Source organism: Peromyscus eremicus, chromosome 3 (assembly GCF_949786415.1).
Source record: "Peromyscus eremicus chromosome 3, PerEre_H2_v1, whole genome shotgun sequence".
NCBI lineage: Eukaryota > Metazoa > Chordata > Mammalia > Rodentia > Cricetidae > Peromyscus > Peromyscus eremicus.
This window is the reverse complement of record NC_081418.1, coordinates 102,784,329-102,927,102: the sequence shown is the minus strand read 5'-3', so window position 1 is coordinate 102,927,102 and position 142,774 is coordinate 102,784,329. Positions and strand designations below refer to the sequence as shown.

General features: G+C 48.5%; 1 protein-coding gene across 1 annotated transcript; it reads left to right on the top strand.

The window, feature by feature from the left end:
* Positions 1-23,043: 23,043 nt before the first annotated feature.
* Nup210 (nucleoporin 210) lies at positions 23,044-124,305 on the top strand. The gene is made up of 40 exons (XM_059258196.1): positions 23,044-23,210; positions 34,718-34,854; positions 37,038-37,169; positions 46,591-46,687; positions 48,824-48,974; positions 50,778-50,910; positions 59,182-59,340; positions 59,898-59,966; positions 61,549-61,655; positions 62,604-62,744; positions 63,560-63,697; positions 66,134-66,289; positions 66,705-66,903; positions 71,099-71,244; positions 73,650-73,871; positions 75,655-75,828; positions 81,402-81,594; positions 82,294-82,400; positions 83,048-83,152; positions 83,245-83,346; positions 93,424-93,552; positions 94,680-94,807; positions 94,920-95,055; positions 96,428-96,490; positions 96,609-96,788; positions 99,498-99,578; positions 100,689-100,820; positions 102,205-102,363; positions 105,091-105,182; positions 106,609-106,783; positions 108,029-108,204; positions 110,002-110,222; positions 112,482-112,618; positions 115,568-115,691; positions 116,807-116,953; positions 118,053-118,303; positions 119,678-119,894; positions 121,214-121,309; positions 121,387-121,470; positions 122,864-124,305. The coding sequence occupies exons 1-40, from the start codon at positions 23,044-23,046 to the stop codon at positions 122,959-122,961; spliced, it is 5,661 nt and encodes a 1,886-aa protein (XP_059114179.1). The 3' UTR covers positions 122,962-124,305.
* The last annotated feature ends 18,469 nt before the right edge of the window (positions 124,306-142,774 follow it).

Below are 142,774 nucleotides of genomic sequence, written 5' to 3'. Positions count from 1 at the left end.
GAACTATGTGCCAATAGCTGAGGAGCCCCCAACTGGATCAGGCCCTCTGGATAAGTGAGACAGTTGATGAGCTTGATCTGTTTGGGAGGCACCCAGGCAGTGGGACCGGGTCCTGTCCTCAGTGCATGAGCTGGCTGTTTGGATCCTGGGGCTTATGCAGGGACACTTGGCTCGGCCTGGGAGGAGGGGACTAGACCTGCCTGGTAATCTACCAAGTTGATCTCAGTCCTCGGGGGAGTCTTTGCCCTGGAGGATATGGGAATGGGGGGTGGGTTAGGGAGAAGGCGGGGGGGGGGAGGCGGGAGGGGGAAAGACAAGAGAATTCGTGGCTGATATGTAAAATTAAATTAAATTATAAAATGAAATTAAATTTTAAAAAAAGGAGAGGACAAAAATAAATAAATAAATAACGCTGTTGCTTTCCTTTCTGCCACAAGGTGGCGATGTGAAACAGCAGTCCCGCGGAGTGTGGCCCGGGCTCTTTGGCCTGGAGGCTTCGCGCTGGTCCGGAAGTCATCTGCGGGTGGCTTAAATCAGCTCCTGGTAGCCTAAGCCAGGAAAGGACGATCAGGTATCAGGCACTAGTGGCAGTGGCTGCTGAGACCTGAGCTGCTGCTGTCACAGCCGTCACAGCCATCCGGTCCGGTAGGTTATGATCTGAATGTGAAATGTTCCCCACAGGCTCACATGTTTAAAAACTTGTTCTCAAGCGGGTGGTGGTGGTGGTGGCGGCGGCGGCGGCGCACGCCTTCAATCCCAGCACTCGGGAGGCAGAGGCAGGTGGATCTCTGTGAGTTCGAGGCCAGCCTGGACTACAGAGTGAGAACCAGGAAAGGCGCAAAGCTACGCAGAGAAACCCTGTCTCGAAAAACAAAACAACAACAACAACAACAACAACAAAACTTGTTCTCAGCTGGTGGCACAGTTTGGTGGGCTATGAAACCTTTAAAGGTGAGATCTGACTGGTGGAAGTGAGCACTAGGACCTTTGGAAATTTTTCCTAAGCTGTCCCTGCTGCCATGATGGACTGAAATCTCCAAACCCTTCCTCCCTCAGGCATTTTGTCACAGTGAGGACAACAATGTAAGTAACAAGAGGCTCTGGGTCTTTACTTTATTGTTTATTTATATTTGTTTATCTTGTGGGTACGGACATTTTTGTCCGTATGCATGTCTGTGCACCATATGTGTGCCCAGTGCCCATGGAGTTCAGAATAAAGCGTCAGATTCCCTAGGACTGGAGCTACAGACAGCCGTGAGCCACCGTGTGGTTCAGGGAAGAGAAGCCAGCGCTCTTCCCTGCCGAGTCACCTCTCGAGCCCCATTGTATTTGTTTTTAATCTCCAGAAGTCGCTTCTTAGAGGAGATGTTTTACTTTTCTCATCTAGGTGGACTAAACAAACGGCTGAAGAAGAGCACTCATTTTGAGAAGCCTGGAGTGGTTTCCGTTAGAGAAATACAAACAAAGCAAGTTCAGAAGGACATTGCTGGGGATGGGTGGTCACGGACGAGACCCAGCAGCACTGGAGGGAAGTCGCTTTCCAGGATTGACACCCCTTTCACAACTGGCCCAGTTTTGCTCACACATGCACCCAGTAGACAGGCTCTGTGTCTCAAGAGGCTGAAACTGCTTTATTGGACAGCGAGGGGCCCCAACCTTCTGTGGGAAGAAGACTGAGCTCATTTAGAGGGGTTGGGGACACATACACACATAGGTGGCTACCAGGAAGTTACAGCCCTTTTTGTGGTTTGGCAGGGTGAGTTGCTTCCACACGTTTTTTTCTGCAGGTGGAGCTGAGACTTCAGACTGGGACTAAGCGGTTCTTTATGGTGGGGCTATCACCCAGTACAGCCTGATACAATTCCTCAGGACCAGAGGCTAGTATCCAAGATCCTCAGAGGAGGAAGATTTCAGAGCCAGGCTCCCAGTGGACTCCAGCAAGGAAGAGCATACTACCTTCAACACCAGAGACAGACCTGTGGGAGGTGGCAGGGAACTTGCTCAGGTTCCCATTGCCTCATCCTCCCAGACAGCCAAGCTTCACTTTGGCTGTAGATTTGAATCATTCCTGCAGCTGTCTGCAGCCTCTGCGACCTGCTGCTCCAAAGACATGCAACTCCAGTCTCCAAGATCTGCTCATGGGGTAGGGGATGGAGGGTGGAGGAGACTTGCTCAGTTTGCCTCCTGGTGCCACCAGGGCCTCAGTGACTGCTTTCCTATTCCCAAACTCTTTATGTTCCTGCTGAACCATCACTGCTTCCAAAGGAGGTTCCTCTCGCTGTCCCTTCACTCTGCGCCCTCCATTCTTGCAGCGGGGGTGGGATAGAACCTGAGGTAGAATGACAGTCTCAGTATTGTGACTTTGGCTTGTCATCACTCTCCTGTTTGCAGGGAATAGATATTTGTTCAAGTCTCCCCAGGAAATTGACGTAAGACACAGGGACTGGGAGTACAGTTCAATGGTGAAGCATGGCTTAACAAATTCAAGGTACTAAGTGATAAGTATTTTTAAAATATCCCCCGGTAATGGTTTTCTCCGCTGATGCAGTAAGCCAAATCAAACCGAATTAGAAGTCCAGAATTAAAGAGCACAGCATCCCCCGGTGATCTCAGGGGAGGAGGAGAAACCACGTGGAACCTTTGCTGGACTGTAAATACACTATAGGCGTGGTCTTGGGAAGCTCTGGGGGAGGAGCCGCTGCTTGGCGGGCTTTCTTTGGGTGGGATCTGGAGAGGGAGGAGTAGGGCTGAGTTCCCAGCTGAACATCTGGGCGGGGTTTGGATCTCTACCTGAGGTAGAGATTCCCTACCAACACTAGGTCCTGAGTGCCAACCACAAAACAAAAACAAAACCAAAACTGAAACTCTATCTCATTACATTTTGAGATTCCACTAACATAAATCTGTTGGACACACAAAGGATGCTCCTGGTTAAAAAAAAAAACCCTGAAATGCATGTAAGAAGAAAGCAGAAGTTGGGAGTAAGGGGTCATGGGGAGGTGAGGAGATGGGGGGTGAGTGGTGGGAGGGTAGTGGGGGGGTAAGGGGAGCAGCTGAGGGAGGGCAGGAGAGGGGACAAAGTATAACAACATGTGGGTGGAGATGGCACGATGAAACCAATTACTTTGAATGCTGATCTAAAAATTAGTCAAAGAATGATGTGATGTTTGCAGCAATAGCCATGAAGAGCTACCTACTGGAATATCCCACTGTGGCATAGCGGCTGGTGCCCAATGTCTGGTCTGTGTTTGGTAGGAGGAGCCACAACTAGAATCCCTGGCATGCTGGGCACAATGGCTGAACATGAGAGAGTCTAACCCGAGCCACAGCTGTGTCCATGGCCAGCAAGAGATCCTGTGTTAGAATGGAACCTGGTTGTACAGGAATGAGGCTCAATGACTCCGAAGGACTGTGATGCAAAGCTAGAGTGGTGTGTGTGTGTGTGTGTGTGTGTGTGTGTGTGTGTACGAAAGTATAAGTGTGCGCACATGCACTCGCAGCTGAATAGCTGAGGACTTATCTAGCACACGAAAGACCCTAGCTTCCATCCCCAGCACCAGCCCCCAAAGCTGGGCTCGGCTAGAGGCAGGCTCAAGCTCTGGACGTGATTTCCTTGGGCTGGGGATTACTCAAAGGTAGAACACGGGCTTAGTGAGCTCTAGACTCTGGGATCCAACCCTAGCATGGAAAGATGAATTAGGGAAGGGAGGGAGGAAGGAGGGAGGGAAGAAGAGAGAGAGGGAGAAAGAGACAGAGGGGAGAGAGAGAGAGAGAGAGAGAGAGAGAGAGAGAGAGAGAGAGAGAGAGAGAGAGAGAGAGAGAGCAAGATCCCTTTAAACTGTTGGACTGAGAAAAATCCTAACATTTCTTAAAATTCAGGGAGAGACACTCACAGACTCAGACTTTTTAATTTGGAAAATTACAGATAGTTGCTTCTTGTAGCCCCAACTTGTTAAATAAAGCACGTGTCACCCCATAGTTCTGTTACGCTGTGAGGGATTTTCCCCCCTAGGCACGGCCCATACCTGGGGGTTCTCTTCCCTTTGGCTTGTCTGCTCCCAGATTGCTATCCTGAACTAACTAGTCATAGGCTTCATTACCTGGGAGGTTTAATTGCCTCCCACTGAGATGCAGAGGGCCAGCTTGGCCAGGGAAGCCTTCAAGGTAATTAGTTTCCATTTTCTTCCAGCATCAGCACCTGCACAGGAGTTAAGTTCATCCTCAATTTAAAGACAAGGTCACAGATACTCAGAGAGGTGAGGGAAGGTCAGAAGGTCCAGGCCTGGAAAACAAGCGTAGGGAGTTGTTTGCAAACATGGTTTCAATCAACCAGACTCATAGCTGTGTCTTTTAAAACACTAATTTTAGTAAATAAAAGTAACATTACATTTAATGATTTTGGGCATTGAAAAATATCGTTATCTAACTGCTTTGATTACCCTCCCTATTTGTCCCCAGCCATCTGAAATGTCAAGTGGTATGAAGTTCACTCACAATGCTCTGCAGCTATCCTACCACCCTTTCCCAGAACCTGCTCATCTTCTTAAATGAAAACTCTGTCCCCATCAAGCACTAACCCGACACGCCTTCCCATGTCCTGAAGTCACCTTGCTACTTCCTGTGCCTCTGAGGTGGCTGCTCCAGAGACCTCATAGATTAGAATCATATATTCTGACTGCTGTTGCTTTTCTCAATGCTAAGATAAAAGTCACATAAGGAAGGAAGGGTTGGTTTCTGCTCAAGCTTGGAGAGGGTGGGAAGACATGGTGGTAGGAACAGAAGGTGGTATGGGGCTTTTCTTCTAATAATAATAAGATGCCGTCTTGGACTTTGCCCTGTAGCCATGGCAACCGGAGCAGACTAAGACAGTGGTAGCCTGGTAATAGTGAGGGAGCTATCCATGCTCCCTCATAAATAGGAGGGTCGGGAGAATCTTGCCTTGGGATTTCAGGTATGACTCCCTTCTTTGGTTGCAAGGGATGTGATTGCTAATGTTACGTTGATGGCTAACTTTATGTTCAAAGGTTTAAAAATCTCTGTGTTTAAGAGAACTAACTATATAGCAAAATTAGACCTCCAGAAGTTAAGGGCTATTAAAGTTAATTTTTTTACTGCCGTTTCTGCATCTGTAAACAAGCTTGTTTTGCGTAAGAGGACCTTCTGCTTGCATGAGAACAAATTGTAACTTTGTGTTTTTTGCCTTTTTAACCCCATGACTGAGGTGGCTGGGCGATGCATTTGGGAATCTTGAGTCCCCAGAATAGACCCGGTGCCAATTTCTGAAACAAAAGCCTCTTCATTGCTGAAATTTATTAATGGTCAGACTAGGGAATTTCTGAATGACCCCAAACCCATAATGTTTGGGGGCTTGTCTAGGATTGGGCATTCAGCCAGATCTGTCTTCTTCTGGCCAGCCTTGGGATCCTGGAGACTCTGGGCTTAGCCAGAGCTGAGAAATCTGATAGGCCCAGTGTTTGGAGGGAGCCACTGGCAGGTTCTCAATGCTTAGATGGTGAGAAAAGAGGCATCAGAAAACCTCCAGAGGTACAGGTAAGGATCCTGTCTGTAGTGTGTACTTGTGGAACTTGTGGAAGAGCTGGATGCAGCACAGATTCCCGAGTCAGAGGACCATGGGGATGCCGTTGGCCCTTGTTTGGTTTCGGTTTGTCTCGGTGGCCACCAAATTGTAGAATTTTGTCTGTCTGTTTTGTGTTGATTAGATTGTGTTTGTGGTGTTGCATCTTCTTAAGAAAAAAAAAAAGGAGTAGGCTAGCTGTGGCACGCACACACTGCTTGCTGGCTAGGATGTCTCTCAGCCCCCTCCTGCACCGTCCTCTGTCCATAGCCAGGACTCAACATTTTTTATCTCTAAGCCTTCTTTGTTCTCAGCTTACTCTCTTCCCTCCCCCTGGTCACTGGATTCAGTTTTACAGGGACTCAGGTGTCTTTTAGGAATGGATAATATTAAAATGTGATTTATGCTGTTCTACATCAATGAAAAGCTGGCTGTGGAGTTGGGGCATGGCTCCCCCTCCTCTAGACCCAAGCATACTTGTTTAAAGGTTTCCTCCAAATCTCTGTCCTGTGTCAGGTGGGTGACCTGACTGTGTGACAGAGATAGGAGAGCAAAACAAGAAAAAAGGATAGCTATTCCCAATGGGGATTATTGCTACTCATCTCACACTCTTTTTGGTTTTGGTTTAACAACCTAAAATAGTGGTTATCAACCTGTGAGTCATGACCCCTTTGGAGTCAGATATCAGATTTCCTGCATATCAGATATTTACATTATGGTTCATAACAATAGCAAAATTACAGCTATGAAGTAGCAACGAAATAATTTTATGGTTGGGGATCACCACAACACGAGGAACTGTATTGAAAGGTTGCAGCATTAGGAAGGTTGAGAACCACTGCTCCAAAACTTGTTAAAATGTGAATCTTATCTCAAGATTTGTAAGACGATTATGTAAACTTTCTGTACCTGAAGATTTGTAAGTTTATTGGGTATTGTTAAAGATCTATAAAATCTGTAATTGAAAGTTTACTTAGCATTAGGGATGATGGATGAAAATCTATACATAGGTAATCTTAATTTACTACAGTGTACTGTATGTGTAACTTAGATACAACTCTTGTTTTAAAAGGAATGGATATTTGAATAACAGCGGGTCTCCAAGGTATTTTGGATTGGGATGGGGTTTTGTGTTGGTTGTTTTTTACTTTCTTGTTCTTCTGGGCCCCACCACCCAGCTTCCAAATAAGTTCACACTGAGTCTTATTCTTACTTATAAATGCCCGGCCTAAGCTTGGCTTGTTTCTTGCCACCTTTTCTTCACTTAAATTATCCCATGTACCTTTTGCCTCTGAGTTTTTACCTTTTCTATTTCTGTATATTTTTTCTTTCCTTCTTAATCCATGTCTGGCTGGGTGGCTGGGTGGCTGGGTGGCTAGGTGGCTGGGTGGCTGTCTCCTTTTCTCACTCCTTGATCCTCTCCCAGATTTTTCTTCCTATTTATTCCTTCTGCCTACCAGCCCCACCTATCCTTTCTCCTACCTTGCTATTGGCCATTCAACTCTTTATTAGACCATCAGGTGTTTTAGACAGGTAAAGTAACACAGCTTCACAGAGTTAAACAAAGACAACATAAAGGAATGCAATACATCTTTACATCATTAAACAAATGTTCCACAGCATAAACAAAGTAACACACCTTAAAATAATATTCTACAACATTTTTGTGTGGTGATTTTTGTCCTGAGAATAAGAATAACAGGTGAGGAGGAAAATTCACAAAAATAAGTTTATTTTTTTTAAATTGGGAAACAACACTAAAAAGGCTATGATAATTTAAAAATGTAATAATTTTTATTCATCAATCAAGGCAATATAAATGGGGTTTGTTTACTGTGTTCAGTAACTCTTTGCTCTTTTTAAAAATATGGCTAGCTAACAGGTCTTCTTCATCATGTCAGCTTCATCTCAGAATAATGTTATAGGTTAAACCAAAATGTTTGTCCTTGAATGTTATCAAAATTCATCGAGTCTGCAAGCATCAGCGGTTTAATATATGTGAACATTCTTCTGGTATTTTGCCAGTTCTTGTTTTCACTTTAAATAGAGGGCTATGGCCAGATACATACCTGAGCCAATAGAATGTATCAGCTCAGGACCCAGAGGACTAGGCCTGAGAAATCCATTTAAAAGGACCAAGACAGAAAATGTTGCCAGAAGCAGAACCAAGTAGGAAATCTTCAGAAAGTAAGCTGTCTGAAAAAAAAAAAAAATCAGCCCAGCCCTCCTGTCTTAGGGCTACTTGTCTCTGGCCAGGTTCTGATGCCAACCTGACAGCCCTTTCTAGCATCCCTAGTTGGATCTTCTGATTAAAAATAGGACTTTATAAAAGACCAGCAGAAGTTTGATGTCACGAGATAAGATCTGACCAGGGTTTTGGACAGACTAAGATGTCAGAGAGCTGAATTATTCTAGATAAAGAATAACAGAGGCTCAAGAAACAGGGTGAATAGGATGGAAAAGGATAAAAGAAAAATTAAAAATATGGGAAAGGAGATGAGAAGCTAAGGAGTTGGGGGCCACAGCTCTGAGCACCAAAAACTGAGATATTCCTATCTTATGATGTAGCAAGACAATGGCCAAAGCATTTGGCAAGAGCATATGGAATATCTCTCCTTACCTAAGGTCTATTCAGGCTAACAGAAACTGACTTGAAAATGTGTATCTTCTTTGTCTTTGCAAACTTTGTTAAGCCTAGATATTTAGATAAACTGAATGATACAAGAAACTGTAGTATTCTATGACGATGTGCTATAAAGGGATCAACATTTTGATTAACAGTCTCTCTATGGGCTACATTTATGATCTGAAGTTTTGTTTTGATACTAAAAGAGCTTCAATTCAAGAACTGTAATTTTTAAGGTGATAATTGGGACATGTAGGTTAATAGTCACCTTATAAATGAACAAATTCTTCAATTTGCTCAGAACTTTGCTTGTAGTCATGCTAAGAACAAATGTAATTCATTGACAGGGATAAAATTTATTTAATCTTCTGTGTATGTTTTCAAGGTTAAACCTAAAACAAGTGACTAAAAACAAGTAAAGTTTATTTAAAGTCAGATGAAGTTGGCCAGTCAGTGGTGGCACATGCGTTTTAATCCCAGCCCTTGGGAGGCAGAGGCAGATGGATCTCTGTGAGTTTGAGGTCAGCCTAGTCTACAGAGTGAGTTCTAGGACAGCCAAGACTGTTACACAGTAAAATCCTGTCTTGAAAAAACAAAACAACAACAAGAATAGTCAGATGTACTTGATAGATAACCTTCAAAAATCTTCAGAGACCTGCTGAAGTATGGCATTTAAAGTGTTCAGTGAAAAAGGATTCCTGTGTTAGACAAAAAATGCCAACTCCTAGAGGCAATCCTATGATCTCCTCCAAAGAAGATGCCACCACCTGGATTGTGGTAACACTAACCATTGGACAAAACTGCCCCATGCCTCACTCACCCCCGGACCATGCTGAGACTGTGGACAAGGAGGGCACTGGAGAGTTTACTGCCCCTCTTTGTCTTGCTAAGGTAGGCCAGTCTCTCAAATTCCTCACCCACAGGAGAGTCTCTCAGATCTTTTCAGTCTGGCAGCTGAAGTCTTATGCTGCCCTGTGTGGCAGAGTTAATGCTGCCACAGAGATCCGCCTGCCTCTGCCTCCCTTGTGTGGTCTTCAGCTGCTGGAGTTTTTTGTGCTTCTTTTCCTGTGCTGCCATGGCAGCCATGGCAGGAGGTGAGGACTGCCAGAAGGCCACATCTAAGTTTTCTCCTTGCTGGAATCTATTCAGTCCGTCCTGGCAGCAGCTGTCAGAAACAGCCCAGGATCTGGCTGCTTGCCCTGGGGACTTCCGGGCCCCTCACTAACCATCAGCTTTTCCAAGTGGTTTTAATTCAGATTTGTTGATGTAAATAGAGGTCTCACCTCAGAAAGAATAAGTTTATTTTGAACCAAATATGAATGAGTAGGTCCGAGGCACACAGACTTGGGTGGCAGCTACTATTATAAATGATAGAATTCAAACACATTCGGGGGAATAGGGAAAATGGGGTCCTCACACACTGTTGTTGGAAAACAAAATAGTGTGGTCACCATGGCAGACGAGGAGGTTCCACACACACTGACAGTAGAGTCCATGCAGGATCTAGCACACTGGTTAGGTGCTTGTAACCAACGAGTAACCAGCTATCTGCTCTGGACCATATGCAGGGCCCTGGAAGTATCTTCCTTAATAGGTCTGTTCTGTGTTCATGTCAACATTATCCTGAGTACTCAAAAGCTGGATGGAAGTGACCCCAGTGTCTGCTGCCCCATAACAGGTGAAGAAAGTGCCATGCACACATACACAGTAGACTCTTACAGGACCACACAGATGGGGCTGAGGTCATCAGCTAAGTCAGGACAAGTGCTATGTGGATGCACTTGGAGTCCTAGAGGAGCTTCTATTTGGGAAACAAAAAATGTCCCCAGAGATGGGAGGTGGCTATAGCTGTACAACAATGTGACATGCTCAGTGCCACTGAACTGTGTACTCTTAAAAATGGTTATGGGGAACTTGAGAGATGGATCAGTGGTTTCAAACACTGGGTTTAATTCCCAGCACCCACATGGCAGCTCACAACCTTCTGTAACTGTAGTTCTAGGGAATCTGACACCCTCTTCTGCAGATAGATTTTCCTTTGGGCCGCCAGCTCACAAAAAATGACACAGAGACATTATTAATTATGAAAGCTCAGCCTGTAACTTAGGCTTGTCCCACTAGCTCTTATAACTTAAATTAACCCTTTTATATTAACCTATGTTTTTCCTCGTGGCTTTTTACCTCTCTTCCATCTTGCACCTCCTGTTTCCTCTCCGCGTCCTCTGGTGTCTCTCCTGCACCTAGATTCATCTTTCTTCTCTCTCTCTGCCCAGAAGTCCCACCTAGCCTCTCCTGCCTAGCTATTGGCCATTCAGCTCTTTATTAAACCAATCAGAAGGTGCCTTGGCAAAGACACATCTTCACAGTGTACAAAAAGATTATTCTACAACACTCTTCTGGCCTCTGAAGGCACTGTATGCATGTGGTGCACAGACATACATGCGGGCAAAAATCACTCATACACAAGAAATAGTTCCTTTCTTTCTTTCTTTCTTTCTTTCTTTCTTTCTTTCTTTCTTTCTTTCTTTCTTTCTCTCTCTCTCTCTCTCTCTCTCTCCCTCCCTCCCTCCCTCCCTCCCTCCTTCCTTCCTTCCTTCCTTCCTTCCTTCCTCTCTCTCTCCTCTCCTCTCCTCTCTCTCTCTCTCTCTCTCTCTCTCTCTCTCTCTCTCTCTCTCTCTCTCTCTCTCAAGGCAGGGTTTTTCTGTGTAACAGCTCTGGCTGTCCTGGAACTTGCATGTAGACTTGGCTGGCCTGGAACTCACAGAGATCTGTCTGACTCTGCCTCCTGAGTGCTGGGATTAAAAGCATGTTCCCCCCCAGCATCCAGCTAAATAATTTCTTTTAATGAAAAGAAATGGTTATGGTAAGAGGGCATGAGAGATGACTCGGTGGTTAAGAGCATATTGCTCTTCCAGAAGACTGGAGCTCAGTTTCCAGAACCCATGCCAGGCAGTTCATAACTGCTTGTAACTCAAACTCTAAGGACCAGACACCCTCTCTGGTCTCCATAGAGACCATATGTACACACACGTACATATAATTAAAAATAAAAATACAGCTGAGTGGTGGTGGTACATGCCTATAATCCCAGCACTGGGAAGGAAGAGGCAGGCGGATCTCTTTGAGTTCAAGGCCAGACTGATCTATAAAGTGAGTTCCAGGATGGCCAGGGCTACACAGAGAAACCCTGTTTTGAAAAGCACCCCCCCCCAAAAAAAAAGGAAGGCTGAGCAAGCCATGGAGAGAGCAAGCCAGGAAGCAGCGCTCTGCTTCAGTTGCTGCCTTGAGTTCCTGCCCTGACTTCCTTTGATGATGGACTGTGGTGTGGAAGAAACAAAATAAACCCTTTCCTCCCCAAATTGTTTATTGTGATGGTGTTTTATCACAACAATGGAAAAATCTATCTAATACAACCAGGCTGGCCTTGGACTCATAGAGATCCACCTGCCTCTTCTTCCTGAGTGCTGGGAATAAAGGCATGCATCATCATACTGTGTTTCACAATGTGCTTTTAGCACATAACACTACAACTTTAAGATCTAACCATACTGACCTACAGATTTGATCCATCTGTTTAAACCATTGTGTAATTTTTTATGTTTTGACTATTATTTCATGCTTTAATTACCCATTTTCTGATGTATAGAAATGAAGATTCTTCCAACTTGCTCACACTCATGATCTTTGGCAACTCTTTGCCCTCCCTGTGTGAACTATGAATGTCCTTTCAGACTGTGTCCTGGGCATTCTAGCCAATTATTTTACAGTCTTAATGAGATTTATTTCATACATCGTAACTTTGCCCCTCAAGTCTGTAACCATTAGTTACCACCGTCACCCCAACCTGCTCCCATCATCCCCAGCCCTGAGCTACTGATCTCCCTCCTGTCTCTGTGCTTTGGCTCATTCTGGACATCTCACACCCACACATCTCACCCCTTCTCAGATTGTTTTCTTTCATGGAGCATAGCATTTTCAGGAATCATCCATGTGGCAGCATGTATCAGAATTTTCATTAAACTTTTTTACAGTGAGGCTTGGTGATGTATGCTCATAATCCCAGCACTTGGGAAGCTGAGGCAGGAGGATTGTGAGTTTAGTGCTGTCCTGGGCAACACAGCAAGAACCTGTATTAAAATGACAATTAAAAAAAAACAGGGCTGGAGAGATGGCTCAGCCGTTAAAGGCTAGGCTCACAACCAAAAAAAACATATGAACCATTATTTTTTAACTTTTTAAATATCTCACTTACTTAAATGTGTGTCAGTATGAACTGTGTTTCATTCTGGATTGTGCTAAAAGATTCAAACCTGGTTACCTTAAGGAATTTGGTTAGGCTATGAATACTGGAGTTTATTCATATTCATGTTCACGTTTATTGTATGCAGTTCAGGATCTGTTTCCACAATCCTGACATCAAAAAAGCCCTGAAGCCACTGTTCCATAAATGTGCAGTACTCTCTCTTAGTGGCCCGAACCAAGCTGAGTGCATTCACACTCTTTACTGATTCCATTGAGTGCCAAGACTCACGTTCCAGGGCAGAAATACTGAAACATCATGAGTGTAGAAATTGCTTCGTTTTTTCAGTTGGATTAAAGAATTTAAAGTCAGGAAGAGTTTGAAAGTCAAGCAAAGCCAAAGCTTATTCAAAGAAGATACTTTTATTGGAGTTTAAAAGAGAAATTCCAGGAAGGCAAGCTGTAACGCTTAGCACCTATCCAGAGAAGGAGGATGGAAGAGAGAAGCCATAGCCTTTGAATTAAGCCAGCATGGAAGCCAACCTCTTGGCAGACAATCAGCAACGCTGAAGTGGGGTTTCAGAGGCAGAGTGAGAAAGCCCAAAGAAACCCCAAAAAGCATACTTGGGCCCTGAGCTGGCATCTAAAAGAAATTTAGGCAGACAACCCCAGCCTAACCTCATGGGGCTATCCTAAGGGGCAGGAATTCTGGAAAGGAAAAATGCATTGTGTCATTAAAAGGACAATTATTCCTCCTACCTCGTTAGTATGGCTTAAGGCAAGCCTACATCTGGCCGCTGGGCCAGGTGATTGACCCGTCCAGCTGGATTAATGTGCGTATGGTTTGGGTAGCTTGTAATATGAGATCCCCACCTGGGCCAGAGATTTCATCCACTTAACCTGAAGGAGCTCGCTTTCTCACTGAACCTTTACTGTTGCCATGATAAGACCAATGCGCTGACGGTAGGAAGTCACCACTGGAAGCAGAAATGTAAAAAGAGCACCACACGAGTTGTCTTTTAAGCTAAGCTAAATAAATAAGGACACACATCTGTCTCAGATATTTTCAGGAAAGACTTGCGGACATGTACCACAAAAAGCTCTCCAAATTGGCAGGACCACTTCCCTCTTCGGTTAGCACGTTCACTGTCCCTGGTCTTTGCCTAGAGTGGATGCTTTTCTCTGGTTACTGGCAAGGATGAGAGCGTGAGGTCTTCTGGGCAGGAGCCATTTGGATCCCCCTTGTAGAAACTGTTTACACAGCCACTGGTTTCTTCAGGTTTTTTTTTTTTTTAGCTCTTTGCCATTGGAATTCAGAGAGAAGGGCTCTGAAAATATGGCACTTTTTGGCATGCTGAGCATTTAGATCTGTTGACTCAAAAACATAACTCTTGCCTCCAAGGGGATTAGAGATGGTTTATTCGGGAGCTAAATATGAGTGGCTATGTCACTGGATCACAGATTTAGGTCACCCCAAATTTCACATTCCAATGTGAAAGCAGTTTCATGAAGATTTTAGAGTAACATAACAAGGAAGGCCATAAACCAAGACTCTTGTAAGCTATAGTGACAGAAACTTTAGGTAGGTGGTTACAGCAAAGTGGAGGGACCTTCGTCATAGGCCTTGGGTGCTAAGGCCTTTTGGTCAGCGGAAACCATGATTTTGTTAAGTTGATACTTCCCCCAAGTTTTTAATCTGTTAGTCACAGGAGGTTAGGTCTGACACAGAGGTGGGCACTTAGTGGCTACTTAAGGGGCTGAAGATAGCCTAAGATAAGTAGTAATTAGTTGCAGGACCAGCAACATTTTAACCTCTCCACAATCATTGAAGTTTTAATCAACTCATTGGCTTTGTAGGTTTCACCTTGAAGATGTAGCTTCTTTCTGGGAACTTTTGTTCACACAACAAAGGAAGGGGAAGATCTACTGGCCTTGAATTAGCGTGTGCTCAGAATCCAGATCCTGTCACCTTCATTCCTGTGAGTAAGTCCTGGGTGCCAGTGGCAGCCCTGCAGGAAGGAGGGAGGGAGGGAAGGAGGGAGGGAGGGAGACACAGAGAGACAGAGAGAGAGAGATCTCACATCGAGATCTCACTCATGTCTTTTTGTACCTCTCTTCCCTGGTGCTACACTTTCTTCAAAGTTCTCCTAACTTTGACCTGCCAAAGAGCAAGCGGATAGCCCAGGCTCTTTCCTGGACTCCCACTTGCTGCCAGACTAGAAGAAAGCCCGAGTCTGCTGGTACACCTGGACAGATTTGTGTCACACACCACTGTCTTTTAGTTTGGCCCCTTAGCAGAGCTTTTATGAGCCATAGTCTGTCCCACACTCCAGGCTACTGTATGAAGACACTGAATGGTCTCCAAACCCACTGAGTTCCCGTAAACAGCCTCTGTTGTCTCCACTGTCTCTGCCCTGTAGGAAGAGGAGGATAAAGAGGATTGAGTCCTGTTGGACTATAGGAGTCACACCCTGGGCTGTGATTTCTTCTTGTACTGGAATACATTTGTATTCCTTATCTCCTTTCTAATCTGTCTATTCCCAGCAGGGAGCCTTGGGAGGGAGGTCCTGGGAACTTCCCTTTGCTCCAACACAGCAGACTCTGCACGGCAGCAGTTTTCATTTATTCATATGATGAAGAACTTGAATTTATCTTCTAAAACAGTTCCTCGCAGCCCTGAGATAATAATAGTAGGGGATAAACTAAGAAATTTCCAATAAAGATTCCTGCCTTGGGGCTGGAGAGAAGGCTCAGTTGGCTGAGAAGCTTTACTGCCCTTTCAGAGGACCTGAGCAATTCCCTTCCCCCACATCAGGGATGTCACAACTTAATGTAATTCTAGCTCAAGAGAGACCCAACACCCTCTTCTGGTCTCCACTTAAAAATAAAATAAAGCTTAAAAAAAAGATTCCCACTTTTTCTCAGTACCAGTTTTTAGGACACACAGTGTAGAGACGGCAGGAAGATGCTCTCCTCTAACTAACTGGAATTTCAGCTCATTAATGCTTCTGACAGATGGGAAATCTCCCAGGCTGTTTAAAAAAAAAAAAAAAAAAAGCAACCTGTGTGTGAATGTTGAGATATATGGGGTTTTGTTTTGTTTTAGCTGAAGCTCCCTTGCTGGCTACTTAAATTTATTCACACAAGCTGCTTCTTGGGCCAGGAAGGAGACAGGAACATCTCACAGGAAGTCACTGTTCCTCTGACAGGAAGTCACCTGTGCAGTGATGGGAAGTCTCAGGTGGAGAACTGACAATTTGAAAACTGTGAGGCTGACAGAAAAACTGGTTCCTTCCCTCAGTGAACGTAACAGAAGAGCATGGAGAAGAAACTTAACAGAAGATCATGGAGAAGAAACTGAAGCTCCTCTTTCCCAAAAATGTATTATTTAGCTGGGTGGTGGCACGCGTCTTTAATCCCAGCACTTGGGAGGCAGAGGCAGGTGGATCTCTGTGAGTTCGAAGCCAGCCTGGTCTACAAAGGACAGCCAGGACTGTTACACAGAGAAACTTTGTCTTGGAAAACAAACAAACAAAAAGTATTATATATTTATGGGGCTGGAGCGATGGCTCAGCAGTTCAGAGCACTGGTTGTTCTTCCAGAGGACCCAGGTTTGGTTCCCAGCACCCATATGGCAGCTCATAAGCATCTGTAATTCCAGTTTTATGGAATCCAACATCCTCTTCTGGCTTCCTCAGGCACCAGGCATTCATATGGTGCACAGACATATATTCGGGCAAAACATCTATACACATAAAACAATAGTTAAGGCCGGGCGGTGGTGGTGGTGGTGGTGGTGGTGGTGGTGGTGGTGGTGGTGGTGGTGGTGGCGCACGCCTTTAATCCCAGGAGGCAGAGCCAGGAGGATCTCTGTGAGTTTGAGGCCAGCCTGGTCTACAGAGCGAGATCCAGCAAAGGCGCAAAGCTACACAGAGAAACCCTGTCTAGAAAAAAACCAAAAAAACCCCCAAATAATAATAATAATAATAATAATAATAATAATAATAATAAAAATAATAATAAAATAAAAAATTTTAAGTTTGTGTGTGGTGTATATGTGTATGTGTTCCTGTGTGTGCAGGTGGAGAACAGGGGTCAACAGTGGGCGTCCTTTTTAATCACTCTCCATCTTATTATTATTATTATTATTATTATTTTTTTTTTTGGTTTTTCGAGACAGGGTTTCTCTGTGTAGCTTTGCGCCTTTCCTGGAACTCACTTGGTAGTCCAGGCTGGCCTCGAACTCACAGAGATCCGCCTGGCTCTGCCTCCCGAGTGCTGGGATTAAAGGCGTGCGCCACCACCGCCCGGCCTTATTATTTTTTATGATTACCTTTGTGTGTGTGTGTGTGTGTGTGTGTGTGTGTGTGTGTGTGTGGCCCCGTGTATGTGTTCCTGTATGGTCATGTGTGTATCTTGGTGCACTTGTGGATGTCAGTGGACAGTCTCAGGGAGGGGAGGCTTCCACCTTGTTTGAAGCAGGGTCTGTTGTAGTTCTGTAGTTGAAGACACCAACAGGCCCACAGCATTCCCAAGGTTCTCCTGGTTCTTCCTCCCATCTTGCTACAGGCTTGCTGGGATTATAAATACTCACTATTGAGCTCAGCTTCACATGTGTCCTGGGAATTTGAAATCAGGTCCTCATGTTTGTATGGCATATTATATTATATTATATTAATTATATTATATTAATTATATTATATTATATTATATTATATTATATTATATTATATTATTCAGGGTCTCTCACTGAACTTGCTATATTGGCTGGCCTAGCTGGCCAGGAGCTTCCAGAGTCTACCTGTCTCTACTGCCCCAGGGCTGGGAGCCACCGTGCCTGGGGAGCTCAAGACTTCAGGCTTATAGAACAAACACTTTCTGACAGCTGTCTCCCCAGCCCCCCGACATTTATCTTAATGATGTGTTGGTGCAGCTGTGGGTGAACCCCTCCTGTCACGGCCTTTGCCTCCAGTGTGAACCTTAGCTTTGTGCAGGGGGGGGGGGGGACCTTCCGCCTTTTACTTCTCTTCAGGCCCTCAGTGGGATGGATGATGCCCAGTCCCACACTGGTGCAGCAGAGAAGTCCACAGATTCCTGCACTGGTCTCTCCCTCTGATGCTCTCACAGACACACCCGGGAGTCGTGTTCACCAGGGCTACAGCCCAAAGCTACTTCACATGCACAATTAACTGTCATGGAAACAGAGAATGCACACTGCTGGGCACCGGGGCAGTTCTGGAGTGCAAGGAGTAGGGGAACCCGAGGACTGGTTCAAGAGTCTAGTCACCTTTAGACAGCTGGACCCCCACATGTGCCTAAGATGTTACATAGCTCAGTCTGGTTTCTATCTCTCAATCTTTCTCCTCAGATCCCAACAAGTACAGGGAATGTAGGTATGTTTCCTCATGCCCGGCCACGTGTCTGTACTTCTAGGGAGGCTCAAGGCTTTGACAAGCTGCCTACAATTTTATTTCCTTATTTGTTTCCTTTCCCAGTGTGTGTGTTTGCCTGCATGTACGTGTGTACGTTACATGTGTTCAGTGCCGTTAGAGGACAGGAGAAAGCATCCGATTCCCAGAAACTGGAGTTACCGGTGGTTTGGGGCTGCCATGCGGGTGCTGGCAATCGAATCCGGCTCCTCCACAAGAGCAGCCAGTGCTCTGAACTCCCGGAACATCTCTCCAGCCCCACTGCCTGCAGTTTCTTCCTCTGCAGCCACTGTTCTCAAGAGATGCCGTGGGAAGAAGGGAATGCCTGAGTGAGGAGAAAGGGCCGCCTATCCTCAAGAAGCTGTTGCTGGAAGCAAATGTTCATTAATCCTGGCAGAGGGGGATGGGGCCACTCGGGTAAAACAACCTTCAGTGAGTACGTGCAGTGGGAAAGATGGACCCTCCAGCAGAGCAAGCCTGGGCAGCAATGAGAGACAGTGCTTTCCCTAATTAAGTGCCGCCATTATCTTCTGCATGCAGAGTTCTAGAAAGCGCTTAGCCAAAGAGAACGATTTCCACCCCTGCTACTTCCTGAGTAGGCAGGACTACAGGCTGCAAACACGCTGCCAATCCTTTACTTGTTTATTTATTTACTTTTTTATGGACAGGGTCTTGTTATATACCCCCGGCTATCCTGGCATTTATTATGTATCCCAGGCTGGCCTCAAACTTACAGCAATCCTCCTGTCTCAGCCTGCCAAGGGCTGGCATTATAGACATGTACTACCATATCTGGCACAATCCTGACTTGTAAAAATAAATCTTTTTTTTTTCTTCAAGAAAAGAAGGAATTTATGATAGTTGAACATTTGAGTTGTATGTGTATATTTTAAAGCTTTTACATTTCTGTCTAAATCATGTGAGTACATGTATGAGTGTGCATGTCCTCAGGTGGAGGTCAGAAGAGAACTTGTGGGAGTCTGTTCTCTTTTCATTTCATGGGTCCTGGAGGTTGAACTCAGGTTGTCAGGATTGGCAGCAGGTTATCTACTTGCTGAATCATCTCTCTGGCCCTCTATATGTGTATTTATTCATTTATTTGACACAGAATACCTATGCAACACTGGCTGGTCTGGAACTCACTATGTAGACCAGGCTGGCTTTGAACTCACAGAGATCTTTCTGCCTGTGCCTCTCAAGTCCTGGAGTTAAAGGTGTGCACCACCAGGCCTAGCTCTAGATGTGCGTTTTATGACCAAGGTATTGCTGCTAATTTTTGAGGTGTGACAGCAGTATCGTGGGAGTCCATACAGAAAGGGCCTTGTCTGTTAGACTCACAGTGAAGTCGGGATGGAGTCACCACTGTCTTCATCCTCCCTATCAAAACGGAAGTCGCTGCTGGGGGAGTGGGATTGACCCAGGGTTGAAGGAGGTGCCACAGCACTGGACAGTCATGAGGCTTAAGGTCCCCAGGCCCTCTTATACTATTCTGTGGCCTGTTGTGACTCCACCTATAAAATGATTTCTCAAAAGTACTGACTGGTTACAAAAAGGTGGTGGGTACCCTCCAATGTGACAGCACCCACAGGAAAAGTTAGCTGTGCGGAGACTTTTCCACCCAGTCCTGCAGTGCCCTAGACAAAGGCCCAGCTTGGCGCCATGGCTCCGGGGTGGCTTGGCATGCTCCATGTGAGGGCCCAGGGCAGGCCTTGGCTCTGAGCCCCTGGGAGTCACCGGCTGGATATCAGGGCATCCCTTTGTTTCCTCTGTTTATTTCACGACTGCTTCTATTTTGGCAGCTGGTCTTGGTTTTCTATTTAGAGAGGCAGCAAAGCCCACTTCTTAAACAAATAGATGTAAACACTTCGATTCAAAGGCAAATGGGAAATAACAGTGCAGGTGGTACTCAGATACTGTAAAAAATTTTTTTTTAGGGTGTTAAGGAAATGACAGAAGTTTGGGAAGAACCGGATGACAAGTTTCAGGAAATATTTCCTTATTTTATTTATCAGGTTGACAAAGTGTCCTCACACAATCTGTTCTTCTCTTGTCCCCGGGGATCTGTGCTAGGGGCCACAGAGGCGGCTCGAGACGCCTTCTGAGACCTTCTCAGATGAAGTATTAACACCCAGGGAAGAAGAGCAGTGGGAGCGAGCAGACATAGAAGGCAGCAAAGCTCTTCACCCATGGGCACCAGACATCATTCCTCATTGGCTTTGTAAATGACCAAAACTCTGGGAAGGGGGGGTCTACAATGTGAAAGATAAATTATTAAAGATTTACTGACAATCACTGGTTGTTTGGGGCTAGGAAAATGCCTGGTTACCTAAGGAACACATAGTCAGCAAGTGTGACCACTGGTTTAACTGTTTGTATAACAGGGTCTTTATATGGGGCCCAAGCTAGAAATCACAATCCTGGGATCATGGTAGGATCCACAGCCCAGGTTAAACAACTCTCCCTCCCTCCCTCCCTCCCTTTCTCTCTGTTGATTCATGTAGAGTTTTAAGAAATAGTAGAGAAGTCTCATGTACTCAACCTGTTTCTCCAACTGTAACATCTTATAAAACCAGGGAGTTGTCCTAAGTGAGGTCAAGATACCCAACATTCCCATCACTCTGAAAATGGTCATGTTACCTTTGACAGTTACACTCTACCCTGGCAATCATCACTCCTCTGTTTGCGCGTCCTGCACTTTGTCATTTCAAGAATACTATATGAGAGGGCCAGCAAGATGGCGCAGTGGGTCTGGCACTTGCGGCCAAGCCTGACAACATCAGTTCCATTCTCAGGGCCCCCATAGTAGGAGAGACTTGACTCCTGCAAATGGATCTCTGACCTTCAGACACTTGCTGTGGCAGAAGAGGATGCTGAATCTCCTGGTACCGGAGTTACAGTCGTGAGTTGTCATGTGGGTGATGGGAACCAAATCTGGGTTCTCTGCAAGAGCAACAAGTGCTCTTAACTGTCAAGCCATCTCTCCAGCCCTAGTCACCTTAAATTTTTTTCCACCTAGTACAGTTCTCTGGAGATTCATTGAAATGGTTATATATGTCAACAACACATTCATTTTTATTGCTGAATAATACTCATTCATTGAAGGACTTCTGTGCTGCTTCTGGTTTGGGCTTAACCTATGAATCATTTTACCCACAGGGTTGTATGAACATCAGAGTTCATTTCTCTGAGTAAATGTATCTTTTTAAAAATGTGTTGCCATTTTTAACAGTCTTGATGTTCTCTTAAATATCCATTACTGGGGCCCTGGAGATGGCTTAGTGGATAAGAGCCTTACCATCAGGCATGATGACCTGAATTCCATCCCCAGGACCCACATCGAGGAAGGTTAGAACCAGTTCCCACAGGCTGTCCTCTGATCTCTACATGCCTTACATGGCAGACAAACACACACACACACATACATACACAGAGAGAGAGAGAGAGAGAGAGAGAGAGAGAGAGAGAGAGAGAGAGAGAGAGAGAGAGAGAGAGAGAGGGAGGGAGATAGAGAGATAGATAGAGATAGATAGATAGATAGATAGATAGATAGATAGACAGATAGATAGATAGATAACTAAATGTAACTGTCTGTCAGTCTAACTGTCCATCTGTCTGTCTTGGGGTTTCTATTGCTGTGAAGAGACACCATGGCCACAGCAACTCTTATAAAGAAAACATTTAATTGGGGTGGTTTATAGTTTCAGAGGTTCAGTCCATTATCATCATGGTGGGACATGGCAGCATGCAGGCAGACACGGTACTGGAGTAGCAGCTCAGAGTCCTACATCTTGCAGGCAACAGGAAGTCAAATGAGACACTGGGCAGTATCCTGAGCACAGGAAACTTCAAAGCCCACCCCACAGTGACACACTTCCTCCAACCAGGCCATACCCACTCCAACAAAGCCACACCTCCTAATAGTGCTACTCCCTATGAGATTATAGGATTAATTACATTCTAACTACCACTCTATCTATCTATCTATCTATCTATCTATCTATCTATCTATCTATCTATCTGTTACTGATATATACCTGTTACTGACTTCTTGATAAACAGAGAGCTGGAACCACAGGGCCCTGTGATCCTTATGTCCAAAGACTAAAGTTTCCTTGTGCCCCACCAGGTCCCTTTTCATGTATTTTGTTTACCTGTCTGGCATAGGGCCCAAACTTACTAATAGCACTCTCAAACTTACTAATACATTCTGTGTGGAAGACACTGACTGCCCACAGTGGGGACTGGATGATGGAAGAATGGATCTTCCACTCAGAATTCCTTTGAACTTCTTTAATTTTAGCCATCTGATCCCAGTACCTGCTCTAAAGTGAGTCATGAAATACTCAGGAGTAAAGCTCTGTGTGTGATCTCCGGCACTGGAAATTAAAAACGACAAAGCATAATCAAGAACACCCAGGAAGACTTTGCTCACTGTTGGAGTAACTCCCTTAGAAAGTCTCTAGTGTTGCCCTGCTGATGGACTGATCCTAAAGAACCCCCCCCCCCAAGACTGAGGGGCGGTGGTGGCGCATGCCTTTAATCCCAGCACTCGGGAGGCAGAGGCAGGTGGATCTCTGAGTTCGAGGCCAGCCTGGTCTAACAGAGTGAGTTTCAGAGCAGGCTCAAAAGCTACAGAAAAACTTTGTCTCGAAAAACAAAACAAACAAACAACGAAACAAAACAAAAAGAACCCCGAGACATCCTTGAGCCCGCTGGTGCTTCAGCGGGTGGCTTCCCGCTGAAGTGTGGCCTGGGATGAGGGGTCAGTGGGCACTCCACAGGGCAACCCACACTGTTTTGGGTCGCCTTGTCTTAGTGCGATGTCCTGGCTCTACCGCCAGAGGCTCCAGACAAGGCCAGTATGAACGAAAGCGAGCCGGCTGGAAGGCTGCCACCGGCGACCAGTGACATGCGCGCGGCGGCGGCGGCGGCGGCGGCGGCGGCGGCCTGAGGCCACACGCAACTGGCTCCGGGGCTGAAAAAAGCGCGCAGGACTCGGCGCGCTCTAGGGGCGCAGCACGAGCGCGAGTTCACGGACCCCCCCAGCGCCCCGCCCCCACCGCGCTCGCCCCGCCCCCATCGCGCTCGCCCCGCCCCCCGCGGCCACCTGCTGCCCAGCGCGCGCCGCTGGAGGGCGCGGGAGCGCGCGCCGGGGCGCTAGCGAGGCCGGGAGGATGGCGCGGGCCTCGCGGGTGCAGCCGGCGTTCTGGGCGCTGCTGTTGCTGCAGGCGGCGGGCCCCGCCGTGGCCGCCAAGCTCAACATTCCCAAAGTGCTGCTGCCCTTCACGCGGGCCACGCGCGTGAACTTCACTCTGGAAGCCTCCGAGGGCTGCTACCGCTGGTGAGGCGCGCGGGCTCGGGCGGGAGGCGGCAGGTGCGCGGGAGGGGGCCTGGGCCGCAGGTGCACGGCGTGCTCGCCCCAGCCGGCCCCGCGTGACTCCGTGGCGCGCGCGCTCGCCGCCTGCGCACGGCGTCCGGGTCACTCGCGTCTGAGTTGCGCGGGAAGAGGAGGCTGGGATCGCGGGCTGCTGAGGGCAGCGCCGCACGTGGCCTCGGTCCCCTGCTGTCAGGGCCCTGAGGAGCTCCGGTATGAACAGCCAGGGCTCTGGAGTCTGTGGGAGACGGGGGACTCCCCCCTGGCGCCTGACTGGTGTGGGACGCGGGTGTGTGGAGACCTGTGTGAGGCGTGTGTGGGAGACACACCATACCCGTTGGGCCACTTTGGGAAGATCATAAGTCTTGGTTCATGAAAGGACCTAGAGGTCTCTTCTCCATCTCTCAAGTGCGAGGCGAGGGAATGAGATGCTGTGGAGTGGGGTCAGTTAGGCAGATGAGAAGAGGAGAGCTTCTGGTTGCTGGGTGTAGGCTGAGTAGGGTGTGACCGGGTCACACCCTTGACACACACACTAACCTCACTAGTGATAATTAGGCAGTGCCTTACTGCGTCCCCCCTCCCAGGCTACACTTAGCTGCCAGCCTCCTCTCTGCCTCAAGGATGTCTCTAAACATGTGGTTCTCAACCCCTTTGTGGCACATCAGATATCCTGTGTATCAGATATTTACATTAGGATTCATAACAGTAGCAAAATTACAGTTATGAAGTAGCAACGAAATAATTTTATGGTTGGGGGTCACCACAACATAAAAGTATTAAAGGGTCCATGGTCTAGACTAAGACTTAACCAGCTTGTGTGTGTGTGTGTGTGTGTGTATGTGTTATGGTCTAGACTAAGACTTAACTAGCTAGGGTGTGTGTGTGTTATAGTCTAGGCTAAGACTTAACTAGCTGGTGTGTGTGTGTTCATGTTCTGTATGATGCCCAGAGCTTAGACCCATATTCTGTTACATGTACTTTTCAAACCTATTTGTTTTAAAAGTCTGCCTCATAAGGGTGGCATTGCACCCCTGAAGTTTCTGACTGGGGAAGCTGAGGCAGGAGGATCCCCTGTTTTAGGTCAGTCTGGATTATAAGACTGTGTCTCTAAATTGGCCTTTGAAGTATGAAGAGGCAGAGTCATTCCATTGCATTTTGGAGTGAATGTTTACCCGCGAGGAGGCGCTTTATCCCTCTCTGGGGCCTTGTTTTGAGCGGGAAGATCAGCTGTTAACGCTTTGGAGGGATATGTGCTCACCTGTTGAAGTCGTCTGCCTGATAGATGGACAAGAAAGAGGAAGCTGGCTATTTATAATAGCTGGCCCCGAGTGAATCCCTCGCACACATTTGTGTACTGCTTTCTGTGAAGTTCTGTAGTCATACTTTTGTTTCTAAAATACAACCTTTTTCTTTCTTTTCCCCCAACTGTGCGTTCCTGAGAGTTGCTGGTGGATCTTGGCAGAGTTTTATTTACTCAGGAGGACTGACTGGGAAAAGCATTCAAATCTCAGACGCATCAGAGGCGCGCTGAGTACCTTCTGGGTTGTTTAGTGTCTGGTTGCTTTCATCCTAAGGTGTGGTTGACTGCTCAGACTAAGTGTCTTCTTTGAAGGTGTTTGGTTGCAGTTTCCCTTTTATTTCACAGGAAGATGGTCTGTCAATCAAGCACAATTCAGAAATGTTATTCTGAATACCGCCACTTACTGCTTTAGTTTTGAGGATTCTTGCCTGGAGGTTTTGGAAGTTGGCAAGTAGCTAAGACTCATACCTGCAGTTACCTCCACTTGGGAGGAAATGGCCCCTGTATCCAGGAGTACTTCGGGTCTCTGAGATGAAAAACAAAAGTTAACCCATGCCAGGCCCTGGGGGTGTTGCTCATCCTCGGGGTTCACTGCTGAGCTCCAGGTTCTCTGAAGTTGCTGCATGTCTGAGCCCGTAGCTTCACATAACTGGGAGGTCTTCTGGTCCATATTGCTGTGTTGAGGGGATGACGGGAGAGAAGGGTGGCAGCTCACTCACGTGGAGTAGTGACGATGCAGCCCACAGTGTGGGACCTGGGCCTGCAGCCTTGGCTAATTGGCCAGGCTCCTTGGTCTTTCAGGTTGAACCTGGTCAGCCTTGCTACGTAACAAGTTATGATTTAGCTTAGCTATCTTGCATTGAAAGTGATTTGGAAAGTTATTTTATTGGTTCCTTTAAAAAGGTATCACTTACAAATGGTGCCCACAAAAAACTTGGAGAATTGAGAGGAAAAGAGAAAGGAAGAAACCCCACCCTTGTCCTTCAGCTTTGCCCCAAACTCGGGGTCGTTGTGGTTTCCTTTCAGTTCTGTGGTTGGTTAAGAAGGTGCTCTGCTGGAAAGTGGGGTAGGTAAGGCAGGGGAGTGGCAGGAGGATGAGTGAGAGCCTGGGGATGCTGGAATTAGACTGTACTTAAGGCAAGGGGATAAGCCTGTGTGTGCATGCCTGTGTCCCACTAAAATCGGACACCCACGCACAGTTTTTTTCTTTCTTTTCTTTTTTTAGGTTTATTTATTTTATGTGTGCATGGCTAGTGCCTGGGGAGGCCAGTATAAGGTGTCGAATCCCCTGGAACTGGAGTTATGGATAACTGTAAGTGATAAGCTACCAAGTGGGCTCTGGGAATCAAACTTGAGTCCTCTGCAAGAGCAATGAGTGTTCTTAATTGCTGAGCCATTTCTCCAGCCCCTGCACATAGGATTATTGTAAAGACAAAGAAAGGTGACTGTCCCTTGAGTTGGAACACACACTAGGGTCTGTCTTTGTGACAACCATGCTCTTGGGTGTGTCTTGTTTTTCTCTCTGAGCACTTCTCTCTTAACCTTTGTGCTCAAGCCTATATTAAAATATCTGAAGAGAGGCTGAAGAGATGGCTCTTCCAGAGGACCTGGGTTTGACGTCTTAACACCTACATGGAGACTCACCACTGTGTGTAACTCCAGTTCTAGGGGATCAGATGCCTTCTTCTGCCCACTGAGGACACTGTACACACAAGGTACACATGCACACACACAGGCAAAACACCCAATACCCATAAAATAAATTAGAAAAGATTTTTTTTTTAAGGATTGAAAAATCTGTGATAAACCCTATGCTGGCTAGTTTTTGTCAACTTGACACAAGCTAGGGTCATTTTGGAAGAGGAAACCTCAAGTAAGAAAATACCAGATTGGCCTGTGGGTAAGCCTGTGGTGCATTTTCTTAATGGATGTTTGATGTGGAGGGTCCGGTTCACTGTGGGTAGTGGGCCACATGAACCGGTGGTCCTGGGTTCTATAAGAAAACAGGCTGAGCAAGCCATGAGAGCAAGCCCGTAAGCAGCAAGCACTCCTCCGTGGCTTCTGCATCAGCTCCTGACTTCCCTTAGTGATGGAATGTGACCTTAGAATTGTAAGCTGAATAAACCCTTTCTTCCCCAAGTTATCACAGCGATAGAAATCCCAACTAAGATAAACCCCAATTCCCCTTCATAGACAGGCTGGTTCTCAAATTCTTTTGTGGGTGGAAGCCACAGATCTCGATTTTGGCTAAGTCAGGTCCCTAAGAGTCTAGAGAAAGTCCTCAGGCTGCTGAGAGTGACAGCAGAGAGCTGTGCCCCCTGCCTCTGTTCCCCAAACTGCTAGCAATAGGGAGTCTCAGATCAGTCAGAGCTTGTTCTGGGTTAGACAGTCACTTAACACAGGGGACAAATAAGGTGACTTCACTATGCTGGACACTGCTTAAGAAGGCGTGACAGGGAAGGAGTGGGTGACACCCTGACTTCCTGGAATTCGAAGTTGGACTGAGGGAGCCTTCGAACATGCCCTGTGGAAGAAATGGATGACAATCTGAGACATGCGTTTTGGATGACACCTCCCTGGAGTCCAGCTGGACCTTGAGTCTGTTTTCACTGGAGAGAACAGCAAGGGCTCCAGCCTGGGACTGGGTGGCTTAGAAGGGGAGGTGCATTCGGTGGGGTTAGGGTGATGGGAAAAGGCGCACACCTTTAATCCCAGCACTCAGGAGGCAGAGCCAGGAGGATCTCTGTGAGTTCGAGGCCAGCCTGGTCTACAGAGCGAGTTCTAGGACAGGCACCAAAACTACACAGAGAAACCCTGTCTCGAAAAACAAACAAACAAACACAACAACAACAACAAAAAACCTAAATGAAGCTAGCTAACACATTCATCAAAATAGCTTATCTTATCCCTGGTGTAGGTGGTGACTGTGCCTCATCTCATTGATGGGAACTGACTTTACAGTCTGATTGGCTAACTGGCAAAAAGGGTAAGGGGGGCTGTTCAAGAATATATATGGACCTTTGTCTGGCTGAGTACCTTTGATTGAAAAAACAAAACTGGTTCTCACAAGAGTATCAGAGGGTGAGGTTAGAGAGGTCGGCAGGCCCAGGTCACATGAGACCTTGTGGGCTTTGGTTAGGGGGCAGGAAAAGGGTTGCTGGGTCAGGCATTGAGCTTGAGTCTCTGGGGCCTGGCTTTTCTGAGAACCATGAACGTTTGGCCCTGAGAGCTGCCGCTACTGAGGTTCTTGAGGGGCTGCACTCTAAGAGGCCGCCCTGTGCCCTGTGTGCTCACCTTACCAGACCAGTGGGAGTGAGGTTCTGGAAAGTGTCTGTTGACTTGGGCTGACCTGGGGCCCCGGATGGTTTTCTTCTGCTTCCCTTGTGTGGTTCCCCTATTTTGCCTGACCCTGAGGTGATCTACTCTGCAGACTCATGAGAGGTGATCCCTGCAGAGGGCAAGCTGCATTGACCACCAATCCCACCTTCCCATCCCTCTTCTTTGCCTGTCTCCTCCTCCCCCTCCCCCTCCTCATCCCTCTTCTTTGCCTGTCTCCCCCCTCTCCCTCCCCTTTTCCATCCCTCCTCTTTGCCTCTCTCCCCCTCCCTCCTTGTTTTTTTTTTTTTTTTTTTTATTTTTTTTTTTATTATTCTTTTCTGGCCTGACCTCCCTGAGTCTCTGGGTTCCTCTGACCCTGCCCAGGTCCCGGTCTGTGTTCTGAAAAGGGGGGAGCTCTCTTAAGGGCAGTGGCAACCAGAGAGCTGGGACATTGTGTGTGCCAGTGGGTCATGCAGCTGTGGTGATGACAAAGTGTCGCCCTTTGAAAGCTCACTTTTTATTATTTATTATTTATTTAGTGGTACTGGACTAGAACCTAGGACTGCACACGTTCTAGGGAAGCACTATACCGCCAGACTACACCCCCAACATCTCATAATCCACTCTTGACCCTTTAGACTTCCTTAAAGGTTTTCTTGAGTCAGTATGTTGATAACTTTTTAAAGATTTATTTTCTTATGTGTGTATGAGTGTTTATCTGTGTATATGTATGTGCACCATGTGCATGCCTGGTGTCTATGGAGGCCAGAAAAGAGTGTCGGGTCTCCTGGAACCAGAGCTAAAGGCAGTTGTGAACCACCATGTGGGTGCTCAGAACTGAACCTGGGTCCTCTGCAAGGGCAGTAATTGCTCTTAACCACTGAGCTGCCTCTCCAGCCCCTCTTACTTTAAAACAAAAAAATATGTTAACACAGAATTTGCCTCCTAACGTTTACCCGGTTCCGTGCTTGAGAGCACCCTGACATCCATCCAGAGCTCTGTCCTGTAAAACCGAAACTCCTCAGCCGTTAAACACTACCCCCCACTTCCTCCTACACCAGCCCCTGCCAACTGCCCTCCCACTTGATTTCTTTCTTTCTTTAACTGTATTAACCAAAAGTTTTATTTCCTAAGTTACTGTCCCTTCATTGCCTCCTCTTTTTAGCACTCTTAAGTGCTTGCCTGCTTCTGAGCGCCTCTGTGGGAAGGAATCACGGGCCCGCGGTAAAGAACATTTTTACATCTGGTTTTCTGGAAGGCCCAACAGAGTGTCTGTTTACCCTGGTGTATAGGGTTTCCTTTTGCATTACCTTTTCAGTAAAGGAGAATTAATTTAAGAAAAAAATGAAAAGGAAATGGGAGATGGCTCAGCAGTTAAGAGGACTCGGTTTCAATTCTAAGCACCCACGGTGGTGGTTCACAGTTTTGGGGATCACATGTTCTTTTCTGGCACCCATGTGGTGCACAGACATATAAACAGCCAAGATGCTCATACACATCAAGCATGAAAAGATACAAGTGGTGCTTGGCTATGACTGCGCTGAGTCAGGTGGTGGGGAGGGCTCCGTGGCAGGTGTGCCTGGTCCCTATTACTATGAGAAAATGACTAAGATCAGCTACTTAGAGGGGAAAATTTTTGTTTTAGTGCACATTTCAGAAGGATCAGTTTAAAATGGTTTGGGCCTGTGGTGAGTCAGGACATCATGGTGGGAGTGGGTAGTGGGCCAAGGTGAGAGGATGTGGTTGGGGTCCCAATATTTCTTCTAATGGTGTGCCCCCAATACCCTGACTTCCATAGGATGAGGAGTAACTTCTTTAGGGTTCTTGTATCTCTCAGTGGCTAAGTGTTCAGGACAAGGCTTTCTGGGGACATTTAAAAGCCAAACCACAGTGTCAAGGAAAGGGTCCTGAGAAGATGCTGGTGTCCAGGCAGCTGCTCTTGCTGGCCAGAAACACAGGACCAGAAAGAGAATGTTTCCGTGTTCCTGCTGATGCCCAGCAGGAACCAAGATCATAAAGCTAGTTTGTCTTCTAACCCCTTTAAATATTGTTCTTCACTCAATCCTAAAGTTATTTTCTTAAAGCCGCAGAACCTGCTCTGGAGGGGTGATACTGCTGTTGATGGGCCTGACACCTGGAGCCTCCCTGCAGTGGGTGGCAGGGCTGTGACGTGGACACAGGCTCCTCAGATGGTGCCTGGCTTGCTCAGCCTCCTTCAGCAACTCAGAAAAAAAATCAGTCAACTTGAGGAAACAGCGTTGAGGGTGCATTTAGGGGTGGGGCTGATCAGGTGGCTGATGCCATCTTCTGCAGGGTCTGGGAGTCCAGCCCTCTTTGTGGGCGGCACTAGATAGGGCGGGAAATTCTCAGCTTTGTGTTTGGATGCTGACTGTACCCAGTGCAAAGGAGCAGGATTGTGTCATACCTTCCTGTCTGAGCTGTGTTGAAGCCATTGTTTTCTAGGGCTATGGTGACATCGTGTGGAGGTTTCGTCATGTGTCACCTGGAGTTCTAATAGGACTGTTGGGGACATGGCTGTGCACATCACACTCTACTGTTTGACACAGAACAGAACAGTTGTATAATAATGAATATTACCGTGGTGGTGGTGTTTATTATAGTACTGGCTCTGGAGGAAACATTACCGCGAACCTTTAAGAGCTCAGCCTGGAGGATCTCCCTCCCCAGCCTTGGGATGCTGCACAGAACAGGAAATGCAAACCAAAATGGTTGCAGTGCAACAGAAGGATGTAATTTTTGTTCCTGAAGGAGACTCTTTGGCAGGATTTGTTTCAGGTTTCTGTGTTGGGGTTGGGAATGAATGCATGGTCACCAGGCTCTACTCCTTGGTCCTTAGGTCTTGGCTGTGGTGTCCCTTGGCACTCTCTTAGGGTAGCAAGATGCCATTGCAGCCCAATGCTCTCCCACATTCCAGTCTGTGTGGGCATCAGCCACAGCACCTGTTCTGATTGGACCCGCTCTAGGCCCATGTGACAGTCAAAAGCCTTCTCTGTGGCCAGGATGCACAAGGCTTTGTTGGCCAGGCCCCAGTAGTGTGTCTGTTGGTGTCCACAGGCCAGAGTGCTCTGGAGCCTCCTGGACTGAGAGAGGAAGAGGTCTCCGTCTCTTCTGGCTGCTGTTACAAACCCATAGAAGGAAGAGTGGCTTGAAATAATGAGGACGTATTTCCCTTAGTGCTGGAAGTCACAGATGGTGTCTGAGTGACTATGTTGTGAGGCCACTTCCCAGTTGCAAACCAGGCCACTCTGAGAGGCCTCTTTAAATAGCACTGGACCCTTCCTGGAGGCTCTGTCCCCATGGCCTAATCACTCCCCAGTTCTGTCATCTTGGGAGCTCGAATTGATTTCAGTGTGAGAACTTGAGGGACCCATTGACATCATCCTAGGCAGGTCCACAGAAGAGTTAGGTGCTGTTACAGGACAAGATAGATGGAGATTGAGGGCATTTCTACATGAGTAACACAGGTGTGACTGTCTTTCCTGCACTTGTGTCCTGGGCTGTTGGCAGGGAGAGGATACCTCAGGACCTGGTCTTGCAGGGAAGCTGTTGTCGTCTGGGGACTTTGGAAGGAGCAAAGCAGGAGCCTGTGAGGAGGTAGCATGGCTGCATGACAGTCACTGAACCCAGTTTCCACATCTGTGAGCTGCTTGCAGGGTGCGACTTTTCAGCTGGTTCTGAATACACTTGGAAAGCCGTGCAGCCCCCAAGGCTTTCTGGTCCACTCCATACAGTTGCTAAAATTTACTTTGTTCTTTAAAACTTCGGTGTAAACAGAACTCCTCACCTGAGCCTCCTGTGAACCCGTGAGGAGGCAGATCGAGTGCTTCCCCAGGCAGGGAAGCGCAGCAGGCAGTCCCTAACACAGTTCAGGAGTCCCACATAGCTGCCCACAGAAACAGTCTAGAAAAGGAAAACCACAGACCCCAACAGAACCCCTCACCACAATGTGAGAGTTAAATCCAGAGAAATGACAGGGATGAGCAAGAGGGTGAATCCCAGGAATGCAAAGTTGGCTTGATATTAAAACAAAAATAAACTCAGTATAATGTGAACAGGAAAAGGAAGGAAACCCATGTGGCTACCTCAGCTGGGAACACTAATTGGCACTGATGGCAGACCTGCCTGTCTTCCAAGAGTATGGAATTCCTCAGCCACACCTCATCCAGCCAGCCACCCTACTGGAAATTGCAGGCTTCCCCTCCCTGGTTCATGCTCACCTGAGCCCTGAGTCCTCCTTCCTGTTGGTGGGAAGGCAAGACAAGAACCCAGGATATGAAAACTGACTCTTAGTGACACGTTACACTCTAGCAGAGGAACTGCCTCTTGATATGAATTAAGAGAGGCCCGAGTCTCAGTAGCCTTTTCAAATGCTCACCCCCAGTGACCTAGAGCTCTTCTATTAGAGATTCCACCTCCTCCCAGTAGCCATATATGCCTGTGACCAAGCCTTTGAGGGACATCTGCACACAACCACAGCCATCACATAGTGTCACTGCCCTAAAATCCTGTACTCTACATGTTCACGCCTCACCTCTGTTTCTCTTTTTAAATTTTGGAATCAAAATTAAGTTCTGGACTTACAGAAAAGTTACATAGCTAATAATGAACATTGTTTTCTTCCAGTAGCTTTCTAAGTCATACTTGTGGGACCAGGACATTCACAGCAGAACATGACTACTCATGATGCCCTAGACTTTTTGGGCTTTACTGGGCTTTCCAGAGAGGTCCTATCCCAGTTTCCTGATCCCAGCTAGCATACTACAAGGCAGTCATTTGTACTGTTTCCTTAGTTTCCTCTTATTGGTGTTTATGTTCTAGACTGTTCTCGTGTGTGTGTGTGTGTGTGTGTGTGTGTGTGTGTGTGTGTGTGAAGTTTGACCTCCTTGAAAAATTATCTTCAACTATTACTGAATAAAGTACAATTATCACCTAGTGTGAGACCCTTTTCTTGCCCACTTGGGGTATTTGAATCAACTTTGCTTTTCCGCCTTGGCTTCTGAGGTGCTGTCTCCTCAGAGGACACCCTGAGCTGACCACATATGCCTTTCCCCAGAGATCCCATCTCTTTCCTCACTGATGGGTGAGGTTAGTTTAGTATATTTACCTTCAGTGCATGTGGCTGTTGTGTTTTAGGCTGCCTGCAGCAGCTCAGCTGATACCTGTGTTCTCTATGTCACAGTGTTCTCAGTTGTGGCTGGAGATATTGCCTCTGTCCACCTGGCCTCCAAAAAGACACCAGACCCGAGGATGGAAGCCCAGGGAGTCTGTTCAAGTGTGCTGTGTACCATTGTTTTGTTTTGAGACAAGGTCTTACATAGCTTAGGTTGCCCTCAAACTTGCTATGTAGCTGAGAAGGACCTTGGATTCCAGATGATCCTGAGTTGCTGTGATTACTGGCAAGTACCACCATGGCTGACTTTTAGTTGTGACAGACTCCAGCATTGCCTGTGCTGTGTTGGAGACTGAGCTGTGTGAGACTGAGGAATGAGTGTTGGCCGCTCAGTGGCTGTCCTACCCTGGGCCCTTGGTTACTTTGTACAGGTTACTCTCAGAATGCAGGATGCCTGTCTACTCTCCACCTCAGGGCCATTGTGGACAGGTCTTCCTGCCATCTCTGACATTCATTCCAAGGATTCCCTGGAACCTGCAGTAACAGTGAATACCCACTTAGCATTCTCAGTGCCACATCTGGTGGACTCTGACGTCTGTCCTGTGACCCGGGACTGTTGCTGTCCTGTGTTAAGGAGCTGAGGCAGTGATACCTGATGGCTTCCCCACCATGTCTCAGGCTGTCCTGACTTACCTGCTGATGTGCTCATCTGCCTTTCTCCCCCCATGTGGTCATGATGTCAGCTCTGAGTGCATAGGGACCCTGTGGTTGTTGTCATTATACTTAGTGGTCTCCAGGTCCTGTAGAAGCCACATGGGGACGAAGGATAACATCTGAGTGAGTGCTCTGAGCCCAGCCTGGATCAGCTGAGATACCAGTATTTGCTTCTCATGCGTAAACACCTTTCCTGCTGGTGGAGAATTGCATGAGTAACTCACAGGTTGAAAATATTACATGGAAAATTCCAGAAGTAAACCACTCAATTGAAAAGTTTTAGGTAACTTTCATAGCCAGATGGGGTGGCACACACCTTTAATTCCAGCACTAGTGAGGCAGAGGCAGGTCGATCTCTGTTGAGTTCGAGGCCAGCCTGGTCTACAGAGCAAGTTCCAGGACAGTCAGGGCCGTTACACAGAGGAGCCCTATCTTGAAAAACAAACAATAACAACAACAAACAACTTTCATTACAGTCTTGTTATAATTTGTATTTTTTTTTTTTATGTTACCACTCTTACTCTCTTCCTGGGCCTAATGTATAAACTAAAGTTCACTCTGTGTGTGTGTGTGTGTGTGTGTGTGTGTGTGTGTGTGTGTGTGTGTGAAAAGTTGGAGCATAGATAAAGGCTACAATACCAACTGTGGTTTCACTGGGGTCTTGGGCCTTACCCCTGAGGTAAGGAGGCATCATACAGCCCTGTGTATCGTGGACAGTGACTGTTGTATACCAAGACTGTGTCCAGGTGCCCAGTGTCCGGTTTGTTTTACCCAGTGGGGGCTGTGTGCAGTGACTCATGTGCTCAGGTTGCAGAGGTCTGGCGGTGGAAGGCCTTGGCTTGTCCTCTTTCCTTCTCTGTTTTTCTTGTAGGTTGGTGTGTGAGAGTCCTCACCTCTGCGCTGGGTTTGAAAACAACAGATTCCCAGATGGAAGCTACTGCTCTGGCTTTGGGGCCTGGCTGTGTCTTGCAGTATGGCTCCAGGAAGTAATCTCGCCTCTTTTCACTGCAGGTCATCCACCCGGCCAGAGGTAGCCAGCATAGAGCCACTTGGCCCCAGTGAACAGCAGTGCTCCCAGAAGGCAGTGGTGCAAGCCCGCTTAACCCAGCCAGCCCGCCTGACCAGCATCATCTTTGCAGAGGACATCAGTAAGGGTTTCATGTGCCATGGAAGATCCTTGATGGGATTGTGAGACAGGGAAACACCCCCTTGAGACCTCTACCGGGAGGAGCTTAGGAAACACCTGTCCTGGTCCCTCCTCGCTGAATTTATAGCATTTTACCTTGTGGAGATTGGCTCTCAAAACTCATAAATTAGTATTTATTACTTCCAGGTGCTCTTAGCTGGTGTCAAATCAAAATGAAGAAAGTTGACCTAGTAGGATGCCTTTTCCTTCCCCATATTTGATCCATCACATCGCAGATGTGGAGTACAGTTTTCCTCCGTATCCATAGTGATTGGTTCCAGGATCCCCTGGGATGCTATACTCCTGGGACCAGTCCGTCTTGTGTTCTAGTGCAGTGCTGGCTTAGAACTCTCTCCCACATTCCTAAACCCAGTTCACACTAAGGAGCCAAGTGTTAGCCTAGCACAGTTAACCAACCATCCAGACAGGAAGGCTCCGGCTTTCCTTGTGAACCCACATTTAATGCTGCGTGGGGAAAAATCCTCCAGGAACAGGAGGCTGTGCTCAGGCTGTAACCACGAAGGGAAGTGGCACACAGCAGCTGACTCTGTGCCTCGGCCAGTTCACAAGGGTCAGGACTCACACTGGGGCTGGCTCCTTGTCGTTGTTCTTTTGTTTGTTTTATTTTTACTTTCTTATTACTGTGGGGATGACATGGGGGACATACGGCACACCTGTGGACATAGGGGACACCTTTGTGGAGTCAGTTCTTTCCTTCCTCCTTTACATGAGTTCTGGGGACTCGTCTCCAGGTTTGTGCAGCCATTTTTCTGGTCTCCTTGTTTTTACTAACATCAGCATTCCATAAGACTGTCCGTTATATTGCAAGGGGGACGCATGGATATAAGCACACATTTTTTACTTCCTCAGTAATAAGATAGATAACAGCGTCACCTGGAGAACTCTTTAGTGTGAGGACAACTGTGTATAATACTAGTTATTCTGACCATTCTCCAGGCAACAGATAGAAACACTTGTTCTATCTGTATTGGCCCATGTGTCAAGAACCTTCACAATTCTTATATTGTCCCGCTCAGTGGTACACACCTATAGTCCCAGCTACTCAGGCAGGAGGATTGTTTGGGTCTAGTAGTTCAGAGCCGGACTGGACCCACCTCAAAACAAAACCATGAGCCAGATAGAAGTCTGAGCCATTTGTGTCACATCCTGTTTTCCCTAAGGACACAAGTTCAGTTCCCAACACACGTCAGATGGCCCCCAACCACCTGGAACTCCAGATCCAGGGGCATCTGAAGCCTCTGATGGTCGCGAGCACCAACACTCACATGCACACACCTGCACATGAACACACACCCTACACATAATTAAAATACAGTTTGAAAAAAACATGAATTTTATATGCTGTGACCCAACAAACCTGGGAATCTATGCTAGGTAGGAAATAAGATAAATAAGCCCAAGTTGTTAGGTACATAAATCTAGTGTTCCTAACACGGAATTGAATCTGAACACTAAATGTTTAACACAATGGAACATCCGTGAGATAGCCTCCTGGTAAAAATCATACTCAGCAGGCTGGGCATATGCCTTTAATCCCAGCACTTGGGAAGCAGAGGTAGGTGAATCTCTGTGAGTTCAAAGCCAGCCTGGTCTGCTGTTCTACATAGGGAGTTCCAGGACAGCCAGGGCTACAGTAGGACCCTGTCTCAAAAAGAAAAGAAAAAGAAGAAAAGGAAAAGGAAAAAAAGGCGGTGGGGGGGGGGGGCGGGGGAGGGCATAGTATTCAACATTTAAAATTTAAAATGTGGGGTTGGAGAGATGACTCAGTAATTAAGACCATGTATTGTCCTTGCAGAGAACCTAAGTTCAGTTCCCAGCACCCACACTTCATGTCTCACAACTGCCTGTAACTCTTAACTCCAAGGACCCAGTGCTCTCTTCTGGCCTCCGTGGTCAACTGCACTTAGGTGGCATACACACAGAACATATACATACACACAAATAAAAGTAATCATTCCATAGCAGGGGCTGAACACGTAGCTCAGTGATCCAACATTTCCTTAGCACTTCCTTAGTGGTGTATTGGCTTGTTGGTTACTGTAGTCACTACCACTGGAGGTGGCCCTGGAGGTGGGGCAGTGGCTGGGTACTATTTTCAGCACTAACTCCTCTCTGTCCCTGCAGCCACAGGCCAGGTGCTGCGCTGCGATGCCATCGTTGACCTCATCCATGGCATTCAGATCGTCTCTACCACCCGTGAGCTCTATCTTGAAGACTCTCCATTGGAGCTGAAGATCCAGGCTCTGGACTCAGAAGGTGACTGCACCGGCTGCCCTTTGTCAGGCTGCTGCCTTGGCCATAGCCCCTTGTCCTCTCATGACTAGCTACTGCTCCAGCCAGGAAGGGGGAGCCACTGCCAAGGAGAAGCAGAGCGGGTAGAAGCTATCTCTGAGGAAGTTTGTCTTCCCCTGGTGGCATCAAGCCTCAGTCCTCCTTGTGTTTGGCGGCCTGGCCTGTGTGTGCAGGTATTAGCTGACTCTGGGAGCAGGCTTGGTGCCCATGCAGAGATAGTCCATGCAGAGACGGTCCTTGGTACCTCTGTCTCAGGAGCTCACTTCTGGGCCGTGGTGGAAGCAGTAGAAACCCCTTTTATTCCTGCCCCGTTTTCAGGCTGTTTTGGATTTTCTAAGCACTCCAGACCTCCAAACACCTGTGTAAGTGAGGGCAGCAGTGGGCTGCTGGCTCAGTTTCTCAGTATCACTTCTTAACTAGCGTGGATAGTGACTGGTTCTGGGGTGGGATTCTTGTGTGTGGCCTTGCCTGGTGGTAGCAGACTGACCTCTTGGAAGGGGAGCAAGAGGAGTGTGTCATTCAGCTTGCCATAACTGTGACAGAATACCTGGGACATTTTTGATGCATGTTTTTAGGGTTCCAGTCCATGTCTTTGGACCCATGGCAGGGCAGAGCATCATGGTGGGCACTTCAGTCACAAGAGACTGCTTACTTTATGGCAGCCAGGAAGCAAAGAGATGGAAGAAAGAGTGGGGTCCTGATGATCCCCTTCAAGCCCAGACCCCTGGTGACCTAACTTCTTCCCACTTGGCCCCACTTGTTTAAAAGTTTACCACATCTGGGGCTGGAGAGATGGCTCAGTGGTTAAGGGCATTGGCAGCTCTTTCAGAGGTCCTGGGTTCAATTCCCAGCAACTACATGGTGGCTCACAGCCATCTATAATTGGATCTGATACTCTCTTCTGGCATGCAGGTGTATATGCAGGTAGCGTACCATAATACATTAAAATAAATCTTTAAAAAATTATTTAAAAAAAGAAAGCTTACCACCTCTGAGCAGCATAGCACCACGGCTGTTACCTAAGCCTTCAAAACATGGGTCCTTGCCCCTAGAACTTTGGGCAGTGGGGGTACTACCTGTGAATAAGCAAGGTCTATGCATGAAATGAGAATGAAATGGCCCATATCAGAAAATCTGGAATCTGAAATGTATTCAGTCTTAAGCTTCTTGAAGCACTTGGAAGAGTCAATGCAAATATCCCCAGATCTGAAGACTACAAAATCAGAATTGCTTCCAGTCCCAAGCATCTGCAGGTCACTAGGAGACGGTAGAGCTGGGGAGGAGATCCTGGGGACAGCTGAGGTGGTGTGCAGGGTGCAGGTTAAAACTCTGGAGGAGGACAGAATGGTGAGGTGAGTGGTAGTGAGTAAGGACTGTGGGCTTACCAGACATGGGTGTATATGGGGGGGGGGCAGGTGTGTAGTAGTTGCCTTGTAGCTGAGTCAGAATCTGAGCTGTAACCTGGCTCCAGGGGTCCTGCTTTGGGTTAGAAATTGGCCGTTTTGTTCAGTGATGGGCAGCATAGTGAATGGGACCAAGGTTCTCTGGGCATATGTCTCTGTCACATCTTTTCACCTGGGATGTTGTTGCTCCAGAGTAGCAGTGAGTGGATGGGTCCTGGTAAAACTTTATTTTGTAGAAGTAGGCTGGGAGCTGGGTGGCACATGCTTTTAATCCCAATACAGGTAGATACAGGTGAATCTCTGTGAGTTTGAGGTCAGCCTGATCTACTGAACGAGTTCCAGGACAGCCAGGGCTACACAGAGAAACCCTGTCTGGGAGGGCAGTAGTCAGGGGCCAGATTTGTTCCAGGGATTGTAGTTTACTGACCCCTGCTCAGTTTCTGCCTGAAGTTGCTTAAAGATTATTCCTACTGAGATTTATATGCATTAATTCGCCTTGTTCTAATTTTTTAAAAGATTATTTACTTGATGTGTGTGAGTGTTTGCATGTATGTATGTGCACCACATATGTGAAGTACCCACAGAGGCCAGAAGAGGGCTTCTGATCACCTGGAACTGGAGTTACAGTTGTGAGCCTCCATGTAGGGGCTGGGAACCAAACTTGGTCCTCTGTGAGAGCAGCCAGTGCTCTTGACCAGAGAGCCATCTCTCCAGGCCTAATTCACCTTTTTAAAAAGTAGGTTCTGGTTTAATTCACAGAATTTGTATTACCATCACCATGTCACTGTCTAATTTTAGAACTTCTCGTCAGTGTAAAAAGAAACCCAAAACCTGTGAACATTTACTGCCAGCTGACCGCTGCCCAGCCCCTGGCACAGTCCTCCCTCCCCAGCCAGGTTTCTGTCTGCATTCTTGCTCTGGACTCTTCCTGGAAGTGTGGTCACATGGCACAGCCACACAGTCTTCTGACCATCTTCTCTCACTCCCTCTAAGCCTGGTGCCTTCAGTCCGTGCGCTTAGTGCCAGGTGACAGCAGTTGGTTCTTTTTATTGTCCGACAGCATTCCACTGTGTGGACAGACCACATTGTTTCTCTAGCCGTCAGCTGATGGAATTTTGGGTTTCCACTTTGCCACTGTGAATTTCTGTGTAAAAGACATGTTTTAGCTTCTCTTGAGTAAATGCAGATGAGTGGGGCTGGAGAGATGGCTCAACAGTTAAGAGCACTGGCTGCTCTTGCAGAGGACTCAGGTTTTAATCCTAGCACCTATGTAGTGGCTTATAACCGTCTGTAATTTCAATTCCAGGGGATCTGACACCCCTTTCTAGCCTCCTCTGGACACTAGGCCTGCATTTGTACTTATAAATAAATCTTTAAGAAACAGCTGAGTGGTGTGCTTTCTGATTGGCTGTCTTCAGCCAGACATACTTTGACCTTTGTTGTCAGTTTTGGTCTGAGTCTCTTCTGTGAATGAACTTGACCTTTGTAAGCTTTGAGGACTTCACTGTCTGAGAAGGGTTATGTCTTCTCTAGATCCCTGTTGTTACTCAACACTAGCTCCACAGCTTATCAGATTGTGGGAGTCTGTGGATGTCAGCCCTTGTGCTAGACCACAAGCAAGTTGGGTAATGCCCTTTGCATAGACAAGGAAGCTGTGGTAACTTACCCAGGTCACATGGCGCATAGGTGGCAGAGCATTCTGCTGCTGCTCTGATTCTCTCCTGCTGCAGTACTTTTCCTGGCTGTTGGCAGCTCTCTGCACTCTGCGTAGACCATCTGCTTGCTGTGGTTTGAATGTGATTTGCCTGCCTGAAATTCAAGTTCATTTTCTGTCCTCAGAGTATGAGTGCTCGGGAGTGGTGGTCCCTTTAAGAGCTGATTCAGTCATAAGAGGGACCAATGCAGTTCTTGCTGGACCTAGTTAGCTTGGTTTTGTTCAGTTCATACCTACCAAGTCTGCCATCTGCCTGCCTCACTTTCCGAATTTTCACCATGTTTAAAATGCTGTGAAGCAGCTTGTTTGTTGTGAAACAGGCTCTTATGTAGTCCAGGCTGACCTCTATTTCACTATGTAGCTTAGGATGACCTTGAATTTCAGACCCCCTTGCCTTTGCATCCAGAGTGATGGAATTATAGGCATGTTCTCTCATACCCAGTTTTCTGCGGTGCTGGGAATTGAACCAAGGGCTTCATGCATGTTAGGCAAGTACTGTATCTACGACCCATGTCCCCGATCCCTCATGATGCATCTTTGACGTGAGGTCTTCACTGGATGTGGCAACCTAATCTTGCATATCCATTCTCTTGAACCATGAGCTAAATAAACTGGTTTCCTTTACACATTACCTGTGTTGGTGTTCTACTATGACTAAATACCTGAAGATTCAGCTTAGAATGAAGAAAGGTTTGCTTTGGCTCATGGGTTCAGAATTTTAGTCCGCGGTTGTTTGACCTTATTGCTTTCCAGTAGCCCTTGCAGTGGCATGCCTCCACTCTCACAGGTGCCACAGGCTGGTGGCCAAGCCTTTGGGGGAATTTAAGATCCAAACTATAATGCTCAACTGAAAATAGACTGTCACAGGACTCCTTAAACGTTCTTCTCTTGTAGCCAAGCAATTTTCATGTGGTCTCGGGTGTGTAGGAACTTAAAGTAGGCATCAAGTCAAATTTTTACTCATAATAAATCATGCATTCATTTTAAAACAGTGCTTTTGTGTTTATTAAAGATGAAAGCAAATTAGCATACTAACAAGATGGGTGTGCCTGCTCACTTTCACATAAAGAATTAAATCCCAGCTGGGTATTTGATACTGTAGGACACAGAGCGTCTGCTGTCTTTTTCAGAGCTGATGGATATTTTGATTTTTGATGTCTCAGTGCTGAGAATGCTGCTTTGCATAAATAAATAGTGCAACATGGGAGAAATTAATTTAGGGCCATTTCAGAAATCCCGAGCCAAAATTCACATACTGATTTTCTATGCAACTTTAGTTGGCAACTCACATAGCAATATTTTGAGGTGAGGGAGGGATTGAGACAGGGACAGCTCAGGCTGGCCTCAAACTCACTGTAGCTGAGGATGTCTTGCACCCCTGTTCTTCCTGCCTCTACTGCACAAGTGCTGAGATTCCAGGCATGTCTCACTGGGGCTAGCCTCATGGAGCAATTTTTAAAATCAAAATTATAACACAATATAACCCCAAAGATAAACTAGTTGGCTATGTGCTGAGGAATGACAGGAAAATACAGAAAAGTCCTTGTTTTTCTTAAACAATTATGATATTTTTATGTACATTGGTATTTTACCTGCATGTATGTCTGTGAGGGTGTCGGGTCCCCTGGGACAGGAAGTATAGACAGTTGTGAACTGCCATGCTGGGAATTGAACTCTGGAACTCTGAAAGAGCAGTCCATGCTCTTAACCTCTGAGCTATCTCTCCAGACCTAATTATGATATTTTTAAGAGCAGAAAACTTTGTACATATATTAAAACATTGCATTTGTAACACATGGTGGTTTCAAATCTGAGCACGACGGAATGCCCAATGCAAAGTGCTCATGTTAGCCAGACGTGGTTGCCCACGCCTGGGACAGCAGAGGCAGGTGGACCTTTGTGGGTTCAACACTAGCCTGGCCTACACAGTGAGACCCTGTTTCATTAGAAACAAAACAGAACAAAAAGCCTACAAAAGTGCACATGTTGCATGTTCGGAACCGAGATTGTAGTAAAGTTGAATGGCATAACATGTGACAATTTCACATTTGAACTTTTGATTATTTTCTGGTTATTGCCCCCATGTAAAAAATGTTTCACTGTTGTATTTTTTGTGGACCCCACATTCAGTTATGATGACAAGCTATGGTTTAAGAACTGGGAACCCAGACACTGCCCTTTTAACATGATACTGTTTGTAGTGTTTCCAGAATTTCTCATCCCTCATGTACCATGTGCATCAGTGAAATGGAACTGAGCATGCTCCAGGTTCCCAGAGATGCTCGCCTCCCTGTGCTGTGCTGTAGCTTTGGGATGGAGGGCCTGGGCCCAATTCTCTGCTGTCAGAAGCCCTGTATCCTCCAGGCCTTCCTGCTCAGGTTTTCTCCCTGGCTTCTCCCTGGCTTTCCAGGTGGAATTTGCCCTTTCTCACTGACTTCTCTCAGCTCTTACTGGCCATGGTGCTGAGGGCTTGTTTTACTTTGTTGAGCTGAGCTCTTGGCTCTATTCTTCCCACTGCTTCTGGACTTTGGAGCCAGTGAGCATTGGACACGTGTTTGTTCATTTGAGTTGCATAATGTTTTTCTGAGGCCCTCCTCCCGTCTGTCCTGTGGATTAGGACAGAAGAGGTATGTCCTCTGAAGTCTGAGCTCCTGGGTCTCTTGACTGTGAGCCTTTGGGTCAGGGGTTCTGTGAGTTGTATACATGGTGCTCATAGCTACTTCTCAAGTGGAGAAGCAAGACTCTGGGCCTGGTCTGTGAGGCCATTTTGCCTTTTGCATCCTATAAACCTACAACCCCACCCCACCCCCACGTCACTCTTGGGGCAGGCTTATTTGGTGGTGCCTCCCTCACTCTCTCCTCTTAGAGGGCTGTGGGCCACAGCATGGGAACCATTATATGCTTCCTCTGGTTTTATTTTGTCAGGAGTAATCAGTGTCCACCCTGCCTACAGGACAGGTTCACACAGGGTCCTGTATTCAGAAGGGGCCAGACTTGGCTTCATGCTCAAATCCCGCTGTCTGGAAGTTCATAATTGTGGACTCTGGTTGAACCGTGGAGTGTGTGCTGGTGACATGGAGCTTTAGCAACTCAGAGTGCTGTATCCTTGCCTCCTTCATGCATCCTGGGATGGCTTCTGTGCCACCTTTCCCTGGCCCTTGGTTCCCTGGGTCCTCCTGTTCCCTGTCCTCGTTCTTAACCATTTCTACCCTCTACCTGTGGGAGTCTCAGTGGGGAGGGTTGGGTGCATGTGTAAGGTAGGGCCACCCATTTAGGAAGGAGAGATAAGACTTGAGTTCTCTAGAGCCCAACCCAGGTGGGATGCTGGGTGGTGGTGCAATGGCTGGCAGGAAAACCAGCAGTTGGCTGTTCCTGGCCCGTTTGTGCCCCAAGTTGCAGGGCAGGGTTTCAAGGTCCCCCTCAGGACCTATTGTCATCTTTGGACTAGTTCTCACCCTGAGGGAGCATGCCCTCATACTTTAGGAAGGGTCTCCTGTTTCTCTTCTAACCTTCTGGCACTTTCCACTGCCTTTGAATGAGAGCCCCACATCTGCATACACAGGAAGCCTGGAAAATTCCAGTCAGTTCCCCACGCACATCCTTCGGGATTGGTGAAACTTTAAGAAGCCCTAAGTTCTTCTCTCTCTTCATCTTGGGAATGTGGGAGGCAGGGTGGGGTGAGAGAGGTGCTAACAACTGAGCCCAGGAGCCATATGCGCCAGCCACCACAGACATTCTACGAGACAGGCCCCTTGTGGGGTGTCTGCCTCCCCTGCTCTCCTTGTAAGGCCCTCCTGCTCACTGGGGACACTTTCTCCCTCCTGCTCACTGGGGACACATTCTGCCCTAAGATTTATTTTGAATTATGTTTATGTGTATGTTGGGTTTGTGTGCAGGAGTGCAGGTGCCCTTGGAGGTCAGGACCTGGAGTTACAGGTGATTATGAGTCACCCAATGTGGGTGCTGGGAACCAAACTCAGGTCCTCTCTAAGCACAGTACACATGGCTCTTAACCATTAAGCCATCTCTGTAGCCCACTGGAAACAACTTTCTTGAATTGACCCAATAGATCCGTAAGGTGGAGTTCTTGTTCCCATTTTATAGTAGAGAGAAGAGGTCTGGAGTGAACCAGGAGGAACTCTCAGAGTACTCTTGGATATGCAAATGGCCATGGTCAAGGAGCTGACTACCCATTAGGTTATCATATTGAATGGCTGGTAGTGATTGTATAACCTAAAGGGATCATAGAATAGCCTCTAGTTTCCATCAGCATCCTGCAGGTCAGCCTGCTTGGTTCTGCCACAAGGGAGCTAGAAATCAGCTGGGCTGAGCTGTCTGGGCTCACCATGGAGGGTGGGGGGGCACAGAGAAGAGGTTCCTGTGGTACCAGCTGTGTCACAGAAAGGGGCTAGGCTGTGAGGTGATGTGCACCTTATCTCTGGGGTATGATGAAAAGATGTCTGGTGTCCTTGCCATGTGAGTTCAAGGTGTGGATTTCAGTATCTACCTCATGGGTGTTAGGGAGACAAGCTACTTTGGTCCAGGGGCTTCCTTAGGGTTTGACAACCATAACTTTTCATCTGTTCAACACCTCCTTGTACCTTCATCCATTCTGGAGGTTTACCTGTCCAGAGGTGGAAAGACACCCAAGGAACTTTAAGAAGAGACCTCCCTTCCTCTAGTCTCCCCTGAGAAGTAAAGGCAAAGGCCACCTTTCTCTGGCTTTTTTGCTGTGGGTTTTTGTTTTTTTGTTTTGTTTTGTTTTGGTTTTGGTTTTTCGAGACAGGGTTTCTCTGTGTAGCTTTGCGCCTTTCCTGGATCTTGCTCTGTAGACCAGGCTGGCCTCGAACTCACAAAGATCCACCTGCCTCTTCCTCCCCAGTGCTGGGATTAAAGGCGTGCGCCACCACCGCCCGGCTAACTGTTGCTGTGGGATGTTCTGTATGGCAAATGTGTTGCTCTGATTGGTCAATAAATAAAACACTGATTGGCCAGTGGCTAGACGGAAGTATAGGCGGGACTAACAGAGAGGAGAAAAGAAAAAACAGGAAGGCAGAAGGAGACACTGCCAGCCACCATAATGGCAAACAGCATGTGAAGATGCCGGTAAGCCATGAGCCACGTGGCAAGGTATAGATTTATAGAAATGGATTAATTTAAGATATAAGAACAGTTAGCAAGAAGCCTGCCACGGCCATACAGTTTTAAGCAATATAAGTCTCTGTGTTTATTTGGTCGGGTCTGAGCGGCTGTGGGACTGGCAGGTGAGAGAGATTTGCCCTGACCATGGGCCAGGCAGGAAAACTCTAGCTACAAACTGTGGTTTGATTTGGGCTTTAAAAACAAAGATTTATTAGTTTAGTCTTTATTTATGTGTGTGTGTGTGTGCCTGCATGAGTTTATTGCTTACACCACCTGCATACAGGTGCCCACAGAATCCAGTGGGCATCAGAGTTACAGGCAGTTGTGAACTACCTGATTTGGATGCTGGGAACCAAACCCGAGTCTCCTGGATGAGCAATCAGCACTCGTAACCTCTGAGCCAGCTCTCCAGCCTCTGATTTGGCCTTTGAGATCTTGGGTGAAGAAGGTGAGATTCCAGGATAGTCTGATTAAATAAAGATCCTGTTGTTTTATGATTTGGGTCTGAACTGTTTCTCATAGGCACGTGTTGACTTGGGCACAGGTGCAGGAGTGTTCAGAGATGGGCCATGAAGGATCTGAGCTTGTCAGTTGATGGCTTTATAATTTGATGAGCTTTTGAAGGGGTGCAAACGCAGGAGATTCGACCAGGCTGAACAGGCCATTGGGAGCATGCTCTTATGTTCTGTATCTTGTCTCCATTTCCTCCCTCTGTCCCTGATGCTTCACTCCAGTGAGGTGAGAAGCGTTGCTTTGCCCTCCCTTGGTGGCCCCTGCTGCTGAGATACACTCCAATGCTCCTGTACCTCTAAGGGAGGCCTTCTTTCTTCAGGAAATGACAAGGAGGGCGATTAATGGCCTAGGTCTCAGTGGTCTCCGAAGGTATCTTGGTTAAGTGGGGGAGGGACAGGCCTGGGTTCAAATCTTGACTCAGTCTATTATGGTAAGAAGCAAGTATCACCATTCCTTTGAGCCTTAGTTTCTGAAATGGAGGTCATGGTGTGTGTGTGCCTTGCAGGGGTGTGGTGCTGAGCACTGTGGCTGCATGTAATCAAAGTTGCCATCTCCCTGCCCCTGGACCGTAGGGAGCAAACTCATGCATTTCTGCCTCTGAATTCTTTTACAGGGAATACCTTCAGCACCCTTGCAGGACTGGTCTTTGACTGGACAATTGTGAAGGATACCGAGGCCAATGGGTTCTCAGACTCCCACAATGCACTACGGTAAGAGGCTCTGTGACAAGGGCTGGCCACCTCTGAGTGGATGTAGGAAACTGGAGGTCCTTAGGCTTCCTCCTGTCAGTGGAGAGGCCAGGGCAGCTCCCAGGTTGCTTGTGACTAATTGGGGAAGAGTTTAGTGCTTCCCAAGCGTGCAGGCAGCCTCTGTGATCCATTGTGGTGTATTCTGTGGGAATTTGTCAGAGAAGTTGGGATATTTAGTTGGACAAAGAAGACACAGAACTCTGGAAGGCTGCCTTGGGGTGCAAGGGACATGTGAGTGGCCCTAGAGGGAAGTGCTTCACTGGTGAGCAAGTTAAAGGAGAGGCAAGTTCTAGATAAGAGGAAAGGCCAGCAGCAAACACAGTTCTTAGGATAGGCTGGGTCTCCAGCATGGAGTATAGACAGACTCATAAAGAGAGGGTGTCAGAGCATCTGGACTCATTACACCCCTCCCCCAGCAGCCATCTGGCCTGTGCCCACCTCTGACCTTTCCACTTTCCAGCCAGGGAAACTGAGGTTTGGAGAGAATGGGCCTGTTGGTAAGTGGCTGAGCTGGCGTTTGTACTCAGATCTCTGTAGATCTGCTTTATCCAGCATGGGAGCTGCTGAGCCCATGCTGAGTCAAAAGTATGTTTGACAGAATGAAAAGTTCCTTCTGGGTCAGCAAGATGGCTTGGTGGGTAAAGGAACTTATCACCAAGATGACCTGAGTCTCCATGGCATGCCACATGGTAGAAAGAGAATTGACTCCTGCAAATTGTCCTCTGACCTTCTCACTTGAGCCGTGACACGAACATGAATACACACACACACACACACACACACACACACACACACAAACACACACACACGGGGTGGGGTGGAAATAAATGCAAAAGAAATTTTTTTTTTAAGTTTCTTTCCTGAGCCACGTTCCTTACATTTAAATCCATGATTGAAGGCTATCTGTCTTGGCTGGAGTGGCATTGGAATGACTCAATTTAAAACCTACAGAAAATGCCAATGTAGTGTAGAAAATGTTTCCCTAAATTGTTTGAGGGCCCATTGCCAGGGTGATGTCCTGTCAACTTTGATCATTTTACTGTGCTTTCACTACCATTAGGATATTTTCTTGAGTATCTACAATACAGTTATCAAGATCAGGAAGTTGGGGCTGGAGAGGTGGCCCAGCAGTTAAGAGCATTGGCTGCTCTCCAGAGGACCCGGGTTTAGTTCCCAGCATCCCTGTAGCTCAGAGCTGTCTGTAACTCTGGTTCCAGGGGATCTAACACCTTCTTATGACCTCCACAGGCACTGCGTGCGCACGGAGCACAGATATACATGCAGGCAAGACACACATACAAAATTAAATATTATTTTAAAAATCAGGAGATTCACCCAGGTGCATGCTATCTTCAGAACTTACAGTAGCAACCCAGGGTCACATACTGCATGCTGTCATTTTTCTTTTTTTGTCTGTCAGCCTGGGACAGTCCCTTGGTCTTTCTTTGATTTTCAGGGTCTTGACACTTAGGAAAATGACAGTCCAGGTGGTATGCTGGGCATGGGTCTTGTGCATACTAGACTGTACTCTGTCACTGAGCTACTCGATGATAAACCACAGCTTACCACAGCGCTGGGTTGATCTGGGGAGACTGCAAGCGTGTCCTGCAGGTTGTTCCTTCTTGGGTAGAGCAGGGGGCCTTGTTATAAATTGCTGGCTGAAAGAAAGACAAAGTAGGGACCCCATAAGCCAGGCCTGCTTGGCAGCACGCTCTCAGGAGGGTTCACTGTATGTGACTTATTTGTTGAGCTGGTCGGCATTACTGACCCTCTTTGAGTTGGAGTCTTGGGCTTGCCTTTTAATGTGACTTCTTCCCTGTAGACCCAGCTGATGGCCTAAATTCCAGTGTATGTCATCATGTGTGGGTGTTGATATAGCGCCCATTCCCAAGACCGGGATATTCCACAAAGGCACTGCAGCTCTGGCTCAGACAGCAGCCAAATTGTGTGTCTAATGTTTCCAAGCAGTGTGATTCATGACGTCAGCACCCCTTATTCTGGGATCCAGCCCTCAGTAGGAACCCCTGATAATGGTGAACGTCACACTGGGTTCTGGGAAGTTCCATGTTCAGGTTTCGTGATGCATTCCCCTTTCAGAATCCTCACCTTCTTGGAATCCACGTATATCCCGCCTTCCTACATCTCAGAGATGGAGAAAGCAGCCAAGCAGGGTGACACAATCCTCGTGTCTGGGATGAAGACCGGAAGCTCCAAGCTCAAGGCTCGAATTCAGGAGGCTGTCTACAAGGTGGGCCTAGGCTCCACTGTGCTGTCCGCACAGTGGAGTAAGGTAGACAGTGGATTACAGAATGGGCTCTAGGGTGTTATGACATCTGTATCTTTCTGTTTGTTTGATTTGTGTGAGCCATGGTGTAGGGAAGGGAAGTGATGTTGAGGCTCCAGAAGTCATCATCACAGAGGTCACAGCAGCTCCTCCTCAGTTTGGAAGGAGTTATCTCATTTCCAGGAAGTGCTCCCCATCCTGATGCAGGGGCACACCCACTATCTGAGACTGGCTTGGTGGCCATTTGTGGATGGTTGCATCTCCCCACCTCTCCCTAGTTAGTAAAAGGCTTTTTCTGCCAGCCTTGCTAGGCAGCACCTGCCCTGAGTCCAGACCTGTGTAGGCCGTTGGGGTGCTAAAGCGAATCTACGGAGATGGAAGATGGCCATGAATCCACCTGGAACAATCTGGGTTTGTCGGCACTTCTGTCAATGAGCATCATTTCTGCCATTGGTTTTCTCTGACAATGAAAGCCACAGCTCCTGGTTCGGAATCTGACACTCAGGGTACACTGGACAGGAGGCCCTGTCCTCCTTCTGCTCAGTCTCCCAAGTTGCTTCCTGAGGTCTGGGTGGGATGAGCTGGGGAAGAGACCAGGGAGTAGGAACTGAGAACACACGGTACTTCCCTTTTCAGGTCATCCTGGACCTCTGAGCATTTGTGGAACATTGAACATTGGTAGCCACAGCATCTGTAGACATTGCTCCTGGCTCCTCTATTTTCTTTCTGTGTACTAACTGTCACTTTAAATCAAGATAGAACATGGGTATTGTACAGCGAGTTGTCATATGTTTTTGGCAGTGACAGTTTTGAGTGCATCCTGGTGCCGTACCTATGGGGTTCTCCTGGGGTCTAGGGTGTGGGGTTGCAAGTGATATCCTGTAGTAGTCAAAAGATAAAATAGAGTTCTGGGGCTTTAGCTGTATCTGAGCTGTGTAACTAGTGTGGGTCAGTCCTGGGCTCAGTCCCCAGCACTACATAAAAACAGAACAAATTGGGCTGTAGAGATGGCTTATAGCTAAGAGTGCTTGCTGCTCTTACAGAGAACCCAAGTCCAGTTCCCAGTAACTACATCAGGTGGCTCAAAATCAAGATACAGGGTATCCAATTTCCTCTTCTGGTCTCTCACAGGTACCCACACACGTGGCATATACACACAGAGGCACCAGGTACACGTAATTTAAAAGAAAATAAATGTTTAAAAAAAAAACAAAAGCAAAACAACAATAAAAAAAACCCACCATGGGTTGAAGAGATGGTTCAGCAGTTAAGAGCACTTGCTGCTTTTCCAGAGGACCTGTGTTTGGTTCCCAGTACCCACATGGCAGCTCATAACCATCTGTAACTCCAGTTCCAGAGGATCCAACACCCTCTTCTGGCCTCAGTGGGAATGAGGCACGCATGTGGTGCATAGACACATATGTTGGCTAAACACCTGTATGCCTTAAAACACACACACAGGCCGGGCGTTGGTGATGCACACCTTTAGTCCCAGCACTCGGGAGGCAGAGGCAGGCAGAGCTCTGTGAGTTCAAGGCCAGCCTGGCCTACAGAGTGAGTTCTGAAGCTACACAGAGAAACCCTGTCTCGAAAAACCAAAAAAAAAAAAAAAACCCCAAAAACCCAACCCCCACCCCCACACACAGCCACAAAGCATACCACTATCGCCACAAAAACAAAAAAGCCTTAAACCTTTCTTCCAACTCCCCTGCCTCCATTCCTCACCCTACCTCACCTCACCCTCTTTCTCCTTTTCTCTGTGCTAAGAATGTTCGCCCTGCAGAAGTAAGGCTGCTGATCTTGGAGAACATCCTTCTGAATCCAGCCTACGATGTCTACCTGTTGGTGGGGACGTCCATTCGCTACAAGGTTCAGAAGATCAGGCAGGGGAAGATTACAGGTACATCCATGTTAGATGCTTCCCTCTTTCTTAAAAAAAAAAAATGTTTTATTTATTTTTTATGTGTATGGGTATCTTGCCTGAATATGTGGGGGGGGGGGCACTATGTATATGCAGTACCTGAGGAGGCCAGAAGAGGGCAATGGATCCCCTGGAATTGGAGTCAGCACTATGGTAGTGAGCCACTATATGGGTACTGGGAACTGAACCTGGGTCCTCTGTGAAAGAATCTGGTATTCTTAACCACTGAACTATCTCTTCAGCCGCTTCCCCTTTTGTTACTGTGATACATGGCACATGAAGTTTTTGTGTATACAGATCAAGTGGCATTACATTCCTTCGTAGCATTTTGTAACTGTCACCTCCATCCATCTCTAGAACTTTTCCATCTTCCCTAGCTGAACCAATATCCTCATTAAACACACCCTATCCCCCTCCTTCACACCTAGCACCCACCATCCACTGTAATGAAGTTGACTGCTTTGGGGATCTCAGTTACATACAATCCTGATTGGGCTCTCATTGACTGTCCCCAAGATCTGTTGCTATCTAGAATGCATCGGACCACATTTTATCCATCTGTCTGTCCTTTTACTGTTGGCATGGCTCCATGTTTTGTTTGTCATGAAGAATGCTGTGAACATGGGTATTCTTCTGGCTGAGTCCCTGCATTCAATTCTTCTGGCTTCATTTAGAACAACTCCAGAGCTGTTGGCTCATGTTGGGCCAGGTTGTGCCCATGGCCTGCCTCTGACTGATGAGCAGAGTTTAGCTTTGTCTCGGATGGGCCATTTCTGCCTAGGATGTGAGAAAAACATGATTGACAAGAGTAACTTGGAAACTCTGTGGTACTGGGAACATGCATTGTAGAAGGTGAGCATGGATGAGCTGGTCCTCCTAGGAATCCTGATTGTCTAGTTCATAGGTGCAGGTGTGTGGTGTCAGAACACAGTGTTCAGAGGACCTCAAGACAAATGTGCTGCGTTCAGAGTTGGTTCATTTAAGGGCTTTGGCCACATGTCTCCACAGGGCCACCCTGGGGTGACATTTAAGAGACCTGTAGATGCTGCTATTTACAAGTGGCCTAAGACCTCCAGTTTCCTACATTGAATTCTAGGTTGATGACAGTTCATGAATGGGGACCTGAGAAGGACCACATGTATGAGCCACTAGCAGTCTTGGTTAGTGATCTAGGGTGGGGATTTCTTGGTGCATTTGAAGGCCTCTATCTCCTGCTCTGCACCCAGTTCTCTGAGGACAAAGATGGAGAGAAGCAACCTTGTGTTCTGTGAGTGTCTGCTGCATGATGAGCAGGCAGCATCAGCTTTCTGCATGGTGTCCAGTCAGGGTAAGGATGTTGTACAAGAGGATGTGCAGGGAGCCCAGCCCAAGGGTCCTGTCAAAGCTTGGTATGAACTTTAACTCTAGGGAAGAAGTTTTGGAAGGACAAAGGCGGTTCTAAGACCCTGGTGAGGCTTTCTGGGACCTGGGTGAAGCAGTTAGAAGTGGAGTTCTGTGGTCACCAGTGTGACATTCTAAGAAGGAACATGGTCAGGGGAGTGTCTTGAAAGTCCAGAGAACATAAACAGGCTTGTATAAAATTCTGCATGAACGCAGATGCTGACGAGAAATGACATTGTCTTGAAGGGTGAGGACCTGGAAAGGGTAGCGTTGTGGTTGTCCTCTGAGCTAAGCAACTGGCATCTTGGGACATTGACTTGTGCCCCTTGCAAAAGATCATCCTAGCTGGGTTTGCTGACAGTTTACATCCAGCATAGAGAGGAAGAAAGGGGCATGGGCTTCTCACCTGAGTATCCAGCTGCTCCCTGCCACCTGATGGCCTTAATTGCAAGGGCCTACAGGAAAGCTAGCATCCCTGCTGGGTAAGGCTTTGGCTGGCTCAGGGAGGAGCGCCCACAGCCCTGTAAGCAACCCCTCATCTGTGCTGTGTGAGGAAGTCCAGTAAACTTCTTGGTTCCCCAGAGTGAACTTTTGTGGAATTGTGTCTCAGATTGTCACTGGGCTCTTGGGAGGAGAGGTGGCTGTTACTTATATTCCCCCTTGAGGAGGGATTTTAGCTACAGATGGACATCGCCGACAGTGTCTCACTACTGAGCACCTCTGAAACTTGGGTCTAAGTGCTCTTCCTGTTAGGACTCTGACAGCCTTGGGAGGTGAGCTTCTTGAAGGCTCCCTGGTGTAGGCAGGGACACAGAGGAAAACCTGAAGGCCACAGAGCTATAGAGTCTGACCGAATATTGTCTTTTTGTTACTGTCCCCTCAAAAGAATGTCAGAAAAACATACTCTGGATAGTGGCTGGGCTTTCTAGCTCTCCTGGCAATAAGGTGGAGATGGTCTACTACCAGGGGTCCCTGAGAGATGACACTGCCCAGCTCGGGAAGGGAGGGAGAGCCAGCATGGCTGGGAGGCACTGGGCTGGCATTTTAAGGAACTTACCATAAATCAGCACCCAAGTTCACCCTGCTTTGCTTGCTGACTGCGGGCGCATGTGACCAGCCTCCTCACACTTCCACTGTTGTGCCTTTCAAACTGTGAGGCCAAAACCCTTTCCATCCTTAAATTTCTTTGTCAGGCCTTCTGGTAAGTAGCTAACATAGTGGTTCCTGGCCCAGAGAATTAGACCTACCAGAGGTTCAGAAACTTTGGAGATTTGGTGACTCACCTGCTACAGAAGTTGAGGCGTGAGAGCCCATGAGAGATATCCCAGAAAGAGGCGAGCCCCCTGCTCCATCAGGTGGGCACATGCCTGTGTGACGGTTGATGGTGTTGGACAGGCTTGGAGAGGCATTGGTTTACCAGGAGCAGAGCACACACAGGTGAGGCATTGGTTTACCAGGAGCAGAGCACACACAGGTGGAGACTCCGCCATTTTCTTTGTGTGATCTTTTTTCCCCCATCACTGTCTTTTGGGGTGTTATCATCATGTTTAGTCATTGGCACATCTTTTAACTTCCAGAGCTGGATTTAACCATTCTGTTTGGAAATCAACTTACATTAATTGACATTTTCTTCCATAAATGTATGAAATGTAAAAACTGGGAATTTCACTGAGACTTTCACATTAAAGAAATCTGTAGCTGGGCATAGTAGTGTCTCTGATCAGGCCCTCAGGAGGATGAATCAGGCAGAACATGAATATAAATGAACCTGGGATGGAATATAAGTTCAAAGACAGCCTGGGCTACAGATCAAGGCCTTGTCTCAAATAGAAAAGTATGAAGATTCATTGAAAGTGATTAAAGAGGCACCCCTTCCCAGTCAGGAATTCTGAATTTGCAGCTGCTTCTCAAGATGAGTGTTTTTGACTTGAGTCTAAATGTTGACAGTTTGGATGACCTACACAAACCTTCTAGTTATATGTATGGATGCTTTGCCTGTGTGTATGTGCTCCATATGTGTTCCTGCAGAGGGCAGAAGAACACATTAGATCCCTTGGAACTAGCATCACAGATGGTTTACGAGCCTCCATGTAGGTGCTGGGAATAAATCCAACAAGTGCTCTTAACCATTGAGCCACCTCTCTTGCCCCAGAGTCTTCTAATGTGTGTGTGTATATATATATATATGTGTGTGTGTGTGTGTGTGTGTGTGTGTGTGTGTGTGTGTGTGTGTATGGGTGTGTTTTTTTTTTCCATGTTTATCTAAGCACCACTGTGTGTCTAGTGCCTATGGAGGCCTGAAGAGGGTGTTAGATAGTTTGAGCAAACATATGGGTGTTGGGAATTGAAACTGGGTCCTTTGGAGGAGTGGCCAGTGCTCCTAACCACTGAACCACCTCTCCAGCCCTAGCCTGGAAAAACCTTCTAACACAAAAGAACAGGAACACAGGCTTAGCCAGCAGAGTGCCCCTGAGCTGCATCCCCAGCCCAACTCATTCTTAAAATTCTAATGCATTCTTTCCACAAGGGCTGTGCTGGTGTGTGTGTGTTGTGTGTGTGTATGGTGTGTGTTGTGGGTGTCAGAATGCCTTTTCTGTACTTGTGTACTTGTGTGGTGGTTCTGTGTGAACATTTGATGCAGACTCATGTGAGCTGTGTCCGTGTGTTTCCCTACATTGTGCCCCCGTGTTCAGCACATTTATGGGATTTCTGATACCAGAAGAGTTTGAAGTTCTGTTGAAAGTTCTTGACATTCTTTCCTTACAGTTCTGTACGGATGTTGGCTCCTGTCATGTTGCTTACAATAGGAAGTTTTCTTGTGTTTTAGGATTTGGTGTCTTGCTCTATTATTCAGGTTGGCCTTGATCCTGAGTCCCAGTAACACAACCATCTCTTCATTTGATGTATTGCTATTAGTGACTGCAACATTCCAACAATGTCTGTCCTTGTCTTCCTGGATGGTCTCCACTGGGCCCCTCCCTTAGGTTCTGAAGTCTTCTGCTGTACACTGTAGCCCAAATCCATACAATTGCTGACAAATTCTCTCAGGTTTGTTTGTGCAGCACCCAGGGAACACCAGGCTGGAACACTTCTCCAGCATCATATCCTGTAAAGGGTCCTCAGACAGTAGCCAGGTCCTGCCACCCCTCAAGGGAAGTCCACAGCTTTGTCATTGTCCTAACTAATGTTTTGTCAACTAGACAGAAGGTACAGTCATCTGGGAAGAAGGAACCTCAATCGAGAAGACACCTCTATCAGACTGGCTTGTAGGCAAGTCTGTAGAGCATTTTCTTGATTAATGATGCATGTGGGAGGGCCAAGCCCTTTGGACAGTGCCATTCCTAGACAGATGCTCCTGGATGGTATAAGAAAGCAGGCTGAGCAAACTGTGAGAAGCAAGCTAGTATGCAGCATTTCTCCATGGTCTGTGCTCAGTTCCAGCCTCCAGGTTCCTGCCCTGACTTTCTTATATGGACTATACACTATAAGTTGGAGGGGTGGGGAACAGAGATGGCTCAGCAATTAAGAGCACTGGCTGCTCCTCTAGAGGACTAGGTTTAATTTCCAGTGCCTATATAGTTGCTCACAACCATGTGTAACTATTTCCAGGGGATCTGACTCTCTCTTCTGGCCTCCACTGGCACAAGGCATCACTCTGGTGCACAAATATACATACAGACCAAACAAACACATAAAAAAATTAAAGTTATAAATTGAAATAAACCTTTTCTTCTCCTACTTGCTTTTGGTTGTGGTGTTTATCATAGCAACAGAAAACAAAACTAAAACAGTCCTCAAACGGCCTTTTCTGTTCCAAAAGGCAGGGATGGGGACACAGAAAGGAAGGATGGACCTGAAGCAAGTCCAAACCCAGCAGGGCCAACACTCAGTCCTGTAGTTCAGTTCCAGCATCCCATGCATGTGGCAATGGTATGACTGAGCTGTAGTGGGCTTGAGCAGCCCTGCACCTGTAGCCTTCCCAGTTATATCCCACCTAGCCTGTTCCTAGGGCTGGCTCTACTTGTTACCTACAGCTTCCACCCTCCTAGCATCTTCCAACATCAAGTCTCCATTACAACTTAGGCTGCATCCTTACAGCTTCATCCAGGCATTGTTTTCTCAGGTCGCTACAGCTCTCCATTGAATCTATGCAGAAGTCTATATGACTCCTTAACTCTTGCATCTCTTACATTCTGTAGGTTTGCTAAACCAGCATCATGGGATGGTACCATCGCCTGTTGCCAGCTCAAGCAAAAGCTGGATTGACTTGGCCTCAGCTGCTATGGCCTCTGAGTGCCTAGGCAGTAGAGCACAGTGAAACAAATCATGGGAAAACATTTTGCTAGGATGCCTCATGGCCACACAGTAACACACCTGGAGGGCTCCTGTGAACATGTGCTGTTGAGCCCCGCCCCCAGAGATTGGTGCAGCAGGTCTCAGACATACTCTGTACCTGCATCCCTCACCCACGAGAGATTCTAGGTGATGCTGACAGTCTAGGGATTGTAGTCTGAGGACCTGCGATTCAGAAGCAAGTTACTGGGGACTATTTGGAGCACACAAGAGATGCAGAAGTTAGGCAAGTTGCCTCTTTTCCCAAATCCCCCTAGGTGCCTTCACTGGCCATATTCCATTCCAGGTCAAGAAGTGATACATGGCTACAGCTCTTCTGACAGTGAGTGAGTGACTGGTTAGGACACACTAAGGATGCAGGGGAGAGAATGTTAAAGTGGTTAGGCTTGGAGGCAGGGGTGCTGCTCCCCCTCACTCGCTTTAGGACTATGTCTTAGTTGATATTCTGTTAGATGAGATGCTCAAGCCTAGTCCTTGCTGTAACTCACAGTCTGGAGGTCCGAGAGCACTGGCGTTTATTCAGCCCTGCCTTTTGTTCAGCCCCCTTGGCTGTTTCCCTCAAGGCAGGTGGGTCGTGATGGCACCATGTGCAGCAGGAGATTACATGGTAAGAGAGGAAGCCAAGAGTTCATGAGCCAGGCTTGTTCTTTCCTAACAGCCCACTCTTCCAGGAGCTAACTAGGGTTCTAGACCTGCCTTCATTCCTTTCAAGGCCATGTCTCTAGTGACCTAACTACCTTCCCCTAGGCCACATATTTTGTTTTTAATTTCTTATTTTTTCTTAAAGGTTAGGTTTTTAAAATTATGCATGCACATCTTTGTGAGTATATGTATGCAGGTGCAGGTACCTGCAGTAGCCATAGGTATCAGTCCCCCTAGAGCTAGAGTTACAGGCAGTTGTGAGTTGCCCAAATGGGTCCTCTGCACTCTTAATCACTGAGCCATTTCTCTAGCCCCCCAATCATTAATTTCTCTCTTTTTCTCTGGGGGGTGGAGTGTGTGAACACAGGGGTATGCCTGCCACTGGTCAGAGAACAGCCTCAGCGTTGGTCCTCACTGTCCACCTTGGCTGAAACAGGGGCTCTTGTTATTCACTGCCACGCACACCAGGCTAGCTGATGTGCAAGCTTCCGGGGATTCTTCTGTCTCCCATCTTGACATAGGAATGCTGGAATGGCAGGCACGTGTTACTGCTCGTTGCTTTATGTGGGTGCTGGGATTTGAACTCCCATCCTCATCCTTACTCAGTAAATGCTTTACCAACTGAGCCATGTCTCCAGCCCCAGGCCACACCCTTTGAAGTTTTTACCAGGCTGAGGGCCAGTCTTCTAGCACATGAAGTTTGGGTTCTCAAAGCAGTGGAAGTCATGGCAGACCACGAGCTAGCTTCTCACCTGACTTGCTCAGCCCTGTCTAAGTGGGGGTGTCAGTAGTCCTTGTTCTGAGGGTTGTTGAGGGATGAGATGAGGGAAATTGGTCGTGAGACACCTAAGGAAGCCCACGACACCTTGACCTTGGAGTCAGCTCTCGCTTTCTCTTTCCTGGGGACTGAACTCCTGTCCAGCAGCTGTCATTCAAATCAAAAGTGCTTATGTTCTCTGCCCATATGGTGGGTTCCTCAGAACCTGTGATTTCCTGGGGGATTGGTCTGTGTCCTGGGCTCTTTTTGGGAAAGGTATTTTTACACAGAATAGACATGGGGTGCATAGAGAGTGGTCAGAACAAGAGTCATTCTTTGCGATGGTAAGCTGAACTTCTGAAACTCAGTGTGGAACCATCAGCTACAGACATTTTGGTAATACCAGTGAGAACCCCACTGGGGCCCGGTGTAGCAGGAATCTTAGAGAGTCTTATTGATAAAATCAAACCTGAGGCCAGTTATTGGGGTGAATTGGAAGATCAGAGAGACAGAACAAGCCACAGCTGTCTCACCTGGCCAACTTCTCGGCTGGTCTTGTTTCCTCAGACCGGAAGCCTCTGTGTCCTCATATCTGAATGGCTCTCAGCTGAACTGTGCTGCTAGAAAGCCTGAAAGCTTAACCAGCCAAAATGCTTAACCAGCCAAATGCTGCTAGTTTCTGGTCCTCACGCCTTATAAACCTTTCTGCTTTCTACTACCACTCCCTGGGATTAAAGGCGTGAGTCACCATGCCTGGCTGTTTCCAATGAGGCCTTGAACTCACAGAGATCCAGAGGGATTTCTGTCTCTGGAATGCTAGGATTAAAGGCGTGTGCTAACATTTTCTAGCCTAAGTATCTTGTGGCTTTTCTGTTCTCTGACCCCAGATAAGTTTATTAAGGTACACAATATTTTGGGGAACACAGTACCACCACAGCCTGGATGTAGAGAAGAGCTTGTTCACTTTGGGGGATGGTCAGATGCCCACCCGTGTTATCACTCCTCAAGCAAGGGTCTTGACAGCAGGTCCCAAGAGTCAGTGCTGGAGATGGCTGTATTGGTATCCAGCATTTCACATCTTTACCTTCCCGCTTTTCTTGTCTCTTTTTCATGCCCAGAACTCTCAATGCCTTCTGATCAGTATGAGCTGCAGCTTCAGAACAGCATCCCAGATCCTCAAGGAGACCCTACCCAGCCTGTGGCGGTCCTGACACAGGAGACATCAAGGGTGACTGCCATGCAGATGGGACAGAGCAACCTGGTCCTGGGCCACAGGAATATCCTCTCCTCTGGCACTGCGTCATGCCTACTACTTTGAAGCCAAGTTGTTTTTCTCCTTTAAAGCCAGCCAGGACTAAAAATAGCACTGTTTTCTCCATCTGTCTGAAAATCAGAAAGAACCTAAATAGCAACCCGCTGAGTGGAATTGCTCACCTCTGTGGGTGACTCACAGAGACTCCCAGAGACAGGAGACTGTGGCAGAGGCACACGTCATTCCAGGCCTCTGGAAGCTTCTCAGGAACCACAGCCCCCTCATAGGGGACCCGGCAGAAGCTGTGAATACTGGCACATAGGTTGTTGATAACCCAAGATTGATTGTGTGCCATGTGGTTCCTTGGGGTCCCTTGCAGAGAGCCTGGTTTGTAGGGCAGACAGTACAGCGAGGGTCTTGACTCACCAGCACCTTTGCTCTGACTGGCCTAAGGCAGGGGTTCTTCACCCACCTCTCAGTGCACATACTGTCTGCATGATGCTCAAGCCGTTTGAGTCAGGCTGGAGCCCCAGCTGCTTTCCATGTTGTGTCTTGTGTTTTGTACCTTAATTAAGAATTCAGGTATCCGTATGCAAGGAGCTTCTAGGCTGCCCAACAGCACCATCTACGTGGTTGAAGCCGGGTACCTAGGTAAGTGTGGTCCCCTGGGGTTTCCTGGACATTGATTGCTTGTGACTCCATCAATTCAAGAAATCAAAGAGTAAAAGCAAGAACTGAGGCTCAGCTTGGCAGTATATGTCTTAGTTAATGTGAAAGTGGCCCTGAGTTCAGTTCCTAGGACCAGCCAGCAAGAGCAAACACACAGCAGTTCTCACACTGGCCATGTCCTCTGTCTGCCAGGCTCAGGGCCATCTGTCCTCAGCCCCTGTATCATGCAGATCTGACTGTTGTACAGACCTGACAAGGTTGGGGACCCTGTGCTGAGCTGAGTTACAGAGCATCTTTAGGTTGACATGACAGTTGGCAGAGCCTTGGCCAGGAAGGAGGAGGAGGCATTAGAGAGAGGAAGGAACCACTTGTAGCAGTAAAAAGACCCCAAGGCCCAGGAGGACCTGAGAGCTACAATGATAGCCATCGTCAAGGCCTTTGGGATATGTGTGTCATGGGCGTCACCCTGGCAGCGTTTCTTGGAGTCTGAGGCAACTCACCTGTGGAGCACACTCTTCAGCCAGAAGAAGGATGGCCAGATGGGCAGCAAAACCCTTAAGATCCTCTTGTCAGAGAGCTTGTGAGCCTCTTGTGATGCAGAACCCAGTTGACAAGTAGCAACCCCGAGGAGGGTGACCCTTTGTCTCAGCAGCACCCTTTGCCTGATTGGCCTGTGAGGAGACCTAGCTTCACATCAGAGGCTGGTACAAACAGGTGGCAAGACTGTGGAGGGAGTAAACACCAGGGCAGAGGAAAGGCTTCTGGAGGTTTCGTGTGAGACAGGTGCTGCGTCAGACCGAACTTCTGTGGTGGGAAGGGTGAACAGAGTGAACAGCTTGGCTGGTGTTGTGGAGATGAGAAAGCAAACGGTATCGTGAGAATAGAAGTAGCTAGTCTGGCATCCTGTGTGGGAAAAGGGCTACCTAGTACCCTCAGAGCCCAGACCCAGATACATCTTGTCCAGAGCCTCAATTACTCCTAGCCTGGGTTCCACAACCAGCCCTAGCTTCAGGCTAGACGTGCTGTGCCTGAGCGCTTGGACCTCCCGTGACTACAGACAGGTGAGACACAGTATCACCACAGGGTACTCATCCTTCAGCCTCAGAGCCTAGACTGCCATGGGCTTGGCCGGACCTCTGTATGACTTTAGGATAGACTTGCGTTGGCCAATGAATAGACCAGCTGAGGATTCAGAGTCTAGATGAGCTATGGCCTCAGACTAGATCCACCAGAGCCTCAGACCTACTGGGAAGTCAGAACCTTGATTGCCACAGCCTCAGTGCTTAAACCTGCTGAGGGTCAGATTCAGGCTGATGAGTCCATGAGTGTTCAGAGTGTGTATGTTCAGTGTTGATCCCAGGAATCAGAAGGATCAGCTGTGGTTCTCTAAGTCGAGAACAGTGGTGGCTATCAGGTTCCATAACCCATGTATCCCCAGCAGCCAGGCCTGGTGAACATTCTGGGGCCTTCTTCATGGGTGGGTGTGTGGGGCTTAGCCTCAGCTTCTTTCTCAGATCCGCTGCCCTTGTAACCTGAGTGTTGAACCCCCTTTTTCTTGTTCTAGGGTTCACAGTCCACCCTGGTGACAGATGGGTTCTTGAGACTGGACGTCTATATGCAATCACCATCGAAGTCTTTGATAGGTCTAGCAACAAGGTCTACCCATCTGACGTGAGTGCCTGCTGGGGTTCTGATGGAGGGAGGGATGATGTGGGATCATTTGGAGCAAATGTCCAAGGAGCAGCCAAAACCACAGGGTCCCCACACAGGCAGATCAAAGCTTCCTGTGATACTCCTAGGACTGTGGAGGTAATATCATGGGGTCCCCGGAGTACTTCAATACCCTGTTAGACTGTAAATCAGCATTTCCCCCTCATGCAGGGCTGGAGGTAGATACCCCAGGCAGCAGGGCCAATGTGGATAGTAGTGGTGGTGGCGGCTCTGTGTGTTGGCCTCCTGTTCCTTACATGGGGTCCCTGAGGTGAGAGTCCATTTTGCTTTGGAGATGGTCAGGTGTCTGGGTCTACCTGCTGCCTTCCAGAAACTCTCAAGTGACCAAGGGCGCCATGTTTAGCTTCTGGGAAACCATGCAAGATGAGTTGGGGAGTGGTGGCCAGCCTTCTGTCCCTTAGGAGAACTTCCCAGTGCCCTCACATAGATCATACAGTCTCTTACAGTGGTATTAGAGATTTTAGAAGGAGGCTAGTCTCCTTTTTTCTTTCGACAGAGGTCTTTCTATGCCCTGCTGAACAGTGACTGAGCCCGTCACTGTGCTTGAAACCCCTGCTGTCAGGGACTCAGCTCTTTTTAAATTTACTGGTCCCGTCTTGCAACTCCAGGACCTGGGAGAGTGACAGTCGGCTGTCAGCTACCCTGAGCATCACACACCCAGCTAGAACCGGGGTGCTGGGTCTTGAGGTCTGACTGCTATTGCAGGGAGGGTGGCTGGGAGAGGTCAGAGCCCTCGGGCCTCATTTCTTCTGCCCACTTTGTATGAGAGGCTTTTGGGCCACCAAGGCTCTCAGCCTGGCTTGGCTGCTGTTTTGGAGCTCTCCCAGCTTTTGGATGTCACACTCATCTTGGAGAAGCTCCCCTTACCCATCCTGCTTGCCTTTCCAGAACATCCGAATTGAAGCTGTGCTTCCTCCTGAGTTTTTTGAGGTTCTGTCATCTTCCCAGAATGGGTCTTATCATCACGTCAGGGCAATCCAGAGTGGCCAGACAATCATCAGTGCAACCCTGACCTCTGTGGTGGACCAGGTGAGTTGATGTCAACCCTTGTCCATGTCTTAGGCCCTGGGCCCCCATAACCCAACTCTGAAAGTAGAAATGTCAGTTGGCAGGTACTTTGCCCCAGGACCCACCCTATGCCACTGCTCTGGTTCCTGAGGAGACTTTCCCACTTTGGGCTTGAGCTCCAGATGCCCTTGGCTGTCCAGAGCTTGTTGGGGATCCTCCTGTTGCCACAAGCTTTCTCTTCCACCACCCTGCACCCACCCCTATAAAAGTGGTCTGCACCTTCCGAGATCGAATACAGCTTTTGTCTGGGGGATAGCGTGGGCAGCAGGTCCACTGGCACCCCATTATCTGTTTGTCTGCTGAGTCCTCCAATCTTCATTTTGTCTTGTACTGAAAAGCCTCATGAGCTCTAGTGGGGAGCAGTATTTTACCAGTCAGCACATTGTCATGGGTCTTCCCCTCACTGCCTGCCTCACACAAGCCCTCTAGACCTGTGAGAGGCAATGTGTGGAGAGACAGGAAGGGCCTATGCCCCAGACAGTGATGTCTTATCACTGGAGCTCCGGGTTTTACGTGAGATGTTCCAGACCTCAGTTTCTTTATCTGTAAAGTGGGGACAGCCACATCCATCCTGTGAGGAATATCTGAGGACTCAAATAAGTATCATTTACATGAGTGGTCTCCCCTTCCAAGTCCATTGTCTTTTCTGTGTTCTTAGGAGCACAAAGCTACCTTTTATGGCCTGGTCCTCAGGGAGGGTAGGGTCTGGGTGACAAAAAAAATAGCTAGTGATAAAGTGGTTACCATGGTGACATGCAGCAATCTTATCCTTGCAGGACGGAGGGGTCCATGTGCTTCAGGTACCTGTGTGGAACCAGCAGGAAGTGGACATTCATATCCCCATCACACTCTATCCCAGCATCCTGACATTTCCGTGGCAACCAAAGTCAGGAGCCTATCAGTACACCATAAAGGTGGGTGAGAGGCTGCTTTAGGTGCTTACTTTGGGGTGTTTCCTTGGGATGATGGCTCTGTTTTCATTCTTTTCTGTATTTATTTATTGAGGCAGGATCTGAACTATATAGGTCTCACCAGATTGGCTTAGAACGAACTATCCTGCTGTCGCAGTCTGTCTAGTATGGAGACAGGTGTATTCCACATCTGGCCATCCTCTTGCCTTCAGTTTTATTCTCAAGAGGTAGAAGATAACTTTAAATGAGACAGGCCTTATGGTTTTATGGTTCCTGAGGTGTCTGTCACAGCGGTGTAACTAACAAGATTAAAACACACACACACACACACACACACACACACACACACACACACACACACACAGATAAGCTGGGCTTCGGTGGCACACGCCTTTAATCCCAGCACTCGGGAGGCAGAGCCAGGTGGATCTCTGTGAGTTCAAGGCCAGCCTGGTTTACAGAGCGAGACCCAGGATAGGCACCAAAGCTACACAGAGAAACCCTGTCTCAGAAAAACAAAAAGCAAAACAAAACAAAAAAAAAACCAAAAAACCATAGTAACTGTCCTGATTGGTTAGGCTAGAGTCATCTGAGATGAAGTAATGAGACTGGCCTATGTAAGCCTTTGGTGTGTTTTCATGACTGATGATTGAGCCGCTGGGCCGGTGGTCCTGGGTGTGTAAGGAAGCAAACTGAGTGGGGCACGGTGGTGCACACCTTTAATTGCAACACTCAGGAGACAAAAGCAGGGGGCATGTCTCTGAGAATTCAAGCCCAGTCTGGTCTGTATAGGGAATTCCAAGACAGCCAGGGGCTACATAGAGAGACCCTGCCTCAAGACAAATGAATAAACAAACAAACCAAATAAATACATGGAAGGAAGGAGGGAAGAGAAAGAAAGGAAAAAGGAAAAACAGCAAGGTGAGCTAGCCAGTAAGCAGCATCCTCCATGGCCTCTGCTTCAGTTCCTGCCTCCAGGTTCCTGCCTTGTTTGAGTTCCTGCCCTGACTTCCTTCAGTGATACCTGGAAATGTAAGATGAAATAAGTTCTTTATTCCCCAGGGTGCTTTTGGTCCTGGTGTTTATCACAGCCACGGAAAGTAACTAAAACACAGAAATGGAGTATAGGTCTGAGTTCTGCCTAGAAGTCATTTTTCTAAGAGACACTATTTTTGAAAGTAATATAAATATAATTACAGGGAAAATTAAAATCAAGTGGAAATACCACCCTCCCTACCACATGCCTAGCCTTAGTGCCCTATTGGTGAAATTATTAAGGCAACTCCATGTAGTTAAAAGGGAGGTTTATTTTGTGGGGTTGCTTACAAGTGAAGGGATAGGTAACAGGGTCTGGGAAAGGTGTAGCGCAGTCCGGCGGTGTTCTCTGGAGAACTCTGCTTGGTCTGCCTCCAGTGTCCAGGGTCCAGGAACCAAGAGAGCTCCCCCATCCGGATCTCGGGTCTTCAGGGTCCTCTTTCGGCTCCGCCTTGTAGGCGTGACAGTTACCGAAGTCTCAAAGGGGTTGGTATTTCCAGGTCAAAGCTGGAACGGCTACCCACTACAGTACCCCTTGATGCTCCCAATCCCACATAGTTCTGGTCATCAGGGAGTGCTCTCAGCTAGGGCTCAGGCCCAGTAGTCAGGCAGGTCCCATCACTCCTGTGGTCCACTTGCAGAAATGGTATCCTGTCTGCACTGGCACCTGCACACTAAAGTATGTCAGGGTTTCAGGTTGATCTCTGACCTAGAAGATGGTTAGGAACAGGCAGAGCTATGTGTTGGGTGTGCTGTCGGCCCCAGAGCAGAATTCCGCAGGTGGATCCATGACCAGGGTGGTTTCTACCCAGGTCTGAGTTCTTGGAGGTGACACTGTCATAGCTGTGTATTTGTGTGTCAGTTGCCAGGTCCCCTGAATAGGGAGACTGGAAATGAGATGAGATGGAGGAAGGGAGGGCCAAAGGGAACCTCTGAGGAAATGTTGGCCTGTGCCACATTTTTCCATGGGCAGGATTTTGGCTGTGTGTGTAGGTATGATTTTTGAATTATGAACATGTGTGTATATGGTATGCTATGTGTGTGTTTGGGAGTGAGCCCACGAGTGTGTGTGTGTGTGTGTGTGTGTGTGTGTGTGTGTGTGTGTGGTGTTTGTTTATGGTTTCAACATAAATGTGAATGTAGGTGTCAAATGTGGCTGAATGTAAGGAGACATGTGAATGGTGAGTGTGAACAGGTGTGTGAATGTGTGGCAGTAGGCATTTGTGAGCAGGTCAGTGTGTGTGTGTGTGTGTGTGTGTGTGTGTGTGTGAACTAAACCTGGATGTGAATAGATGAGCATGTTTGTGTGATAATGAGTGAGAGCGCACATTTGCCCCAACCCTGTATTTCCCCAGGCAGAGAGGGGCAAGGGGCTGATGGATCCCATGTCCTTTTCTTCCCTAGGCCCATGGGGGCAGTGGGAACTTCAGCTGGTCTTCATCAAGCTACATGGTTGCCACAGTCACCGTCAAGGGTGTCATGACCACGGGCAGTGACACTGGACTCAGTGTGATCCAGGCGCATGATGTTCAGAACCCTCTCCACTTTGGTGAGATGAAGGTAAGAAGGTGGCAGGGCATTAGGTGGAGAGGCTCAGGATAGAGGTTCCAGTTGCCCCCTCAGGCCTCGTTCAGAGCTCTTACTCCTCGGCCTATAGTTGTGGTATGTGGGGGATCGATGGGCCCAGCCCAGCTAAGGATGGGCAGTTAGAACTGACTCCATGGCTGCACAGGACATGATGGGTAGTTCCCACTAGCTGTGCTCCAGCCACTCAGGCCCCACCTCAGGGAGACTGGGATAGCCCTCCTGACTGGGAGGAGAGGACTGGGGAGGAAAGGGTTGGGAGAGAATCCTTGCTGCCACCCCCACCCTTTCCAGGCACTGGCCCAGCCCTTCACCTTGTCCTACCCACTGTAGAACTAGCAGCCCAGCTAGTCTTCCTCCTGATGGGCCTGGGCCTCCTCTCTTTCTCTAGGTGTATGTGATTGAGCCCAGCAGCATGGAGTTCGCCCCGTGCCAGGTGGAGGCTCGAGTGGGCCACACCCTGGAGCTGCCCCTGACAATCAGTGGTTTCATGCCTGGAGGGGCCAATGAGGTGGTCACCCTAAGCGACTGCTCCCACTTTGACCTGGTGGTGGAAGTGGAGAACCAGGGTGTGTTCCAGCCATTGCCAGGTAAACCAGGAGCAGAATGGGAGCCAAGATGGTGTGGGTTCTCGGTGGGTACCAGAGGGGCCACAACCTAAGGCATGGCCCTTGCCCCTGCTCTTGTCCAATCTGAATCCTGCCTGATGTGTCACCTTTGACAAGCCACCTCTATGCCTGTATCTCTTCCATGCGTGAGTGGAGTCTCCTGCCCATGTTCATAGTTCAGTTCATGAAGTGCAACAGGTGCCCAGCCTATATTGTATACATGGGGTTCTATTGTAATGCCTATGGCAGGCCCAGGCCACCCTGAGGACATTCTTCTCTGCCTCCTGTCTTGGAGGTGGTATTGGTAGTGACTGTGACAGTGTCAGCCCTGCATGTGGGGGGCAAGCAGTTTTTCTGGCTGACCTCATTTAGACCTGAAACAGGAGCTGCTGGTGGGCCGTGTGTCCAGTGAAGACCGTGGGGCAGCTTTATTGCTTATGGTCACACATGGCCTGGGCAGGCATGGGGCACAGACCTGCAGCTCCAGTTTCTGTGAGCTGTGGCCTCCCAGAGGTGTGGATCCAGGCAAGGTGAGGATTAGGTCTGATTTGCAGGTTAGAAAATCTGCAGGATACTTGGGTTATGAGTAGGAGCAGGCTGTGGGCAGGGTGTTGGTGAGAACAGGGACAACATTCGGTGCGTGGATGTGCCCGTGCCATGCCCCAAAGGTGGGGCAGGGCTTATCATGGTGAGCCTAGAACATCAGGACCTATTCCATCACTGAGGGCTCACACCTAGAGGCGAGGAGCCACTGAAGGTATTTGAGCAGAGAGGGATGTAAGTCTCCATGGCACAGATGCTTTCCAAGTGACTGTATCCCCTGTGGTTGTGATGACATCCAGAACTGCACAGGGGAGAAGGACAGCTTTGAAAAGTACCTAAGCAAAGTCACTGGCTGGTGGCCTTAGAAAATCTAATGTTTCCACATGTTAGCTATTTCGAGTGGAAGAAATGGCATTTTGAGGAAGAGGGACTGCTGGCAGCCAGAGATGGACTGTCCCCTGTACTGGCCTCACACCACAGGGTGTCTGTAGGGTGCCACCCGGGCTTCTGGGGATAGTACGCAGGGAAAATCCAGGGCCTGTAATTCAGCAGTCCCAGGGCTGATAAGCCCCTTCACTTACTGGCATTCTGTTCCACTCTCTGAGGTTTCTCCATGGGTCATGGGGAAACAGATGCGAGAGTTACACGTAGACACCCCTCGGAACATCTTGTGGATTTTTCAGGGAGTCTGGTTTTGAAGATAGCAGCCAAAACAAATTCTGTGTGGTTAAAATTTCCCTTAGAAAGTGCTGGAATCTCCCTCAGTGTACCGGGTATAGGACTTACCTTGGAAACTTGAACTCTGGGTCGGGGAACACAGGTGCTTATTGGACTCAGCAGGCTGGGGCAGCAGATGTCTATGTATGTGTGAGGGCCACCCTAGGGCACACATGACCTGTGGGGCACATATGGTTCTCAGGATAGGTTAGTCGTGTCTATCCCTCCAAGCCAGGGTACATGTAACAGGACTCTCTGAGGAAGGGCCTGTATCAGGTTCCCTATTGGGCAAAAGCACCTGGAGTGGGGTAAGTATTTGCAGATCATTTACCTATTAAGGGGTTAAGATCCAGAATATGTAAAGAACTTCTGTGTGTCAACAATAAAACAGATAAATGATTCAATAACATACAACGAACTTGGCCACGTATTTCTGTGAGTGTTACATGTAGTAGTCCCTATTGTAGGAAAAGATGCCCACCCTCATCAGTCATCACAGGATTTCAAAGCAAAACCACAAGGAAAGGGCTAGAGCAATGGCTCAGTGATTAAGAGCACATGCTGCTCTTCCAGAGGACCTAGGTTTGTTTCCTAGTACCCACATTAGGTACCTCACAACTGCCTAATTCCAATTCCAGGGAATCCAACGCCCTCTTCTGGCTTCCATGGGCATGCATGCATGTACATGGATTATACACACACAATTAAAAATAAAATAAATCTCAAAGAAGAAACATAAAACTACTCCCATTGGGACAGCTACTATTACAGCAACAGGAAACATCAAGGTTGTGAGGAAACTGGAGTCCATGCTCTTTTGGAAGATGTTTAGGGCAGCTACTTGGAAAATGTGGTGGATTCTCCAAAGTTTAAGTAGAATTACTATATGATTCAGGAAGTCTCATTTCTAGACATCAACCTAAGGTTAGTGAAAGTACAAATGCAAAGATGTCTTTGTTAACACATAGCAGCATTATTCACACATGCTGGTGGCTCAGGTGCTCATCAGTAGAGGACCGGACCCAGGGCAGGTTCAGCCCTAAGAAGGAAGGAAGCTCTGATGTGGTGCAGCCCTGAGGAGCCTTGAGGACACTGTGCCAGGTGAACATAAGAGGATAAATGCTACATGATTACACTTAGGTGACAAGAGACAGAGAATAATGGATGCCAGGGTAGAGCAGTTAATACTAGACATCTCAGCTTTGCAAGTCAAAGGGCCTGAGTGGCAGCTGGTGATGGAACCTTCACAGCTCTGGCCTGTGGCATGTGACTGTACATAAGAATATTGAGGTGGGATTTTTTTCTTTTTCTTTTTTTTTTTTGAATTTATTTATTTATTATGTATACAGCATATGTGACTGCAGGCCAGAAGAGGGCACCAGATCTCATTACAGATGGTTGTGATCCACCATGTGGTTGCTGGGAATTGAACTCAGGACCTCTGGAAGAGCAGTCAGTGCTCTTAACCTCTGAGCCATCTCTCCAGCCCCGGGGATTTTTTTCTTAAGACCAGGTCTCACTATTAGTCTCTGACTGGCCTAGAAGTCACTATGTAGAGCAGGTAGACCTTGAACTCATAGAGATCTGCCTGCTGCTTCTGCCTTCAGAGTGTGGGGATTAAAGGTCTTTAGCACCACGACTGCCTCCCCCCCCTTTATTGAGGTGAGAAGTTTATGTGTTGTGCACTTCATCATAATTCACATTTGTTTTAGTTTGGTTTTCTGTGGCTGGGATGAACACCATCACCAAAAGTAGCTTGGGGGAAGGAAAGGGGTTATTTGGCTTACAGGTTACAGTCCATTATTGAGGGAATCCAGGGGAGGAGCCTGGAGGCAGGAACTGAAGCAGAGACCATAGAGGAGCACTGCTTACTGGCTTGCTCAGCCTGTTTTCTTATACAGCCTGGAACCACCTGTCCAGGGGTGGTGCCACTCACAGTGGGCTGGGCCCTCCCACATCAGTAATTGATGAAGAAAATGCCCCATAGACTTGCTCAACTTGCCCCCAGGTCAACCTGATGGAGGCAGTTCCTTCACTGAGTTTCCCTTGCCCAGAGTAACTCGTTTGTGTCAAGTGGACAAAAACAAACCCGCGAAACATTAATGCATTTCTTACAAACTCAATTAAAATTTGATGGAACATGATAACACAGATGAAAAGCAGCTGTCAGCAAGATAAATTGGGAGAGACACTTGGCTGCACACATGCCTGCCTGCCACTGGTCCCCCTCCTCTGGACACAGCCAGCAGAAAGGCTGGGGTATGCCATCTAAAGATAGCCCCACATATGTCCACACTGATACTGTGTAGCACAGCCCAAACGAGAACTACCTGGAATGTTCACGGTGGCATGAGGAAGTCTTGCTGTACTTCCTCATCCCCACAACAGAACAGTGTGCAGAAATGTGGGTGAAGGGTGCTTGACTGTGAAGACTGAGAACTTTGGTGAGGAAGGCAGGCCAGCGCAGCCTGTGATCCCCTCCCCTCTTTATTTAAGCCACAGACACAGCACACTGAGGCTGTTCCGATGGAAGTTGGGAGGGGTTGGGGACCAGAAGGGGTCTCTAGGGGAGGCTGAGCTCTCTCTTGACCTGGATCCTGGACACAGGGTGTGTTGAACACATGGGGGAAGATGGGAAATCATTGCCAGTTGTATGTGTACCAGACCTGTGTGTAATGTACATGAATCATACTTGAATTTGCCTTGTTTGTTTTGTTTTGTGGTGCTGGTAATGAAATCTAGAGGGTTCGTGCTAGGTAGCTGTTTTTCCACTGAGCTGCAGCTCTAGCCTCTGGAAAATTTAAATGATAACAAAATCGAGTTGTGTATGAAGTCCAGAATGAAAAGGGGCCCTTGGCCTGCCCTGCCTTCCCCTTGAAGAACAAACTCATGTTAACTTTTGGTTTTCTTCGTGCAGGGAGGCTGCTGCCGGGGCCTGAGCACTGCAGTGGAGTCATGGTGAGAGCTGATGCCCAGGGCTCTACTACCCTCCTTGTGAGCTACACACACGGCCATGTACACTTGGGTGCGAAGATCACTCTTGCTGCCTACCTGCCCCTCAAGGTGAGCTGTGTCTGCCTTTTGCCATCTGCCTTGTCCTCCACCTTTTCTTGAATGTTTCTGGAGGTTAGATGACGATGGCCTCTCTCCATAGATCCTGTGCTGTTTTCTGTTTGTTTTTGTCCACTTGACAACAAGCTAGGGTCATGTGGGAAGAAGGAACCTCAGTTGAGAAAATGCCCCCATCAGAAAGTCAGTGGAGTATTATCTTGAGTAATGATTGACGTGGGTAGTCCCGGGTTGTATAAAAAGCAGGGTGAGCAAAACAAAGAAAATCCCTTCATGGCCTCTGCTTCAGCTCCTGAGTCAGGTTCCTGCCCTGTCTTCTTTTCATGATGCATTGATTGGGACGTGTAAGCCAAATAAACCCTTTCCTTCCCAAGTTGCATTTGGTTGTGGTGTTTATCACAGCAACAGAAAGCAGGCTAAAACAGATTCCAACTGTTACCATTTGTGCCTGTGGGCAGGCCGTGAGTCCCTTAGCACCACAGCCACCCTAGTCCATAAAAACAGATGGGAGCTTTCTGTAAAAAGCTGTGTGAGTTTTCTTGTTGCTCACTGGAGACTTTGAGGCCCTCATGGTTTTACTGGCCAATTCACCATTTACTTCAGTGAGTGTTGAGAATCTGCAGTGTGCTAGGCACTGTTCTTTACCAGGTACAAAAGGGCCTAGAAACTTGCCCTAGGTGATGAGGAAGGTAAAGCCAGGCGTGGTGATGCACACCTGTAAGCTCAGCTCTCAGGTGCCTGAGGCAGGAGGATCTTGAGTTCCTGGCAGCTTGGACCTGGTCTCAGTAATGAGACCCATCTAAAATAAACAAACAAACAAACAAATAGGAAACAAAAGGAAAGTGAGGAGAGCTCTGTGGAGCAAGAAAGGCAGCAAGCTGGCCCTGACCGAGCTGCCCAGGAGCACCTGTCTGCAGCTGTGCTTCCCGTGAGAGCTGTCTTCTGCCCCACACTCCATAGCATTCCTCACTGAGGAGCAAGCCTCGAGCATGCTGGGTGTGGAGGCCAGCTCCCACCTTTTAAAAGGGTTCCTATGAGGAGGAGAGAAGGATAAGAAACTTTTAGATAGAAAGATAGTGAAGAGGAGAAAGAAACACAGGACAGCTTCCGGAGGACCTGGATCAAAACCCAATGGTCCCTTCTGCCTCTTCAAACGGGCTTTTTGTAACAATGCCAAGGGGCGGGGCAAATGACTTCCCCGTTGCTAGATCAAAGCACACCTCATAGCCAGGTGTAGACCCTTCCAAACACCTGGTAACCACGCCCGTGGTCAGATCATCCCCTTATGCAGCCCTGCTGGGTAAAGCAAGCTCAGATTCTCGGACCCTGAGTAAGTTCTCACTAGGAAGCTTCTGTGGGTCTCTACAGCTCGGCAAGCACTTAATCACATCCTTGGACCTTTTTATTTTTATTTTGAGCTGGTTTTGCTATGAAGCCCAGGCTGGACTCAAACTCAAAATCCTCCTACCTCTGCTTCCTGTAGGAGGGATTATAGCCCTAGGCCTCCACACTGGCTGGTTTCTGTTATTTAAAGCACAGTGTGGGGTCGGGGGTAGTGGGTAGGGGGAAGCTGAAGAGATGGTTCCATAGTTAAAGCAGGAGCTGGAGAGATGGTTCAGTGGTTAAAGCACTGGATGCTCTTCCAGAGGACCCAGGTTCGATTTCCAACATCCACATTGTGGCTCACAGCTGCCTCTAACTCTAGTCCCAGGGCATCAGAACCTTCCTTGTCCTCTGTGGACACATGGTACATAGATATACATGCAGGTAAAATACTCATAGACTATAATAATAGTAGCAGTGTGGTAGAGGTGAATGTATGTATTCAGTATTATGTCTTGCATTCAATATTTGGTCAGTATTGTGTTGGGACCTGTGCAAGATGCCATCATGGCTCCCAAACACCCTCTTTGTGGATATCAATGTAATGCTGGCTCCTAGCTGTGAGAAATGAGCATGAAGAACATGTTTTTGTTCATAAAGTTGTTTCTTTCTCATTTAGTCTGTGTTAGGATAGAGCCCAGGTGGGAATTTCCAGGTTTTTTTTTTTCTTTAATTTTATTTTGACAAGGTCTCTTTATGTAACCTTGGCTGGCACATGACCAGGCTGGCTTATAGAACCCCACATGTCTCTTCCTCTGCCTCCTGAATTAGACTATGCACCACCATGCTCAGCATTCCAGTGTACTCCATGCTCCAGTGAGGACCCATTTCTTTCCAAAACCCCTAATTCATGGCAACCCTGTGCATACTGCCCACGTGGAGACTGAATTTCAAAGAGGACACAGAGTTTGCCTGGCAGCCCACCCAAGCAGGATGAGGAACTGAGTTCTAGATGCCCAGCATTGCCTGGTCACCTCCTCCCAGAGCAATGCTAAGCCTTCTCCTTCTTTCTCCAGGCTGTGGATCCCTCCTCTGTTGCTGTGGTAACCCTGGGCTCCTCAAAGGAGATGCTGTTTGAAGGAGGCCCCAGGCCGTGGGTCCTGGAACCTTCCAAATTCTTTCGGAATGTCACTTCTGAAGACACGGGCAGCATCAGCCTGGCTCTCTTGGGTCCTCCAGCCTCCCGAAATTACCAGCAGCACTGGGTCCTTGTGACCTGCCTGGCCTTAGGTGAACAGGTGAGTGGACAGCTGCCCTCGGTCCCATCTTGCCTACTGAGAGAGCTAGAAAATCTATTGTTCTGAGAGAGCCCTGAGGGTTCCTATTGTCTCCATCTTACTGCCGAGACAGTCCAAGGCTCAGTGAAGCGGCCCGCTGGATTCCACAGCACACACCAGCTTCCCTAAAGCCAGCCTGTAGGTGGCCTTCTCTTTCTCAGGGGTATAAGTAGGAGCAGAGGATTGAGACCGGGAGTCACAAAACCCCATGTTTCAGGGTTGGGCTGCTGTCAAAAGGAGTGAGACCCTTGACTTGGATTTGGCATACCAACTTGTTCTTTCAGGATGGGGTGGATATGCCAGTGCCTGTGTGTGTGAACTTCTTGGTTATTTTGAGATAGGGTCTCTCTATTCAGCCAAGCCTAGCTTCAATGAAACTCACTATATAGTTAATGTACCACAGGCTGACCTTAAACTCATCCTGCTTCAGCCTTCCAAGTGGTGGGATTACAGGCATAAGTTATTATGCCCAATTACAATGTTTTAGGGTTTGGTTTTGGCTTTGTTTTTAGTGCTGAAAACCAAAAGATACTGGAAGGTTAAGCCGACTGAACCAAGTGTGCCATGTCCTGAGTTCCCACGGGGCCTGCTTGGCTGGGGGCAGCACCCTTTTCCTCAGGCCAGGCCAAGGCCTTGAGCTCTTCTGGCTTCTGACAGATCTCTTTCTGGGAGCCCTCAGACAGGAACAGAAAGTAGGCAGAACCATGAACTGAAAAGTGAGAGCTGATTCCTGCTTGCCTACAAGTAAAAAGAATACAGATTCAGTTGAAGATGTACACAGACACCCTGACAGAGGTGTGTCTGTGTCCAAAGCTGGCCGCTATGGTCAAAGGAGTGCATGGGAAAAGGCCCCACTAGAGGTGCTAGTAGAAGTATAGGACAGTATTAAGAACAAGAAATGCATACTACCAAATAAATAGGAAGACCGAGGAAAGCAATGAATTATCTCGGCTTAACGAGGTCACTGGGGTTCTGCCCTGGCCTACAGAAGCTGGACTCTAAGCAAGGTCTGATCTAAGGCCTTCCACACTTGCAGGCCTCTGGGCTTCTTCACTTGTGTCATGGGCAGACAGCCTGCTAAAGGTCAGGAGGCACCTCCCTCCTCCCACCTCATGGGCAGGAAAGATGAGGGGCTGCTGGAACAAACTGTGGTGTCCTCAGCAGTTGTCTGTCTCTGAGGAGGCCGGGGATGCTCCCTCAGGCGCAGCTTTAGCTGTGTTGAGTGTAAAACCAGGGCCTGAACCTGACGTCAGAGGCCCCACTCTAGCAGCAAAAAAGGCCTTTCAGCTCCTCCCCTGTCCTGTCCATGTAGGTGGTGAGTGTGGCCTCTCTCCTCTGGCTCAGAGGAGCAAGCATGGAGTGGGGTGGTTCTGCCTGTGGCTCTGGCCTCTCCCCTGGGCGTTGTCCTGCATGGTCCCTTTTCTAACCCATTCCTCCACAGTTAAGGTTCCCCTACCCTTCAGTGTGCAAATTCCCACATCTGTGCCTCATCTTGATGGCTTGAAGTCAGCGCAGATTCCTCTTTCAAATATCCAGGACCTTGTGGATATGCAGATTCAGCTGTGGGGTTTCCCTGATGTCCTGGGGAACCACAAGGCATCCCCTGACCTGCCTCTTTGAGATGTTTGTAGATGGTGCCTGGGGCATAGGATAGGCGGCATCACACGTCCTATAGAAGTTAAGTCTCAGCTCAAAGAGGAGGGGACCTCGTTCAGGTGTCTGACTGTTCCTCCTGCTCCTCTAGGTCATCGCCCTGTCTGTGGGGAACCGGCCCAGCCTCTCTAACCCCTTCCCCGCCGTGGAGCCCACTGTGGTGAAGTCTGTCTGTGCCCCGCCTTCCAGACTCACCCTCATGCCTGTCTACGCCCTCCCGCAGCTGGATCTATCCTGCCCACTACTGCAGCAGAATAAGCAGGTGGTGAGTATGGCCACTCTTGGGAAGGGAGGAGCCAGGCAAGAGGACCTTGGCCCACGGCACCCATGGTCTTGAGTGTTCTGACCTGGATCTCAACAGCCAGAGTTGTGCAGGGTGTTTCCATGTGCACTTTGCATGGGGGAATCTAGAGTCTGCAGAGGTGGGAGACTTTCCAAAGTTCAGTTGCATAGATGGTCCCCGGCTTACAGAGACTTAGCTTCTGGTTTGCTCATTTATAGAGGTGGGAAGGGGACAAACACTTGTCATACTTGGAGTTTTGATCTTTGCCCAGGTTAGTAACAGGCAGCCCATCTTCCCTTAATGCTGTGAAGAGTGAACCAGTCACAGCCCACAGTCAGCTTTACCACCACAGGGGGAAACGGATGCTCTGTGGAGCTCTGGAGTCCATATGTAGCTCATGGGACACTCAGTCCCATGTCGGAGTGAGTCTTTGTATTGGGCCATCTGCCCAACTGTTGGCTCATGTCAGTGTGTGAGCTGGGTCAGGGTAGGTGAGTAGAGCGGCACAATGGACTGTCCATAGAATGATGTGTTAACTCATGATGGGGTCATTGGGGTGTGACCTCACCCTAAGTCCAGGAGCTTCTGCAGGGGCCATGTAAGATGCAACCCCTCCCCACCCCACTTTCTGATTCCAGATTCACTGTCGCCCTCTGCTGGGCACATGAGGGGCTGTCAAGTCCTTTTGTGAAGTGTTCTGTGGTTTCAGCTGTTCAGGTGGGGTGTTGTTTCTGGGTAGAGAGGGTGTGGTCAGAGTGGGACTGGGAACTGTGAGGAAAAGGGGCATCTGCAGTATTGAATAGTACGGGGCAGGGCATCCCAAAGTAAGTGTCAAGATGGGAAGAAAGACCGTGAGTCCTTCAAACAGCAGCTATGGGGGTAAAACCTACTGGTTGGCTTCTCTAGAAGCTGGGGCTGTGCAGTCCTCATAGCCCAGGGCCTGAGTGCGTCCTGCTCAGGGGTTAGTGATAAGCTAGTTCAGCCCTGCTTGGAGGAAGGAAATCATAGTTTCCTCATCCCAACAGGTTCTCCTGGCTCTTAGCATCCAAGTTCTGGAATAACAGAGTGTTGAGGAGGGTGAGGAGCCACTGGCAGACAGAAATGCCACAGAGAGTTTAAGCTGGGAGGAGCAGTGATGCCAGAGAGGCAGAAAGGCCACAGAGGTATTGGCAGGAAGAGCAGGATAAGGAGATGCCAGCCTAGGGGAGCCAAGCAAAAGGCCCCAGGGAGGTAAGACAGCAAGAGCAAGGATTCTGAGGTCAGGTCATGATCTCCAGTATCCCTCCTGTCCACATGGTGACCAGAACAATGCTGTGTGCTTGGAACCTTTACCCCTTAGCCTCATTTCCTCTGACACCATGGCCATCATTGAGGTAGGCAGAGTTGAAAATGCAGAACCAGCTTTATCTCCAAACGTAGCAATTCCTCCTGTGGCCCCCGGGGTCTGTTTCCCTGAAGCGATCTCAGAGTAGGTACATCTCTGGGCACCCAGGCCTCCTGCACACCTGCATGAACCTTCTGATACTGAGTGTGTCCACGGCCTTTGCAGCTGGGGGCAGGTGCTGTGAGATCTGGGCCCTGGTGAGTGAAGGAGAGCTTTGCCTTTGATCCACACCCTTCTGTTGAAAGCTTGGTTAGCACAGCTGTAATACCTGGGGCTTGAGGACCAGCCTTCATCTCTCCTGTTGGAGTCCAGCATAGCTGTTTCCCCTGCTGCTGTGCTGTGGATCTGTGGGGTGGTTCTGCCTTCTCTGGCCCTTGCTCATCATTGGAGCTAAGAATGAACACTCCACAGACCTGCACTTACCTCCTCCACTGGCTTCACTTGGGCTGGTAAGGGTGGTGTAGAGTAAGATGTACAGCTTCTGCATACTCTCCGCTGACCCCACAGGGATCCTGTAGAATATGTACCTTGCTCCCTCTCATCAAGATAGGGAGTGTTACAGGCTCAGAGCCTGAAGGTGGCTCAGTCTCAGTGTCTACTGCAGAGTGAATGATCATCTTTTTCTGGCCTCTGAGTGAGCTGCTCAGGAGAAGACTTCTCCATCTTGACTTAGAGACCTGTTGAGATGAAATCTTGAACTCACTACCTGCTTCAAGCTTTTTTAGCTTTTTGTTGATGTGTTATTGCACATTTATGGGGTGCACTGTGATTAATTCCATGCATGCATGTAGTATGAGCTATCAAATCAGGATGGGGAGGTCTCCTTCTCAAATATTGATGGTTCCATTGTGTTGGGGAGCTTCAGACTGTTTCCTTGCTGTTCTTTATATATTATTCTGGTATTTAGTTGCCTCTCTGCGCTGCAGAACCCCAGAGCTTACTGCTCCCTGTGTTCAGCATCTGCTTCCTATCCCCTTCTGCCCCTCCCCTCTCTTCCCAGCCTCCAGTGACGACCCCTCCCGCGCTCTACTCTGCTTCCGTATTGTTTTAGCTACCACATGTGTGTGAGAGTCCACATCACCCCTCTCTCTCTCCCTCTCTCTGCCTGGTTTGCCTGCAAGTTTTACCTTCTAGTTCACATCTGTTTTGTGTAGTTGTCCTTGGTGGAAGGGACAACATTGTGCTAAGTTTGGATCTTCAGGAAACATCTGCCTGCTGGGTCCCCTGCCAGAGGTAAAGAGCCAGAGTCAGTGCACAAGTTCTTTTTTGTTTTTTGTTGTTTTTTTTTTTTTTTTTTTTTTTTTTTGGTTTTTCGAGACAGGGTTTCTCTGTGTAGCTTTGCGCCTTTCCTGGATCTCACACTGTAGACCAGGCTGGCCTCGAACTCACAAAGATCCACCTGGCTCTGCCTCCCGAGTGCTGGGATTAAAGGCGTGCGCCACCAACGCCCGGCTCAGAGTCAGTGCACAAGTTCTACTATGAGCCCAGCACGAAGGAACATGGGGCTGGGTTCAAGCCCCACCTCCTGTGGGAGCCAGCCCTTGCTGGTGATAGAGACCAGTGCTGGGGGTTATGTGACTGGATGTAGAGTCCAGAGAGTAGCCATTATACGTTATTCTGTGTTTTCTGCTTAAACCTGCCTGTGGCTTCCAGTTGAGCCCGGTGAGAAAGCCAAGTCCCTTCTGTGGCCTTTGGGGCCTTGTGTCCCTGGTCCCTGGCCACTTTCACCTCTGTGCCTTTCATGCTTGAATGTCTTCTTGTTCCCTCCACCTCTGTCAGTGCTTGGGGCTTAGGTAGGCTGAGCCCTGGGGCTTGTAGCTTCCCTATCCCTGGCCCCAGCCTCCCTCATTTCTTCATCCAGATTCTCCTTTGTCTTTGGCTTCACTTAAAGATGCACCTGCCTCAGCACACCTGATCCCCCCTCCCACTTCTCCCACTCCCAAGTACGCACAGTGACCTATCACTATACAATTTGATTGCCTAGTTTAGTCTCTTGCTGGCTCCTGCTAAGAGCTCAGCAAACATCCTTGGGCAAGTGAGCAAACCCAGGAGCATGCTGTCCCTGAGTCCTTCTGGGAGGCACCCTCATGCAGACTGAGGGATGCTAAGATAGCAAGGGCATGGGGAGTGGGTGCCTACCTGGAGAGCAGGGGCCTTCACGTTGGGCAGTCTGTGCTGCTGAGCTGCAGCAGGGCAAAACCAAATCAGATCTAGATATGTCTCCCTTGTCTTTAAGCATTGGTGAGGAGCTGAGCATGGTGTTTGTTTCCGGTCTGTCTGTGGTCAGACTGGGTGAGTCCAGAGCTGCCTCTGGTTGAAAGGAGTACTGTGACTGTGGAGCTTGACTCAGAATGGACTATGTGTTGTTGGTGTCAGCAAGAAGTAATGGGCCTTGGACACAGAACTGCCATGTGATCCATCAGTCCTTGCATTCCTGAGCCATGAGCCGGCCATTCAGGCATGGCCCCTGCGATTTATGGTCTCATTAGAGGACCTTGAAGAAGATATATCCCCAAGGTGCATCTGGGTGCAGTATCAATTTAATTTTATAGCTCTCCAAATCCAGAGGCCACCTAGGACGTGTTTGCAGAGTAAATTATTGGCAAGGTGAGACACCAGAGTGGAGTCAACCAGCAGGAATGACAGATTGCAGGCAGACCAGGTCCTCTTCTTACCAAGATTGGGTGCCACTTGTATACCAGGGGACTAATTAGTCCAGGCTGGGTTGAGCTGGTGCCTAAGGAGAAACCAATGTCATAGGAAGTCCTTGGAGAATCTGACCTGCCGTCTTCTACCCTAAGCCTGTGAGACTGAGCAAGTTCTGTAAAGTGTCTGAGCCACAGCCTTCCATTTTGTAAAGTGGGAAAGTTGCAGTCAGCCTGCAGGCATGCTTGCACAGAGCTGATGTCTCTCCCAGAAAAGCACTCATTTTCTACCAGAGGTTGAATCTGGGAGAAGGGGTGAGGTGCCTGGGGACAGACCTCTGCGGTTCCTGCCCACACCCACAGTTCCCCAGCTTGTGTCCTGCCCAGTCATTAAAACCCTTGGTGTGCCCAGGTGATGAGCTGAGGTGCTGCCACGAAGGGCACTATTCAATTTCAGCATGCTTGGTCAGGTGTTGTCTGGAACTGGGTGAGCTACAAGAAGTTGGAGAGGGATCCTGGAGGCAGAGGCAGGGAGCTTGGCGGTAACATCAGTCAGGATATGCTTTGCTGTGCCGCAGTAACAGCCCCCAACCCCATAGCTCCACATCTTAACTCTGTAGTGTAAGTTCAGCTCTTGCCTGTGTGGTGCATGAGTCTCAGCTTGTCCATCACGAGGAGCCATTGTGCAGAAAAAGAGATTGTACTTAGGTCTTAGAGGTCCCCTCCAGAATTGTCACAAATCACGTGTCATATCTCACTCTCCAGACTCAGTGATAGTTACCCTTAGGTGAGAGAGGACAGTTCTTCCTTCTGGGCTATGCCTGAATGGATTAGATCATTGGTAAATGGTATTGGTAAATAGTGTGAATTTGTCTTTCAAATAACCACACAGGATTCATATTTAAAAGAATATCCCAGAACTAGTGAGAGGGCTCAGTGGTTAAGAGTACTTGCTGCTCTTATAGAGGACCAGGTTCAGTTCCCAGCACCCACATGGTTCACAACCATCTATAACTCCAGTTACAAGGGATCTAATTACCTCTCTGGCCTCTGCAGGCATGAGGGGTACATATATACATGCAGATAAACTCATACACATAAAATAAATAAGTCTAAAAATTTTTCTTTTTTTTTAAAGAAAATCCCAACAAATTGGTTCTGCTTCCTACCCTGACTAAAGAAGCCAAGGATGGAGACCTTTGTGCCTTCCTGGGTAGGAAGAGCTGGAACCAAGGGTCGATCCAGGCTTGGGGCTGCCTCTGCTTGGCTGCCTCCTTGCTATACACCCTCTGTGCCATTTTGTTAGGTAAAAGGGGAGTCATTATCCCTCATGGAGAAGTAGGAGCCATTTTGGACAGGGCTTTGGGGCACCTTAGTGGTGACATTCCTGAGCATTGGTTTGCAGTTTATCTCCACCCCTTCATCAGGACCATCTGAGCCCATAAGGGAAACAGCTGACTTCATGACATTACCTGTGGCAGAGAGTACTGGATGTGGCCACAGCATCTGATCTCTGTTTCTTTTAGGTTCCAGTATCCAGTCACCGAAATCCTCTGTTAGACTTGGGTGCCTATGACCAACAGGGCCGGCGATTCGATAACTTCAGCTCTCTGAGCATCCAGTGGGAGTCCTCCCGGCCATTGCTGGCGAGCACCGAGCCTGACCAACCCATGCAGTTGGTATCCCAGGATGATGGGAAAGGCCAAAAGAAACTGCATGGTGAGCCAAATCTTGAGCCAGAGGGTGGAGGAGCCCTAGACACCAGGAAAGTCCTGCACTGCTCTTGCCTAGGACCTCAGGTGTCTGGGGCTTCCCTTCATTTAGAGCTAAAGCGTGGAATAGAGAGAGAGCTCATCTTCCACCCCACCCCCTTTTTTTGAACGAGAGTCTCATTGTAGCTTTGGCTGGCCTAACTATGAAGAACAGGCTGGTCTCCAACTCTCGGAGATCCACCTGCCTTTTCCCTTGAAGGGATTAAAGGCATGTGCCACCACACCTGGCTACTGTGGTTTTTGGTTTTTGGTTTTGAGACAAGGTCTTCCTCTGCAGTCAAGCTGGCCTCAAACTTGAGATCTCGAGTGCTGGGACCCCAGGCATGCACCAGTACGCCCAGCTTCACTTTGCTCCTTTAATCCCATATGGGCATGTGAGGTAGGAACTCGGGGCTCAGGATCCAGAGCAGAAAGGTCTCCTGTCCCAGGTCCCTTGGCCATGCTGTGACAGTGACAAACTTCCTCAGCAGCCCAATGTCAAGCCTGTCTTCTCAGCTTACCTCAGCAACTCTGTTCTTGGCCTGTTAACCCTTACAGGACTCAAAGCCTCAGCAAACTCAGTTACCTGTTTTTTAAACCTGAAACTGAATCGGCAGCAGGAGGTGGCCCCAAGGTGACTAACATTTGTTCCCCTCTCTGCCCTCAGGTTTGCAGGCAGTTTCGGTTCATGAGGCCTCAGGAACCACGGCCATCTCTGCCACGGTGGCTGACTACCAGCAGTCCCACCTGAACGCAGCCAGAGTGAAGCAACCGGTATGTGCCAGAGGACACCAGTGGGTGGGACCATGGGCAACACCAGGATGTCTCCTGTTTCTTGTGGATTCTGTCTGGTGTGACCTCCCTTGCTCCTTCCTTGCTAGGGATCAGTCCCTGATTGATTCTTCTCCTCTCCCCAGCATCTCTTAAGGGCTTCAAGCAGATCTGCTGCTTCTGGGGGACCAGTAGGTACATATGAGGAATTGGAAGGGTCCCCCAAGAATGGTCCTGTCTGGATGATACCCACCTCCCAGGCCACCCCATAAGCTGCTACTGAAATGGTGTGGAGGCAGTAGATACCCGAGGGCAGGGGAAGTGGGGGCTTGCATCCTAAGGAGCCCAGATGCTGAGACAAGGAAGCTTCCATTCTTACCTCTTCCAGGAACTTGCTAGCTTTCGAGTGGCCTCACTGGGCTCCCCACTGGAGCCTCACAGCCCATAGACGCCCCTTTAAGACCTTCACATATGCTTCTGACCTCTCCGGGGCTCTCTCTACCTCCCAGGCCTCCCCTGGGTACTGACACTGCTTGAAGCTTCTGTTCCTGGAATGAGGCCACTCCCTGGGGCATCTAGCCCTGCTCTTCTCGGAGGTAGCTGGTGATGCCCTTGTCTTCTGTCTGACAGTGTTGGCCTTTCCTTTTCAGCATGACCCTCTAGTGCCTGTGTCAGCCTCCATCGAGCTTATTCTTGTAGAAGATGTGAGGGTCAGTCCGGAGGAAGTGACCATCTATAACCACCCCGGTGTCCAGGTATGGCCCTTTGCCCCCACCACCCTTCCAAGCATGGCACCCTGCACTCTGCCACCCAGCCTGACCTCTTCCATCCCCACATCTCCCTCCAGGTGGAACTCCACATCACAGAAGGCTCTGGCTACTTCTTCCTCAACACAAGCACCCCGGACATCATCAAGGTGGCCTACCAGGACACTCGGGGCGTGGCTATGGTAAGCTTGAGCATCAGGATCCCAACTGTCTAGTCAGGTTGACAGATTATTTCAGAAAGCCGCACTTAATAACACCCACCTTGTACTGAGCAGGGCCTCGAGATTCTGAGTCGCTCTGCAGTGTCTGTCGTTCCCATGCCACCTCTGCGCTTTCTCTTCTGTGTCTACGATTACTCGCACTGTTAATTACCTAATTCTTTCCTTTCAGTCAATCTTCCGATTCATCTTTTAATTATCCTTTTATTACATAAATGGCTTTATGATAACCCTGAGAAACTTTCATTTCAAAGCTCCACTCTTCATGTTCTCCTAGCTCTCCACAGTGCCCACTTCACCCTCCTCCACTCTTACAGACAAGGTCCTGGTTGGACCTCTGGTGTGGAGGAATGGAGCGTCCTGGTTTCCTCATGCCCTGAGTTGCTTTTTTTCTTATTGTGTGGCCTGTAGTTAGCTTACTTGTACTTTTAGCCCTTCTTTTTATTATACAGGATCTGAGTTCTTTAAGCCCTTTTTCTTTTTGATGATTTAGTTTTATGCGTATGAGCATCTGCCTTCATGCATGTATGTGTACCAAGTACATGCAGTGCCCTCGGAGGCCATGAGAGGATGCTAGATCACCTGGAACTGAGGTTAGAGCTGGTTATGAAAGGCTATGTGGTTATTGGGAACCAAACCCAGATCTTCTAGAAGAGCAGCCAGCCCACGTTCTTAACCACTGAGCCGTCTCTCCGGCCCCTAAACCTTCTTTTCTTAATAGAGCCAAAGAGTGAAAACAAAGAACTGTCGTAAATGTCTCACTTGTGTCTGACGGGGTATTTATGCAGTCATTAAATGGAAAGTTCCTCCTGAAAGGAAGTCCAGAATGATACCCACCCACACAGTGTCCCCACTTGCCAGCTAGGGCATTGCCACCAGGCAGCTCTGAGCCCAAATTTTGCTTCCTCTGTTGAAAGTGTACTTGCCTCATTCCCAAAGAGTCACGGCTCCCCTGGACTCTGAGGTTGCCCACACTGACATGGTCCTGGAAAGGAGGGGTGTGGCTTCAACTCAGGAAGTCTGGTTGACTGGCTGTCTATGATTCTCCAGGCCCTTTACTTTTGGCCTTGCCTTGCTCCTGCACCTGAACCCTTGAAGGCTGGCCATAGCACGGGGGCACCTGCGTTCCAGGGAGGGCCATGATCCAGGCAGTGACCTAGGCCTAGCTCCTGTTTTCAGAAACAATGGAGCATGTTGCCCATTCCTACTCAGGAGTTGGTGGCATAGCTCCAATCATATATTGGTGTTTGTGGGTTTGTGGGGCACATTTGTTTCTCCTGATTTTTGCCTCCACCAGCTATCTTAGCCTAGAGATCACAAAGTTAATGGCCCTGAGCTGGACAGGTGTAAAGTGAGAGGAACAACTGAATGTAAGGAATATGCCTGGAAGTGTTGGACTCAAGGGTTAACTGTGATGCTGGATATCAGGAGATGGTGGGGACAAAAGGTAAACCAGAGGGCATGAGCCTTACCGGGGCTGGGGGAGGGTTGGCAGTGTGTGCCTCTGTTGATTCCTTTGTTCCTGGTACTAAAGGGTGATTCCCCTACATCTCATCAACTTCGTGGACTGTGCAGAAGTTCTTAGTAGATTCACAGATGTGAGCAGCCATCACCATCATCATGCTTAGAGTGTTTGCATGCCTGGAAAGGAAACCCTATAGCCACCTGTCACCTTTGAGTTCTTCCAAACTCATGCCCTGTCCCAGCTTTCAGTGACTACTAATGTATTGCCTAACTGTAGATTTTCCCATTCTGCACAGTTCGAGTGAACGGAATCACAAAGCATGTGGCCCTTGCCTAGCATATGTTTCCATGTTGTAGAATGTTCCAGAAGCTCATTCCTTTTTATGGCTGAGTATGGCTGTGCCACCTTTCGTTTGTTCATTCATCCATTAGTTGATATTTGGGGGCTTCTGGTTTTGTTTTGTTTTTTTTTTTTCCCTTCAAAACCAGGACTTCATATGGCCTGGAGCTCAATTTATAGCTAAGGCTGTCCCTTAGCAAAGGATAATTGATCTTCGGCTGTTCTTACCTCTCCACTTCTGGGATTGTAGGTGTGCACCACCACACCTGTTTTTATGTGGTGCTGGGACTCCAACCCGGTGCTTCCTGTGTGCCAGGTGGGCACTCCACCACCTGAGCTATATGCCTAGCACTGGTTTCTGTCTTTACTGTTGAGAATACTGCTGCTGTGAATGTTTGTGTACGGGAGAAATTTTTGAAATTTTTTTTTATATGTACAAGTATTTGTCTGCATGTGTGTAATGTACAACATGTACATGCCTGGAGGCCAGAAGAGGGTGTCAAATCTCCTGGAACTTGAGTTACAGATGGTTGTGATCTGCCATGTGGGTTCTGGCATCTGAAAACAGTTCTTCTGGAAGAGTAGCCAGTGCTCTTAACTGCTGAGCCATTTCTCCAGCCTTGTGTGTTTTTTGTGTGGATACATCTTTTTACATCTGTTTACATGCCCAGGAATGGGAACTCTGTATATAATGTTTTGAGGAACCCCTGACTGTTTCCCACCAGCACCGGATGAGAGTGCCTGTTTCTCCTCATCCTTGTGAACATTTGTAATTATCAGACCTTGATATTCCAGCCACTCCAGTAGGTGCAGGTGACTTCTCCTTGTGAGGCAGATTTGTAGTCCCTGATGAGTGAAGTCATTCGGCTTATCTTTGTGTTTCATTCTTGTGTCTTCTTGGACAAATGTCCGTTTAGATCCTTTGCTTGTTACTCTTTTTTGTTAAGTTGTAGAATACCATATTATATTCTAGATAAAAGTCATTCATGAGATGTGATATGCACATACTTTTCATTCAGGCTTGTCCTTTTGCTTTCTTGGTAGCATGCTTTCAAGCTTATGTTTTTAATTTTGGTTAAAATAAAAATAATAAAATAAATAAAAATTTTAAATGTTGGTTCAGTATAATATCTCTTTAAACTTTTTAAAGTTACATTTATTTATATGTTTATTTTGTTGGGGGTGGGTGAGCATGCATGCCACAGCACTCATGTGGAGGACAGAGGGCAACTTGCAGGAGCTGGTTCTGTTTCCACCGTGTAGGTTGTGGGGATTGAACTCAGGTTATGAGCCTTAGCCGAGAGCGGTCTTGCTGGGCTTCCTTCTGTGCTCCTGTGCTTCCTGTCACCCTGACTCCATGGCAAATGGAGCGTCCGAAGATTTACCTGTTGTCTTCTGCGCTTTGTCTACCCCGAGTGTGTGATGGGAACCCAGGACCTTTCTGGTGTGTGTGGCTGTCCATCTGTCCTAGCAGGAGCCATTGCTCTCTTTTGTCTGCACTGGATGATTTTGGTGTTGATGTCAAAAGCCAGTAGATCAGAGACAGGAGCTTAGTTCTGAGGCCCCAGCTCTGCTTCAGCTCTGTGTTGACCTGCGTGTCTTTACTTGTGTCGGTCACAGTGTAGATCACCATTGCTTCAGAGCAAGTGTGACCGTCTGTAAGTGTGAGCCTTCTGGCTCTTTCAAGTCTACTTTGACAGTTTTGGATCCCTTACAGTTCAATATAAATTATAGAGTCAACTTGTCAACTTAATCGTGAAGCCAGCGAGAGTTCTGCCAGGACTTAGGTTGGCCCCTTAACCATATTCACAGTCTCTGTCCATGAGTGTGAGGTGTTGCCCTGGCACCTGTGCCTCCTTTGATGTCTTTTAGTAGTGTTTCCATTTGAGTGCTAAGTTTTATACTAGTTTTGCTGAATTTATTTCTAAGTATCCTTTTTCATGGTAATAATTGTAAATGGAATTGTTTTCTTAAATTTTATTTTTCTAACATGTGTCTTATTTCTGCGTATTGGTTTCATATTGTGTAACCTTGCTGAACTCTTAGGAGTTTTTAGTGAATTCCCTAGGTTTGTGTTTTTGTGGATGTGTGTGTGTGTGTGTGTGTGTGTGTGTGTGTGTGTGTGTGTGTGATGTCATGTGTGAATACAGGTAGTTTGACTCCTTCCCTTCGAATTTGGAAGTTTTAATTTCTTTTTCTTGCCATATTGTCCTGGCTACAGTCTCTAGTACAGTGTTGAATAGAAGTGATGACAATAGCCACCGTTGTCTTACTCTAGACTATGAGGAGAAAGCTGGCATCCTTCCACCACTAAGCACGATGTGGGCATTTTATAGATGCCCCAGATGGGGTAGTGTCCCAGGGACTTCTAGGCTAGACTGAAAGTGTATATTTTTAAGTGTGTTTATGAGGATAAGGACAGCTAACATTCCTCACCCCACCTTGCCTCTGCTAGCGTAGGTACAGATTGGGCCTCCAGAAGAAAACAGATTCAGTCTCTCCAAGGTTTTGTCTGATTCCTAGAGCTTCCAGCAGGCAGTGAATGGGCATCTTTCTGATGCTATCTGCCCTGCCCCGCTCAGGACTTCTCTCTCCACCTGTGAGAGAAGGGTGCAGGGTATTGGACAATGGTGCTGTTCCCGTGACCAGAGAGTAAACCTCTGCTTCCACCATGCAGGTCATCTTTGAGAATGCCCTTAAAGGAGTGTGGTCACATTGTAGAGCTCTGGTCACAGACACATTGAGATTGTCATAGGCCTTTCTGCTGCCAGACTAGATGACATTGGACTTGGAGCAGATGCCCACTGCATCTCCTTTCTCTTCCATGATTGGTGAGGTGGAGACTAGCTCTTGTACAAAGGCCTTCATAGACACATAGATGGTGGTAGTGCAGACCACTGCAGAGGTAGGAGAAATCCAGCACTTCAGTGACCAGCAAGCTAAGGAACCTAAGGACATGCTTATGAGTAAGGATGCATGTGGTGCTGCCTGATTCGGGTTCATAACCAGCCATCTCTGCATCTTGTTTAGGTTAATGAAGAGACAGCATCAGAGAAGCCAGGTGAGAGATGGAGAAAGGTAGCAGAGGGGAGTGCTAGGGGTGCACCTCACTCCAGATTCCTACCTGTGTTCTAGCTTGGCTCTGTGCAAGGCTGACTTAAATAAAATACTGGTGAGTTAATGGTCAGCAAACACTCTGTGTCCACATGCAGCTAATTTAGGACCTGTGGGAATTGGTCATAGCAACCATGAGAGGGACATACATACATACATATGCTGCTGGAAGATTCCAAGGCACCTAGGATGCTCCTTTTCTAAACTTCCTGATGTGACTGTCTGCATTGCAAGAGGCACTGGCTCTGTTCATGGCTTGGGGACCATTTGTTTTTCTGTTCCTCCTCTACTGTCTTCTTATGATTTAGGTCTGTGTTTTCTAATCTGTTTTAATTTCCTTTTTAAAAGTTTTTTTTTTTTTTTAAATTTTGGTGTATGAGTGTTTTGCCTGCATGTATGTGTGCATCACATGCGCGCAGTACCTGCGGAAGCCAGAGGAGGGCATCAGATCCCCTGGAGCTAGAGTTACAGATGGTTTTAATCCCATGTGGGTGCTGGGAATAGAACCCAGGTCCTCTGGAAGAGCAGCCAGTGCTCTTAACCACTGAGCCATCTCTCCAGCTTTTTTATTTTTAAGACCCTGGGGTCTCCCTACATTTCCTGGCTGACCTTGAGCTCCTTGGCTCAAGTGTTCCTCCCACCTCAGCCTTCTGAGTAGCTGGAGCTGTAGGTGTGATGCTCATACTTTTTCCAAGCATTTTCATTGTTCCCTTTATAAAAGAAGGAATAATTGCACAGCCCTGTGTGTGAGTGTGCCTTGTCAAAGCTTGACACTAGGAGGAAAAGCTTCAGTTGAAATTCATCCACACATCGGGAAACATACCTTATCTTTGTGTTCTTCTAGAGATTAAAAATAACTTCCCGCTATCAAGAAGAGGGGAATTTGAAATCAGGAGAGGTATGTCTGTTGCCACAGCAACCAACTACAGTTTCTCTTAGTCAGGTTGCCCTTCGTGAGTAAGCTGAGGATAAACCTATGGCCAGAAGAAAGACCTTTCATCCAGGAGCGAGTGCTCTTCAGAGTCAATTTTTGGCTTGGCTCTGTGTATAGGTGGTGAGTACACCACATCTGGAGTTATTCAAATAGAAGCTGGAACCTTTGTTTAAAAGACTCAAGGATTCCAGCACTACCACTTCCTCTAGAGGACCTCTGAGCTACTTCAGACACTGCCATTCTTGGGTTACCACTGTGTGAGTATCAGTGCCCCCATCCTCACAGAGTCACAATGGGCTGTAGCCATTCTGTCCCACGGCAAGCACCCTGGGAAGGCACCTTGGAGGCAGGCCTTCTGAGTGTGGCATCTGTCCCAGCAAGTTCCATGGAACACTGACCTTGGGTCTCTGCTTTCTCCTCTGACTGCTTCAAGGGGAAATCGGGTCCTATTTCCTTCTCCCTCTCCCGAACCTGCAGGATCTTTCAGAGTGTTGATGGGCTGTGACGGGTGCTCCCAGCTTCCTTCGGAAGGCTGTCTCTGAAGGACACATTTGCACATTTCTTTGGCATTTTGCAGCTGTTAATTAGCAGCATTCTCATTTCTCTTCTTCACAGACAAGAAAGCTCACAGCCGTTCTCACGTAGCTCCTAGACAATGCTTCGTTCTTCTCTATTGATAGGGATTTGAAGCTCCACAATGGCTCCTGTATGTATGTAGTTGTCTTCTCAGTGTCTTTGGAGGAGATCTGAGTGCGCAATGCAGGAAGCAGGCTGTGGTGGAAGTTTTCATGCCCACACAATGAACCCCAGGCTGAGCAAGGCTGATTAGTTTTGCTCACACAGCCCCCAGAACCCTCTGCAAGGGGCCTTTATTTTATTTTTGGCTGGTTTGCACAGAAGAGTGTTTACCTGATTTAAACTCAGGATTTCTTCCTCCTCAACCATTCCTCATATTTCATGAGTCCTCTGAGCTTAGCCTGTCACTGAGAGCTTGGTGTGCCCTGAGCACTTGACACTTTTTTCTACTGTGTTCATTCAGCAAAGCTCTAGTGCAGAGTATGGCGGTAAGAAGGAATAAGGCTTGCAGGCTCTGCTCTGGTGAGCCATAGTAGTGCTTTTTTACCGCTCAGTACTGCAGTGTGTGGCCAGCCATGATGCCCTGGGGCATAGCAGAAGTACACTGGGGATGAGTTGGTAGGAGGTGACAGGTTGTAGAGCTTGAATTCAGCTGTGCCCTGTGTCTTCTGTGAGGCTGTTGTGGATGGTGTGGTGCCTAACCCCTGCTTTCACTCTTGGGAACAGAGCTGACCACTGCATGAAGTTTTATCTAGGCTGAGACTCTTGGATACCTGTGGTTTTCGTGTGAGCTCTGGTCATCCCTGTAGACTGACGGGTGAGAGATTAAAGACATGGGTCCCAGTCCTCTTACATGGTAACTTGACTTACGTCATGGCATTGATGAGTACATCAGAAGAGAGAGAAGCTAATGGTCCCATTGATGGTCAGAAATATTACTAGGGTCTTTATCCATCTGAAAATGTCACATGCCACAAGTCTGAAGTGTGAATTGGGGCCCAGGAAGGCGGGGCTGGTGAGCTCATGGGCCATACAGTTTCTTAATGAGGAGTAATGCATTCATCATCTCCAAACTGATGATAGAACTTTCCCTTGGGCTCAGTACTTGATGACATTCTCAGGTGGCACTGTCAACACTTAGAAATGAGAATTCATTCCAGACACCCCCACCACCTTTTCTGAATGCTCCTGAATGCCCATCAAGAAGCATGTGAAGTTACAGACTCTTGAGAAGTATAAGCCACCTACACAGTCTAGTGAGGAGTGCTCCAAGGTCTCCATGGGACTATGAGCTAGTGGTCAGCTCTTTACTTCTCTCCGTGTTGTTTCTTTGTCTTCAGAGTGACCTCACGCACAGGACTCAAGGCTTTGTTACAGGCCAGAATGAGCTGAAGTGAGTCCAGGAGTGGAGCAGCCAGACTTCGCTGCTTCCCCACATGCAGCCTGGTGCTGTCCTCCCCTTCTGTCATCTGGAAGTGGATGAATGTCCATCTTCTGGGAAGCCAAGTGGAAGAGGAATTGATTTCCCCACTGCCATTTTATGCTTTTGTTTAAAATGTGCAAAGTAATTTTTTTTTTTGAAGGACAGAGAGGAAAACAAAAAAGAAAAAGCCCACCCACGCCTGTATTGCCCACGTGGGTCTGTCGGCAGCGGGTGCACCGTGTAATTTCCTCAGGTTATAAAGGACATGCCAGCTCCTGACAGCAGCAGCTCCTGCATGTGCGTCAGACAGGGGGCTCAGGTCATGTTCTCAGAGGTGCTCATTCCTCCATGCAATTTTGCATGAGTTTTCTTTAGGGGAAATGTAATAGCCGTCCACAGCAAAGCCTGATGACTGGTGGCTTTTCCACCCGTAGTTAATGCTAGGCTGGCTAGCAGCAACAGCTCAGATCCCACAGCCATCATTTTGGAATGTAAGTGTGATTCCCACCCTGGGATCCTTGTTAATCTACTTTAAGCCATCATATTAAATAAGCCAGGCACACCTCATCTGCTTGAATGTGCCCTGGAGCTCAGTTACACCTGCGTAGAGCAGCTTGGCCCAGCTTTCCAATTTTGTCTACCCCCAGCTACCCGTGGGCTTAGGCCTTTCCTAGCTTAGACTCTCCCTACTGGCCCTCTCCTCTCCTCTACTCCTCTTCTGTTTGCTGAAGGCCCCGTTTCCCTGTGAAGGAGGCAGTGCCCCCAGGATGGGGAACTGAGCCACCACAGTTGGATCTCTATCTCCCCTTCAGGCTGTTTCCACCCTGCCTTTGAGGCATGGCTTGCTCTCCTGTCCTTTAAAGCTGTTGGATCAGAATCCATAAGGTCTATGTTCTCTGTGGAGTTCTTCAGAACTTCCCATTCTTAGCCAAGCTAGTTCTGCTCTGCAGAGCTACAGCAGTGTTAAGCACCTGGTTTCTGTGCTTTGTCAGAGACTCGCTCTGCCGGCCTCTGTCTGATCAAGGTATGGAGGCTGGGTGCAGGCCGCTAGTGCCAGATACCAGGCTCTGTGAAGTCTTCTGAAGGTGGAGGTCAGCATGAAGGGGAAAGACAAGCTGAAAAATTCCCAACAGTGATGAGGGGAATTCAACCCAGTGGAGGAAAGAGCGTGCCTGTCTGGTGAGGGAAGTGAGGCTTGAAATTGGAGCCAGCAGCTGAGGGCTGGGGGAAGAGGCAGAAAGTTGGTTATTTTTCTTCGATGGAGAACCTGTTCGCACACCCCCCCACCGAACCCCCACCCCACAAATTCTTGGTATTGGAACTAGGTTTACAAATGCTGAACTGTTTGCTGAATGCATTTATACCCCTAAGCCCCACTGTGACAGACTGTAACTGGCCAAGTCAGTCACTCGCCCTGCCCCTGCCTGCCCAGCCTCAGAAGCCACCCAGCTGAAACACATGCCTGAAGGACATGTTGTGGCAAGTCCATGTTTGATAGTCAGATGTCCCCTGTGAGGAGCCACTGCAGCTGAGCCGGTGCTTGGAGCTGTGGTTGCTAAGGGGGTCTCTAGGGCTGCATGGGTAAGGAAGGGTAAAGGGTGCTATGGGAGCCAAAAGACTAGGAAACTCAGGCTTGTGTTTGTTCATTCACCTAAAACTTCTTAGTTGGTCATGACTTCAAGCAAAGCTGGGTTGCAGAGATGGGTAGGCCTGCAGGAGCTCGGGAGTGGGTGATCTGAGTGGTCTGTTATCAGGTCTGCTGTGCTGTGAATTCAAACAAGAACTCTGGAAACCACTGTCTGTCCCCAGTTCTACCAGCTCCTGACTTGCTGCTTCACATGAGACTCTGAGGGATGTGCTGCTCTTACTAGAGCCACCTGGCCAAGCCATCCTGGGTTTGAATCTTCTGCCTCCAGGTTACCGTGTATCCTCATCCATCACACTTTGATTAGCCCCCCCCCTTTATAGAATGCATAAAATTGAGATGTATGCTGCTTTAGATCCCTCTGGCACTAACACCCCATCCTCAGTTCATGCCCTGGCTGCTGGGGTGACAGAGGATCTTCTGTGTCTACTTCTAGCCTGCTAGTTCCTGAGTGCTGTTATCTCAGGAGGTAAGCTACTGCTAACAACCCCTTGAGCAGAAATGGGACCTACGGCCTTGTGACCCTGTCCACCTCTGCTTTGCAGGTGCACCCTCTGCTCCCAGGCTCATCAACTGTCATGGTCCATGACTTATGCCTGGCCTTCCCAGCCCCAGCAAAGGCCATCATTCATGTCTCGGACATCCAGGAGCTCTACGTTCGAGTGGTGGACAAGGTCAGTAGACACTTATCCTCACGGCTCCCTCTCTGCTGATGCACATAAAACAAGGACAGTATGTCCTGGGAAGTGTTTCCTTATATCCTTTGCTTTTCCTCCTGGGTCCTGCCTACCTCTGTCCCCTCCAGAGTAGCTGAACTTATGTTCCATCTCTGACTCCTGTGCCTCTTGTGGACAGTGCAGGCTGATGTCCCTGCTATATTTCTTCATCCCAGTTGTCATCAGTAAAGTTGGCAGTAAGTCCTGCCTGCAGGATTGACTGAATTAGCCTTGACTTGGGAATGCATGTCCTCTGGCTCACATAGGTTTATTCACCAGCCTGGCATACACCTTGCTGAGCATGGAGTTTTGCCTCAGCACGTAGGATGTGGATTCTTGGGAATTTCAGGGGCAATTGAGTAAAACTCAATACTGCCAAGTGCTCCTGTGATGTGAATGAACAGCAGACCGAGGTTTTCCTTTTGTGTGAGTGGGAAACTGATTTAGAGCTGAGATGGCTGAAGGTAGGCTTCCAGGGCTTGCTGCCCAGTCCCCGTTTACCTGTGCTGATGAAAGGTTAGTCATTGAAAGAGGGATGTTCAGGCAGCTTAAAGCTAAGAGTCTATTACCCAGCTTCAAATACTCCCCTGGGTATTTTCTTATGGAGACAGGCTGGCTGTATATCTCAAGCTGACCTTCAACTCACTATCCTCCTGCCTCAGCCTCCTGAGTGCCAGCACGGCCAGCTTCCCTTCAGCTTGCTCCCTGGATTCCTCGTCAGCAGGCACTCCGGGCCCTCCCTTCCTAACGTGCCTGCTGATGGACTGCACAGATTTGAGCTGTTCAGACACTAAGCCCCTCTGTGCCCGTGTTGTTCTAAGCTGTGTCCTGTCTCTCTAATTTGATTGGTAGCCCACCAGTAGGGAGAGGAGTCCATGCCTCGTGCTATGGCCAAGCCTCCCTAGTCCCCATATACTATAAACTCATCACTTTTCACTCGTTGATTGGCCAAGCCCAGACATCATTCTGGGTGAGTTGTCTGCAGTTCCCAAGCTCTGAGATGGAGGTTGGTGATGCTGAAAGCCTTGGGTGCCACATGTTGGGGGAATGATCCCTGAGATACCACTCCTGAGCCTGTGCCTTAGGTGGAGATCGGGAAGGCAGTCAAGGCCTATGTCCGCGTGTTGGACTTCTACAAGAAGCCTTTCCTGGCCAAGTACTTCACCTTCATGGACCTGAAGCTGCGAGCTGCCTCCCAGATAATCACGCTGGTGTGAGTCCTCACAGGAGTTGGGAAGGGTGTCCAGGGGATGGGGCTGATTCCCATTGTAGCTTCTCAGGCAGCTCTTCTTGGAGGAGGAATCCAGTGCTTCTTTCTGTCTCAGGACTCTCGATGAAGCTCTAGACAACTACACGGCCACATTCCTCGTGCATGGCGTGGCCATTGGCCAGACCAGCCTGTCTGCAAGCGTGACGGACAAATCTGGGCAGAGAGTCAGCTCCACCCCACAACAAATTGAGGTAGTTCTGCTCCTTTTGCTCTACGGGCTCCATCCTGGTTGGGCGTGTCTTTACCGTGGCAGGCTAGGATTTCAGCTGTAAGGAGAAGCCATGGGAAAGCCTGTCCCTTACCATGTCCTCTGAGCAGAGGGCATAGTCACCCAGCTCCCAAGTATGTGGATGGCAGCATTAGGTGCATAACCAAAGGGACCTTGAGGTGTTGGCTTCCTTCTGTGGCATAGGGGTCTAGGCAGTTCAGAGAAACGCTGTGCTGTGTCCCGTGGCAAAGGGACAGGCAAAGTTTTTTTCCAGAAAGCAGTGGCCAGGTGGAAGCCATAGACTGACTTTAGCTTGTATAGAACTGACTCCTCCAGTCAGTTCTGAGCCTTAGCCCAGGCCCAGGAGGGCCAAGAGCACCTGCCAGGGAGGGTAGTCAAGCAGAACGGGTCAGAAAGGGGACTCTTGGGGCAAGTTGTTCAGGATCAGCTGAGTTCTGAGGCCCCAACACTGTCTCAATGTGGTGTAGGCTATCCTGCATCTAGGTTTTCACAGGCACCCCACTATAGGCAGAGGTTAGGGCAGCCAGGGTCAGGCCACCTTGCCCAAGAATCTCCAAATACCCACTAGCAGCAGCAATAGCACCATGTTCTGCAGGCCCCGGCCACACAGGGGTGGTAGGCTTCATTGATCTGCCTTCAGAAGCGGGCGGAGGCGGTTTGTGCCTCCAGATGGAAGTGTGCCTTCCTCCTACTGGTGGTGAGGAATTCGTTTCTGCCTATAAATAGCACAGCCCAACCAAGACTAATTCTCAGCACAGAGCAGTCTCCACGCTCTCCTTGGAGCACTTCTTACATGTTTGACAAGCAGGAACTTGTGGGGGCTGTGGGGCAAAGTTGCTACAGAGATGAGGTGTCTACCTGGCTATTGACGGCTCCTGAGCCCTTTCTTCTGCGGGGAAATGGTGCAGCTGTTGAAGTAAAGCCCTATTCCAAGACAGTTTGCTTTTAGTAGAGCTGGAGGCAGCTTTCCAAAGAGGAATCAGAATTCTGGGGACCCCAGTCACAACTTCGGCAGACACCCTTAATTACCACAGGGCTTGTCAGACCCCAGTTACAGGGACCCGCCTCTGGCTTCCTAGGTCTCAGGTAGATTAGGCCAGAGGATTCCTGATGGGTCCCCAGGACGCCATCAGGAAGTACTAGTGCTGCTAGCTGGGGCCACACGTTGAGACCTGCACTGAGAGATCAAAGGTCATTATTCCTGTGGTCAGAGGTTTCCCCAGCACCGCCAGTCACCCCCAGCTGAGGGCTGTCCCCATGTTCAGTGCACATCCTGTGCAGCCAATATCAGCGTGCAGATGCCAGTCCTCTCTCTCTTCTACCTCCACATCCAGGTCTTCCCTCCATTCAGGTTGATACCCAGGAAGGTGACACTGATCATTGGCGCCATGATGCAGGTAGGAGCCACTGCAGGTCAATGTGGGCCTTCACGGTTGGCACCCTTACCCGCGTGGGATGATGAGGGCTCTCCAGCGTGGCAGGTCCCGACAAGAGCTACTGTTTCTCACTTCTTAGATCACCTCCGAGGGTGGCCCCCATCCTCAGTCCAACATCCTCTTCTCCATCAACAATGAAAGTGTGGCAGCAGTGAGCAGTGCTGGGCTGGTGCGTGGGCTCATGGTCGGCAATGGCTCTGTGCTGGGGGTCGTGCAGGCGGTGGATGCTGAGACTGGCAAGGTCATCATCGTTTCTCAGGTATCACCTATGCCACCGGTGATTGGCTTCTGGGAGTGGTTTTGGTGTGGTGGATTTCTGCCAGATTTGATCTCCGCCTCTTTGAGGACACCCAGACCTGAGATGGCTCTTCTCCAGACTAAGCCTCCTGGGTTCTTCCAGATGCTCTCTGAGATAAGATCACTAATATCCCCAGGGTACAGGTTCTGTAGTATATAATGAGGGTACCTGTGCTGGGGAACACCGATCTTGGTATTTTGGATTCCTCGGTACATGTTTCGCTACCTTCCCCCTCTGCAGATGAATTGTGTGGCACACCTGCTGGTGGCCCATGGCTGTTGTGGTGCTTCTGAGCCTTGGCCCAGGACTGCTTGAGGTTAGAGTTCTGGGTCCTTTTGTGCACTGTCTGCAGTGGGTCCTGATCATGTGGTGATGGGATGGAAGGGATGATTCCTGATGAGGTGCTCTCTGTGTAACAGCGTGCCTAAATTCACGGGTGGGTGCTGGAAGCATGGTGTATGACAGCCAGTAATTTCAGACCTAGATTTGTAGTTCAGTCTTCTGCTCATTTCCTCCTTAACTACTGGCCCACTGGCTCTGGCTGCTTAGGCTCTTTGGTGGGCTTATTTCCCAGTTGCTTTTTTTTTTTTTTTGGCCAGCAGGGAAGCTGGAAGCCTCAGTTGAAGCAGTTGTCTCCCCCTGGAGGCGTTCCCTGACCCACACCAGTGGGTTGCTGACAACAGGTGAACGTCAGTTTTCACAGATTGACAGCTTCCCTTTCTGTAATGCAGTGGGGGATCCTTTCCACTCCCAAGAAGGCCTAATGATAGAACCCAGAAGGGCATCTGGATCTCTCTCTCCCTCTCTCTCTCTCTCTCTCTCTCTCTCTCTCTCTCTCTCTCTCTCTCTCTCTCTCACACACACACACACACACACACACACACACACACACACACACCCCTCCACAGTGGCTCACATAGGCATCTTGGAAGGCTCCTGTGGTTCCGCTCACAGGAGAGCTTATGTGGTGTTCAAGCCTCAGTCACCCCATCCCTCTAGGAGGTCCCTTGTGGGCAGCCTGTACAACTCTCTACACCGGGAGCATCTAAGCACATGCCTGGGGGCCTGATGAGTGGCCACCCCCCATGGGCCTGGTAATCCTGGTCCCTGAGGCTGGCTTTGACCCAATATTGAGTTCATTGATTGGCTCCCTTTTCTAGCAGTTTCAGTATCTGCCTCCAAGAATCCAAGTTAAACCACAAAGTCTTTGAATGGCAGGGGCAGCTGGCCCAGTTCTGTGTATCGATTTGGTGGAGATGACAAGGAAGCACCGAGCATATCCCAGTGGTGTCCAGGGTTCACACAGGCATCCCAGAGAGTGAAATGAAAGACCCCAGGATGCCCTGCTCTGTTCCCTCTGTAGAAGGGACTGTGGCTTCAGAGATAGGCTCTTTTTTTCTTCTCCCATCTGCCAGAAGGCCCAGCCCTGGCCCTCCCGTGGCTTTCTCTCTACGCTTGTACTGGCTCTCCCTTCTCTCACCTTGCTGGGCCCTCTCCTTCACCTGTCTCCCATCATGGTCCTTGGCAGGGTGTGGGGGTTTTGTCACCAGCTATTCTGAGAGGCTCGGCTTGTAGCTTCCGCATCCACACTGGGCATATGATTCTGTCAGATGCTGCTGGCTCCATCTGTCCAATCCTGAACACACCAGCATCCCAAGGCCAAGGGGTGGTCCAGAGACAGCTAGAACTGAGCAATGAGAAAGATAAGGGAAAGAAGGACTTAGTGGGCACCTGTTATGAAACAAGCACTTGCCTAAATAGCAGGGCACTAGCTGGATGTCTTAGTTACTTTTTCTATTGCCATAACAAAATACCATGACCAAGGCAACTTTTAAAAGAAGATACTTAGTTGGAGTCTTGCTTAGTTTCAAGGTGTAAGTCCATCTCCATCATGGCAGCAGGCAGGCAGGTATGTGGAACAGTAGCCACAACCATGAGGCCGAGAGTGAAGACTGGGGATGGCATGGGCCTTTGAAACCTCAAAGCCCACTCGCAGTGACACACCTCCTCCAACAAGACCACACCTCTTAGTCCTTCCCAAACAGTTCCACCAACTGGGGACCAGGTGCTCAAATAAATGAGTCTCTGGGAGCCATGCTCATTCACACCACCACAGCAGAGAAGGAAGGTGGACTCCATAAGTGCAGTGTCTAAAGAGCTAAAAAGCTTATTAGCCCAACTCCCCTGTTAGTTAGCAGCATCTGGAGGAGCCAGTACAGTTAGTCTTTGGTCAGATTAATTGATTTATGGAGCTAAGGATAAAGGAAGATGTAAAACCTGCTGCCATCAGATGTGACTGGTTCCTCTACTCTTCCCTGTATCCTGGTGTGTCAGAGAGGCAGATAGGCTAAGTATGGAGTTGGGACTGTCTGTGGCCTATCCTGAGAGGTCCACACCGCCCAGAGAAGAACAATTCAGGGTCCTGGTCCCCTGTCTATAGTTCTGAACTATAGCAGCTGGCTCAGATAGGATAGGGCTGCAGGCCCAGGACCAGACTGGAACTCCCAGTGTTGGGGGACAGAAAAGGCTGGTCCATGGAGTGAGCCATCCTCAAAGCATACCTTCACAGGCAAAAGAGTATGCTGCTGGTGTTTCATAGCTGGACAGATGCCTCCTTCCCCTGGAGGGTTCTCAACAACCCACGTAGCCTGAGCCCCAGCTCTCTCCTAGGACCGTGTGGAGGTAGAAGTGCTACAGCTCCAGGCAGTGAGGATCCGTGCCCCAATCACGCGAATGAGGACCGGAACCCAGGTGAGGTGGGAGGCTGATGGGTCAGGAGGCCTTAGGCTTTGGGCCCAGGCCCTTAACAGGCCACTGCTGGTGCACCATGCCTTGTGAGGGAACCACCTCTACCCTTCATCTGTGGGGCATGTTGGTCTGTGGGGCTCAGATCTCTTGGGTGTCAACACTCACCCCCAAGCTCCATGTTTTTGGCCTTCCCTACTGACACCTGCTTGTTCCTAAGGCTACCGCCTTTCAGCACAGTAGAACATGGGTCTGTGATACTTGCTCTATAGTGCGAGTGTGTATGCTCCATACACTTGGGTAGTAGTAATCACATCACAGATGAGCAGAAAGGTGGCCTTCTGCCCAAGGTCACCCAGGTGGACATGGTTCTTTTGTATCTGAGGACATGCAAGTCTCCTAAGTACAATGGAGTACCATTCTATTCCAGCGCCTCTGTGTACTTTCATTGTGTCTGGGTGACTTACAGCATTTAATATGCTGTAAGTGCTTCTGTGTGGCTCAGACCATACTGCCTAGGGAATAAAGATGAGGAAAAGTCCATGAGTGTCCCTGACAGGCCCAGTCTTTTCTGTTTAGGTATATAACTGTGGAACCTGGGCCTAGAAAGGCCTAGTGGTAAGTGCCAGGCTAGGAATTGCCCAGGCAACCTGCTTGGTATCTTTTTTTTTTTTTTTTTTTTTTTTGCCATTAGCCACATTATCTTCACCGGTACCCTCCAGCAGGCACTCAGCTAGCCGGACACCCCATTGTGTCCATCCCCAAGAGCAGAGTCTCCCTGCTGGAGCAGGTCTAAGGGTGTGGGGCAGTTGTACAGTATTGTGAGGCAAACTTGGGCATCCTAGAGTTCCAGGGCTTAGTCCAGAAAGGAACCTTACATGCACAGCCCCCCTGTGACAGTGACAGGGTAGGGTTTAATCTGGCCTATGTGTGTTGTTTGTACTGTATCAGACTCCTAGACCCTCTAGCCTGCCCTTGTCAGGTTAGGAAAGACCAGGGCACAGTTCCCACTGCATAAGGGAAGCAGGGAGGCTTTGGGGTCAGTGAGGATGGGTGTGTGTGTGGGGGGGGTTACCCAGTGCTGGAACCAGCATTACAAGGCCTGGCTTCTCCCAGATGCCTGTCTACGTCACCGGGATCACCAGCAACCAGAGCCCTTTCTCCTTTGGCAATGCTGTGCCAGGCCTGACCTTCCACTGGTCTGTCACCAAGCGGGATGTCCTGGACCTCCGAGGGCGGCACCATGAGGTAACCTCCCAGAAATCCCAACTCCTTGCCTGAACCAGCATCCTTCCTGGTTGAGGCTTCCACCACATTGTCTCACAGGAGTCTACATATTGCTGTTTAGGGTATACCTGCCACTCTTCTGTTTTTATAACAAAATACCAGAGGCAGGATACTTTATGGAGAAAAGGAGGTTATTTAGTTCTCAGCTTGGGGAGTTTCACAGCATGGCACTAGTATTAATGCTGCCCTAGTGAGAGCCTGCTGGTCATGTCACAGCATGGCAGTTGGTGTCGTGGATTGAGATGTGTAGAAAGAGATGATGAAAAAGGAAGCCAGCCCCACGCTCTTAGGAATTAACAGGACTCTGTAAGTCTATGAAGATCCCTTCTGAGGACAGTGCCCTCCCAGCAGTTACCTTGCTGTGACCCCTTCTACACAGGCTCCTGTGCCCAAATTTATAATACAGGAACCCTTGGGGACAAACGACAGCCAAACTACAACTGCAGGTGACTGCCAGAGGACAGCAGCAAGAATATCAACCTTGCAGGAAAGCCACCTTACCTCCAGGAGGTTCTGGGGTAGGGTCTCTAGCTTTGCACCTGCTTTTTGTTATGGTGCCAGGCAGCCCTGGGTCTTTGCTCTGGTTTTCTCAGAGAGCAAACCCCTGTCCATCAGCCCTCCTCCAGGATCCCAGCCACCTCTGAGATCTTAGGGCTGGACAGGGCAGACATTGAATTAAAGCCCATGGACAGGAAAGGACTTGCCTAGGCCTTGCCCAGGTAGGGGGAAACTGAACGGTGCCAGCTCTTATGGCTCCAGGCTCTGACCACAGCAGCCTTGGTTACAGTATCCTGAGTGAGGTTGCTTTAGAAGGCCCCTTCTGGTCTTTGCCATGGATGATGGAGCTGGCAGCAGATGGCCAAGGCCAGGGGAAGGATTTCCTAACTGCCCAAGTTTATTCAACACATGACCAGTGCTTCTTGGGGTCCTGGCCCCAGGGCCATAGTATTGCCCGGATTGTTTGCATGGGACACCAGCAGTGTGATTATTAAGATACCCTGTGTCATTGTCTCTGTAAGAAACCCTACATGGCCCAGCATGCCTCTGGGTGACTCCTGACATACCTGTGCACACAGAAGGCTTGGGGACGTGCTGCTCTAAAGACAGTGGCTCTTGTGTGAACACAAAGTTTTCTAAACACCCGCACATGGTAAAATGTGGCCCATGGTGCTAGAAGACCATCATCTTTTCTACTCTGGGTTTGCCCTCTGACCCTGGCAGCAAGACAGTGGTCTTTGAGAAAAGTCAGATACCTACCTGGGGCCAGTATGTCCATCTGTCACCTTCTTAGGGATGTTGGGGCCCTGGACCTCTTTCTTGGAAACATGCTTGATGTCTTTCCCAGGCATCTATCCATCTCCCGCCTCAGTACAACTTTGCCATGAATGTGCATGGCCGGGTGAAAGGTCGGACTGGACTGCGGTTGGTGGTCAAAGCTCTGGACCCCACAGCTGGGCAGCTGCATGGCCTTGGCAAAGAGCTCTCAGATGAGATCCAAATTCAGGTAAGGGGCGGGTCAGTGAGAGCCACATGAAAGGGAGGGGGAGCAGTGGCCTGAGTTCTAGGATGACGGTCTTGGGCCACTCCAGCCATGAGGACTGCTTAGGCTGCTGAGGAATTGGAGACATTCACCTGTGTGTGATCAGGGAAGGAGGCAGATGGAGAGTAGGGTGTGTAGACGGTGCCGGGGGAGGCAGAGATGGGGCTGACTATAGCTCTAAAGAGGAGTGACTTTGCAGCATGAGAGGGAGTGGTAAATAGCCTGTGCAGAGACCTGGAGGCTGGCTGTATCTTAAAGTGTTCCAGAAGTGCAGCTTACTCTTAGTTTGAGGTCTGGGAGTATCTTGATATTAGGGACTGCTGACAGGGACAAGAGCTTACCATGTCTGAGTTTTAATCACCTGCATTTATCTAACAATCACTTCTGGACTTCCTGATAGAGTCAGGCTTGCTCCTCTCCACTTCTGGCATTGACACATCCACCCACCAGGCAGGCCACTTGTGGATGAAGCAGAGGCCCAAGGGACAAATGGTCAAGGCCACACAGGGTTGGAGGAGCTGTGTTCTGTGCTGTAGAGAGGGAGGCCCTTTGCCCAACACTGAGACCAACTCAATCTGGCCCAGAGATTCCCTACCAGGGCCTGTTGCTCCCATCTCTCTCTTAGACCTTTGCCTCCTGCTTCTGGACGACACGTCCAGAAAACAGAGGAGTTGGGCTGAGAAACAGCTCAGTTAGGGAAGTGCTTGCTGTACTTGTCTGGGGACCTGAGTTTCATCCTTAGAACCTATTAAAAAAGAGCCAGGTATGGGCCTAGAGAGATGGCTCAGAGATTAGGAGTATTTGCTGCTCTTACAGAAGACCCAGGTTCTGGTCCCTGCACCCACATAGTGGTTTATAACCATCTGTAACTCCAGTTACAGGAGATCTGATGCCCTCTTCTGACCTTTGTGGGTCCCAGGCACACATGTAGTGCATATACATACAGGTATACTACACATTAAAACTACTACACTACTACACATTAAAAATAAAGCCTGGTATGGTGGCTGTAGTTGTAATTCCAGCACTGGGGAGGTACGGATAGGGTGATCCTTAGGTTTCCTGGCCAGCCATCCTCACCTAATCTGCAAGGCCCTGGGCAGTGAGAGTCTCTGCCTTTTTTTTTTTTAAAGGTTAATATTGCCTAAGAAATAACACCTGAAGATGACCTCTGACCTCTGCACTAACACACATATCATGGACACACACACACACACACACACACACACACACACACACACACAGAAGAGGAGTTGATAACTTGCCTCTGAAGACGGTGTTTCACTCCAAGGGCATCTGGCTGATGATCTGGGATTCTGTAACTCCTGAACTTTTATAAGCTGCAAAGAAAAAACTGAGGTAGCCCCTGACTACCAGGAGAAAGAAAAAAAAGTTCACATTCCCTCCTAGAGAAGAAAAGAATCCACACACACACACACACACACACACACACACACACACACACACACACACGCATACGCATGCATGCTAGACTCAGGGACAAAGAAGCAGGAACAGATTTTCAAAGGAAGAAACAGCTATTCTCCAACGCTTACCTCTTCTTGCACAGGTACACATGCACCTAGAAACAGACACCTGCACACACACTCACACAGGGACACAAGCAGGTAACAGACACATGTGTGTCCAGAGGCACACACCCAGGTACACACAGACTCATACACTGTTACAGACCCCACCCCCACCCCGCAGTTAAACAGAACACATGACTTGTAGGCAGGGCATTGTAGTTTTGAGTCTGAGTGGTTCCATGTCTGTTTCCCTCCTTGACAGCCCCTGGAGTTAGAGTAAGTCAAACCAGGGAAGTGGGGTCCAGCCCACAGATGTGTTTTATTTGTTGCCAGTATGGTTTTACCACATGGCGTAATCGGCAGATGAATGAAGCCCAGCCTTTCTATTATCGGAGCTCTACTCTCCAATTTACTACAAGGCCTCACCATTCCCTGGTGCCTGCCAGACAGGTGCTGGTACTGTTGATATCCTCACAGTTGATGGTAAAGTGAGTTCACCTCCATCTAAAAAGAGAACAGAGGATGCTCCCACTGTGCAGCCAAGGTCCCAGTCAGTCAGTGAGCCACTCCATGCTCAGGACCACCTGCCTGGGTGAAGATGGCCTCTGGTTCTGCCTCAGGTGCCCCTGACACCAAAGCCCTCTGGGTCTCCCCAAGGCTGTTTTTCCTTCTCCCTTTGGGATGTGCTGCCATTTGCCTCAGGTCCAGCTCCCAGAGACAGGTGGTACTAGAACCCACATTGTGGATATGGGGATATGCTGTAGAAGATGAGCACAGAGGTCCTGAGAGGGAACTGCTCATCTGCTCAAGAGGCCCATCTGGTCTTGTCAGAAACTGGAAGTTGGGTACACAGTGTCAGAATGTGTGGTCCCTTGAGCCAGGCTGGAAGCAGTCTAAGCAAAAGGACTGAGGTGGTAGTGGGCTATGTGGAGAAAGGATCAAATTCCCATCAAGGCCTCAGAACATCTATGAGTGATGGGATCAGATTTGGTCCGACACTGTTGCACCCTAAAGGCCAGCCCTCCCTACCACATCCCGGCCACCTGGGAGGTGCTAAGAGCAACTTCCTGTCTCTCCTCAGCCCTCCCTGAGGGAGAATAGATGCTTAGACTAGATGTGAGTCTGGTTGGGGTAGGAAATACAGCTCGCTCTTTTCCAGGTATTTGAAAAGCTGCGGCTGCTGAACCCTGAAATAGAAGCAGAACAAATACTGATGTCACCCAACTCTCTTATAAAGCTGCAGACAAACAGGTATGTGACTCAGCTCTTGTTTTCTGTCCCATCCGACAAGCCATTTGTCAAAGTTGTCAGGTGCCCTGGGTACATGCAGGGAGCCTTTCTGGGTGATGTGCTTGAATTGGGGCAGCCTCTGCATCCCCCTTCTCTCCCGGTGGATGACCTCTGCTCCTCCATGGCTCTTCTGGATCCTTCTTCTGTTCCCTGTAGCCAAAACTCATTTTTATGAACACTGCTGAATTCAGGCTTTAAAAGGGACGAAAGTACCAACTTAGAAGTGTTAAATTTTTCAAATACCTCTGTGTTTTCAAGACTTGCTACTCAAAGTAGATCCCATGAATTAGCAATAGCAGTGGCACTAGGGAGCAGGATAAAAATGCAAAGCTTAGGCTCCACCTCAGGCCTACCGAAGGAAAAGCTGCACTTTAACAAAAGTCCCCAGGCAGTGTGGGCACATGCTAAGGCTGGTGGTGTGTTGTTTTAAAGGCTGGCTGCAAACATGGCTCCCCCTTGGGTTCACCAAGGAAGCCTTTTCTACCATGGCTTAGACTTGAGTGGCACTTGGTGAGTGGGGGACTCTGGCCACACAACCACATGCATGAAGCACTCAGGGTTCATTTATCCAGAAATCACTCAGGATGAGATGCTAGGCTAGGCTCTATGACCACAGAGGTGAAGGAGATACAGTGCCTCCAGAGACAGAGGAAGAGGATGGTGAGAGAGCAGTATGTGACCTTCAGGTGGAGCCCAGAGGACCTCTGGAGATTTCAGGGAGGAGTGTCATCTATGGAGATGCCTGACTTAGGGGCATCTTAAAGGATGAGTAAGACTTCTTCAGATTACAAGGAGGGAGCTGGTAGAAGAGAGTTCAGGCGGAGGCTGTAACATTTGCTTAAACTCATCTAGAGTGGTTCAGTAGTGCTGGCATAGGTGAGGAGCTTGCAGGCGCTCTGCGTGGTAATTGAAGGTCTCTCCTGAGCACATGAAGTGCTGTGAACCTTTTCCTTAGCAGTTTTTGCAAATAGAGGCTAGCCCTTGGTCCATACAACTCAAAGCCCCCACACTGTCCTCCACTCCAGGCTGCCTCATTTCAGTAAGAGAAAATGATTTGCCACCAAAATGGTCTTTTTTTTTTTTTTTTTTTTTTTTTTTTTTTTTTTTAACAAAGTGTAGTTGATGAAACTCTGGTCTCATGGTTTCCTATCCTGTTGGTTCCCTCTTGGATATATGCTGTTCTTGAAGTTGTAAGTTTTCCACATTAGTTCTGTGGGTGACTGACAGGCTGCATAGCAGCAGCAGCATGAGGTACTGATGAACCTTGATACTAAGGTCGGAAGTGGCTGGAGCCACAGATGTGAAATCTCTGGATAGTGCACTGGGCTCCTGCCTGTGCTCTGGCCCCTCCATGCGTTGTAAAAACAGATCATCTTGCTTCCCAAAGGGATGGTACAGCCATTCTGAGCTACCGTGTCCTTGATGGACCTGAGAAGGCTCCTATTGTGCATATTGATGAGAAGGGGTTCCTGGTGTCCGGCTCTGGAATTGGGGGGTCCACCCTCGAAGTGATTGCACAGGAGCCTTTTGGCACCAATCAGACTATCATTGTCGCTGTCAAGGTAGGATTGCCTTTCTCCCTGTCTGTGTAAAAGATCAGTCGCTCAGAGGTGACACGTCCTCTCTCGGGTGTAAAAGTGATTCACCCTCCAGCAGAGGAATTGTGCTTAGGAATTTATCCAAGAACCACTCACAGGCAGAGGCCCTGGCTAGATTATGAGCCACTGGAGCCAAATGTCCTGGAGAGTTATCGATTCCACCTAGCTTATTTCATAGAAGGGGAAACTGAGGCCCTATGAATAGCCCAAAAATCACAGAGTTGCAGTCTTGGCAAGCGTGCTGATGTGCTGTCACTGCACCTGACCGCTAACGTTGTTCCCACGTCCACTATTGAGCCCCTGCCCAGATCAGTGCAGTACCTGAGCACGGTCAGTTCTTCCCAGCATGAAGTGTGCTCAGTACCAGACGTGCAAAGAATTGCATCAACTCTGAGGACATAGTAGCTCATTTTGCAGCAGGGAACTGACTCAGGGCGGCTCACTCAAGGCTGCACAGTAGCTCTGGACTGTGTTTACCATGCCCAAGGGCTCCTTCTGACATTCTGTGCCTACCAGGGACAGAGACCTGCTCCTTGGGCGTCCCTGTCTCATTGCCACCACCTTCTGAGTCCTAGAAGACAGAGTGCACCCAGTCACCGGATGCTTTGGTTCAGACTTGGGCTGTAGCTTGTTTTGTTTAGTGGGGCTGGCAGGTGCCACCCACCTACCTTTTGAGTGATAGAAAGTATTAGGTGTTTATCATATCCTGACCCTACAGCAATTAACCTGCCTAGTGGGCTTTGGACTTCGATGGCAACTTTTGGCCAGGTGGGGGATTCTTGTCTAGAATCAGGCTAAATGTTTACCTGCCTTTTATGGGGATGTGGTTCAGAGATGGCTTTAGAGATGCACTGTTGGCCTTCATCAGCACCCCTGTAGGCAAGTGACATTCTTTCTCCATCCAGTGGACATTGCTTCTACTTCAAATGCCCTGAAAGCCAGCTCCTCCCATGAACATTTGCAGTCACAACCCAGAAGTTGTTTTTGCCATGTGACCCATGACTTAAGTTTTCAGTCATGGATCTTGGCTCACCTAGGTCTTTAGAGGTTGACTAGCTGTATTAGATGATGAAAACTGTATCACTAGGTGGGGACTCTAAGAAGCAAGGTCTTTCTTGTCCACACCCTGAAGTCAGCCTATCCCTTAAGGGTCTCTGAGGTAGGGACCTACTCAGGTAGGTATCACTGTACCTGCATGGTGTCCTCCAGGTCTCTCCTGTTTCATACCTGAGGATCTCCATGAGCCCAGTCCTACACACTCAACACGAGGAGGCGCTGGCGGCTCTGCCTCTGGGGATGACCGTGACCTTCACTGTCCACTTCCATGACAGCTCTGGAGACATCTTCCATGCTCACAATTCAGTCCTCAATTTTGCCACTAACAGGTAAGGGCATGGGCATTCATTTCTTACAGGGCGGCTGGTCTTGGTTGTGTCTGGATTTCATATAGGTCCAGATAGGTGAGGAAAGAAAGGCAGATGCCATGGGAGGATGGTTGAAGGGATGGCATGCTATACCACACAGGCCGGGCCTGGAAGCAGCAGGTCCAATCTAGAGGCACAGGGAGAAAAGGGAAAGAAAAGCCCAGGCTTTTGTCTATGTGTGGCAGGAACTGTTAGGTGATAACGGTCCCTGATGGGCAGGAAGCAGAGCATACCTCCTGAGAACTGAGATGGGAGGGTTTGTGGAAGGCTCTCCATGTGACCAGGGAAGGAAGTGCAGGGAAATGTGAGCAACTGCAGTCAGTCTGGCCCTGTCATCAATGGATGGAGAACCGGGTGCATGCCCCACACTGCATGGGCACACGAGAAAGAAGCCACTGTCACTGAGCATCTGCTCCCAGGCTGACTGCCATATCTTTCTGGTTCCTCTCCTAGCCCTATTATAGAGGCCCAGAGAGGTCAAGCCATTTACCATGAGCTACACAGCGAGGAAGTGGGGTTTGAATGCCATGTTTCCCCAGCTCCAAGCATGATTTTCTTAGGCTGGCTCTTTTTAATCCTTGCTGAAGCCTCAGTCCTGCTGTGAGGATAGAGAGGGTGACAAGAGGACCCAGGCTCCAATGTCCACCAGAGAGCAGTGGCCCTCAGAGTGTGGTCCCCAGTCTGGCATCAGCATCCTCTGTGGATAGTTAGGGATACATCTCAGCAGGGCTCAGGACTCCATGATTTTAAAGGTTGTCGGCCACTGCCCTGGGGCATTATAGAGGTGCGAGGGGGACACTTTGGCTGAGGGTAGGACTTCTTGAGCTATCCCAAGTGTTGGCTACCATTGCAATTTGGACTTCCCATGGACCTGAAAACGCTTGTGTCCCCTTTGGCTAAGAACCCTGAAGGACAGGTACAAGGGGCATTGCATGGCAGGAGCCTGAGCAGGAAACCTGCTTGCAAACCTGCCTTTGATCTTTGTGGGTCCTGTGAGTCTGACCATGTAGCTCATCTCCCCAAGGCTCTCCCACCTGTCACATAAAGAATATACCTACTCCCATCAATGAGAGAGTGGTCACGAGGGCCTCTGGACAGCTGTGGGCTCTGCACATAGCACCATCTGTCTGTCTGCCCTGGGGGAGGTAGAGCCCAGGTCTTGCCGCCCTTAGCCATACCACAGAAGTCACTCTGGCCTTGTGTGGCAGTTGCACCTGCTTGTAGCAGTCAGCTTGGGGTCAGCATCAGAGGCACGGGGGAGATCTGGGATCGAGTCAGACAACATGGCCCTCACTCCTACCTGCTCCAGTCTCACCTCTGGCATCCTTCACCGTGAGGGTTGAGCAGGTGTGTTAGGAGTGCCTTCCCACTACCAGCCTTGTTTGATCCCCGTAGCAGATGCACATGTACACCCTTGTTCCTGCTTCCCAGGCAGAGACAGAGTGCAGGAGTGCTTGAGCCAGCCATACAGAAGGCAGTCTGCACCTCCTTTGCATGTCCTCTGTGGATCATTTTCCTCCTTGGGTCTCTGCTTCCCTTCTAAGTGTGAGGGTGATGACGCTGGCACATCCTGACTAGGTGCTGTGGGTTGTGTCCCAAGAATGACAGGGAAGAGGGCATCAGGTCTGTGCCCCCTTCAGTAGAGCCACATCTGGGACCTCAGTCAGCCCGTGTCGCTCAGTAGGGGAGAGGGCTGCATAGTTCTATTTCCCCTCTGGCTTCTCGTCTGAGCTTCAACCCTCCTTCCCCTGTCCCTAGAGATGACTTTGTGCAGATTGGCAAGGGTGCCACCAACAACACCTGCATCGTCCGCACAGTCAGTGTGGGCTTGACGCTGCTCCGTGTGCGGGATGTGGAACACCTGGGCCTCTCCGACTTCGTGCCACTGCCCGTCCTACAGGCCATCACCCCAGAGCTGTCTGGAGCTGTGGTGGTGGGTGACGTCCTCTGTCTGGCTAGTGTTCTCATTAGCCTGGGAGGTAAGAGGGATGGGAGTTCGTGCTAGGGTGTGGCGCCCCAGGAAGTACTTGGTACCACATCACAGGAGGTGTGCGGGTGGAACCTAAAGGATGCTCAGAGGATACTGCCTAAAGGCCACATTCAACTTGCCACTTGGCAATGCCTGTTCATTTGTGTGTGGCAAGGTAGCAGTGGAGATAGTATTGGCCATACAGCCCAGTCTGGTGGTTCGCAGCACAAGTCTGCCAGCCCTGCCCTGGAATGGCACTGCCCAGTAGAATTTTTTGCTGTTGTGGAAGTGTCCTGTGTGTATACTCTTGTTACCCAGCTGCCTCCGCAAGTGTGTGCTTACTCGTGGCTAATGGTGCATCCAAGCAGCATGGCTCTGGGACACCTGAGCAGACAATGAGTCCCCACACCCCTGTAACTCATACACGGACACTTGCTTTTCTCTTGGTTGGTTTTCTTTCTTTAGCCTCACTAATTCGCTTCCAAAGGAAATTAAATAGTAGCCAGGTGTCACGGCTCATACCTGTAATCCCAGCACTGGTGAGGCTGAAACTGGAAGATTGATAGGAGTTTGAGAGCAGTCTGGTCCATACACTGAGTTCTGGGTTAGCTTAGCCTTAATGAAACCTTGTCTCATGAGTTTGAGAGCAGTCCGGTCCATACACTGAGTTCTGGGTTAGCTTAGCCTTAGTGAAACCTTGTCTCATAAGTTTGAGAGCAGTCCGGTCCATACACTGAGTTCCGGGTTAGCTTAGCTTTAATGAAACCTTATCTCATGAGTTTGAGAGCAGTCCGGTCCATACACTGAGTTCCGGGTTAGCTTAGCCTTAGTGAAACCTTGTCTCATGAGTTTGAGAGCAGTCCGGTCCATACACTGAGTTCCGGGTTAGCTTAGCCTTAGTGAAACCTTGTCTCATGAGTTTGAGAGCAGTCCGGTCCATACACTGAGTTCCGGGTTAGCTTAGCCTTAGTGAAACCTTGTCTCATGAGTTCGAGAGCAGTCCGGTCCATACACTGAGTTCCGGGTTAGCTTAGCCTTAGTGAAACCTTGTCTCATGAGTTTGAGAGCAGTCCGGTCCATACACTGAGTTCCGGGTTAGCTTAGCTTTAATGAAACCTTGTCTCATGAGTTTGAGAGCAGTCCGGTCCATACACTGAGTTCCGGGTTAGCTTAGCTTTAATGAAACCTTGTCTCATGAGTTTGAGAGCAGTCCGGTCCATACACTGAGTTCTGGGTTAGCTTAGCCTTAGTGAAACCTTGTCTCATGAGTTTGAGAGCAGTCCGGTCCATACACTGAGTTCCGGGTTAGCTTAGCCTTAGTGAAACCTTGTCTCATGAGTTTGAGAGCAGTCCGGTCCATACACTGAGTTCCGGGTTAGCTTAGCTTTAATGAAACCTTGTCTCATGAGTTTGAGAGCAGTCCGGTCCATACACTGAGTTCCGGGTTAGCTTAGCCTTAGTGAAACCTTGTCTCTAAAAGAGGAAAGAAAGAAGGAGGAGGTAGGGGGAGGGAAGAAAGAAGGAAGGAAGGACTGCTGGAGATAGAATGAGGTTGTTGAATTTTTATTGTTTATTGGGAACAAAATGCTATGTAACACTGAGCCTAGGAGCTAATTTTTTAAAGAGGCTTTTAAAATACATTAACATACTTTTATTAAACTATTACTAAATCAAGCATTTACAGAGTAAATTTTATCTGTTTAATCCAGATAGCAGTTTTATGAATACTCAGTTGGCTTGGGCTGGAATTATTATTAGTTAGGTTTATTTATTTTTATTTTATGTGTATGAGTGTTTTGCCCACTGCTGGGAACTGAACCTTGGTCCTCTGCAAGAGCAGTAAGCACTTTTACCCACTGAGCCATCTCTCCTGCCTGTGATTTCTTATTTTTATTATCAACATATCAGTGGTGAGGTCTGTTCTCTGTTTCTAAAGAGGAACTAATAATACTAGGGGATGGCAGGGCCCAGAGACACCACACCCAGGCCATCCCAGGTCAGGGAGTTGGGAAAGCTTCATGTGAAAAACAGATTCCAGATGGGAAGGTATGGGCGGGGGAGTCAGTACCCCTGGAGAATGACTGCAGAGGGAGAGCTGCAGGTGGCCAGAGCTAGGAAGGTGGGAAGACCACTTTAGAGGTGGCCTATGTGGATTCCTCCCTGACCTGGGGATGGAGACCCTCACAGGCAGAGGGACCTGGGGAGCTAGGTTTGGGCTATGGTGTCCAAATGTGAACAAGATGGGTGATATCTGGGCTTATTCTCCCAGGTATCTCAGGGACCTGGAGCTCCTCAGCCAGCAATATCCTCTACATTGACCCCAAGACGGGCGTGTCTGTGGCCCGAGATGCAGGGTCTGTGACTGTTTACTACGAGATTGCTGGACATCTGAAGACCTTCAAAGAGGTAGGACTTGAGGGCAGGCAGAGGCAATTGTGGCCAACACTGTTGGAGGCAGTAAGAGCCTTAGTGTGTGTCTATAACTGGGCTTGGAGATACATGTTTGCAATCCTAACACTTGGTGGCGGGAGGGGGGGCGCTGGGGCAGGAAGATTCTCTTGAATTTGAGACCATCCAGGCCATCATTGTACCCCCACGACATCATAGTATGTATACCCCTGGGTACCAGAGTCTGCTCCTGTTCAAGTCTCTTTTCACAAAGGTAGAAGACCTCAGCACCTCCTGTCTATTTTTGTTTTATTTTGTGGTCTTTTTTGTTTGTATGTCTGTTTTGAGACAGGATCTTACTGTGTAGCCCAGGCTGGCCTTGAACTGAATCTCCTAGGAGTTTGCCACTTCCTGTATGCTTGAAATCACCTCTGATGATTTACAATAACTAACTGATGCTACGTCCTGTTAGCCTGTTGTTTAAGAAATGCCTGTCCCTGCTCAGTACAAATGTACTTTTCCCCTAAATATTTTTGATCTTCTGCTGGTTGAATGCAACTGAAATCCAAAATGCCAAAGCAGCAGGTACAAAGGCTGGCTGTACCTCTGATTCCCTTTTCTTTAAGGAAACAAATAACCAGGCCTCCTGCCAAAGCTGTCTGCAGCTGTCAAGATCCAGGAGAACCAGCCACCCACTAAGTGTGAGATAGGAACCAGTCCCCTGTTCATCCCAAGCATCCCTCTCATGTCCAAACCAGCATGAGAGAGATCTGGTGAATTGATTCTACCCACCCACCAATACCCACGCTTGTCTGGCAACCAGTGTAGCCATGCAGCCATTGGGGTGGGCATTTCCTTGAGGGAGTTCAGGCCATGGGATGGGCACCCCAGTGATTTGGTGTCACCAGCAAAGTTAAACTTCCCCAGCAAGTCACCTTTGAGTCTTTATGAAAGCAAAGAAAAACCTTTCTCTCCAGCCGAGAATGAATCAATGAGCCTAGTCTGGCTGAGTTCCAAACCTGTCTCATTTTTAGAGCCAGCGTGTGCTTTATCGAATCCAGCAGTTTAACCTAATAGTTTGCATATTTAGTGCTGCTGCGGTTCGGGCCAGTAGCTGCAGATAGAGGCATTCTGATTAATAAAGCTCTGCTTCCCAGGAGAGGCCTCTGAGAATGGCCCAAAGAAGGGCCAGCAGGCCCCAAGATATATGGAGTTTGAGAGCAGAGCCCAGGGCGAGCTGGATCATAGGGTACATGTGGGAGGGACTTAAGATCTGGCTTTGCTGCAGATCAGGAAATGCCCGGGAGGCTGGGAAGCTGGGTGCAATGGTTTAAGAGTGGCCTCAGCCTGGCATCTGCCTGCAGTGTCACTTCCTTGAGAAGCTGAGATTGTAGCAGCCTGTGGAGTTGTAGGACAACCTAGACACTCAGGTCATACTGTCAGTCTAGGTTCAAATACAAGATCAGCCACTGGGCAAGTCTGACCTGTGTCCAAGGGATGGGGACCACACTGTGATGTAGCATAGTGAGCTAACATGGGGAGGGGCACGTGAAGCAGCACTTCGTGTCTCACAAGTGTTTGCTCCACCTGTGTTAGTTGTTGCTGTTCCTGTTGGGGCGGGGGCAGAGTGGTAGCTTACTTCACACTACACAGAGCTTTGGTTTTAAATCAGAATGATGCAGATCAAGGGCATATAGAGATGGAGTTGCTGCAGGGTGTCCAGCTGGTGGACTGGATGGGATGGTGTGAAGGAGAGCTTGGGATAACTCTCCTAGGGTTCTCACCAGTGACCTGGTAGATAATGGTTCTTTACTCCAAGAGGGAGACAGAAGTAGGGGTCGGTGCTGGAAGAAGATAGTGAGTGGGTCCTGGAAGGCTTAAGATGGGTGTCTGAGGTGGTGAGTGGGTCAGCTGAGGTGGTAGGGCACAGTTGGGCAGTGAGTGTGCAGTCCCTTCCTGAAGGCTAGACCCGCACTGGGCTGTCTAGTGCAGGGATGGTATTTTGGGAGACACCAGGGTGGTGTGAATGAACAGGAGTAGGCCAGACAGGGGAGGAGAAAATGTGAGAAGACCCAGCGTGGTCAGGAGGAAAAGAGAAGAGAGGAGATTTTCAGAAGTGGGAAACAGGGCCAGGGAGGGCAGTGGTGGGTACCTCTGTTGGTCCCTTGGGCAGCAGCAATTCCTGGGAGGAGGCAGTATAGTGACAGGGAAAGTGCTGTTAAGGCTAGAGGGGACCAAGGCCCATATACAGTGGCGCTGTGGGCTGCAGGCTAAGGGAGTTTCCTTCCCTGCTACCATGGCTTTCCTATCCTGTAGGAAAGGTCCACAAGAAGAGCCCCAATATACTTGCCCCCACCCAGAAAGGGTAGCCAGCATTCTAGCCGCAGAGGAGCATGGGCCTGCAGGCCTTGCAGAGGGAGATACAGGAACATCCCAGTAGAGAGAGGTCTGCAGAGGGGATAGAGTATGCCCAGGAGGTACCAGGGGTGTGTGTCTGAGCAGGCTGGCTTCTGGCATGGGGGTGCTTGTTCTGTAGGCATTTGGGTCAGATTGATCCATTCTGAATAAGGATGGTCAACTACGTGGGTCCTCTGTCCTTGTGGCAGGATGTGTTTACCAGATCGGTGAGCAGAGGAAAGATAACCGCGGGAGCCTGCACCCTGGCCTGGACCACCAAGCAAGTTCAGCCTGGTGTTAGCCCTGGCCCTGCCGTGGATCCCGGCTCTGCCACCCACCTGGGCTTCACTGTTAGTTCCAGCTTTGCTCTCATAGGGTGGAAGAATTGAGATGGCCAGTCAGAACTCTGACAGATACCCTGCCACACTCCAGCCAGGGGTTTAAGCTGTGAGCTCATTATGTCTTGTTGCCTGGAGCATAGGTGATATGAGCTACAGATGAGGTCATGAAAAACACCCAGCACAGGCCAGCATACAATCAGCACTCAGCACAACTGCCTTGTCTCCCTAGATAGTGGTCAGCACCCCTCAGAAGATTGTGGTCCGTCGCCTCCACTCTACACGGGCCAGTATCCAGGAAGCCACAGCCTCCAAAGTGACTGTCAGCGTGGGAGACAGGAGCTCTAACCTGCTTGGTATAGAACCAGTGGATTCTGGGTATTTGGGCTTACCTTGCCAGGATTGGAGAGTAGGGAGTAACATCTGTGCCCTTGGGTGGTTTCATCTGTTTGTGGTTTTTATTGTTTTGTGGTGTGGGGGTTTAAACCCAGGGCCTTAACACACCACAGGCACATGCTATTCCACTGAGCCACACCCCCATCTCTTCTTTTCTTACTCAGACTCATCCCTAACTCCAGAGAGAAACCCTTTAGCCCCAGCTCATCCACTCCTTGCAGCTTTTAAGAAATTCGAGGCCTCCGTAAGCCAAAGCGTGAAAGGCGCCTTCGTTAAGAGCTCAGCTCCAAGACACTCGCAGCCTGCGCTGAGTCAGAGCTGTGATTGCAGCCCTAGGGCATGAGGCAGAGCAAGCTGCAGTCCACCGAGGCTGATGGTGGAAACTAATAACATCGAGGGCTGGTGGCTGGTTTTGATTTTTATAATTACCTCTCCCAAGTCATGCATAGAACATTCCATCTCACTCTTTGCCTATGACAGCCCCGGACAGCAAGTGCCAGAAATAAATACGTTGATACAGATTTTTTTTTTTAACCACTTAACGGATGAATTAAGTTCCACCATTCTCATTGTGATTAATGAGGCACACTCATGACATCATGAAAATGCTGCTTTCCTCCTTTAGTACGAGTGGGCAAATACGATACTGTTGCCAAAATTATGTGCAGTATGTTTATGGAGAGCCTCTGCCCTCCCAGTGTTCAGAAGCAATTGGCCAATGGCCATTCTCCTTGCTGACTGCAACAGGGCCACACATCAGCATGTGGCCTGTCACCATACCCTCTGTGAGGGCTCAGCACCCATGCTGGAATTCTCATCTGAAGTGACCCTGGCATTCAGAGTAGCCCAACCTGGAGCAGGATCCTTAGCTTTAATAAAAGACATGTTACTTTCACCAAGCTTCATGGACTCCTGAGTTCCCCACATGGGAATAGTATGGGACATTGGTGTCATTCATGCCTGCCCAGCTTCCATAGGGCCTGTTCCCTTATTTCAGGTCATTATGGGTGTGGTGGCCTTGTGCCTGGTCCAAGCCCTTCTCACCTGATCATTGCCCCCCACCCTGTGCCTTTAGGTGAGTGCTCCCCTGCCCAGCGAGAAGTCATTGAAGCCCTACACCCAGAGTCCCTCATCAGCTGTCAACTCCAATTCAAGCAAGATGTCTTTGATTTCCCTGCTCATGATGTCTTCACCGTGGAGCCAGGATTTGATACTGCTCTGGGTAAATTTGCAAAGAATTTAAAATGCAGTGAGTCTGCCTGATGGATGTCTAGGGTCGGTCATAAATGTGTACTTCATGATGGCCATATGTCCAGACAGGCCGAGGTTGTTGGGAGTCCAGCCTAAGGCTGTTACCACACTCTGTTGCTGCTCCATGCCTGCCAAGAGGGAGTAGCCTTTGGCATCTCCCATACTCTGTAGAGCTCAGCACCAAACCCAGGCTGGAGTCTTCTAACGTAATCCCACCACTCAGTTTCGGATAGAGGCTGACCCGTCTACACCTCCCTCTTTAGACTGAGGATGACAGTGCCTTGCCCTGTCCCCCACTGACTGGTACCGTATGACATAATCATGCTGAAACACAGCTGCTCCAAGGCTCAGGACACTAGAGTGGTTGGGCTGACGACCAGCACTGTAGGCTGGTGAGCCTGCCTGGCCCCACTGCATGGAAGGAGTTGCTGCTGGCTGAGAGAGTGCAAATGTATCCCAAGGGCACACTCAGGGCCTCACCCAGCATCTAGCACAGAGGAGGCCCTTACTGAGCAAGGAGGTTAAGTCATCCAGGGGCCTGTAGTTGTGTGTCGTTGATGGAGTACAACTCAGGCGTCCAGATTCCAGGTTGCCCAGCTGCCCGAGGCCCTGCTCATTCCCCCTGGCTCATCTGCCCTGGGCCAGGCACTAAGGACAGGACAGGACAGGACCCAGACAACCATAGTGCACAAGGCCTCCTGCTATACTTGGAGTCAGCTCTGTCGTGACCTGTAGTCCAGGGTTGGGTCATGTGTCTGTTTGCCATTATCTACTCTTGTTCTGAGCCCAGCTGACTGGGGCTTGAACTGCAGAGCTGGCCCCAACATGATCCCTGCCCCAAGAGTACTATTCAGATGGAAACCTCATGAACAGAGGATTCTGAGATAGTGAGAGTACCATTGTTCACAGAGAAGGTGTCCATGCTGGCCTAAGGTCTCTGAAGGGGCATTCCTAGAAGGCCTCCTGGAGGAGCTGACTTCTCAGCTGGCTTCCATGTATGTCTAGGAGTTTCCCTGTCAGAGAGTGGGGAATCTGTGCACACAGGAGAAGAACAAGCCTTCTCTCCACAGGCCAGTACCTCTGCTCAGTTACTATGCACAGGCTGACAGACAAGCAACTGAAGCACTTGAGCATGAAGAAGACATCACTGGCAGTCACTGCCTCCATTCCCAGCAGCCATACCTCTGTAGAGAAGGTGGGAGCCGAGGTCCCCTTCAGTCCAGGGCTCTATGCCAACCAGGCAGAAATCCTTTTGAGCAACCACTATACCAGCTCCGAGGTCAAGGTCTTTGGTGCTGTGGAGATTCTGGAGAACTTGGAGGTAAGCAGCTGTGGGGGCTTCAGGTCAGGGAAGCCAGGGGCTGGGATCAGGGTTAGGGCAAGGGTTTAGGGTTAGGGCTAGGGTTTAGGGTTAGGGCTAGGGTTTAGGGTTAGGGCTAGGGTTTAGGGTTAGGGCTAGGGATTGGGCCTAGTATCTAGGGTTATTGCTAGGGTTTAAGGTTAGGGTTAGGACTAGGGTTGTAATTAGGGCTTGTAATTAGTAATATGTTTAGATGGTGTGTTTACAGACTGGGACTAGTGTTAAGGGTAGGACTAAATAGTGTTAGATTGTTAGAGGTTAGGGTTAGTGGTTTATGTTAGATTAGATTTTAGAGTTAGTAGTTACTGTTAAGGTTAGATGCTTGACTTAGGTTATAGCTTCTAGTTAGATAATAGGACGGGTCTAGTATTCAATGGTAATGGCTAGGGATTAGGGTTATGGTTTTAGGTTGTTGTTGGAGGGTTAGATATTTGTATTAGTGTCAGATTAGAAGTTAGGGTTAGGCTTTGAGGCTGAAGGTTATGGTTTGTGTAGGATTAGATTAGGAAAGACCCCAAAGAAGGAGGAGCATGTGGGCCCTGGGCTCCAGCTCTTCAAAGTTAAAAGTTAAACTAGAAATTTAAATGGAATAACTTTATATATTCTTTATTGGATAGTACTGTAGTCCTCTGCTCCTTTTTGGTTTCATTTTCTACTGCAGAAAGTCAGTCTTGTCAGGACAGCACATGCATAGAATATGCTTTGTACAGTTAGCATGGGAGCAAATTCCAACATGGGATAGATACCCTGTTCCATGAGGGGATGGGCCTCTTTTCTCCATGCCTTGCTGCTGCTTCTCCTCCTCCTCTTCATCATCATCATCATCATCATCATCATCATCATCTTCCTCCTTCTTTAGACTCATGCATGACTGGTCTCTGAGGCTTCAGTCCAGAAAGCCTACAGGAAGAGCTCTGATGTGTAGATGGAGGAGTTTAGGGGCCCTGTTGCCTGCTTCTCTTGTCATGGCTAACTGCTCAAAACAGATAAGGAAGAAGTGTATAGTTGCTGTGTATATAGTAACTATATATAAGTACATAGTCTGATGGTCTATGGATGGGCTTCGTGGCACTACTTCATTAGGTACTACTTTGGGTTGGTGTAGCATTTTTGTGCTAACTAGAATTCAGTAGTATCAATCATGTCATCCTTCATAAACACCCAGTGTGGGTCATGCTTCCAGGTATCAGGTCCCACCTGGTCCTGGGAGCCAAGTCCAGCATGTGTAGTTAGAAGGGCGTGTCCAGAGATGAGCTGGGCACCTGCAGTGGTCTAGCCTCTGCAGAATGTGCTCTCTGCAGAGCATGCATCCTTAACACTACCTTCACTTCCCAGGTGAGATCCGGATCTCCAGCCGTGCTAGCCTTCGTGAAAGAGAAGTCATTTGGGCTGCCCAGCTTCATCACGTACACAGTTGGTGTCTCGGATCCCACAGCCGGCAGCCAGGGCCCTCTGTCCACTGCCCTGACCTTCTCCAGCCCTGCCACTAACCAGGCCATCACCATTCCAGTCACTGTGGCCTTTGTGATGGATCGCCGTGGGCCCGGTCCCTGTGAGTCATGGAGGAGACATCAGCTGGCCCAGACCTGGGCAGGGAGAGACAGGCCAGAGGAGCTTTCATCCATAGTGTGAAAGTTGGAGGAGTTAGAAACACGGAATGTCTCTCAGAGTGACAGCCTCTTGCTGTCACTGACACCACACGTTACTTCCCCTGTCAATGCATCCTCAGCTCAACATCCTACCATGGCTCCATCTGTCAAGGGCAAAATCAACATCCTCCCAGTGGTCCCCGAGACGCATTTGGTCTTTCCTGTCCGTTTGTGGCTTGTCTCCCCCTGCACTTCCTGCTGTAGTGCTGGCAGCCTCCTGCTGGTTTCTACAACACAAGGCCCCCCACCTGAGCCATTGGCGTCTCTGTTTCCTTTGGTGATGATGTCATTTCCCTCAGACAACACACTGACCAGTGTCCTCAACTGCTGCAGACTGTCTTTTAAGTATCACCTCTTGGTTGACACAGATTAGAATCTCCCTCCCAGACATGTGTTAACTTATGTAGAAGTAGCATTATTCACCCACTGGGACTCCTGCCTGCCTGACTGTCCCCAAGAAGTCCAATGTGAGGACAGCACTTAGCTCAGGTCCCTCCTGACAACAGGAGCTACTCACTTCTTACCTAACTGAGTACAACAAGACTTGCCCTATAGTGACCAAGGCCTAGACCCTGTGCTTTGGCCACCTGAGGGCATGCAGAGGGTAGAGCCTTCTACCTTCTGGGACAGGGCATATATCAAAGGGGCCAGTAGCCAGGGGAGGGCCCTACAGTCTGGTGTCGGGGTGGTCTCTCCACCTGAGAGTACTTGGGGACAAGTCGAGTGTGTAACACTGTGACAGGTAGGTGTCAGGGATCTGGGACCCAGGCCACTCCACAGAGGTGGATAGCTTTGGGGGGCAAAAGTGCTGCCTACTCCCACCCTGGGGCTCTTGGCAAGGAGTCAGGGGCTCCTATCCTGTGAGCTTCTGGCACACCAATCCTGCATGGTCTAAACCCATAGGGCGTTTTCCAGAACTGCTCTTCTTGCTTTGGGGCAGCCTAGCTGCTTCCTGGCAGAAAGGGCACTAAAACCTGATGTGCCAAGCTGGTATCTAAGAACATTTCCTGGAAGGAAGCTTAGTTTAGACAGAGATGGCCCAAGGAACAGAATAAGATGCTACCTTTGTCTGGACACCTCACCCTCACATCTAAGACAGGCTTGGCCCCTGCATCCCAGGCAGTGGGGCATGGTGGACCATGCATACGTCCGGTAGCACAGGAACTCAGTGCGACCCAGCTGTGGCCCTGGTGTTCTGATGTCTGTCTTTCCCCTGATGCAGACGGAGCTAGCATCCTGTCACACTTCCTGGACTCCTACCAAGTCATGTTCTTCACCTTCTTTGCCCTGCTGGCTGGGACAGCGGTCACCATCATAGGTGAGCCAACCACATATCCTGTTTTGCACCCTGCACCCTCTCACCCTGCCCCGTCTCACCAGCCTGTGCTCTTGCAGCTTACCACACAGTCTGTGCACCCCGGGAACTTGCTTCACCCCTGGCCCTCACGCCCCGTGCCAGCCCTCAGCACAGCCCCCACTGTGAGTACTCCAGCCACAGGCACAGCCTGGAGAGCCTCCACAAAGGAGTCATCTCCTGGGGGAAGGGTGGGATCCAGGCCCCAAACCCCAGTCTCAGCAGCCTGTGTCAGGGCAAAAGGGGCAGCTAGACAGACCCAGGGACAGATGTGGCAGGGGAGGAGGGTGTCACGTGGACTCAGATGCTAGTCCTGACTCTGAAGGCTTCCCCAACAGGCTGTGGGCTGGAAGGACTTGGTAGAGGCAGTGCTGTCTAAGCAGGTCAATTCTAGGACAGACAGGCAGGGCTCCCACTGAGAGAGCAAGTTGGAATGGGAGGATGGAGATTCTGGATGGTCTTGAGGAAGCCATTCCCCCACAGAGAAAGACAGGAAGGCCCACTCTTTTCAATAGTCTTTGTTTCTGGTGGCCTGAGGTCTTGGTCACCCTGTACGACTCCTGGAGTACCTCTCCCCGCGAGTCTTCTGGAACTCTGCAGTGTCCTATCCACGCAGCCATACCCAACAGCCCTTTGTCTCCTGATTCCCATTTTGTAGTCTGATATCTGTGTAAGAGGCCCTTGAGCTAGTGTCTGCTCATCTCAGTCTTACGGGGTTTTGGATAGAGGACAGTTTTATGGTCAGAAGCTCTGTCCTTGGGAGTCAAAACTCCCAGCATGTCCTAGAATCAGAGCCTCTTTCTGCTGCCTCTGGTCTTTAAAGCAGGCCTCCTGAGTATCCCAGCATGCTGGGTGGTGGCCGTCTCATGACTCTGGCATGTCACACAGCTGTTCTGCTGCAATCTCTCGCCCTTTCTGACCTTTCCTCCCAGTGTTTGTTGGGAGTCACCATGGGGTCTTTGTACCATCCCCCCAAAGTACCCACCACTTGCCTCCAGGTCCTTGTCACTTCAGCATTGTGCCCAAGAGTCGGGTCCTCCCATCCTCTTGGCCCCATGGAGAGATAACACAGTGTGTCTTGAGACCCATCCAGACTCTGAGCTCAGAAAGGTCAGAGGTCATGCTCCAGGCTGAGTGGATATATGGAGTCTTGGTCCCAAGCACCATACTTTTATCCTTTTTCAAAAACCTCACGCATCCCTGCGAGGCTCATCAACAGCTCCCACAGGATTAGCCCACTCTAGCACATAGATTCCTCATTGGAGACAGACTTCCTCAAGTGGGAATCAGGAGACAGAAGGCTGCTGGGTACAGAAGCACAGGTTGAGCAGTGTAGTTTTTATGCCTCCCCTGCCCCTGTCAGTTTCTCTACTGTCTAGGGGGCGAGGGGCGGGGGCTAGCTGTCCCAGGTACAAGCCCGTGGCATGCTGCAGGCACTTAAATACTTATTTTGCCTGAGGAGTGTGGTGGGGATATTGGCTCTTATTCCTCCATACTCACTTCCCCTTTTCTCCCTAGATCTTGCCTCATCACCTGCCACTTTCAACACACTGCCTCCTGGTCGCAAAGCCAGTCCTCCCTCAGGGCTCTGGAGCCCAGCCTATGCCTCTCACTAGCCAGTATGCCAGGCTGGTGTTGCTGCACAGCTAAACTGACACCTCATGGTCACCGTCATGTTCACACTGGGGCGAAACCACATCCGGGTCCTGAGCCATCCTCACTGCCCTGCATGTGCTGAGCCGCTGCCTGATTCACACGAGCGAGGATTTTTTATTTGTTTGTTTTTAAATCTCCTTCCTAGTCTTGAAAGCTAGGGCTTCCTGGCTTCCCTCCTTCCCATGTGGCATGCGGGATCTGGGGGTGCTGCTCAGTCCTGCGTTTGTCCTGCTCACGGAAGCTCACTCCATGCTCATGGCTTTGAGTAACTGGAAGCTGTTTCTACATTGCCTATAGATGGTGTCTCTGTAGCAATCTCAGGGAAAGGGTTTGCTCATTACTGCTGGGGTTTGTGTGGTACTGGGCATGGAACCCACAGTCTCATGCCTGCTAGGCAAGCTCTTATCCACTGGCACACACCCATACAAGCAGGCAGGCACCCATGTGCGCGTCAGCTCTTTTGTGTGTGGGTTATTTTGTTTGTTTGTTTGTTTGGGTTTTTTGCTTCATGAAAACCTGTTCTTCTCCTTGTCCTATTGATGCTAGGAAATGTGAGGGACAAGCTGGCGTGGGTATCCCGTGAACCCTGTGCTGTCTGAGCCCTCTTACTGGGAGAGTTGCTGAGCTTCAGCAGAGTGGCCCTCACCTCAAACTCCTGTGAAGACTGCAGTCTCGGGTCACAGCAGGAGGGCTTTGGTCACTGGTGTGTGGGAGTGCCTCTTGTTCTCTCTAGGGCAGCTTGGAAATAGCCAGAGCATCTTCAGCCCTGCCCTGCAGCTGCTGGCAGGGGTCTTCTGATCCGTTGGTTCGTTCTGAGAAACTGCTGTGACTTGTGCAGCACAAAGACCCAGTGTGACCTGCTCTTCTGTCGTGGAAGACACCCAATACAGTACCTCAGCGGATCTGAGCCACCACCCACTCTCCCTCCTCTCCTCCTTTCCTGCCACCAGCGCTCCCCTGGCTGGCCCAGAGACAGAAGGGGATACCTTGGGAATACAGCTCCTGTTCATGTCTGAACTCAGGGACATGGCCACTCTGCTCCAGGTCCAGATGCTGTGACACTGTCAGACAGAGCCAGACACTCGCCTCCAAGTGGACGTGTATGGGCACCATATCACCAAGAGTACAGTTGGCCTGTGAAGGCCAGGTGTGATCCCTTGCGTCCTTTGAGGCTGGGCCACAGAATGGACTTTTCTGGAGCTGGGAACAGAGGATTTGTGCCTGGCCTGCCACTCAATCTCCCCCTGGAGCTGTCATGGAGCCTTCCCTGTGTTTGTTTAATAAAGTTCTGTGTAGTTTCTTAAGGGTGTGGAAGTTCCTAGGATGCTGACTCTGCCTGAGTGTCTGCTATGACTGATGACCTGTTTCCAGTGGTGCTCTTCCCTCCTCTCTGGCTATGGGGCCTCCCTTCCTACCCTAGAGACCAGGGGCAGTAGCAGGGCCTTGTCTGCAGGAGGACAGCGTAGCCCTCCTTTCATTCCCACTGCTGCCAGTCCTCAGGACTGTCACTCTGCCACCTCCTTCTTTCATTGTCATTTGAAATTCTGACTTTCAACTTAAAATGGCCTTTCCTTGTCCTGCCCCCGGCCCAGGACTGTGTTCCCAAGACCTGAACGCCTCTGCCCCTCTCTCCTCAAAGGACCCGCTCTCTGCTGCCCTCATTGCTCTCCTCCCCAGCCATGCACCCTGGGTCTCACCTGCCTATTTGGCGCTCTCATGGGCCCAGCCCAAGCCGGGTACTAGCCCTGCCACATTCCCGCTGAGGGCCCTGCACTTGAGTGGAGTGCAATCCTTTCACACCTGGCCACCATACACAGCAAACAGGATCACAGTAGGCCCTGCTCCATTGTGTCCCTGTCTCCCTCCCCTTTCCCTGTCTCATACAGCATTTGATGTGGGGGGAACAGGTGCTTCCTCAGCCTCGGGGACCTGTTACCACAGCACTTTCCCTACTAACAACATTGTGTGGCCCCCACTTCCCTTACCACGTAGGACTTCTATGGGAGTGAGCAATGGTGTCATTCTCATAGCTCTCTGGGATGCTGTACATGAGGAGATCTAGAATGTGTCCAACAGTATCAAATGCTAAGAAGACACTGTGCTTACTTTATATGTGCCTGCCTCGCACAATACGCATGATGTTGGTGCTGCCCTTAGGTAAGACCCCTCTGAAACACAAGATAGCTGTCAGGATCCAGGCAGCACATTACATCCAGACACGGCAGTGTCAAGAAGAACAGAAAGAAACTCTCCTGAAGGTACTCTTCAGGGCCCAACAGATAGTTTAGCCATCTCCATGGCTAAGGTCTGAGCCACTCCAAGCCTGTGGCTAGTGAGTACACTGGAATGATCATATCTTGAGAGCCTCTAGATATCAGGAAGCTAACCACTGGCTCCTCCTAGATGATAGAAAAATTGCAATGTCTTCCAGTCACCTTTGTTCCTGGGGCTACTGAGTTTCCTTCCTCTGCCCACCTGGAGTGCTGGGGACCTGATAAGAGCTGGCCATTAAGTTCCTCCCCAGGGGGAGAACACAGCCAGAGCTTTATGATAGTAAACCTGACTGGGCATGCTGACAACCCAGACAGACCCACATAGCTTGACTGGGTTCCCAGCTGAGCAGCTCTCACTGCCTGAAGGTGCCAGAAGATGCTTTTAGCACCAAGAGTACAGAATTGCAAAGAGGTGTTTTTCTCTAGAATTCTTAAGTTTGAGCATTAACCCTCTAAGTCTTTCTCTTTGTCTGTCTACATGCTCACCTGTTGGACAGATTGGAGCTCTTAGTTTGCCCCCTATTGCTGTGATCAAACAGCATGACTAAAACCAACTAGAAGAGGAAAAGGTTTATTTCATTTATAGGTTTGAGTCCAACATGAAGGGATATCAGGGCAGGAACTTGAGGCAGGAACCTGGAGGAGAGACCATGGAAGAATGATGCTTACTGGCTTGTTTTCCAGTGCTTTCCCAGCCTGCTTTTTCGTTCAGCCAAGGCCCACATGCCCAGGTGGCTCCCTCCGCAATGTGCTGGGCCCTCCTACACCAGTCATCAATCACGAAAGTGGCCCCACAGACTTGCCTACAGGCCGTCTGATGGAGGCAAGCTCTCAAGGATTCCTCTTCCCAGATGACTAACGTGTGCTATATTGACAAAAAAACCTAAACAGCACACAGGCTGGCTGGAGACCCTTCATCTTCAGTCTGAAATGTGGACATGGGTTGAGCCCTAGGCTCTAAATTGATGAGGGCACCTGGAACCCGAAGGCGGGGCAGGAATGCAGACCTGCCTCACTGCAGTTTTTACTTATCACCAGGGGCCTTTTACAGGTGGCTTCAACAAGAAGCAGGTAGCATACTGTATCCCTCTTTCCAGCCTCTTGGCCTCTCCAGAGAACATTTGAAGGTCTTCCTACCCAGAGAAATTGCATGTTGCTCATGTGGCTTTCTTTCACGAGCATACATGGTAGGTAGACGCAGCAACGGTCTGTTTGAAGGTTCTACCATGGACAGGAAGCCCTGTGCTGGTGAAATGGCCATGTGGGTCTCAGGTGTTCTCTCCCCATCCCAGATGAGCCCACTTGGCAGATAGTGCCTGGGAAAACAAGGTGATTGCTCATAGTCCCTGGCATAGGGTCCATAATTAGGCAGTACATGGCTGCTCAGGAGGACCATGTACCCAGAAGGAAGAGATTTTAATTTATGAAAGAAACAGTTCACCAAATATTTTCATAAGAAAATAACATTTTGTTATTGTTAAATTTATTTATTTGAGGGGGTCAGATGGCATTGCCTTTTCCTTCCACTATGTGAGTTCTGGGGATCCAACCCAGGTCACCAAGGCTTGATAGTGAGTGCCTTTAGCCACTGAGCCGTCTTCTTGGCCTGTAGAAAATAAGAAAAAAACTTTTTTCACAAGAAAATGACTCATAAAAGGATTAAAATTTTTCAGTAAAATTCCACATTAAAATTCTTTTTGGCTTTGTTTGATTGTTTTACTGAGACAGGGTCTCAGTGTGTAGCCTTGACTAGCCTGGAACTCATTCTGTAGACCAGGCTGGCCTCGAACTCACAGAGATCTGTCTGCCTCCTGAGTGCTAGGATTAATAGAATTATTTTTATTTTCCACTGGCAAAAAACAAAACCCAACTTGACAGAAGAGCACGTAGAATAGCATGGTGACTTGTCTGTCATATACTGCAGGCAGTTAATTGGTAGCACAATCTTGGGTTTTTGAGCTTTGTTGGGTTTGGTTTTGTTTTGGTACTCTTTTGCTTTTTTTTCCCTAAAAGCAGATAGGAAACTATGACTTAAATCTCATTTAGCATCTGCCTTCTGTCTCATTTTCTCATTAACTAATAAAGTTGTTCCAAGATTTCCAAGGCAACTTTTATTCTTTTTTTAAAGATTCTTTTATTGTTTTTAATTTTTATGTGTATGCGTGTTTTGCCTGTGTGTGTATGCCTGTGCACCATGTGTGTGCCTAGTGCCTGCAGAGGCCAGAAGAGGGCATTGGATCCCCTAGAACTGGAGTTGGCAGGGTTGCAGCCTGCCATGGAGGTACTAGAAATTGACTCAGTTCCTCTGGAAAAGCAGCTAGAGCTCTTAATGACGAAGGCATCGTACCAGTTTCTGTTTTTATTATTTTTAATTGTGTGTGTGAGGTGTGTGTGTGTGTGTGTGTGTGTGTGCGCGCGCGCATGTGACTACAGGTGCCTGCAGAGGTCAGAGGTCAGACTCCCTGGAGCTGAGACTTCAAGCAGTTGTGAGCCTCCTGATGGGGGATGCTTGGAACAGAACTCGAGGCCTCTGGAAGAGCAGTGCTCGCTCTTTAACTACTGAGCCATTCTCCAGTCCACCCCTCTCCTTTCTTGATTGATACTGGTTTGTGGTCTGTCCTAGACCCCGAGCAAGAAAAGGGAAGAAAAGCTCACAGTGAACACCAAATGCTGGGAGTCTTCAACAGGGACACACACTGAGCCTATGGAGCAGGCTGGTACTTTGCATGTGGATATTTTCATGAAGCAGTTTGTCTCCAAAAGAATTTATTTAATTATTTCATTTATTTATTTGGGTTTTAGGGCTGCCGCAGGCATGAGCTGTGAGGCAGAGGTATAGACACCATGCATTTCTGCCTGGGGGTTATCCTCAAGGAACTGATGGGAAGCTGTGTTTTTGATATAAAGCCAGTGCAGAGTAAGGAAGAAGGGGAGCCAAAGCCCGGCAGTGGCTTGGGACCAGCTATTACTTTGTTAAGTTTTATGTTGTATGTAATTAGCAAATAAAAGTCTGTGGAGGATTTCCACAGTCGCCTCATCAGGTGACCACTTTCATTTACTGAAATGAGCATCTTAGTATTCACTGAAAGCAAATAAAAGCAAATTATAAGACCCAGGGAACTGAAATTTGAAGACTTGCCACTTCCCCAGTCTCCCAGCACTGGAGTCCTCAGTGAAGGCCAGTTGAGTCGGGCACAGAGCTGTGGGCCAGGCAACAAGGTGCAGAGAGCCGTCTGATCTGCCAGTTATCAGGTGGGTGTCTTTGTGGACTTTCCATCCGAACCTTGGTTTCCCTCCGTCATTAGCTTTCTGTGTGGGTCTTGTAGATCTTAAATGTCCCACAAGAGCCCATGTGGTAAAAACTTAGTCACCAGCCTGTGACACTCACTACTAGGAAGTGGTAGAACCCATGAGAGGTGGAGTCCAGAGGAAGTAAGTTAGGTCTCTGGGAGTGTGCTCTGAATGGGCTGTTGGGACCCTGTACTCTCTCTCTCCCTCCTCCTTGCCCCTCCCCTCAGTTTCAGGTGAGCTGCTTCGCTCTACTATGCATTACCACAGTGTGCTTCATCCCAGGGCCACTGCATGGACAGTAAGCATGAGCCCACCCAACCCTGTTCATCTTGTAAGCTGATGCCTCATGGCTGTTCAGAGGAGCCTGTGTTGAATATGGATTTTCCTCTTTGCTCTCCCTCAGGGGTCCAGAATAGCCACTCCCAGTTTCTGAGGTCTCAATACTCTCTTCAGGACTTGTTACTTGAGTGGTCCCCTGAGCCACTTACCAGACACACAGAATCGGTAACCAACCCAGTCCTGACAGGACAATTCGGATGGGCCAGATAGACGCCCGCAGAGAGGGGCAGCTGGAGAGGGGGCTGGTGCAGTTCTCAGAATACAAGGCAGATAGGACCCACTTCATAAAATTCCACATGATGTCAGGCTGAGTGGGCTACTTAATTTGATAATTAGAACCTATTTTATCAAGTCATGTCATAAAATAATCTAATCACAGTTAATCCTCATTGTGTTTCATCTTGTCAATGGCTTAATAGTTTCTATTTCCTGTTAATAAAAATATACCACTAAACACAGGAAGAGGGATTACAGATGCCACCGAGAGAAGCTGTGGGGGATACAGTTTGTCAGCGTTCTTAGGGAGCAAACCAAAGGTTGTTAAATCACCCCTATAGGCCATAGGGAATCAAGGATGGTCCTTGAGCAGGGGTGTGAAGTGTTTATGACAGACAAGGAAGGTATGTTCTGGGGAGGTATGTGTGAATAGGACTCATCAGTGGACAGCATGGTGGTCAGTCGTGGGAAGAGGGACAGGACTGTACTGGGGGAGATCTGTGTTGTCTCCTCTTTGCCCTTTTGTTCTCTTTTAAAGGTTTGTTTTATGTGTATAAGTGTTTGTCTGCATGTATGTCTGTGTACCACTTGCAGGCCTCTGCCCATGGAGACTAGCAGTGGGTTTCTGATCCCCTGGAACTGGAGTACAGATGGTTGTGAGCAGCCATGTAGGTACTGGGAATTGAACCCTGATCCTCTCTCAAAGCAACAAATGCTCTTAACCGCTAAGCCATCTGCAGCCCTTGCCCCTATGTTACTTAATCAGGTTCCCCCTGTGCCCTCTGGGCAAAAGGAAGATGCCAGACTTCTGATGTGGTATTGCCTGCCATGCCAGACCCTCCACCTTGGCCCTGAACTTCTGTCTAACTGCTCTAACAGGGGACTTAGTGGCCTCTGCAGCCACACACCCTCAGGTGGGGTGCTGTCCTGTGGCCTCTGAGAGTCCAGACCTCAGAGCCCTGGGAAAGCTGGTGGCTGACCCCTCTCCAAACTCCAAACTGACTAAAGACTACATTAGTCAGGAGGATTGCTGGTGAGGCCTGAATGACAAAGTTAACAGTTGTCCCTTCCCTGCCTGACTCGGAGAGAGGAAGGAGACAGCACCAGGGATGCCGGTGCCTGGGAAAGGAGGGGCTTCCACCATGGAACTGTCTGCACCTCAGCCTGGCTGTGCCGACCCTTCTTCCATTGTTCCAGTCTGGACACACCCTCCCTCCCACCCCACCTCCCACTGTGACCTGGAACTTTCTGTAGTCCATGGTCTGTGTGTGTGTCCCCCTCCCTTCTCCCTCAGCCCAGTTCCTCTGTCATGAGAGGCAGCAGAGACTTTCACTGTCCCCTCCCCTTCTTTTTCCTTGCAGTGCCTGTACCCTCCCTGTTCTACCTGAGGTCTTCTGATCATCGGCTCACATCACTCAGGTAGTGGTCAGTGCTGACTGGACTAGAAAACAGATCAGCAAGGAGAAAATCGAGTGCTCACCGCCTCTGACACAGGCTACTCCATCACTTAGCATGTTTGAGTTTTTAATTGATCTATTACACAGTTTCATGGGGTGTGATATTTCACGACACGTATACATTGTCAGATCATGGCAATTACGACACCTGTCACCTTCAACACCCATCATTTCTGTGAGAAGACAGCATATAAGATCCCCTCTTCTGGCTGCTTTGGCTACCGTATGTTACTGTCAGCTACGATCTGTCCAAGCAGACAACACCATAGAATATTCTTCCTGACACACTGTAACTTGTTCCTATTTGTGTCGTTTAGATTTATTGGTACGGGGTTACTTGCTGTAGTCTGACTAGCCCAGATCTCACTGTGTAGCTTAAGCTGGCCTTGAATTTCACAGTGCTAAGATGATAGCTGTGAGCCACCGTACCTGCGTTGTAACTTGTTCCTATTCGACAACATTCCCCTCACCCCCTCTGGCGACCCCTCTACTCTCAGTATCTTGGTCATCAGCTTTCCTAGGTCCTGTACTCGAGGTGGTCCACCTGGTACCTGGCCCAAGCATGGCTCATTTTACTTAACACAGTGATCTCTAGCTTCTTCCATGTTGTCACAGATGTTGGAATTCCTTTTTTTTTTTTAAACTGCTGAATTGTATTCCACTTCACAAATAACCCATATTTTATTTTTCTGTGCATTTATTGGTGGGTGTGTAGGTTACCTCCGTGTCCTGACTGTTGTGACCAGGGCTGCCAAGCGCCTGGCATGCAGGTAGCTTTTCCACATGCTGGCTTCATTTCCTTGGATGAATACCCAGGAGTAGGATTGCTGGGTCATGTGGTGCTTCTATTTTTAATTTTTTGAGGAACTTCCACACTGTTTTCCATAATGGCTGTACTAATTTACATTTGTTCTTCCAAGGTTTTTTCCTGTGTGAAGATTTTATATATATATTTTCTATTGCATATATATATATATATATATATATATATATATATATATATATATGTATGTATATATATCCACAGAGAGAAATACACTTCACACAAAAATGTCAGCAGACTATGGAAATCGTGTAACCTGTGTTCTTCATGCAAATAGCCCATGGGCATTTGCTGTGTCAGTAAGTGTATGTCCTTATCCCTCAGCCATTCTTTATATGTTTATTTAACACCTACTATGTGCATTGTGTTTGGCTCTAGGTTTGCACTAGAGTGCAGATGATCTATTTCTGCCTTAAGAATGCCAACAGTCTAAGGGGAGAGAAAGATAAATCAAAACTCATAGCAATGCCAAGACCCTGCAAATAGGATGTGCTCCCAGAAGATCACATGATTAGGGACTTGCCTGTTCAGGGAGAGCTCTCCAGAGAAGCAATGCCAGTCTGGGATTTGACTGACAGGCTGGTATTAAGCAAGGACAGAGGGGAGGGGAGGGAGCTACAGACAGTAAGTAGGAAGAGCTTGGGCAGAGGCTCCTGGCTGGAAGGAGTTTGGCCACTGTGGTTGACCACAGAGTGAGAGAAAGCCTGGAAGAGGACCTGAGGTGTCAGCAGAGGCCAACCTCGGGGCATGGGTACAGCTCAAGCAATTCCCTGCTCAGGAGCATCTAGTCCCAAACAGGCAGTCTACACTTCTTTGCTCATTTCTCACTGACAACCTTTCAGACAGGGCCGAGGGTCTCCTCTGTGTGGGTCCCCACCTCTAGCCCTTGCAAGGTCCTCCCTCTTGAGCCAGCCACACTGACTCAGGAGCTGACTCTGCTCCAGTTGACAGCACAGCAATGACTCTGGTTATCCAGGCCTAGCCTGGAGGGGACCAAGGCTGCTTTGAAGACTGGGATGGTGGAAAATCTGTGTGGGAGGGAGGTGCTCCCTGGGTAGGACCTAGGAAGCCTCTGCCCCTCCCCAGCCTTCTGGAGCTCAGGGAGAATACAGAGGAGACTCAGCTCAGGCTCAAGAAAATTCAGGCTTGTCTAGGGAGACGGGGGGGGGGGGGGGGGGGGGGGGGTCGTCTCATTAGCTCTCCAGAAGAAAGGCCAAAGCCAGGCGCTAGGTTGGGGTCGTGGCAGGAAGGTCTAAGGCCAAGAGATTTCTGGGGCTGAGCAATTGAGTAGGCTGGGCCTTCTGCTGACCTTTTAGAATCAGTAAAAAGAGTGGTAAGGAGAATGCTAGGCCAGGCTGCTGCTTCCTGTCTGCAGGTTCCAATCCTAGCTCTGCTTCTCACAAGCTGTGTGACTGTGAGCAAGTTAGTTGCCTGACCTCGTGGTGCCTGTTTCCTCATCCAGGATACAGCACCTCCATCGTAGGCATGGATTTGAGCAGTGTATGAGTCAATTTATAGGAGAGTGTCAGATATGTGGAGAATATTCTAGATAGAATTGCTGCGGTTTTGGATCTTAAGTGTTCCCCGGAGGCACATGGGCTAAAAACTTCATCACCAGTCTTAGCGCTAGGAGAAGGTTTAGTAACCTTCAGGTCTAGGAGGAAGAAATGGCGACACTGGGGTTGCTTTTGATGGCAAATATTGTGACGCTAGCACCTTTCTCGCTTTGCTTCCCAGTTACCATGGAGCAAACAGACCTCTGCCACTCACAACCACCGTGATGTGCTGTGCAACCATAGGCCTGAAACAGCAGGAGTGAGTGGCCGTGGACTGGACCCTCTGAGACCGTGAGCCAAAATGAGCTGTTCCTCCTTTAAGTCAGTTGCCTTGGGTGTCGTCACCCTAGCACAGATGTCAAAGGCACAGCTGTCTATGCTGTCCACAGCTTCATGGATGTTCTACGTTCTTTGGACTATTTTTTCCTTCCAGTTGGCTTATTTTGAACTTGGCCTTTTCGTAAGGAAAAGCATCCAGGAAATCACACATTTTGTGACTTGTCACGTATATTTTTCTATTGCATATTGAAACATACCTGTAATCATTAAAGTGATAGAAGTGGCATTCAGGGCCGTGGGCCATGGATGGAACCCTGCTTCCTCCCCACCATCTTTATTTTCCCCCTGGCTTCCTTCCATAGATACATCCCCTGCCCTCCTTGCCTGATTCAGTGCCCCACCCATTGAAGAACAGCTGCTCAAGTGTGTGGGGGGAGGCTGTGTTTGAAAGGTCAGATAGAGAACTTGGGCCAGTCACTCACCTCTGTCTAAGCCCCAGTTTCCTTGGCTGCAGAGCGGGAAAAGGGGGACATCTCATGCAGAGTTACTTAGAAATATTAAATGTCATCACTCGTGTGTGTTGAGTACCTGCTAAGTACCCCATCTAATGCTAGGCAGACTCACAGACTCAACTTCTGCCCCAGCGCCGACATTCTAGTGGAGTGGGGTGCAGAAGAGGCATAATAGAAAGACTGTTTGAGGGGCTACACTCAGGGCCACAAGAAACATACAGCATGTTCAAAGGCCCTGAGGTGGTTAAGCAAGGACCCTGGGTGCTTATGGACCAGCAGGGGGCAGTGTGGCTACAGGAGGGTAGCCAGGTTGTGGGAATAAAGACTGAAATTACAGATAGAAAACCAAGCAATTTTTTTAAAGTACAAGTATATTCCATGCTTCTGGGACACTCGTGTGCTTAAAAAGAAATCATTTGTTGTTTATTTGACATTCCCATTTAGCTGGGCACACTGTATTTCATCTGACAACTCTAGGCTGGAAGGGGGAGGGGAGGGACATGGCTGAATCAGCGGCAGGCAGAGCCAGGCAGAGCCAGGCAGCTGGGGATGCAGCTAGATGTCCTTCTAAAGGTCTTGCTTACCAAGAACAGAGCCTGCAGCCTCCAGCAGGGCCAGGAGCTCCAGGAGGGGCTCAATGGGGGACCCCACCATAAGCAGTTTCCGTCACCCAGGATACAAAACAGCCTCATAGAAGATGAGTCATCCCAATCAACAGGCAGGAAAGCACTGCATCCCGCTTCCAGAGGCGGAACAGCCCTTCTATAAATGAAGGCAGGGAGGGGACTGAGGTAGTAGGAGAGTGGCGTTCAAATTAGAATAACTGTGTTCTCTTAATTAAAAATGCAGTAGATGCTGGTGAATGGTAATGGGCTTCTTCCTGGACTGCAAAGAGGAGTCAGGTCAGCTGCTTGAATATTCATGGAGAGCTGGGAAAGGTCCCCTGGGGACTCTTTTGCCTACCTGCTTTTAGGAGGGTGGTGCAGATGCCCCAGGTGCCATTGGCAAACCTCAGGACTGAGCTAACCTTCTGGGCCTCAGTTTCCCCCATGTGAACAAAAAGGAACTCTTTTGGGGAAGGTGGAAGAGAGATCAAGTCCAGAGCAGGACCTGGAACGATGAGGGCTAGGGCAGGGGGCTGAGCTGTCCCTCCCAGAATCTGGGGCCTCTCCACAGGCGGATAGACTCATGGGTGCCTGTCCAGTGGAATGGACACACGAAGGAGAGATTTTTGCAAACCTCTTGGTTTTTGAGGGCACAGCTATTTTAAGACCTGTGCCTGGGCCCTGCTTGGCATTTCCATACCTCACCACATCAAACATATTAAAAGGCACCCACTTGCCTCATTAAATAAAATTTATGTAGAGCTACAGAAGCGTTGAGTTGAAATGCAATTGACTAGTTGACTAATGTTACATTCTGTGGATATTTAATTAAACATTTATTCATTTTGACGTGTCAAAGTGGTATTTTTCTCCCTTTTCCCCTATACCTCAACTCAGATTCGTCTGTGGACTCCTGACAAGCTCCTGGTGGAGATGCACGGCTCCAGGGCCCAAGGGTGGGGGCACTGTCTGTGGCCTCGTTGTCCCAGCTGTGCCTTAGATATGAGCAGCAGGCCTGTAGCCCTGGGCTTGTGACTGGCACCTACCTGCAGGGTGGGCTCCTGGGAGCAGAGCTCTGCTAGCAGCTGTCTGAGAGGTGGGAGCTGTCTCAGCCCAGGTGGTGGTTGAAAGGTGTGTACTTTCCAGTGTTTTGTGCTGGAATATAGAGCCCAAGTTGATGGGGCCATGATGCATAGCTTTTGGGAGGTGAGTGGGCCATGAGGCTACTCCTCCTTAGAGATTTGTTCCTTATCAGGAGGTAAAATCAGACAAGTTAGGACATAGAATTCATCCCTCCCACCTTCTAACATGGAGTATGCAGCCCTGGTGTCCTGACATATAGAGGGAGCTCTTCCCAGACATAGGCCAAGCCAGTGCTTGGATCCTTGACCTCTCAGCCTTCAAAACTGTGAATGGTACATTTGGTTTTAAAGAACCTGTAGTCTAATGTATTAGCATATGCAGGTGCCTTGCAGAAGTAGGTAGCCTGGACTGAGCCAGAGTGGTGACTGCAAGTCTGCCCATCTGGTTTGATGGGAACCAGGATACAAAGGAGTCACTGAGAGGTCCCCCCACCTGCCTGAGTGGCCAGGCCCATAGGCAGGGAGCTCTATGATGACTCTGAAAGGCACACAGCATGACATTGCACTAGAAGGCTGTATGTTATTCCCCTTTAATTTCATGGCTTCCATTGTCCCTGGCAGTAGATATAATCATGCCAAATTTATAGGTATGCCAGCAGAGAGCTGGTATGTAAGGGACCAGCCCTGCGGAGATCCTAGCCTACACTGAAGTCCATGAAATTATTTGAGGACATGAGGGCAGAAATACCTAAGTAGCACGGAGGGACAGGGGGAAGCAAGTCACTCTTATTTTGGGTCTCTGGCAATCCCGTGATTATGTGAAAAATGTCTCAGCGGGTCGCCAGCCTATAACATCTCTCCAGCACCAGAACACCTAACTGGTGTTGTTTGTTTGAGACAGGGTTTCTCTCTATAACCCTGGCTGGCCTGGAACTTGCTATGTAGACCAGGCTGGCCTTGAACTCTTAGTGATCACCTTACCTCTAGCTTCCAAGTATTGGGATTATAGATGTGTGCCATCACATCTAGTTTTGTGTGGTATTGGGGAATTGAACTCGGGCTTTGTGCATGGTAAGCAAGCATTCTACCAACTTCAGCTACATTGCCAGCCCTTGAATCTCTCTTTTCAATTGAGAAGGAGCAGGTCTCAAAACCAAAGTCTAAACTGATGGCATTTTCTAATAGAAAACATTTCTCCTCTATTCTGGTTTACAGAATACCTTCAATTTATGACAAGTGGCTTTAACTGTCATTATAGATTAAGTACATATTGCTTAAAAATTTGATTATTAACTGATTATTAATAATTAATTAATTTTATGCATATGTATTTTGGGGGGGTGCACATGTGCAGATATATGGAGGCCAGATGACAACTTAGGGTGTCATTCTTCAGGAGCTGAATTCCAATCCCAGAGGGAGTTCCTAAACCATCTTTCTTCATATGTATACCTGAGCTTTATCTGAAGTCTCTGCATTTTAATTAATTATTTTAGACAAGATCTTACTATGTATTCCTGATTGGCCTGGAACTCACTATGTAAATCAGGGTGGCCTCAAATTCATGGAGATGCTCTGCCCACTAAGTACTGAGATTAAAAGCCTGTGCTACCATACCTGAGTACCTTTTAATTTTTTAAGTCTTTTTTTTTTTTTTTTTTTTTTGGTTTTTCGAGACAGGGTTTCTCTGTGTAGCTTTGGAGCCTGTCCTGGAACTCACTCTGTAGCCCAGGCTGGCCTCAAACTCACAGAGATCCACCTGCCTCAGCCTCCTGAGTGCTGGGATTAAAGGCGTGCACCACCACCGCCCTGACCCTTTTAATTTTTTTTAGGCAAGTTCTCACTGTGTAGACAGGCTGACCTGGAATTAGTGATCCTCCTGCTTCAGCCTTCCAAATAGTTGGGATGACAAGTGTGCACCACTTCATTCAGCTGTTAGTCTTTGCTTTTTCATAGGTGAGGTAAAGACATTTACATTTATTGTAGTTATTGACCTATTTGGGTTTACTCATCTATCTTACTTTACATATCTAACTAATCAAAATTTCTCTTTTCATTGTTTTAAAATTGGTCAAATTGTCCCTTTACCTCTGTTCTTCTAATGGTTACTATTATAGTTTTTAACACAGATGTACAGTTTTCTACTCATGTTAATGGTATAACAGTATGTGTATTCTGACTTGGGTGTGATGGGTACTGATAAGTCCCTGAGTCTAAGGCCAGGCAGGAACAATGTAATGTGTGCTTGCTTTGTGACAAGCACTGCCTCTATGCATCCAGATGTGGTCTCACTTTACCCTCAGAGCAGCCTGGTGAGTGGGGTTCAAGGTCTCATCTATAAAGGGGAATGCTGGAGCTCAAAGAGCTGAGTCATCTAAGGGCTCCTCAGCTGCTGTGACCAGGCCAGATGCCCCAGCATGTGGCTTATCCATCCTCGGCCAGTGCATTTTCACAATTCCTCAGGGAGAGTCAGAACAAGAATGTGAGGGGAAGGGAACATCCATGTTGTATCCTCTCATTCCTTCAACCCTCCCACTCCTGTGTGTATGAATGTATGTGTATGCTTATTTGTGTGTGTGTGTGTGTGTGTGTGTGTGTGTATGTTTATGTGCATGTATATGTGTGTATGGGTATATTCATGTATTGTGTTTGTGTATGTATGTGCATGTGTATGTGTTTGTATGTACATGTGTGTGTGTGTACATGTTTGTATGTATATATGCATTTATGTCTGTATTATGTATGCATGTATGTATGTGTGTGTGCATGTGAGTGTGTGTGTTTCAGGTGACTTGCATGATATCTTCCTGCCTACAGGCTTCGCTGATTCAGATCTAAACCAGGAATTTAGGGGTGCCATGGCCTGATGATCTCACAGGCTTCCCAGTCATTCCTTCCCTGGCTTGTTCACTCCTTTAGTTGCTGTTAAGCAGCTCTTGGCAGCGGTGGGCGGGAACTATGAGTGCAAGATTAGTCAGAATGGCCTTTGCTGCCAGAATCTAGTGCAGGGAGTGGGAGACAAGCGCAGAGTACCAAGCCCAGGAACAGGTCTTAGAAAAAGTGACCTGTGAATGTGGAAAACAGTGTCTGGATTTTCTAAGTGGAAGGCTCCAGCCTATTGTCATTTTGTAAAAATGTGAAATACTCACAAGGAATGTAGAATCTGTTTCCTCTGGGTTGGACATGACCTTGACCACCTTGAATCAGAGGTGCTGTGATCACCTAATAAATCCCTCAGGAAATCTGACTGTTAGCCTTCCCTCCTGGAGGGAGGGGCTAGTTCATGGGACTCATGGGCCCAGGAGCCTTCAGGAGATCCTCACAAGGCCTCTCCCTCCTGACATTATATAAATGGTCAACAGTTGACTAGGGTGATACTCCTCATAGAAGTGGTCTTTGGGACTTCCTGGTGGCATAGTGGTGTTCCAGTTACCTATGCTTCTTAAGTAACTCCAGGAAACTCATTGATTCACCCACTGGACTTGGATAGAGTCCTTTCTTTGGTCATGTTGGTGCTCCAGTGGGTGAAGGTTTCCATTCTTCTGCCTCCTTATCAACACCTGCTGTTGCCTATAGTTTTAGTTCTTGTCAGCCTACAGTGTGCATGGGTATCTTATGACTTAGCTCATACTAGGGATGGCCAGCCATGCCAAGCATATCTCCATGCCACTGTCTCTTCCTTTGAGAAATACCTCTTTAGTTACTTTGCTCATTTTTAGATTGGGTTGTCTGTTGTAGACTATTATTTTAAGATGTGTTACATTTGTTTATGCTGTGGAACATTTGTTTAATGATGCAAAGATGTGTTGCATTCCTTTATGTTGCATTTGTTTAACTCTGTGAAGCTGTGTTACTGTGCCTGTTACTGTGCCTTGGTCTAATAAAGAGCTGAATGACTAATAGCAAGGCAGGAGAAAAGATAGTTGGGGCTGGCAGGCAGAAAGAATAAATAGAAGGAGAAATCTGGGAAGAGAGAGAGGATCAAGGAGTGAGAAAGAGGAGAGGAAGACTCCAGGGGTCAGCCAACCAGCTACATAGCAAGCTACAGAGTAAAAAGTAAAGAAAGATATACAGAAATAGAGAAAGATAAAAGCCCAGAGGCAAAAGGTAGATGGGATAATTTAAGATTAAGAAAAGCTGGCTAGAAAAAAAGCCAAGCTAGGGCTGGGCATTTATAAGTAATAATAATTCTTTGTATGTGATTTATTTGGGAGCTGGGTTTCAGTTCCCCCAAAAAGCAGAGTAAAGAGTAAAAAAACAAGCAACAGTTGTCTATTTTTTAAAAGGTTTATTAGTAGGTATAGTGGCACAACCTTTAATCCTAGCACTAGGGAGGCAAAGTCAAGAGGATCTGTGTGAGTTAAAGGCCAGCTTGATCTACAAAGTGAGTTCCAGGATAGCCAGAGCTACATAGTATGACCCTGTCTAAAAAAACCAAAAGTTTTATTTACCTTTATTTGTGTGTGTGGGAGTGTTGCCTGCATATATGTATGTATGTGCACTGTGTGCATGCCTGCTACTCGGGAGCCCATACGAGGGCCTCAGATCCCATAAAGCTGGAGTCACAGGACATGAGTGCTAGGAACTGAATTTGAGTCCTCAGGAAGAGCATCAAGTGCTTGTAACCTCTGAGATGTCACTTCAGCCCCCTTTTACTCATTCTTTAATTAAGCTGTTTATATTACTATTAGGTTAAGGTTCTGTAAATAGTCTACGTCCAAGGTCTCTGTCAGATATATAGTTCAAAAGTATTTTCTTCAAGGCTATGGTTTGCCATTTCCTTCCCTCCCATCTGTCTGTCTATCTATCTATCTATCTATCTTTCTATCTATCTATCTATCCATCCATCTATCTATCCATCTTTTTAGTGAGCTTTCATTGTGTTGCCCTGGCTAGGCTTGGACTTTAGCTTTTCTGACATCAGCTTCCTGAGTAGCTGGGATTACAAGTATGCGCCACTAGACCTGGTTGCCTTTTCCTTTCCTTTAAGTTTTCTTTTTCCTTTTTTTAAAAAAAGTTTTTAATCATACGTGTGTGTGTGTGTGTGTGTGTGTGTGTGTGTGTGTGTGTGTGTGTGTGGTGTTGGGGGTGGGTGGGTTTAAGTATGTGAGTACAGATACCTGAGGAGGCCCAAGCAGATTTCAGATCCCCTGGAGCTGGATTTACAAGCAGTTGTGATCTGCCTGATGTGGGTGCTAGGAATTGAACTTAACTGCTGAGCTGTCTCTCCGGCTCCCTTTCCCTTTTTCTAGCAGCATCTTTTAAAGAACAAAGTTCATTTTGTGAGAGTTTAAGTTATTGATTTTTTTTTTCCTTTAAAAATGTGTTTCCTGTGGTGCGTGCTTTTGATGCTCTGTTTGTCATTGTCAAACTCAAGGTCTTTATGATCTTCTCTTATTTTTGTCTAGAAGTTTTATATGCTTGCCATATATGTTCAGGTCTATGATATAATTTAAGCTTTATAGAAGGTGGGATGTCTGGGTCATTCTTCAGCACAAATTTCAACATCTGATGAACGAATTCCCTTTCTCTTGGTTGGCTGACAGCCTCTTTGTGAGAGCTTGATCAGATAGGCAGGCACAGATCTACTTCTGGATGGACTTCTGTGTTCTTAATTTATGCTCTATCTTCACACTCTTCATGATTATCCTTGCTTATTATAAATCGTAAAGTCAGGCACTGTGGAGTCCTCTAACTTTTTACTTTCGGCAGTTCGGGAGTGTAGTTTTTGTTCCAGGGGATTTGTTCATACTGAGACTCTGAGACTGACAATAAAGTTAAATCTTGAATCAGAGAGTAGAGTCAACATTCAGCTGGCCAGAATTAGCCATAGAGATGTTGGAGGACTCAGTGAGCTGGACAGAGAGATGCACAAGAAGTAGTGGGGATGGATGTAGAGATTCTCCAGTGTTTTAGAGCTGTGAAATGTGGAGAGTAGGGTCAGTCCATCATTTTCTCTGCTGCTCTTTGGATTTGTTGGAATTTTGCTCCAATTTCTGACTCCTGAGTTTTTATCAATAATAGAGTAATTTAGATAAATGCATCAAGTTTGTATTAGATAGGACTCCATGTCACTATCCATCGACATTATCCACAGTCATTGAGATGACCAGAAATGTTTCCCACCAGATTTCCAAATGTCTTGGTTAGGGACCATAGCACCCTTCTTCCAAAAGAGAATCACTTATTTAAAGGAAGGCTAGCATCAGCAACATTAAGTGAGACAAAAACAGAGCCAGCCTTTCCAGGTTCTGAGGAAATAGATTTTTAATCTGGAATTCCATACCTAGCCAAACTATCAATCAAACAGAAATGCAAAATAAATACTTTCAGACACATAAGGACTCAAAGACCTTCTCATAGGCTATCTTTGGGAGAACTACTTGGGGATGTACACTGCAAAATAGAAAATGAATTCAAGAAAGAGTACACAGGATCCAAGAAACAGTGGACCCAATCCAGAAGCATAATGCCAAGAAATCCCCAGTGAAGCATGTAAAGGCCCAGGAAGCAGCCAGAACAAGTTCTAGCTGTGAGCCAGAGAGCTCCGAGAAGATTTTAAAGGTGAAATATGTGTTTTCCACAACAAATATAGTATTGAAAGAACGGATGCCCTCTCTGAGAAGCTATGTGTTAATAAAAATTAATAAATTATTATGAACAATCCATTCCCTCTGTCATCTCCAAAGTCTTGTTACCTTTTTTTCCCTTTGGCTTGCTTACAGCTCCGCTTACATCTTTTTTCCCCCTTCAGTTCAGTATACGCTACTTGGCCTTTAATTTGCTCAATTATAACACTGAAAAATGAAGTTATCAGTGTCTCAGATTTTAGAATCTGTGCTCAAAGCAGGAGGACCTTAGCTGGAATCATAGTGTGGAATTCACATCCTATAAATCTTAACAAGAACAAGTGGAGGTGTGAAGACAAAGATGGCAGAGTCGGTAAAGATGGATGCCTCTGCCGACTCCAGAGGTAGAGCTGGCTCTTCTAGGAGTGCTCTTGGATGTGGCACCTGCTAAGGATGGAGGGAGATGTGCTGATTGTGCTGAGCTGGTGCAGACCTTGCAGAGGCCTCTGGTGATCCTGCTAGAAGCATTGAAGCTGGCATGACCCCACAGCATGGCCCATATTGAGTCAAGAGTGCCTGACTGTGGAACTCTGTATGAACCGGTTCTGGGATGAGAGTCACCTAGGAAGGGGAGATAGAAACATGCCAATTCCAAGTTAGGCCTGTCACCATAGGGCAATTTCTCAAGGGAATCTGAGTTTTGAGCCATCAGCTGCCAGCATGTATCATGGCAAGGGCTTTGTCCTAAAGTGCGATCCACCATTGGGCAGC

Excerpts from the sequence above, each read along its gene's own strand:
- Nup210 (XM_059258196.1), top strand. The coding sequence starts at position 23,044 with ATGGCGCGGGCCTCGCGGGTGCAGCCGGCGTTCTGGGCGCTGCTGTTG. Across the intron at positions 96,491-96,608 it reads TCATTGGCGCCATGATGCAG|ATCACCTCCGAGGGTGGCCC; the intron begins GTAGGAGCCACT and ends CTCACTTCTTAG. Across the intron at positions 110,223-112,481 it reads TGTTCTCATTAGCCTGGGAG|GTATCTCAGGGACCTGGAGC; the intron begins GTAAGAGGGATG and ends TTATTCTCCCAG.